The sequence below is a fragment of the Diadema setosum genome, chromosome 10, assembly GCF_964275005.1.
Source record: "Diadema setosum chromosome 10, eeDiaSeto1, whole genome shotgun sequence".
Classification (NCBI taxonomy): Eukaryota; Metazoa; Echinodermata; class Echinoidea; order Diadematoida; family Diadematidae; genus Diadema; species Diadema setosum.
In genome coordinates, this window is record NC_092694.1 from 6,828,090 (window position 1) to 6,972,268 (window position 144,179).

Genomic DNA, 144,179 nt, shown 5'->3' on the forward strand with positions numbered 1-144,179 from the left:
TTATGTAGTATACCTTAAAATATTTTAAAATGAATTTCGACGAGAACTTACATGAATTATCTATGCACCATCTTTATTAAGAGAAAAAGGCAATAATAAGTTATCTTTTATATCCAAGCAGCAGTTTGGTAGACCAGGGAGGTGAAAACTTCCATGGGCAATGCTGGGTATAAGATCATCTTCAATGTCTTTGTGAGATAAATGCAAAACCATGTAAATATATAATACATATATATTTGTAAAGCAATTGTAAATAAATGTACACTATTATTACGGTAAATCCTTGAGATTAAGAAAGGTTTTTGTCCTACATTTCGTATTGTATTGCTCATTTTGCAGAGAGGATAAGGGGGAGAGAGAGAGAGAAAAAAAAAAGAGAAATAGGTGACCAGAGAAGGTGAAGCCTTTTAAATTACAAAAGGAACAACTAATATAGAGTATAAAACGACCTAATGACTAGAAATACTATTGAACAGACACACACAAACGCGCGCGCACACACACAAACATATTATATATATATATATATATATATATATATATATATATATATAGTATGAAAAGAAGAGGGTGGAATGTATTATTAGTATTAGCGTCCAACATCTTTTAATGGGTGCACCATTAAAAGTTGATAATGCATTAACATCTCTTGTTTTCATCTGTTTTGTGTGAACTAACACGTGGACTAAAATCCTCATTATGTGTATAGGGTGGTTGAATGTTTTTGTGTTAGTAGAGAAAGAAAATGAAGTACGAGAAAAAGATAAGAGGGGGGAAAGATAGAAATGAAATAGGTGAAAGGAAGGGTGATACATATAAAATTATCCTAAAAACATATCGAAGAAATAAACAGTGTAGAGAACAGCAGCATGGTTTTCAGACTAGTACCTTGCCCTACCCAGTAGTCAATTATTTTGATATAATGACATTCTTATACCGGCACATGGAAGATAACAACAATTCAATTCAATTCAGTTACACTCATTTTTTTTTTCTTCAAAAGGGTAAAACATAATACAAATGCACATTGTCACAAATTGTATTGATTAAATGTGTAAAGAATACATGTTTTCCAAAGTGAATGTTAGAGTATATCACAAAACAGATTACATTATTGAAATGAAATGAATAATAAGGGAAGAAATGCAAACTTTTCAAAGGTGAGAGGAAATTCAATATTTAGATGGTGGAAAGGAGTGATAAAATGAAATGTATTGCTTGGAAGAAACTTTCAAACTGAAAATCACATTTCAACTCTTCTCATCTGAATAATTCAGAGGCCTGGTTATTTTGTTTTTTTGTTTTTGTTTTGTTTTGGTATCACAGGGCTCTTATCGGTTTCCTTAATGAAGGTTATTTGTATTACTGTAGAACCAATCCATCGTCAAATCAGGTGAAAACTCGAATGTTATTACACGAGCAATTTTGATTATTTGGCATTGTACGTAGATAATGTATAGTAATGTACTTTGGAGAATCCTTTATTGGATTCCAAATGCTAAGGTCTTGTATAAACAAACATATTTAGGTATACACGGTTCTCAATAAGGGGAGATGGATTGGTATAAATATGTATTCCTGACTATAGATGAAATAAATCATCAGATAATATTTTGGGTAAGTAAATTACTGTTACAATCAACTAAAATGCGTGCAAGTCGTTTATTTTAAGATTTTTCATGAACAGAAAGGAAAGGACCGGTATGTGATCTTTTATAATAGGACCATCGTTCGTTCGTTCGTTCGAATTTTATTTTGCTTCTCGAATCAAATCAAATAAAATATGAATAACATCAATGTGACAAATTCAAACCAAATATAACCGAATGACAAAGGAGCAATACAAAACAAAAGTACATGCATAACGAAAATCTTTATTAAAAACATTGATTGTTACATATAATACAAATAAGGCAGTACATTTGATTAAGTAGGGAAGCAGGAGACCGTCAGCATAAGCATAGCTTCACTAGGCTGATGGCCTCATTGGGAAATATAACGTTGGTATGCCTCTCACAGAAAGTACAGGTGTTTTTTTTTTGTTATTGTTGTTCTACATAACAATAGTATGCTTTATAGGGAAAAGATGTGAATGAGTGTTGTGCGAGTGCAATAGGCGACTTGAATGTTTGTGTTGGGGCCATTTATAACATATAATTATTCTTCCGTTTATCAATGCAATAATACTAATAATTTCACACCTAAACATATATAAAATCATATCAAATTATTATAATTCATTCTACTAAATATATTGAGTTAACATATGAAGAGTTTGTTTGCAAAAACCGATAAGTCCATATTTGCCAAATGGAAATATTTGCGATGAAAGGTCAAGAAAAATAAAGAGAATAATAAGAAATTTTTTGCTTCTTTTGACCATAACTTAAAAAAAATATACCTGTATATGCAGTGACCAATATATCATTCAAAAGGTATTATTTTGTACTTTATGACAGAGATCGTACTTCAAAATCTTCAAAAATGGACTTATCGGTTTGTGCAAACAAATCCTTCATATATTTCTTTAAACTAGCTTTAAAAGAAAATAAAGATGTTCGTGTCTTTAGGGAGTCGGGTAAAGCATTCCATGTATCAGGTCCGTGATGCCTCACTGACCTGTGAGCTATAAGAGATTTTGGATTATGTAGATGAAAATCTGTTGAGTGTCTCGTAGGGTGCGAATAAATGTTAGCATTATAATCGAAAAAGTTTTGAAAGGACTGTAGTAACAAATTTTGCGTGTTCTTATACATAAGTTTGAACTTATGTTTATCATCAATATCTAACACATTTAGCTGCTTGAATAGTAGACGGGGTCGTATGGGCTAAATACGTAGAGTGTGAACATATTCTGATCGCCTTCTTTTGCAATAAAAACAATGAATTTACCTGCGTCTTATTACAATTACCTCAAACAATATCACAATAAGCCATATGAGGGAAAATAAATGCATTCTAAAGCATATGTAATGATTTAGATGACAATAAATATCGCAATTAATATAATATACCAATCTGTATGGATATAACAATTATAAGCTTTATTCAAAGTACAGTGTAGTGCCTGATCCTTGCGTGCTTGGTTAACGTGTTTACTCACTTTATTGTAACGGGTCACGAATGAATGCGCGCGCACTTAATGAATATTCAAGAGGAGAAGCAACAAAACTAGAAATGCAGAGAATTGTTGTTTCTCAAAAGCCAGGTTTTCGGGTAAACCATATAAGGCCACTGTTATCTAACATTGCGCAAGTAATTTCTGATCCCAGATGTGTATAAAAAATACTGGACGAGGTCTGGCTTCATAAGTCATTGGAAACTTCCCTTCAGAAGACAGATCTACCAGCCATACACACAGAAGTGACCATCTAGGACCCAGCATCCAGGAACAAGTTTGGGACATCTTGAGTTTTCACAACCCTGGATGCCCAGTTCACTTCCTGTCTGGATAGTCATGTGATGTCTGGTTTGTATGCAAATGAAACAGTTATGAATAATTACTGTATGACAGCCAATCGTTTTGCAGTTACTTAATGCATGCAGCATTTTGTAACCAATCAAAATAGTTTTGCCTTTTTGACCATTGAGAGCTTGCCAGATTAGTTTGCAGACCCCAAAATTTATTCAGTCCTGCTGTAACTTTCACAGAGTGAACATCTTGTTGTGTCTCACTTTTGCTCAGATCTGACACTTCTAGCAGACAATTGAAACAAGAGTGTCAGGCGCTATATGCGTCTCCAAAATGACAATTTAACATGGAAATCACTTTTGTATCACATGAATCAATGATACTATTTACTTACGTTCATTGTAGCAAGAGAAGAACTGCCGGCGTTTAGATCTACATGTATTAGTAACCGTATATGTAGTGGTGTTGCAGACTACTTCCGACTGCATATTGAGACTGCACGGTCGGTCCATCGCGGAGCAAATATTGTGCGATCAATGGGATTCGTGTGCATTTGAGGCTCGTTCAAGAATATTCAACCTGCCAATTACATTATTTTACCGATGGTAATCTAACATCGCTTTTATGCAACGGATTTCAAGAACGATGGTAGGCTACCATCGATGGAAAGAGAAACGATGGTAACTTACCATCTTTTTTTTATGGTAAGAAAAAATTTTATGCAACAGCGCACAATTCTTCCGTGCGGTCGGCAATTTTTTTTTTTTTTTTTCGGCAGCCGATTGTCAGCAAGTATTGGTAAATATTTAAGTGTATAATGTATTTACTTTGTTTGCTAATCTATCAATGTATTATATTTTGTTGATTATGATAATGCTTTTCTTGGCTAGAGGCTTAAAAATGCGTTGATTTTTATCACGATCTGATGGTTTATCTGATATTTGTTATGGCATCCAACAAAACAAATTATATATGTCTGCATATTCTAGATAACATTTTATATTCCTTAAGACTTCATGTTGATAATATGCTAGTGTATTTCATTCTATTTCACACAGATTCACTTCGCCTCTAACTTGGCTAATAAAACCAAAACAAATTCAACAACTAGAGATTGTAATTTGTCATCACTGACAAATTAAGGTGATCCGATTTTTTTGTCAATGATTCGAGTCCTGATCGCAATACGCATGATCATACAGGTTTCATCTGTGTTTAGAGACATTGGCCGTGTGATGTTTGGACTCTCATTTAGAAAAGGGAGTCATATATGCCATCCTTGGTACTAAATTCTGTATACACTAGATAACGAAGATACAGCAACAAATACGTATGACCTTTGACCCACCTTTACACTCCCAAGATGGCACCTGAGGAAAAAGTGGCTAATTTGTGAAATGATTCTTGCGACATCGTCTATAAGTGTGCAAAATATGGGAAAGATAGGACAGGTATTCACCAAGATACAAGATGAAACAGTTATGACCTTTGACCCTTATTTACATACCCAAGATGGCGTCTGATCAAGAAGTCGTTATTTTATGACATGAACTTAGGTGACATGAACTAAACACGTGCAAAATATGGTGGTGATAGAGCATGTTTTTCTTGAGATTTTGCAAAGAAAGTATTTTGACGTGATACCGACATCGTGTGAAAAAAAAAACAAACAAACAAAGGGCACTTATATGATAGCACAAAGTCTCAGCTACAACATATTAAGATCTGGGAGAAATTCAACGTAGGATAAGTGAGATAGTGCTCGATAAAGACAGTCATGTTAATTTTCATTTGAAGAAAAACTACACTCCTGTAGAGATAACTCGCAAATGGGTCAAATTTGACAAGGTTACCTTCAATCTATTTTTACGAGGTGAAGACTTCATCCAGCGAAATACTTGCCTATTAAAACTGATAGAGCATTAAATAAGCTGCAGCATACTGAAATCTGGGTGAAAATAGGCCAAGGATAAGTGAGATACGCTCGAGTAAACTCGAAATTTGATGACGTCATTTTGAAAATTTACTTTTTTTACTTTATTAAGAAATTTGATATCTTTTAATCAATTTTTCAGCATTGCCAACCCATGACATGACATGTACAACTCATCAGCTTTCAAAATATGTCAAGAAAATGGGGGGTCACCGTCCATCCTGACGAGTAAAATCGGATTTAAAATTGGCGGTTTTTTGGCATAGTTGCACTGTATATCGCCATTGACGCGCGCGCGGAATTTCAACTTTGACGGGCCCGTATGACGTCATATTGAGTCGGATTGACTTGAAACTTGGTAGAAATATTCCTTGACATTTCAGACATCTGATCCGTGTGAAAAAACGGGAAATTTTTATTGCATATGAGCTGTGCGTGCGTATATGCGCGCACGCGTACGCGTCCGTCCAATTTTTTCAATTTTTCAAAAAATGCTCCAAATGCTCTGAAACGTGTGCAAAAAAATTTTGAGCTCGATTGGAGCATGTTAACATTTTAACGCGCGCGTACGCGCACGATTTAAAGGGGAAGGCTAGTAACCGATCAGTGGGAATCAGTGGAAATGCTGTGAGATGATTGTTCCAATCCTTATGGGATTCATTCAAGAGTTCATTGTATATCTATTGTTGTGTGAAAATTATTTGCTTCAGAATGGTCTCATATTCAAGTAATGTGCAGTTTAATGCTTCCAGGTAAGCGTCCCTGGTCAGTGACGGAGCATTAATCTGCACATTACTTGAATATGAGACCGTTTTGAAGCAAATCATTTTCACACAACAATAGATATACAATGAACTCTTGAATGAATCCCATAAGGATTAGAACAATCATCTCCCAGCAATTCCACTGATTCCCACTGATCAGTTACTAGCCTTCCCCTTTAAGTGTAAACTGAAATTTGATCAAATGAGTAGAATGCGCCTGACTTGAAATATATGTGACGTAAATTTCATTGAAAAATTTCATTCCATTAATGAGATATGAATGAAAATGTGTTTTCATATAATGACGTCATAGTGACGTCACGGTCGATTGATCACTATGATTTTATAAGATCTGTCGTCTTTGCGACATGATACATATATGGTATAATTTTGAAATTGATAGGCTGAGGACTTTCTGAGCTAACCTCTGCACAACTTTTATCCAGAAATAAACAATCAGTACAGATACAGAAGGTGATCCGAAGGATACTCGGATCACCTAAATATGGCCGACTTCGTGAATGATGATTTCGCTCCCCTGGTCATCGACAACGGATCTGGGATGTGCAAAGCTGGCTTCGCAGGGGATGATGCACCACGGGCTGTCTTCCTTTCTCTGGTTGGAAGACCACGACACTATTCAACTTGCCCGGTAAAACGATAATCCCTCTCCATACTTGTAAAATCTGTTTCATTTGAAACTGTTTGAGTTCAAGAAAAATCTCTTTCTTTCTATTTCTCTCCCTCTCTCTGACTTCAACGTTCTATCAAATTCCACTGCCTTGATCAAGTAATTGATGAAAAATATAAAACAACAAAAGAATTGATTGGCAGAAAATGTTGAAAGACGAGGAATTAATATGACTTTATAAGAAAAGCTAAGGTTCCATTTCATTTGTCTTGGAAAGTGAAAATGAAATTAAATATTAATGACTGATTGATAATGTGTATTTCGTCCTCACACCATCTATATATCAGTATGTGTCGTATTAATGCCTAGTACACTGGATATCTATGAAAATGTAGGATTATATAGTGAAATATGAAAGCAATGAATGGACATAATGTATTTGCGAAATGATATCAGAGTTTAAGATATGATACAAGATGTCATGTTATCATTGTTATCATCACTATTTAGTGTGATAAGAAATGCGAACCAAACTTTCGATTAAGTTCCAATTGACAATGTTGTGAACGGTGATGTACGTTCTACAATGTAGGCTGCCTACTAAATTTTACTCACTCAGATAATGACGGCTGATGGCATGATACCCAAAGACAGCTACGTAGGAGACGAAGCCCAGAGAAGGAGGGGCATTCTTAACCTCAAATACCCGATCGAACACGGTATCGTCACCAACTGGGACGACATGGAGAAGATTTGGCATCACACGTTCGGTTCTACAACGAGCTCCGCGTCGCCCCCGAAGAACACCCGGTACTTCTCACCGAGGCCCCGATGAACCCGAAAGCAAACAGGGAGAAGATGACGCAGGTAATTCACAATCTTTCTTACTTTTGTCTTGTAATTGTGTCACCATCTCTCTCGGTTTGTTTGTTTGTTTGTTTGTTTTTCGTCTTCCCGCCAGTATAAATTCATAAGGTTCAGTGTCAGTAGTCATGTTAAAGGTGTGATTTCACGGAGCACGCGAACGATTTGCGAAGGACGCGAATGGCAAAATCCAGCATTCGTATTTTACATTTGTTTTGTTTGTTTGTTTTTTTTTCGTATTTTGAGCCGCTTAGGCTTCAGTTCAGTTTATTCAAACCACATCAAACATAACAAAAGTACAAGACATAACTGCAAAAATTCAGAATGATAGGTTTGGGACCCCAGTGAAGCACAGCTTGTGGTCGGGGCCCCTTTACACAATACACTACAGTATATGGCAAGGTGTAACATAACATGGAGTATAACATAATATGTACAAATTATACAACATAATAAATGCAGACAAGTACACGTACCACCTCCCCCATATACACAACACAACACACACACACACACACACACACACACACACACACACACACACACGCATACACACATGCATGCACACTTCACACATGGCTACCTCATCTCATTTTCTACATTCATGTACCTAATTTCAATCTGTCGAAAAGGTGTCGTTTACACAAAATTTTGAATCGAGACAGTGTAGTGGAATTGATTATATTACGGGCCAACTTCTTCCACTCCTTAACCCTATTAAGCCCAAGCTATTTTGACCCTTCCCAGGCCCAAGGGGGGGGGGCACATTGTGCCCCCTATATAACTTTGTTATTGTTTGATGTTTCATCGCCATATTTGGCACATGGGTAGAACAACTCATACTCTACATGACCGCATACTTGAATTTTTTCAGGGTGACCCATAGAGGGCGCTATTAACCAAAATATAAAGAAATACATAGGAAATATGCTAAAAACATGATTTATCTGTATAATTTCTTTATCCCAGTATATATGTCTTATCATAGACCATTTTTTTTTTCATATTTGCCACAAATGATGTGCAAGTCAAGGCTCATTATAAGTTATGGTTGAAATTTCTCAAGGTCACCACATGGGGGCGCTATTCATAACAAAACAAAGAAATACATTATGAGACCTGTGATGTATTGTGTGGGATAGGTACATGCATAGTAATCATATTTCATATTCCCATAACATTGGAATTTTAAGTTTGCAGATTGATAATGTGATAAACAAATGATATAAGAGGTATAACTTGGGTGAAGGAATCAAAATGACACAAAATAGAATGGCAATCTTTGGAAATACTGTTATTTTCAAGTATCTCTATTATATCTATTGTTTTGTGCCGTTGGCACAGAAAAAGAAAGGAAATAATAGGAAAAGTATTTCAGGGCCATAATTATACTTCACATTTTGCTGCTTCAGTAAATTTCAGCCAAAAAACGCCTATTTCATACATTATAAAAAAATTGTAAATTGGAATTGGAACAGAAAAATACGCAAAAATCTGACTGACATGGTTGTCAGTTTATGGTTGCCATGGCAACCAGCAACATCAAATATAGCTAAATTATATATCAAAACGTTCGGAATAAAATTTAAGGAAAATTCACCAAATTTGGTTAAAATTGGATAGAGGGCGAAGGAGTGGCGAATGAAAATCTGGTAGGGGGCACAATGTGTCCCCCCCCCCCTTGGGCTTAATAGGGTTAACACAGACTATTCTGAATGAATTTAAAGGGACTGTATAGTACTGGTTGAGGTGGGGATTCATGTTTTGAACATTCTTAAGTGAGATTATGAGAAACCTCTTTTGAAATATGAAAAAGCATGTAATTTTAAGAAGGATTCAACGTTTATTTGATGAAAATTGGTTTTCAAATGGCTGAGATATCCAAAAAAAAAAAGTGATAATAATAAAAGGCGACAGGCCACAACTTTATTAGGATCTCTTTGTTTCACCTTGTTTTTGGATATCTCGGCCATTTCAAAACCGATTTTCATCAAATAAACTTTTGATACCCCTTAGAATTGCACGCTCTTTGACATCTCATAGAGTGGTTTCTGAATATCTCCCAAAACGTTAAAAGCTAAATCCTCACCTCGACCAGAACTGTACACACCCTTTAAGGTAGTTTGTGTTCTTGCATATGGCTGATGGATGAGGTTACTCTGGCGAGTATTATACGATGGATGGAAGAATTTTCCACAAACACATCAGACAAAAATGTATATTGAAGAGATCGACATTTAAACATAAATATTAAGCATTGAAGAGAAACCATTTCATCAAACGGCAAAATATGTAGCTGCAAAAACAAAGGAGTACTAGGTGATCTATAGTTTGAATTTGTTATGTACCTGACAACTTTCTTTTGAAGAACATACAACTTTAATATGTACATGAGTCCTAAATGTGTTTTCCCAAGCAATATTGCAATACATCAAATGAGGCATAACAATTGCATTGTACAAAGTAACTAGGGTATACTGGGGAAGGAAGAAACGAAGTTTGGATATTCCACCAACACTGCGAGACACTTTAGTACATACGTTATTTAGTTGTTCTTTCCACGATAAAAATTCATCAACTGTAACCCCAAGGAATTGCACATGTTGACTGCGGTTGATCTGATGACCACCAACATCTAAGGGAATAACATTTTCAGGGATTTTCTTCCCTCTGGATGTAAACAATACATATTTAGTTTTACCAGTAGTTAATAACAGTTTGTTACAGCAAAACCATGCAAAGAGTTTACAAATTTCAGAATTAACCGACTGAATTAGAGTGTGAATATTCCTGTGAGAAGATAACAAGCATGTATCATCAGCAAAAAGAGAATAAGTAAATAATTGAGACGAATTAATGATTTCATTTATACAAATCAAAAACAGTAACGGACCAAGAACAGATCCCTGCGGTGCACCATAAGTTACATTACTGGATTGTGATTTGGCACAACAACAACAAATAATATTGTAATCTTTCTTCCAAGTAACTTTTAAACCAATTCAAAGCTATTCCTCGAACACCATAGCGTTCAAGTTTATTTAAGAGTATATTGAGGTCAATAGTGTCAAATGCTTTTGACAAATCTAAAAATACACCAAGGCAGTACTTCCCATCATCAATTGCACTAATAATTGTATTTACTAAATTTAAAACACCCATACTAGTGGAGCAATTTTTACGAAAGCCATATTGCTGGGGGATCAAAATATTATTAAGAAGCAAAAAGTCATTCAATCTTTTATAAACTATTTTCTCCAGAATCTTTGAGAATATTGGTAACAAGGCAATGGGTCTATAATTCTCAATGCATTTACGATCATTCTTTTTGTACACTGGAACTACTTTTGCTATCTTTAACTTGTTAGGAACCAAACCGTGAGACATTGACTTATTGAATACGTCACAAAGCGGATCTGCAATAACATGAATACAATCTTTTACAATTCTAGGAGAAATATCATCTGAGCCAGATGACTTGGATGGTTTTAAGGCCAAAGCAAACTTCACAATCTCATGCACAGATGTTGGTCTCAAAAATAAAGAGGATGACTTATCCTGATTTAACAAATAATTTACAAACGATGTCTGCACTGGTGGAATTTCTCTGCTTATTCTTGCAGGCAAATTAATGATATAATTATCAAAATACTCTGCTTTAGCTAAGTCTGATTTTAAGTGTGTGTCTCCATGGAACATTATTTAATCTGGTATGAGATCTCTTTTTCCCCTCCCAAGTAACTCATTTATGTGAGACCAAGTCTTCCGAATATCTCTCTGAGTATTTTTAAAAACATCATCATAATAATTTTTCTTATTTGTACGAACAAAGTAGTCAATACGTTTTCATAGTCTACACACTTCTTTCTATTTGCCTCATTTCTATGTTTTATATGTATACAATAAAGTTTATTTTTATAATTTATAGACTTCAGAAGACCCTGGGTGATCCAAGGTTTTTTACACTTCTTTTTCATGCTCATCTGAACAAGGGGAAAATAAAATTCATACAAATCAGAGAAAACACTCAAGAAATAATTGTAATTATCATCTGCACTAGCAAGACTATAAAGAAAAGACCAGTCAATTACAAAAAGATTTTGCTTAAGATTTTGAACTCTTCATCTGTAATCACACGCCTAAACACTGTATCATTCTTCTTGTTATTTGTGAGTGACTTCCCTTTATTGATGCTAAAAATGGGCATATGATCAGATTAATCAGAGCAAAAAATTCCACATTCAAAATGATCTTGAACACAGTTCGTAAAAATATCATCTATTAATGCAAAAGATCGCGAAACAAACGTGAGTGTTCGGAAGCGTCGTCAATTATTCGCGAATGTCGTTTTTACTTCGCCGAGAATTTCAAAAAATTCAGATCTTTTTTTTTTTTTTGCGAACCTTTTCCGCACACTTGGTCGTGATTTGCTCGTGATTTGTTCTCGAAAGAGTCTTTAAAGCCTCGTCATATACGCAAGACCTTCGCAAGACACGCGCGATGTTCGCAAAATGTTCGTGAAACCCCATTAAATAGACCCCGAAACTTTTGAGAATGTCCCGCGTATGTATCGCGAATCTGCGAAGTTTTTCCGATCATTTTACGACGTAACTGCAAATTGTTCGCGTACCTTTTGAGACATTCTCAAGAAAGTTTAGCGCATGTTTTGGGGGATGTATGACCTACGTTTTCTACAAATCAAAAATCGTAGCATACATCTAAACATTAAACATGTATTAACAAGTAACAACTATACAGTAAAAAGAAATTAAAGACTAGCAAAGAGAAGGATATGTTTGATGTACAGAAAAAAATCGCAGAATACACTTAAAATGAATTTAAAGTATGACAAAATTACATTTACATTCTCCAACACGTGTTGAAGAAACTTCAACAAAAACTCAAATGGTTTACTACGGTGGAGATAGGTCCTATATGAAGAAACTCTAAATCACGCACACAATAGAGAAAAGAGGGGGGAAAAAAAGGAGAAATACAGGAAAGAAAAGAAAAGAAAAAAAAAAACTTCTAGTCAGTCAGCTCCCACCTCTCCTTGGGTACATTTTCTCCCATGATTATTGAAAAAATTGCGTTGTTCGCATTTCCGTCGCGTGTTCTTCGTGTACGTAACATGCTGTACTTAAGCAATGATACAACACGACATTCGCACATAATATGTCGTGAGAACTTCGCTCAAATTGCGCAAGAATGGTTTTCAGCTTCATTGACGGAACACATTCGGAGAAAAACTTTTCCGAATATTAGATTTTTCCATTCGCGTCATTCGCAAATCGTTCGCGTGCTCCGTGAAACCACACCCTTAGGGTGGGATTTCACGGAGCACGCGAACGATTTGCGAAGGACGTGAATAGCAAAATCCAGCATTCGTATCTTAGTCTGCAAAAGATCGCCAAACGAACGTGAGGGTTCGGAAGCGTCGTCAATTGTTCGCGAATGTCGTTTTTACTTCGGCGAGAATTTCAAAAAAGTTTGAAATTTTTTGCGAACCTTTTCCGCACACCTGGTCGTGATTTGCTCGTGAATTGTTCTCGAAAGTGTCTTTAAAGCCTCGTCATATGCGCAAGACCTTCGCAAGACACGCGCGATGTTCGCAAAATGTTCGTGAAACCCCAAACAGACTCCGAAACTTTGGAGAATGTCTCGCGTATGTTACGCGAAATCTGCGAAGTTTTTCCGAACATTTTACGACGTAATCGCAAACTGTTCGCGTACCTTTTGAGATATACTCGCGAACGTTTAGCGCACGTTTGGGGGATGTATGACCTATACGTTTTCTACAAATAAAAATCGTAACATACATCTAAACATCAAACAATTGTAATAAAGAAAATATGTATGTAAATACGTATGTATTAGGCCACTCATTTTCCTCTTCTAATGATGGTACTTAGGCCTATGTAAGGTTCTTCTTACTGGTGTTCTATGTTGATGTTGTCTTTCGCTCTGGATGTACCAGTTTTCAAATTCACGTCACTTTTTAATACTCAGCAGAACACTATCACAATGATTTTATTGAACTTGAACCGACGGTGATGTATGTCGTCGGTTTGGCAGGGCCGGCGGAACGGGGGGGGGGGGGGGGGGGGGGGGCTCGGCTCCCCACATTTTTTTTTTTTTGCACCATACAAAGGAATACATAAGGTGTCACCACTTTGCCCTCCCCCCCCCCCCACAATTTTTTTTTCTTTTTAATCCCGGAAGTGCTTGTTGGCTTGTTAGCTCATGAAAACCGGAAGTGGACCCCTGCCCCACTTTTGAAAACGTGGCGCCTGCGGTGTTGACACTGGTTGAGGACAACGAACAGTCGAGGACACTTTACATTTTCACTTGAGATCACATTGTTGTTAATCCTTTGCTATTTGTGTAATGTACCATCATCAACTTTCTTCCACAATGTGAAGCAACAATATGGACTTATTCTTATTTTTCGTTCCTATGCAGATCATGTTCGAGACGTTCAACTCACCAGCCTTCTACGTAGCCATCCAAGCCGTCATGTCCCTCTACGCCTCGGGGCGAACAACAGGGATCGTCTTCGATACCGGTGATGGCGTCTCCCATACCGTGCCGATCTATGAAGGCTACGCCCTCCCTAATGCCACCCTTCATAGGGATCTGGCCGGTAGGGATCTGACAGATTACCTGATGAAGATCCTCACGGAGAGAGCCTACACCTTCACCTCAACAGGTAGATACATAACTAATTGTGATTTGTGATTTCCCGCCCGAGTTTAGAGTTTTAATTTCTGTTATTCAAACATTTAACATCATCACATATCACACGTTAACTAAGAGTATTATAGTTATTATTAATAGATAAAACACAGTCTAATGAGTTGCTCTTAGTTATTGAAATCAAGGAACCTATGTTAATCTTCGTTCTCTTTATGAAGGAAACGATAATCGTCTATAGAAAATTAATGTCAATGTCATTGGTAGGTATTTTGGAAGGAAAAACACACAAACATACACTGTACATTGTATTTAACGATCTTTGAATCTTATTTGCTACACAGCCGAGAGAGAAATCGTTCGCGACATCAAGGAGAAGCTCTGCTACGTCGCCCTCGACTTCGACCAGGAGATGGAGGTCACGGCGAGGTCTAATTCGTCCCTCCAGAAGAGCTACGAGCTTCCCGACGGTCAGGTCATCACCATCGGCAACGAACGCTTCCGGCCCGGGCTCCCGAGGCGCTCTTCCAACCGTCATTCTTGGGCCAAGAACAGGCTGGAATCCACGAGACCACCTTTAACAGCATCATGAAGTGTGACGTAGACATCCGAAGAGATCTCTATAGCAACACTGTCCTCTCTGGTGGGACCACCATGTTTCCTGGAATCGCTGACAGGATGAACAAGGAGCTGATGGCCCTGGCTCTTCCATCCATGAAGATCAAGATCATCGCTCCTCCAGAGAGGAAGTACTCGGTCTGGATCGGAGGCTCCATCTTGACATCTTTGTCTACCTTCCAACAGATGTGGATCAGCAAACAGGAGTACGATGAGTCGGGACCACGCATCGTTCACGGAAAATGCTTTTAAATCATTTGAAGGCTGAATTATGGAACTTTTAATGCAGGTTCCGTGTGCATTCTGACTGTTGTGTTCGATTTTCTGTCACAGAACAGTAATATTGTGCATCGCTCTTACGTCTCTGTTGCTGAAGTTTTAATTAGTTTGTTTGGTTAAATGGGGAAATATTTTTTTTCTACACGTTTCATTTCTTGAAAAATACTTGTAGGCAAGACGGCTACAACAGAAGTGACAGGTAAGTGACAGGTAAGTTTTAATCGCGGCAAAGATCAAAGCAAATGTCATGTGTACCTGGCGACTACCTGCGACAACTGGACACATGTTGAGGCAAAGATGTATCCCCAGTGTTATTTTGAGAAAATTTTTAATCCGTTGTCTACGCGATTTGGTAGTCATCGTATCCTTAACACACCCTGTTCCCTTAAACATTGCTTTCCGTAACAGAATATATCTAAGTTACTGCCCGGTAATGTCCGATGGTAATTGTGATAGACGTTCACATCAACATGTATTAACATCATCCTGTGTTTATATGCTGTCGATTATGTCAACTCAATATTTAAACTAGAAATGTCGCTATGGCGACTGGTATGCCTCCGCCATAATGCATGATTTTCCCAATAGGTCTAGATAGTACATGTGGACACTGTGTGATTACATTTTCACAAAATTGGCAAAATATTGGAATGACAAGTTTGTCACAAATGTGTTGAATGTTCACCTTCCTTGACGTAGGTTTAATTGGATGAATAGGAGAGCATGTATCTAGGGATTTAAGGACTTTAACTTGACTTTGAACCATTCATACATGTACATTTGTAGGCACTGAGTAATTTTCAAGGAACAGGTGTGGAGAAAAAGTTTAATTTCTGAATTGAATAGTAAATTGTTACCATTTTCATCTGGCCCTTGACCCTAAAATTCATGAGATAATTACTTTCAGGTAGAACATGCATAATAATATGTACTAAGTTTCAAGGTAACTTGAGCCACTACCGAGATATGGAGGAAAAAGTTAGTTCAGCACTTTCGATTGATCTTTGACCTTTTGACCTTTGAGGCAAAAAGAGGAAAAAAAACTTTCCAGAGAATTTCTATTAGGTTACACATGCATACACCAAGTGTAAAAAAAATAACCCTGCTGGCATTGCATAAATATGAGGGTAAGAGTAAAATTTTGAAGTCTTGCACTTGACCTTTGACCCTGACCTTTGACCCCATGAACCCTACATTCTCTAGATAATCAGTCAGTACATGTATATACCATACGTTCCATGAAGATACCTTGAACAATTTTCCAAGGTACAGAGAAAAAAAAGAAGTTTTAATATTTCTACTTGACCTTTTGACTTTTGACCTTTGACCTCATGACCCAAACTTTCACCAGAGAATCTTAATTGGGTAATACATGTATACACCAAGTTTCAAGAAAATATCTTCAGGCATTCAATAGATATGGTGGAAATAGTGAAATTTTATGTATTTGACCTTGAACTTTTGACCTTTGACCTTGAGCATGTGCACCCAAAAGTTGATAGGCACAACTTCACCCCCTAATACATATACATGCCAAGTTTCATTAGGATACCTCAACAGGTTTCGATAGTTACCTTGTCCACAAAATTCATTACGGACGGACGGAAGGACGGACGGACGGACGGAAGGACGGACGGACGGACGGACGGACGGACAACCCGAAAACATAATGCCTCCGGCACCACTTCGTGGCGGAGGCATAAAAAAAAGATACTATACAAAAAAAGGGAACAAATTACAAGTGAGCTATTTTCTGTGTGTGTGTGTGTGTGTGTGTGAGTGTTTTGATAGATCGAGGAAATACTACTTCTACTACTACTACTACTACGTGTACTACTATTACTCCACTAGGCCTACCACCACAAGTCAGTACAAGCCAAGGGCAGCAACAATAGCAACACAAGGCAAGTGCCATAATGTGTCTCGCCCATTCGCGTGCAAGAAATTGTCCCATATTTAACATTGGGCCCTAAAGTTCATTGACCCCTGCCTGTGAGCTTTGACCTTGAGGTGACCTTCATATATGGTAAAATGTGAAACTTTGTATGACCCCTCTTCCCTCGAAGTTCGGATGCAATTGAAGCCAAGAGTAAAGAGTTATTGAAGTTTTTGTAGCGTTACGGACAGACGACGGACGGACGACGGACGGACAGACACCGCAGGCGATCCCTTAGTCTCCCCGCACCTCCGGCGGGCTCGACAAAAACTACTAGTAGTACGTTACTTTCAACTTCACTTCTCACTCTATAGTTCTACTTCTGTTACTGTTAGGGCCTATCATATGTTGGATCAAAAATGTATCCTTTAGTGATTGGTTGAAAGAGCTTTCCACGATTGTAGGAATTTCCAGCTATGTCAGAATGTTGGCATGTCTGATACTCCACAGCGTACTATTTGTCTGATACTCCACAGCGTACTATTCGCAAAATGATGTCACTTTTATGACATTTTGCAAATAGTATAAGTATACTATATGCAAAATGACGTCACAAAGAAATGGTGACATCACAAAGCAATTCTGGAAATGCACGCTGCTTCGTACTGTCACTCTGTGAAATGTAACAATTTTTAATGAAACAATGCAAAAGAAATTTTTCATCCCATGTTTCAAATTTTGACTTTATTCCACAAGGTCCGATAGAAAAAATACATACACATGTGAAGACAATCAGTCAAAACATACATTGTACTTCGTACCGTCACTATGTGAAATGTAACAATTTTTAATTAAACAATGCGAAAGAAATATCTGATCTCATAAGTTTGAAATTTTTACTTTACTTCCACAAATAGGAAAAAGGAAGACACACATTGTATGATGGCATTCAGTTCAAACATACACATAAACAAAATAATCATGATAAATTTTAGGTATTAAATGCCTGGAGAAGGTATGACATAAAGCATGCTATTTGTAAAGTGAATAAGCCTGATATCTTTAACACCATAAGTTTCTCTAACAGAGGGTCTGCTGGAGCAGGAGTGTTTTTGTGACATAACAATTTCAATTGCAAGTTTGTAAGACAATCAATGTATTCCAGAGATACACATATTTCAGCCAGCAAATTACTAAGGTTGGTAGAAGCTTGAATCTCCTATTATATGATCTCTCCAACTGATGAAAATTTTCAGCATATTTCAGATAGTTTCCTCAGACGATGACAAAATATGACAGATGAAGTAAAATCATGGCATTATAAAGATTTACCATAACACGTAGTGGAAGCAAACCATTCAGCCTTTTTTTTTTTTTTTTTATAGAAAAACCACTAACTTTGCTCAGTACTTTACCTGAGATATTATGAACTTGGCCTTTTTCAAGTGAGATGTTAATCAACAGTGACAACAAGGAGCTTTGTATTTTTGGCATTACTTATTTCTCTTATCACTGATTACTTAAATTTACTTTTGCTATTTCTAAGTCAGTAGGAAAAAACACCTTTTTTTCTATCAAAGTACCCTGTATTGAAGATGTGATGTAATTAAAAGAATGTTTGTTTTTTACTTTTTTTTTTAAAGATGCCTTGATGCCATCATGGCCTTGGCTATTGTCACCACACAGGCTTGATACTGCTGTTATTATTAAAGTCAAACACAATCAAACTCTGTCATATCAATATTCAATGAACGTGGAGTGGCAAGCGATTGAGTGTCCATATAACATCTACAGTCAGAAATTCATGATACAATATATATGACTCAGTATATAAAAATAGAAAATTCTTTTAAAAATAGAGACAGATTTGACTAACATTCAAATACAAATGCAGTACATTGTAAGATGTCAGCAGTGAAGGTAGTCATCATTAATTTACTCATAAAATATTGTCATAATAACATCTGAGCTGGAGAAAAACAAACAAAGAATCACTGAGCTGTTTGCAAATAAGACTGCTGCAGTCCTTCCTGAACCTACTAAAACCTGCTATAATTGACAAGATAATGGCACTTTTACCTGAACATTAAAGGGACTGTACAGTACTGGTTGAGATGGGGATTCATGTTTTGACCATTCCCAAGTGAGATGATGAGAAACCTCCTATGAAATATGAAAGAGCATGTAATTTTAAGAAGGATTCAACATTTATTTGATGAAAATTGATTTTCAAATGGCTGAGATATCCAAAAAAATTATAATAATAAAAGGCGACAGGCCACGCCTTTTATTAGGATCTCTTTGTTTCACTTTGTTTTTGGATATCTCGGCCATTTCAAAACCGATTTTCATCAAATAAATTTTTGATACCCCTTAGAATTGCATGCTCTTTGACATCTCATAGAGTGGTTTCTGAATATCTCGCAAAATGTTAAAAGCTAAATCCTCACCTCAACCAGAACTGCACACACCCTTTAAATGTCAAGAAAGACATACATTTTGCACTCTTTCCCTCATCTTAAAAAGCAAACAAACAAATGTACATTAATAGTTGTCATTTCATTCTGTTTGATTAATTCATTAAAAAACACAACATGTATACAAGGAAAATGATAAGCAATACACAACCATACACAGATATAACAACATTCACATTCTTCATGAGTGATACACAACAGGACTCCATGTAGAGAACAATATGACGACTGGTACACATGAAAAGAGATATGTTCAGAACATGGCTTACATGTACATGTACATCAGTGGTAGCAATGTCATGTCTCAGCCAAATTGCACAATATGGTTTCATCTAAACCATTATCACTGTTCTACAAAAATATGTGAAACTCTGACATTTTGTAACTGTTCAGTTTCATGCAACATCATTCAAGAGTTTTGAAACAAAGCTACAGTCATTTCTAGGTTACTAAGGGCAAATAGCCCCCTCACCCTTGCCGCACTACAGTCTACTTGGTACACTACCAAGATGGATGTCAAGCACTCCAGTAAGTTCATAAAGTTTGTCGTTTGTCATCCTTTATGCGTAAACTTTTGACATCTTAATCTCCTTCTTTAAAGTCCCATAATGGATTTTCACCAAACTTGGCAGGTATCACTGAGGTAATTTTATGATCTCTATTTGTTTTATATGGGCACTATGCCTATAGAACGTGATGGATTATACCATACTTCTTGCCTAATCCAGCCTACTCTTCAATGTTTGCCTTTCTACCTTGGAGGCAACATATCAAACAAAGACAAAAACACAATCTTTCTACAGTTGGAGGTAATAATCATGACACTCTACACTTTAAAAGAGTTACCGTCCTCAGTTTCCTAATGTATGCTCCTGTAATGGTTCAAGAAGTACACCACACTCTCAAAAAGACTGAGATGTTTCTACCTTCATTGGATGCACCTGTGGGTCAGATGCTTTGTTATCATCGTCTCGGAGGGAGAGGCGCATTTCTCCATCCTGAGATGCACCTGTTTCTACATCCAATGAATCCACCTGTGGGGTGGGTGCTTTCTCATCTGATGTCACAGGCTCTATCTGCAAGGTGGATGCTTTATCTGAAGATGACACGGGTCCCATCTCCAGGACAGGTGTTTCCTCATCCGATTTAAAGGGCTCCACATTGAGGGTGGATGTTTTGTCATCTGATGCCACAAGCTCCGTCAGCTGGGTGGATGCGTCATCATCTGACAAGGAGGGCACGTCTTCTTCAGAGGGCAAGAGTTTCTGTTTTGACAAGTTCAAGAATTTTTTGTCAGTTTGTTTTACTGGTCTATTATTCAGTTACCCAAGAACAACTAGAAAAGCACTCTGAGAGCGCAGACCTCTGCCAAGCATGCAGCCCATTTCCACCCGCACTGATTTTGTTCTTCCACAGAGATCAGTGATTTCAACCCATACGTACTGCATTGTGTGCTGAAAGCCGCCCGATTTCCCAATATAGAAGCCTTTGTTACGGCATAAACCCTCAGCTGCACCGCGCGCCTTGCCCTAGCAGAAACTAGAGCACGCACTCTAGTGCGCACATGCAAACCTCAAATACGCACAGCCTGAACTCCAAAGTTCATTGACCCTCCCTGCAAAAATATCAAAATTCCTTCATAAATTCCCCCAAAGTTCTCGGATCACTACCAAAAGTTAATCGTTTGTTACTTGTGTTATTCTCAAGCTTTCCTGCAAGTTTCATCCCAATCCGTTAACCATTTTTTGAGTTATTTTGCACACAGACAAACTAACGAACGAACGAACTAACTAACAAACAAACCAACGGTAACGAAAACATAACCTCCCCCCTTGGCGGAGGTAATAAGGGTCTTGAGCAGGCTGCCTAGCTCAAATGTCAATTCTAAATCAATGTCCAGTTTGGAGGAGGCTGCCCTCCCCTTCATGATAGTGATGCAGCTACCTGCAGGCTAACATACATGATTATAGTACACTACATCAGTGTTTACTTGCACTTGACATGGCATTTCTACTAAAATATCAATTGCTACAACACTGTCTGCCAACCACCATTTGTGAATGTCATGACACTCCTTCAGATAGCTCACTTCACCTACATGTGTATCATCCCAGTATATCTTCCTGTGTAAGCTGCCATAAAGATTACTTCATCAAGTATGACCTCTCAAAAAAACAAAAACAAAAAAACAAAACAAAACAAAACAAAACAAAACGGAGTGAATGTAGTTCTGAAAATGATGCCTAAATGATAACAAAATCAAATCTCACCTGCAACAAAACCTGTGTTTCCTGATCATATCTATGTTGATAGGGACGTCCATTGATGGTGATGTCTGTCAGCTGCAGAGAAATGTTACCACAGGAAAATGATTGCTTGAATTCATGAGAATACAACTGCATCGTTTTCCTTACCGCTTAACAGCTTGAAACTACCTCTGCCCTGAATAGCAGGAGCAGTACAGAAAGTTCCAAAACAATACAAATGAACTATTCCAAGACCACATTAAATTCAATTTGACAGGTAAGTGTATAAATCATGTACACAAACATCAACTGAATGTCTTCTGACTTCAGCTGTTTATTCTGACCAATGAGAAGAGGGTTAAGATGGTTCAGCTAATCTATAGGTGCTTCATATTGCATGTGAATTGCTTGCTCCTTTCAAAAGAATAAACCAGTATACAATTGAAGAGTTTGTTTGCAAAAACCAATAAGTCCATATTTGTCAAATGGAGATATTTGCGATTAAAGGTCGAGAAATATGAAGAGAATAATAAGAAAATTTTTGCTTCTTTTGACCATAACTTCAAAAATGTACCTTTATGTGTAGTGACCAATATATCATTTAAAAGGTATTATTTTGTACTTTATGACAGAGACTGTACTTCAAAATCTTCAAAACTGGACTTATCGGTTTTTGCGAACAAACTCTTCAATTATTTACAGGTTTCAGCATTGTTTTTTTATTTCAACTAAATGCCACTCATAGTTAAACAAAAAAACAAAAAAAAAAAAAACGACCAAAAACAGTTGATGCATACAATTACTGTTTGTATGTTAGTATTAACCCGTTGAAGACGAGTCCCGAGTGTACTCGGGCTGGTGTCTATGGGAAATGCGTGTTGTAGCAAAATTAGTCCGTCCTCAACGGGTTAAAAATAATATTAATAATAATGAGAAAAGTAACACTACCTGTGGTGAGGGTGGCATAGAGACCGCCGCTGCATAGAAAACTGTGGGTAAGTTACTGCATGTCAGATTCAGACGTGTCAGACGAGGCATCCGGAAGATCAACCCAGCCAGGGCTCTCATCGCAGACTCAGTTCCAGGGCTGATGGTCAATGTGCCAAGATCTAGATCCAGTTCCTGGATCTAAAAAAGAATAGTAAAATTGACAGATATTCATTCATGAAAGTAATTTCAATCAAAATCATTACCAGGAATAAAGCAAAGAAACTAGAGATCAGACAAAGAAAAATCTTTTCTGCATATTTTCAAAGCTCAACACGATGAGAAAAAAAAAAGAATCTCAGCCTTTTTTCAATGCTAAACATACTGAGAGAGAGAGATGCGCCTAATTCACGTTAAAGTTAATTTCAGGAAATTACGTAAAGTAGCTAATTTAAACAAAAAGCACATAATCATTATGTGCATGCACAGGTTGAATATCCCACACAACACTCGTAGAGAAAATGAAGTTTAATTTCATGTTCATGTAACCACTTTGACAGCAGTAACACAAAACAAGGTGTGAAAGAATCTGTTGAAAATCACTACTATATTATTTGTTGGAATATGACGTGCATATTTGTTGGTGCATTGACTACACTTATGCATTATCCTCAACTACAAAGTCTGGTCAGTTAACTCAAAGGGGATGGCTAGTAACTGATCAGTGGGAATCAGTTACGGCCCATTAACGATCACCCCGTCACTGTACAGGCATGCTAACCTGGAAACATTAAACTGCACATTACTTGAATATGAGACCATTCTGAAGCAAATAATTTTCACACAACAATAGATATATACTGTACTCTTAAATGAATCCCACAAGGATTGGAACAATCATCCCCAGCACTCCAACTGATCAGTTACTAGCCATCCCCTTTAACCCTATTCTAACTGGGGGGGGGGGGGGGGGGTCAAATTGACCCCCCCTCGACGTTTCGCGCCACGATTCTGCAACGCGCCAAGATTTTGACGCGTCGTTTCACGACTTTTTTCATTGAAGTCTCCCGCAAATTTTGAGACCAAATTTGTGACGTCCGGGTACACCGTTCTGAAGTTACGTAATGTTTTGCATATGCATGTCAACCCGAAAACAGCTCAAATTCATGATATCGTGTGCAAATCCAATGCAAATTGTGTTTTTTGGTTCAATCGATATAAATTAGATTATTTCAACTTTTAACCATTGAAATTAATCAATTCTAGTGTAGATAAGCCTGAAAAAGTGCCTGCAACAAATTTTGGCAAAAAAACAATAGAAAACAAAAGGTCGAAAAAACAACAAAATACATAAGAAATTAACAAAACAATAAAAACAAAAGAAATTGATTTTGATTGCGCTATTTTTTTACATGAAAATTGTTTGATACGTCTTGAGGAATTCTGACACAAAAATTTAGCAATCCTTCAGTCTTTTTGATGGAGTTATAGGTGAAAATATGATTTCATGCACAAATTTGCATAATTCATTTATTGAAAATAGAAAGGAAATATTTTTCTATTATATGACCATGTGATCTTGTAGTTGACATCCAGTTCTATCTTTAGGCAAAATTCCGCGGCTATCGCGCGATCGGTGGCCGAGATCTGAAGGGGGGGTCATATTGACCCCCCCCCCCCCCCCCCCCCAGTAAAAACTTGGTCTCAAATAGCCCAGTTAGAATAGGGTTAACTAATTTGTACAATCTAAAATCACATCAGTAAATTTCAAGAAACCTAAAGTGTTTAGTTTAATGTTAGTAATTATAGCTTTGGGTAAGTGCACCACACAGGCTCAAGATTAAAGAACTTGGCCCTGTTTTAAAAAGTTATAATGGATTATATAGTTGATTTCTATCATATGTCTATGGCAGCCCGTGTTAAGGAAATTTATAATCGATTATATCTTTTGATAAAACAGGAATCTGGAAAGTGACTTCAAAATTCAAGATAACATTTGATAATCAACCCTTAGCTCATGGTCCAGAACATTTACCTTCTGCTAACAAATTGTATTATTAGGCTGATCTAGATTTCCTCTATACACAGACCCTTTTTCTGTGCACAAGAATTTCCTGTTATTGTTCAAAAACCAAACCCCATGATCTCAGAATCCAATGATATTCCAACCTGTACAAAATTGCAGCTAACACACCAGCAAAGACCGCATCCTACCTGACGATGCTTTATAGATTTACCTGAGATGACGGAGCAAGAGAGGCAGCCGCTGCATAGAAGTCGTCAGGCAAGTTCTTGCACTTCAGCTTCAAGCTGGACAGATGGGGCATCTGGAACAAAAATCTGGCTGCACTCCGACCAAACCTTGGACGACAATGAGTTCTCCAAATATTGATGTCCAGGGTAAGCTCTTGCAACTAAGGAGAAACAGAGTGAAAAGCAGAAATAAGGAGTATGAAGACACATTGAGATAGGATACAGTGCACTCCCGTTATAACGAACACGGTTATAACGAAATTCCGGTTACAACGAAATAAAATTTAGGGCCGCAACATTATCAACTCTATGTATTTTTATTGTTTATTCATTCGGTTATAACGAAATTTCGTTATAACGAAAGAAAACTGCCGGTCCCGAGGACTTCGTTATAACGGGAGTCCACTGTAATATTCACAGACTTACATTCTTTGGTCAGTATTGAAGGGTGTCTTTCTGTAAGGGTGTCTTTCTGTAAAAAAAAGGGAACACCACACAGACTATGGAAAGAAACTGTGCTTACTGTGGCTGACAAAGAAACTATACCCACCTTGGAAGACGGGGCTAGTTGAGCAGCCGTTGCAAAGAAGATGTCGGGTAAGGTGTCACACTCAACTACTAGATGGGTGAGGTGCGGCATTAGGAACAGCATTCTGGCAAAGTCTTGGGCCGCCCTCTCCACAACAGGAAGCGGGTCCCACCGCCGGATACAGACATGTAAGAAGAGATCTTCCACCTGTGGAGATAAGACGGCTGATGATTAAAACACACAAAAATTACTTGAATGAGGAGCAGAGACTCTTTCACAGTCGACACATCCGAAGGACATCTCACTGAACTTTATAAGCAATGTTGGATGTTGAATGGCTTGTTGTGTATTTTACAGGACAATTTAATAGGAACAGTGTATTCCTGCCCTCAAGGTGCAAAAGGTGTGACTTTCCTTTGAATCATTTTGGGTAGTGCATGTTCCTATGTGTGAGTACACATGTGTAATATCAGTCAACAGTCAACCTTGCCTATAACAAGTCAAATCCTGGTAAAGATACGACACCAACCAGAAATATTTTGTACATGGTTTCTGTGAATTTGATGGGGGACAGCAAGGTGCTATTAAACAGATTTACCTGAGATGATGGCGCTTCTGATATTGCAGACTTGAAGAAAATGTCAGTAAGAGCAAGACAATCAAATTTCAGGCGCTTCAGGAGCGGCATCTGGAACAGTAAGCGGGGGATATCCTTCGCTATCTCCTCAGTCCAGGTCATGTTATCTTGCGTTAGTAGGCCAAGGCTGAATTCCAGATCTCGTATCTGCAGTAAAGCAAATGATTATGAATTCATCACACATTATTGTGAAATATCATGCATACAAAGAACAATGTATGACATATCTGGTATGATGTATGATATGTATGATTTAATGCTCAATTCACTTTACGAGAGTTTTATTCTGATAATAAATTGTCGCGGTGCACATTAAACAGATTAAATCATTGACTAATACACAGGACTCTGAAAGCTTGATATGCATTCATTGTGTTACTTGGATTATGTAATGTCCAGTCTTTTAAAAGGCTTATCAGACATTCAACTTCATTATCATTATCACTATCACTATCACTATCACTATCATCAACGCCATTACTGTCATTTTTATTAGAGCTGTCTTGTGGTTATGTGATATGATTTTGGTGTTCTCATTGCACAGAAAGGAATGCAGAAATAACATCACATCACACCACACCACACCCCACCCCACCACACCACACCACACCACACTACCACACCACACCACACCACACCACACCACACCACACCACACCACACCACACCACATCACATCACATCACACAATGAGGAATCCCACTGGCCACAATGAGGAATCCCACTGGCCCAAATGAGCAAATCTCATTTTAATAATAGGCTGTGTAAGTGTCAAGCCATAGAGACATATGGTCCAAAAGAAGCCCCCCGAGTCATTTCTTACCCGTAATGTCGTAGCTCCTGCTGCAAGTGTTGCCAAAAAGGTGGGTGGGAAATCCCTGAAGCTTATCTTCAAGCAAGAAAGATGCCGCAGGTGGAGAAGAAATTCTGCAAAGTGGATTGTTGCCTTCTCCTCGGGAGTCACGTACGAATTCCTTGAAAAGTACAGATCAAGGTCCTGCAGCTGAAAATTTTAAAAATGACATTCAAAGTCAACTGTATTTAAAGAGAGTGCCCATAGCCCTGTGGCCCTTGGATTTATACATGTATATGGTATAAATGTGTTAGTCTATTTGGCTATTTACTTTTGAAACACAATGGCACTGAAGTGTGGTGACAAACCTCAAAATCTTAACAACCAATTAAGCAAAGTAAATTCACATCATCAGCAACCTTAATAAAATAGAATATGACAGTGGGCAAAATTTCACTGTATTACAGGGAAATTAACAAAGGTTCCAGATGGAAAATTTAATACAGCATGCCAATAAAGATTTAGAGAAATTGGATAATTGTTTCAGAGGTTATGGATTTTCAGAATCATGTACCATTACAACCAGTTAGGAATTTGAAGTTGTATCAGTACAGTACTATCAAAGTAAAAACAAAAATAATATAGAGGGAATTCCATGCATTTTGATTTTTTAGAAGAGTACTTGACTAACCTCTTTCAGAAAGCAGGAAGAATAATATCACCTTTAACATACTCCAATAACAAGTTAAAGGCATAATTTACCATTTGCAGATGAAATAAAAACCCTGCATTAGTGCTTTAAAATAGTTCTAAAATGTGAGTTAAGGATAGAAGCAACCACTGTGAAAATTTGAAGCAGTAAAATTGATGTTAAGTATTGTTAAATATACAAAATGTGAACAACGGTTATAATAAAAATGTTTCCAGACTAAACCGTCTACAATTACGTACGGTTTTATTGAGAAAAATACCGACACCTCCTTATATTTTAGGCTTTACTGCAAAAATTTTAGATGGGAGGGTGTTTTGTGGTACAACAGACCTACACAGATGCATGAAAGGTGATATCTTGAACATTTTTCAAATCACTGCTCCCAAAGGTAAACTGGACCTTTAAGGGAATGTGCACTTTTCATTAAAAAGAAACTGCAATTATCAGGTAGACAGAATTTGTATAAAGACATCTTGTAGCTTCCTTACTTGTGACGAGGCTGCCAGCTCAGAAGCTGTCGACCAAAATGCTTCAGGCACTTCACCGTCCCAAAACATTACTTCCAGGCGGGTGAGGCATGGCATCTGAAACAGGAATCTGGCGTAATCGCGGATCGGCTCGTCACTCTTAAGAGAGCAGCAGTTCTGTAGTCCTCTGTAGTCTATTTTCACATGTTGTATCTGTGTTTTCCATAACAATGTCATCAGAACTAAACTAAGAGACATTACACACACAAATATCGTATAAGGCACTTATTTAGTGAGACGTATTGCAGCCCCAGGACGATTTCGCGAGAGATTGAATTCGCAGTCATGGAGTACAATACTGAATGCAGAAATTTATGCCTGCAGGTCACATTCATGTCGGGATCAGAGTCAATATCAATGCGTGTTTTTAAATTCGCTAATGGCACCTGACTAGCTAAATTTGTGAATATAAAATCTTGTGAAATATTCAGTGTATACAGCATACGTGTATTTACTGAAATCAAAACTGCAAAATCATCAAAAAATCTTACATGTGGTCTACTTGTAATTATGCATAAAACATGTAGCAAATATAGCATATCGTTATAAATTTCATTTGATACCCTCATGAAAGAAAGCAAAAACCACTGAAAAGGTTATCAATATTGGAAATACTTGACTTATTCTTCCTCCTACTTCTTCTCTTCTTTTCCTCTTTGTTCTTCTTCCATTACCTCTTCTTTCTTTTCTTTCTACCATCCTGCCATAATATTATCACTATCATTATTATCATCCTTACAATTTCCCACATCATAATAATCGTTTGAAGCATTAATTCTGTCATTAAAGGACAAGTTCACCTTCATTAACATAAGGATTGAGAGAATGTAGCAATATTAGTAGAACACATCATTGAAAGTTTGAGGAAAATCGGACATTCCGTTCAAATTGTTAAGAATTTTTAAAGTTTTTGTGCAGTCACCGCTGGATGAGAAGACTACTGCAGTGTATGGTGTCACATGCGTACAACAATATAAGGAAAATATAAAGAGAATTTCACAAAATTTCATCTTTTGAAAAAAGTACACATTCCCTTGACTTGTTACTGACATATGTTATGGGTAATATTATTCCCATTGCCTTTAGAAAGAGGCAAGTCAAGTGCTCTTTCATTATGCGAAAAAAAGTGAAAATATGTTGAATTTTCTTTACATTTTCTTTGTACTGTTGTACTCATATGACATCACGAGCCTTAGTAGTCTCCTCATCCAGCGGTTCCAACACAAAGAATTTAAAAATTCATAACTTTTGCATCGATTGTTCAATTTTCCTCAAACTTTCACTGATGTGTTCTACTAATATTGCTGCATTCTCTCAATCCTTATGTTTATGAAGGTGAACTTGTCCTTTAACTTCATCATCACTGCAGACACGTGATCAAATTTGCCAGACTTGCAGGACTTGCCTGTGACGCTGGAGCGAAAGAAGCCAAGGTGGACATGAACTCTTCATGAGACTGAGTGGTCGTCAGCTGGAGGTATGTCAGGCAAGGCAGGCTCATGAGGAATGTGGCAAATTCCTGGGATGATGTCTCACTTGTTGGGAAGTCAGCTCTCCTCCTAAATCCCACCAGGTAGGTGTCAATATCAAAGCCTTCCAGCTACCGGCATTCATTGAAAAAACAGAAAATCCAAAAACAATGACATTCAGTATAGAGGACTATATACACATGCAAAGATAACAGGTGTATTTCGTCGCTAGGGTGACAAGACCTAGTATCTCCAATTTTGGTGAAAGTGGCTTTTTTGAATTACTGGTTAGATTATCAAATCCTAGCTGTCTTACCCCAAAAATAAAGCCACCACAGCATGTCAAAGAAAAGGCTATCCCATTTGATACAGTGCTTTGGCTGCCATGTTTTTTTTAGCTCTCCTGAACATTTGACATTTTGTAGATACGAGGTCTTGTCACCCCAGTGCTGATATACATGGCTCCTTTGCAGAAAGAAGTACGGGGATGCAAAGCACAAAAGTTGTAATTCATTGCTTGCACAAAACAGTACACTAAGACAGTATAAGTCTCTCTCTCATCAACATTGTTGCGTGGTTGCTGTGTTACATTATGCAGCACAAATCAACTCACAGATTTCTCTCAAATGTGAAAGTAAAAATATGCTAGACTGAGGTCTTGTTTTACCTGAGCAGGCTGTCTAACTTTATAGAAGAAGGTATTACAAACGCATTTATTTTCATGCACAGATATTTTCGCGAATGAGAAGGTGACAGACATTTTACAAGATGTTGTTTCACAGTTAGGACCTAGAGGCTATCGGAAGTGCACTAATGCTTGACCATTTGCAATATTTTTGTGTGTTGCTAAGTTTGCAGCCCACCCATGATTTGTAAAATTCGCAAAAATAAAACTCTAGCAAACATAATTATAGCTTTTGCAGTAGCACCATTGGGTTGGGGCTGATAGAACAAATCCCATTGGAGAAGCTTACAGACACATATAAGGGTCATCTGAACACCAAAAGAATGTCACACAAAGCCTCACATTTTGACTTAGGGCAGTGAGTTGGCTCAGTTGGTAGCGTGTCTGCCTCCGACCCAAGCAACCTGGGTTTGAACCCGAGTCTGGACTGAGCATTGTTGTGTGTAATCATACCGTCCCCTCTAGCAAGAGGCAAAACACTCTGTCCCTCGGATAGGACATAAAATGGAGGTCCCGTGTGTGAGAATCACAACTCATGCACATAAAAGATCCCGCTTCATTCATTCATCGCAAAGAGCAGGGTGTTTAACCCGGTGAAGTGGTCCCGCCTCACATCCAACTGGACCCCATGGAAGACCAGCTTAGCACAGCTGAATACAGTATGGGCTATCCAGCCATCTTCACGGATGAAAAATGAACAAACAAACAAACAAACTAACAAACAAACAAACAAACAAACAAACAAACAAACAAACAAACAAACAAACAAACAAACAAACTTACCTTGGAAGATGATGCCAAGGACACAGCTGTCGAGATGAACTCCTCCTGAAGAACATTACTTCTCAGCTTCACACGGGTAAGACAGGGTAGCTGCAGCAGGCACTGGGCCAGGTTCTGACTGGCCTGCCCAGTCCTCACCAGATCTTTCTTCATGACTTGAATCTCAAGGTGAATGTCCAGCTCTTCTAGCTGGGTCAGAATAAAGAAAATATTTAAACCAGGATTTGTAGAAATTTGATCGTGCTTTTAAAGGTCCTGTTTCCCTTTGGAAACAGTGAATTCAAAAATGTTCAAGATATCACATTTGATGCACATGTGTAGGTCTGTTATATCACAAAACATCCTATCATATAAAAACTTTGCAGTAAAGCCTAAAATACAAGGAGATATTAGAATTTTTCTTATTAAACCATAACTGTAGACGGTATAGTCTGGCAACATTTTTATCATTATAACTATTGTTCATATTATAACAGATATTTAACAATACCGGTACTTAACATCGCTTATACAGATTCAAATTCTTACAGTGGTTGTTTCTATCCCAAACTCACATTTTGAAATCATTTTAAAAGCACTAATGCTGGGTTTTTGTTTCATCTGCAAATGGTAAATTATATCTTGAAGATCAAAATGTGAAAACTGGCCCCAAACTTGGTTCCAGCCCCAAGGAAGTAACCCCTATATCTGCTATAAAGAACTTGAAAGTTTTCTCACCTGCGGATTTGCTCAAAGCATATCTCGTTCTCAAGAAGACAATTTCTAATAGATTCTCTAATTTCAGGGCTCTGTGATCCCATTGGGCTCCTATGGGGGCATGGTGCTGATTTACTACACTATGTATTCTACAACCCTAGCAGTAATAATGGCCAAGTTTGGTGACAAATATGATCACCTGTTTTCAAGAGGACAACATAAATTTAGAATTGGCCCCTCCCCATTTGGACCCCTCTTCCCATGCAAACAAAGAGCAAACCTCACATACCTTGATATTAAACATTAAATGACAGAAAATTGAAAACCTGGGGGCATTTCATTGGGTGTTTTGCCAGTGATTTCCACTGACACTGGCAACACAAGTTAGAAAATGAGTGCTTTGTTGGCAAATTATTGTACCTCTTTTTTGATTTTGTGTAGATTTAATAAACTTGTATCACTTATGTTTAATCTCTCTGAGGCGACGGAGGCACAGAGGCCGAGTTGCTATTAAGTCAATGAGGGTATGATAATATTGTCTGAGGCAGTATTTCTCCATAATTTGATAGCTTATAAGAAGCAGATAAAATTGATCCACACCTTTGATGAGGTTGCACATGTAGCAGCTGTGCCAAAGAAGGCATCCACAAATATGCAGCAGTGCAGCTTTAAGCGTCGCAGGCTTGGCATCTGGAAGAGGGACTTGGCGAGGTCTCTCACACCGGCCTCTGCCTCGGGACTGTGGTCCATCTTCCAGCGATCAAAATCCAGATCCATCTCTAGAATCTAGGCAGTCAGCAGTGACAAAAGGACAATGGAATGAACATGGCTGTCATCAACTCTTAAAGGATCAGCCTTATGAGTCTGTTTGAATAGTAATACAATCAACTACAACTGCATCCATGCAAGTTTCATGGGTCTCTCTTTTTACATACAAAATTTTCTTCTTGCTTTAAAGGGATGGTACAGTTTTTGTTGAGATGGGGATTCAGGTAATTTTTCGTGATATAATTATAAAACAGTTATATGAAATATCAAAAGCAGAAAATTCTAAGAGGGGTTAAAAGTTTATTTGGTGAACATTGGTTTTCAAATGGGTGAGATATCCAAACACAAAGCAAAACAAAGTGGCCCTAATAAAAGGTGGGACCCACCTTTTCCTAGAAGTGACTTCTAATTATCTTGCAAAAAAATTATATCTCGAATCCCCATCTAGAAAAGCAAAACTATGCCATCTCCTTAAAGATGAGTGTTTCCTATTACAATACACCCCCATCATGGCATCAGTGACTCAAAAATTCTAAGTTATTGCCTTGCCAAAGTTGTTAACCATTTAAATGACAAAGAAATTGACTGGCTAGTCACAAGATGTTTATTTGAGACTACAAGGCTTACTTTAAAAGCATGAGTCAGTAACATATTCATGATCATACTAAGAAATTCCTGACACTGGGTTACTTGCAGGAGGTACATTAAGAAATATAATTCATATACTAGTAATCTTTTATTTTAAAATGATATTCAAACAGTCTAAAAGGAAAAAAAAACAATTACTACCACACGTGTGAATACAGTGCACTCCCGTTACAACGAACACGGTTATAAAGAAGTAAAACTTCTGGTCCCAAAATTATTGCCATTAAAGTCTATGGTACAATATTCACTTATAACGAACACAGTTATAGTAAAATTATCGTTACAACGAAGTCTTTTCCGAGCACCAATGACAAAGAAAAACAAAAGAAATGTGCTCCGTTCTAACGAAATGCGGATCGCTTTTGAAAATACGTAGCGGAACAAGGCATTTACAGCGTCTCTGCATGGGCGAACGCGTCACATCACTGTGTGTTCGCTTGGTGTGTCACGCACAGTTTCTGAGGGGAAATTGTATTTGTTTGGTTATAACGAAATTTTGTTATTACGAAAGAAAACTGCCGGTCCCGAGCATTTCGTTATAACGGGAGTGCATTGTATACTTTTACAACTCAATTGTATGTGGTATGCACACATTGCTCTGGTTCAGTAGCCAGTAAAAAACTATTGTACTATTACTCTGCATACTACTTTGGTAATCCCCTCCTACTACTACTTCTGCTACTCTGAAGAAAATAATTGTAAGAGTAATTTTCCGGTTCTCTACCTGTGAAGATGTGGTAAATGAAGTGAGCGCTGAATAGAAGGCATTAGACGCCAACTTGCAATGCATTTTCAGCTTCGTGAGACTCAAACTGTGCATCACAAATCTAGCGAGATCCTTCGCTGACGTGTCCGAGCCTGGAGAAGTCTTCAGTTTCTTTCTGCCGAGATCCAGGTCTAGTTCTTTCACCTAAAGTAGAAAGGGCAAGTTGTATCAAAGGAGGAACAAACTGAATTTCATTGTGAAAAGAAGAGTTCTGCAGTGATAATGAGAAGTGAAGAGATCACCACAAGAGTTACTGTGACAAAAGGAACAGACAGATGATATACAAAATTAAAAATTTATACCAGGCTTATGTAGACCGTGATCTGATAGTATGTCATCAAGTATTGGTTTTCACCCATCTCTAATTATTTCTTTCTCACATGAATGTTGCATACGTTGTACATTGCAAGATTGAGCAACATAATACTATGAAAAAAAATACTATGAAGGAGGCAATAGTGTAGGAGTGAGTTGATGCTTTGAGGGTATTAGAGAAGTCAAGGAAAATGAAGTCCTCTGAATCAGAGGCAAAGAAACTGATATAACCACTCAGTGAGAATATGGACAGAATTGACAGGTGAATGAGAAAGCATTCTTGACCACTTTAAAAGACATGAATGAATTATAAAATATAAGTATTGCTATTTTGGAGCAGCATCAAGGTACCTTCAAGGTATCTCATTTGAGATGTTTTGGCTATGTCACTCTCATGTCCTTTTTAAAGGTAACACACTCTGCATCTCATTAAAATCTAAAATGTGTCTCCTCTAACGTCACTCTCACCCTTGCCTCAAAGTGCAGTAATTTGTCTTAAAGTTTATTTTGTGGTCAGTTCGTTCCTATAAATGATGGGTTAAGGCCCGGTCACACCGCCCGAACTTTGTTGGAGCGTTCCATGAATGGTAGGGAGAGGGGGCCAAATTTTGACAACGCTCATCACATGCAAAAAATGGGAAAAAATTGAAAACACGGGCGTTGCCTTAGCGGAGCACCGCTGAAGCCAGCGTTGCTTTAGCGTTGGTTTAAAGGTAGCGAGCGGTAGCGAGCGTTGGTTTAGTGGTGACGCGAGCGTTGATAGAGCGGCGTTCTGCGCATGCGGGCATTGGCTCGGCGGGGGTTTAACGTTGGTTTAGCGGCATACCACTTTTGACTACGGAGCTGAACGGATCGCTTTGATAGAAGTTCTAATAGATTTTTGATAAAAGTCGATAATTGAAGTTCATCATGCCACGTGGACAAAAGAAGAGGAAGGCTGGAGAAGGAAAGGCAGCAGCCTCCAAGAAGATCATTACTGAGCAGGCAGCTGAACCAATGAAGTCAGGTAAATATATTTGGCCCACTGGTTGTGTCACAAAATATCTAACAACAGTGAAAAAACACTGTTATGTATTTTACTTCAACATTTGAGCAAATTAAGTATAAATGAGGTCTGCACTCAACGGCAGCTCAATTCCAAATGGGCTCCTGATCCATTTCTCCCCATATTTATAGCCAAATTCTGGTCCCGCTCCGACACCTCCATACCAACACCAAACCAAAGTTCATCACCGCAATGGATCGCTGCTTCAACGCCCGACACCGTTCCAGCAATCCCGTGTCCGCTCGTAAAATGCTTACCACCGCTCCACCAAAGTTTGTGCAACGTTTAATCATCGCAAGGGCAAAGCTGGCGAAGCAGCGGTGGTCCAGCATTCAAGATTTCTGCGTTGGCCTAGCGGACCCAAGCGTCCACGAACTTGCGTCTAGTGGTGCCAAACTTTGACTGTGTTGTTGGAGCTGTGGTGAACTTTGCCGGAGCGGAAAATTGCCCGCTCCTAACCGCTTGCAATATTTTGTGCAGCTCAAAACTTTCGGAGCGGTAGGAGGGACTATCAGCGGAGGCCGAGCGTATACGGCGTTGCCTTAACGGGGGCCAACTACTGTTAAACGGTGGTGAACGGTTACGAGCGGTGATGAATTTTTTTCACCGCTCCAGGAACGCTCCAGCAAAGTTCTGGCGGTGTGACTGGGCCTTTAAGAAATCTTTTATTTTCAAGACCTTGCTCATCACAACTAAGTAATCTGAAGAAAAATGGTATAAAAAATCATAACACAATATATGTCATGTATTTATATATTCTGTTGGCCACATAAGGCATATGAAGGGTATCTTGAAACAACATATTAAAAGTAAATATGCACTGGCATCATATAGTTCCCTTAGACATTCATTGATTGAGCCACTAATCCATCTTCATTGGTTGAATCCACATACTGTATATGCCAAATATTTCGCGAGGTTTTTATTTTCGCGAATTTCGCGAGTCAGCTGCTATTCGCAAAATTAAAAACACCCGAAAATATTGACTCTGATCCTGATATGAATGTGATGTATGCGTACACATTTATCCGTTCAGTACAGGACTCCACGATCACAAATTTAACCACTCGCGAAATCGTCAGGAAGTCTTGGTTCGCGAAAATTTAGACTCGAGAAATATATGGCGTATACAGTATATTGCTGGAAACTTCATAGCATGAATATATACCTGACTAGATGCAGCCAGAGAGTCAGCTTTAGCAAAGAAGACATCAGGCATGTCATAGCACTGTAGCTTGAGGGTCTTGAGATGAGGCAACTGCAGCAAGAATGTGGCAATGTCTTCTGCCGCAGCGGCGGGGCAAGAAAACGAGCTGATGTCCATCTCCAAGGTCTTAATCTGAAGAAAGAAGAGAATTTTTATTTGATAGATTGCCATTCTTCTTGGCTGGTCCTGTAAAGTAGCTACAATAAGCAAGTTTTGGGTTCTACTTTGCACATAAGCAGAAAAGGGTCATTTGTACTAACAGGGCATGTTGGCTTTTAAATTCACCGAGATATAAAAGCATCTGTGGGGTAATGGTTATTCAAATAATCCTTGTAAATGGTGCTTTCTGAAACCTTTTAAAGAAAGCTGTGAGGTTGTGAGTTCCAATTCAAACCAAGACATGACTATCTAACACCACCAGTCTCAAGATTCTTTGTCATAACAGAGTATAAGTGAGAAGAGCATATTATTATTGTCTCCTCCGATAAGTAAACAGCAGTAAAAAAGCACACTACAAGGCTCTTTAAAAAAAATAAAAAAAAAATTTCCCCCACTTGCCTAAACAGGCATTCCAGCAAAGGCCCCTTAGACCTTTACACAGCACATTTTGGTTTCACAGTGTAAGCAGGCAAGTTGGTTTGGAGCACCCTGCATTGAAAGATGGAGAAGTTAGTCTTCTCTGCCCCTCATACATGTACATGTATTTGGCATTATCAAAAAATATACATCTTCTATGGAGAGAAAATGTAGGATTCACATGACTTATTTTCTGCTTCTAAGCAAAATTGTGCTCAAACAAAATATTTGTTGCTTGAAGATTTAGTATATACCAATTTTGATAATCAATAATTAAAAAAAAACATCTAATCTAAATAAAGTATTTTCAATATATATGAAATCTTTAGACTGTGTCATGATTGTTCCTCTGAACTCAATATGATAGGAAGTAGATCTTGAACAGCTGCCTACAAATTATATGTACAGCTGTACTACAGTGGTAAATGAAACCGACATGAATCACAATGAGTGGGACCTTTAACTGCTGTCACGACAAATGTAACAAACAGAAACCATAGCAGCCGAAACCTGTAGCTGCAGTACTATAATTTAAGTGTAATGATGTAAAGAAGAAAAGAACCTTGCATACCGCTCCTTCTGCTCTTTCAGTTCTTCTCAAGATGGAGCAGAAGTCAGCATCCAGACGTGTGCAGCGAATGCTTGCAGTACTGAGAGTCGGACTGGAATATACAACGTCCCCAATGAAACGAGAAGTGGTTCTTCCACAAGAGATGTCTGTCACTGTCAATGACTCCTGATATGATAAGACAAGGATATCACTGAAGGTGAAATTCACACTTGAAACATAATTGAATCAGCTGTTCATTCCATAGAATGAGTTTGTATCAAGTCTGAAAGAGGTGACTGAAACTTTGGGGGAAGATTTAAAGTGCCACTAAATGTAAACTTGGCATGAAGTCTTATTCATAAAAGTGCCTTTTGAAGAAGGTGGAAAGCTGAACTTTACTGATCCTATTTCAAAACTAGAGATTGTAATTTGTCATCACTGACAAATTAAGGTGATCCGATTTTTTTTTAATCAATGATTCGAGTTCTGATAGTACAAAGTCTCAGCTACGACATTTTAAAATCTGAGAGAAATTCACCGAAGCATAAGTAAGATAGTGCTCGATAAAGAGAGTCATGTCAATTTTCACATCTAAAAAATTCCCTCCCATAGAGATAACACGTCATAGCGAAGATAGCAAAAGAAGTACCTATGACCTTTGACCCCACTTTGCACAGACAAGATGGCATCTGAGCAAAATGTTGTTATTTTATGAAATGATCCCTGTAACATGGTCTTCACGTGTGCAAAATATGGGAAAGATAGGACATGTATTCACCAAGATACAGGATGAAACATCTATGACCTTTGACCCTAATTTACATACCCAAGATGGCGTCTGATCAAGTAGTTGTTATTTTATGAAATAATGTTCGTGACATGAACTAAGAATGTGCAAAATATGGCGGTGATAGGGTATGTTTTTCTTGAGTTATTGCACATAAAGTTGCAGAAAGAAAGAAATATTTCAATACATCGAAGATAAGCTTTAATTTCAACCAAGTTTTTTGACGTGATGCAGACATCGTATGAAAAAACGAAGGGCACACTTGCGACAGCACGAAGTCTCAGCTACAACATATTAAAATCTAGGAGAAATTCACCGAAGCATAAGTGAGCTAGTGCTCGATAAAGATAGTCATGTCAATTTTCATTTCCAGAAAAACTGCACTCCCATAGAGATAACACGTAAACTGGTCAAATTTGACAAGATTACTTTCAATCCATTTTTACGAGGTGATGCCGTCATCCAATCAAAATACTGTTATTACATTAATGAAAGAGCATTTAATAAGCTACAACATACTGAAATCTGGGTGAAAATTGACAAAGGATTAGTGAGATATGCCCGAATAAACGTGAAATTTGATGACGTCATTTTGAAAATTTACTTTTTTTATTTTATTAAGAAATTTGATATCTTTTAATCATTTTGCCAGCATTGCCACACGATGAAATGACATGTACAACTCATCAGCTTTCAAAATATGTAAAGAAAATGGGGGGTCACCGTCCATCCTGACGAGTAAAATCGGATTTAAAATTGGCGGTTTTTTGGCATAGTTGCACTGTATATCGCCATTGACGCGCGCGCGGAATTTCAACTTTGAAGGGCCCGTATGACGTCATATTGAGTCGGATTGACTTGAAACTTGGTAGAAATATTCCTTGACATTTCAGGCATCTGATAAATGTGAAAAAACGGGAAATTTCTATTGCATATGAGCTGTGCGTGCGTATATGTGCGCGCGCGTACGCGTCCGTCTGATTTTTTCAATTTTACAAAAAATGCTCCAAATGGTCTGAAACGTGTGCAAAAAGATTTTGAGCTCGATTGGAGCATACAAATATTTCAACGCGCGCGTACGCGCACGTTTTAATTATAAATATGAATTTTGATAATTTGAGTAGAATGCGCTTGACTTGAAATATATGTGACGTAAATTTCATTGAAAATTTCCATTCCATTAATGAGATATGAATGAAAATGTGTTTTCACATAATGACGTCATCGTGACGTCACGGTCGACTGATCACTATGATACATTAGATCTGTCATCTTTGTGACATGATACATACATGGCATGATTTTGAAATTGATAGGCAGAGGACTTTCTGAGCTAACCTCTGCACAACTTTTGAGGAGAAATAAAGAAACAAAGAAGAAAGAATCAGTACAGATACAGAAGGTGATCCGAGAGGATACTCGGATCACCTAATAAACAGGCTTGCTGATCAATCAGCCTACAGTATGTAGCTCATTAACCCATTAAAGACAAGTCCCGAGAATACTCATGCAGGCATACATGTGTCTATGGGAAATGCATGTTATAGCAAAATCAGTCAATCCTTAACTGGTTAAAACACAAGCAGCTGTTTGGATTAATCTGATTCACTTCATATCAGCATTTTTAGCATCACTTGTGACACTGACAGTATTTAGTCTTTCATAGCCACGTTAGAGGGATATCTACATGATATCCACTGCTGCAAAGATTGCAAACAGAGAGTGCAACTGAGTTATAGGGTGATTTTCTCACAATTATAATGTAATGTACAATGTATAGTATAATGGACTCCAATTCATGTTTGACTTACCAGAGGACACCACTTGAGCAAGAAGAGCTGACTGACCACTGAATGTGCAGGTGTCTCACGCTTCATTTCAACTGTTATCACGTTGCTACCAACCACTCTTCCTGCGTCCTCTGCACGACATTCAAAGGCAACACTGGCACATAAGTCAAGTGAGGCATGTTGATCTACCAGTTTCCGAGTGATGTCCAACCCGATGTCCCTCCCAAAGGATGCTGTGAACATCAGAAGAAGATGGAACTCTTCATGGCGAAGTAAAACTCTCATCACCAGCTCCTTGTACTTCTCATGGTTGCTGCCATAAAGTGACGCAAGATACAAGGAAGACAAATATTCTTGACAGATCCTGTGCGGGAATGTGACAGACGACGTTGAAGGCTTGGAGTCAGCTATAGGTTTGCTAATGCTGGATATCACCTCCTCAACTTCAGTCAAGATTCCAATTTCGCAGCACGTGTCCACAGCATCCTTCCACTGTGTAAGCTTGTGTTCCGGGAAAGCAGGTGTGTTGCCAAGCAACCCTTCAAATGCCATCTCACCAACTTGAAGAATCTGCTCGTCCACATCCCGCGACAGCTGCCTTGCTTTCTCTTCTGTTAGACCTTCACACATCTTGGAAATGTACTCTTCTTTCAGAAAGCGAATGAGCTCGTCTACGAGCTGAGAATGCGTTTGTAACTTCAGTATATCTGGACACTCCTTACTGCTTACTAGATCCCATAAAATGCACAAAAGGGCAGAATAAAATGGAAGTGGGGAAGTGATTTCAGCCATGACATCATTCTTCTTCAGGGCAATCATCAACTCTTTTGCCAGGCTTTCCTCTCCTCTTGTACGGAAGAAATTCTTGATGAAGGCAGTCTGGGTATCCAAGTCAAACTCTTGAATGTACACTAATCTCATGTTATCAAGAAGAATATCTAGAGGTAAGATCTCACCTGCTTTCCTCGGCCTTGTTGTGGCAATGACTCTGCAGGAAGTGAATCGATTTGAGCGCAGGACACTTGTGACATTTGTCATGTGCTTCTCGGCAGAGATGCTTCCTTTGTACTCATCTAGTCCATCAAGGATAATCATCACTTTGTCTGGATGTTCATGGATGAATCTTTCGATTTGTTCAGCGGTTGACGTGTTGGATTTTGACAGATATGTCTTGGTCACCTCCCCTATGCTCAGGTTGACATCGAGGTTGCCTAGTGGAATGACGATGACCATGTCAAGCTGTGTGAGCACTTTCCCCTGACACCAATCCCATGCGATCTTCGAGCAGAGCGTCGTCTTGCCAACACCAGCTCCACCTTCCACCAAGATGCGATGTGAGAGCTTCATCTCCACAAGGTCGTCATACGTTATGGGTCGTCTCTCCTTGGCGTACTTTTCATGCTTACTTAGGCTCACCTCTAGAAGATCATCGGTTGGCATTACAGCAAATTTCCCCAATTTGACTCCACTTCTAGTGATGCGATAATGGTCTCGTAGATCAAAACGGCACTGAAGGATCTGCTTCTCAGTGAGGGGAGGATCACTAGGGGATGGCCCTTAGTATTACATACAACAAGGAGAATATTTCTTTATCAGATAGTCGTTACCCGCCCCACATTGGCAAAAGGATGTATGTGTCAAAAGTGTTAATTTTTACATACTGAGATGTACATCTGTCTTTCGACCAGTAATCAGTGCAATGGATATTTTGACATAGATAGGTTATGAGCTTGAACAATTGTTTCAATTCAGATCTGGCTACAAAGTAGAACAAGGCAATTTACACATTAAAAAGTAATGAGTAGGTGATTCGCCAATTATTTTCTTTTGCCTCATTAAGACAGGATAGAAATAAATTCCATTCATCAATAAATTATTCCTAATCTCACTGGGCAGTTTTCTCTGCCGCACTTGTCAATGCAAAGTTTCTACAAGTCTGCCCCTTTTAACCCATTGAGGACGGACTGAGTTTGCTACAACACGCATTTCCCATAGACACCTGCCAGAGTATACCGGTACTCGGGACTTGTCCTCAACGGGTTAATCACTATCACACTATGATGAAATGAAAACTATTGGGACCTACTTCAGATCTCAGCTCATTACAAGTTGCATAGCGCTCATAGTACTCACAACTAAACGGCGCTGTGAAATTTCCCAAGAGTCTATCGGCAAAATCGTGCGTATTTGCTTCCCATAGCTTCTCGACAAATGCCGCCCTCACGTTGGTGCCACGAGGCAGATTTTTACTCCAAATACTGAAGATCTCCAGCAGGGACATGTACGCAAATGCCCTGCTGTAACCGTGTAGTTCCTCTGGTGTGAAACCCAACGCCAGTCCAATTCGTGTGAACATTGGTACGTCGAAATAGGTGGCCATTGTCACCACTTGATGCAACTCGGTGTCATCTATGGTGCTGTAAAATTGACGAAGAAAGATACACTGGCTGATCAAATATTGTATACACCAATATTTTCGCGTACAGATATTTTTGCGAATCACGGTATCAGTGGCATTTTCGCGTGTTGTTAAATTTGCGATTGATACTAGTAGTAGTAGGGTCTACTGCCAAGCCCGAGAAACACGTTCAAAGACTTGCCAACGTACTCGTAACGACGTTTTTTCCATTTGCACTGTGACTTCCCAAACATGACAATAGAAAAGACACAGTAGAAGATTTATAAAATGAAACAATAATTACGGGAACTTGCAGTGAGACACTCACACACGGCATTCACAAGTACCTACCAAATGTTTACAACAAATTCTGTTGGAGGCCCGCTGCTTTTTTCTCTGTATATGCAACCAATTAGTGAAGTATTTCGCAAGCATTGTATTAGTTATCATTGTTATGCGGATGATATACAACTTTATTTGTCTTTTAAACCCACTCTGTCTTCATTGTCATCTGCCATTGTAAAACTCGAAGCATGTTTGCAAGACCTGAAAATTTGGCTTACATCCAATGGCCTTAAACTAAATGATGATAAATCTGAGTTTCTGTTATTGGGATCAGAGCATATGTTAAGCAAAGTTGATTATCAGTCATGTCATGTCAACATCGGTAGCACTTTACTCCGTCGAAAACAGCCCGTAATTTAGGTGTCATATTTGATCAGGAAATGTCATTTCGAAGTCATGTAACTCATATTCAGCGGAATGTTCGATATCAGTTGCGTAATTTAAGCTTCATAAGGAAATATTTGGTCAATTCCAGCGTAACGGACATGACATTCAGACCACTTTTTTGTGATTCAAACCATCACACAGTGAAATTGGGAGTCTCCAAAAGATTCTAATTGAGTTTATCAGACACATTTAAGTATATGTAATGTACACAGAAAATTTCATGGAAATTTATCAAGTGGTTGTTGAGAAATTACATTTTTAGCGAGCGTAACGGACATGACACTAAATGGACAAGGCATTTTGATCTACTTACCATTATGAAAATTCCTGTGAATTTTTGGATAAGATGCAGCTGGTTTTGGTCTTGATTAAACCTTTAGATCGTGCTTTACTCATAAAGTCCTAATTTAGAGTAGTTTTACTGTTCATTCTTTTTTAATAGTTTAAAATATTGCGTAACGGACATGACACTTCGAGTGTAACGGACATGACAGTTTTGTCCACTTTTTGTAAGCTAAGAGAATTTTTTTATTACAAGGTATAGCAGATATTCAATTGTTGGCATAGTAAGGTTAGAACATAGGGACACACATCATAACTGCAATCATGTAATATTTCTTGTATTTATATCATTTTAGGGGGGTTAGTCTTTGTATATATTTACAAAACAAAGAAATATAAAACAAATTCGCTCCTGCACCAGCTAGCTACAATTAGTGACAAATTTCCAGTTACTACCACCCACCATAGCAAAATAGGACATATTACTATCTTATACTATGGTTATTTTTTTCTTAGTGGCCTAATATTTGATACTACGACTATACACTAGCGTAATGGACATGACACCCTTGTAAGGTGAACCATATTTTCACTTCTTTGTTTCAAAATAAAAAGATTAAAATAACTGCACACTGCTAACTACATTGTGCTCTTGAACAAAACATCAAAAAGTCCTTTTATTGCAGGTTTCAGTGATCTAACAGCTACTCTAAAGCACATGGAGTACAATGCCCAGAGTACCACGATGGCATACATGTACAACACTGAAAACCATGTCTCCATATCTGCGGATAGGCAAAGAAAACAGAACGAACCAGATCTGTATGAAATAAATAGTTTGAATACAACATCATTAAAATGCACTCAGGATTGCATCAACTTTTATGCAATGAAACAGGACCACAAAACTGTTTGGTACCATTATCAAATTAGTGTTATCATCTGAAATAAATAAGGTATGTGAATTTCATTCCTGCAAAGTTCTTTCATTTGGCATTAATGTCATCCTTAGAGTAGAATCATCCTCTGTTATCCAATCTTGGATAGACTATTGTAAAAACTTCCACTGCTAGTACCAGTACTTTATCATTGTCAACACATGCTTTCCTTTTTTGGCTGGAAGTGAATGATCAAGCCCCTTTTTTTCTGAGAATTTTCACAACATATAATCCATTTCCATGTAGAGTGGTCACCTGGGCAACAAAGTATATCTTGTTTTCTTCACGGCAAATTCAACTCGTACAAATTATATAATCAACTTATTGCTTGCTTAGGCACTTCTTAAGGCTTGCCAGAGTGGTGTACTGGTTACATTATTCTCACCAGCTTGTGAGTAGGACTTTTTGAAATACTGGATGCTTTCCATACCAACTGGTTGTAAATGATTATACAGTGTACCTTTCAGTGGATAAACATCTTCTCATAGCATCTCAAAATTGTACTTTTTGTACGATGCTGTGCGCTGTCATATATACCAGTATATCCCTTGGCATAGAGGTACATCTAGTTAAGTTGTATTGATGAAATGGATAGGCAGCATTCAGACCGACTTTCTCTGACGATAGAGCTACAACATGTACTGTCAACATGCTTAATAAAGCAAACAATTCCATTCTCAGCCCTCTTGGCAAGTGATATCTCATTAACGTGCCACTGAAGGTGTGGATTAATAGAGTCATAGAGATGAGAGAGGTACATGTATGGATGCAGCACAAACTTTTAAAAAAAAAATTATGAGGCAACACCATCATTGAAGACATTGATGCTGGTGACATTTGGATTCTTTGTTGTTGTATCATCAGTGATCATGTTCATTGGATGCACGAGGATCCATTTGTGCAGGAGTTCCTGGCTGTTGTGTTGACTCTATGGCAGATATGTGTTAAATGTGGTATACATTGTACTTATATGTAGGAAGTGCTCATTTTAAGTATTAAAGGGAAGGCCAACAGTGAAAGCTCCATTGTCTAAATACTCCTTAGAATGACAGCTGCTGTTTATCAGTCAGGATTACAAGAGGTGGAAATGGATCAAACCGGTGTAACAGGGTAGCAAGATCATCTAAAATCAACTGTCTTCCAGTGGCAGAAAGCAAAGTCTGCTTGTTTTTGTTTTATTGAGTGATGTGCAGACATACTCAAGTATGTCCTACTATCCTCAAGCAATTAAAACTAATCACCACCCTGTTTCACTGGGCCACAGTGTTATTTCTGCCACTTGTCTAATATGAGGTGTCATGTCCGTTACTCAAAGTGTCATGTCCGTTACGCCATTTACAGGAAAACTAGAAGTGGTATAGAAAAGTGGTTTTCACACATGCAAGGGGATTCAATCCTAACATAGAAAATGAATTTGCAGCAACTTTACACTAATTTCCTCTTGGCTATGAAAACTTATAGTAAAAAACGTAACGGACATGACGCTTCAAATGTTATAGAAATCACACAACTTTGAGGATCAATGGGTCATAAACTGATGAATGCTAAGGAAGTTGGTTGTGATTTTCTGTTGATATATACACTGGCCTATAATTTAGAAGCTGAACAAGGCCTCTAGGACATATCTGGCCTTCTTTAGAGACAGGAACACTAAACTCTTTAAAAATAGCCAAATTTTTGCTTCATTGCAACGCATCATACAGTATTTTCATTGACCGAGAAAAATACAAAATTTTGTAATAACAAAGATGCGACTAGTGAAAAATTAAAATATATATGTTACTTTCTTAGAATATTTGAGAACTTAAGTGAAACTAAAAACTTCATTTTTTCACCAAAGTGAACATTTCTCATGGAATTGCCCACTTGTCTAAATCTGCAGCTGAGATACTTATTCATGCTTTGATTTCTTCTCGGTTGGATTTTTCGAATTCATTGTTGTGTAATCTTTCAAAAAAAGATGTCACAAAACTTCAACGGTTGCAAAATTCTGCTGCCCGATTGTTAACTTTTACTAATAAGTTTGATTCCATGTCACCAGTTCTCCGTTCCTTACATTGGTTACCTGTAGAAAAAAGGATTATTTTCAAGATTCTGTTATTAGTACATCATTCAGTTCATTCTTTTTCCCCAATATACATAAGTAATTCTGTTCAAAAATACAATCCGACACGAAGGCTACGTTCATCATCAGATGCATTCTTACTCCAAACACCCAGAGTAAAACATGGGTATGGTGATCATGCTTTCTCCGTTACGGGACCAAAATTGTGGAATCAGTTACCTCTTCAGTTAAGGGAACTGTCATCTACAGAGTCATTCAAATCCAAACTTAAAACTTATCTGTTCCTTTCATACTGAGGACTGTAATTGCTGTATGTCATTAATATTGGATCAATATTGTATTTTTAATTGATATATGTTGTATTCTTTATTTGGTATATATTTGCTTTTGTTTACCATTTTCTTCTTTGTTGAAATGTTTGAATATGTATATGCATGTAAATATATGATACTTTTTCATTTTTGAAGCACCATGAGCACTGAAAAGTGGACCAGTGCGCTATACAAGTAGCCACTATTATTATTATTATTATTATTAAATAGATGTAGACTACAAAGTTTCAGAGCTGCGCTAGCGCTAGCAAAAGTTTTACATGCATCCCTAACTGTTAGGCCTCACCCAACCACGTCGAGCCGGTGTTCGTTCGCGTAGGGTAACGTAGCACGCGCACGGAGATTGCACATTTTGATGCATGTTTATCATCGTACTGCACTTCCAGAATCGGTCGCACCGTACGCACTCGATTTTGTCATCAATTTGTACATAAGGTATGAGGTTACTATGACTATGACGGGGTAATATTTTCGCGTGTCTTTAATTTCGCAATCAGCCCAAAGCTCGCGAAATTCGCGAAAATAAAACCCTCGCGAAAATAAAAGCGTATACAGTACACCACCTCTGTGCCTGAGAATTGAAATGAAAAGGGGAATGTGCATTCATTCATTGGGTATCCCAATTGTCTTTTTGTATCCCAATTGTCTTTTTGTTTCTTTGTTTTTGTTTCTTTTTTCACAGTCTAGCATCCATTTTGTGACCTTCAAGATCTATCCAAAAATGATTTCTTCAGAGATTTAGAGGTCTAGAGATTTATAAACGTTGCCTGATCTCTCACGATAAAAATAATCCATTCAGTTGCCACATAGTTACAGTTTTAACCCGTTCACGCCCGGACGACGTACGGACTGATTTTGCTACAACACGCACTTCCCATGAGACACACACCCGAGTATATCCTCAGGACTCATCCTCAACGGGTTAATGGGTTTGGCATGAATAGTATTCCGCTTCGCAATGTTTACTTTTTTTTCAGATTTCATCCAGAATATCATAACAACACGTTTACCTGTTTGTATTTGGCCCTGGATTCGTTTCAATATCTCCTGCCCTCAGAAGACGACTGCTTGTGATGCTGAGACGATGAGACTCATCCATCATGGTGGAAAATGGAGACTGGCAGGTGAATTCAGGTGTTGATTAGAAAAAAAAAAAGGCATCATATTTGGGAGATAAACTACTGGTTTGATAATTGTAAATACAAATTTATGCAGACCCTTTTGTGCACATACACTTGTAGTTAAATAAAATCTTAAAGCAACTATGAATCCTAAAATATTTGATATAAATTATATCAGCCAAAATTCAAGATTTTGTATGATCTTTTGAGCATTGACAAATCACAAATCCACAATGAACCAATGGGCAATGTACTAGCTGGTATCTAAAATAACAAACAAACAAGCATGATTATCCACAATTATGATATGAAACTTTACACATCTTACTTTAATATACAGTCAACCTGTCTTAGCGGCCACCTCTCTATAGCGACCACCTGCTTATAGCGTCCATCGAAAAATCTGCCTAACGCGGCCAGCTGCCACTCATTTTGTATCCCGTGGTGAATATCTGTTCTGCGTATAGCGGCCACAAAAATTTAGCCGAACCGTACATATCAGCCATGAATACGATATCTTTTACGTTCATTGCGTGAATTCTACCAAGTCCTATAGCTAAGTCATAATCACACAGACCGATCACTGACAAAATTAATGCAGCTCTTTGCTACGAAAAGCCGTCTTACCACTAACTTGACTAGATTAGATCAAGGCTTCAGTAATGCCGCCCTGAATAGGTGCTACAAAGGCAAAGACAACTCCTAAACATCTTAGAATTTTACTAAAATGCTGACTAATTAATGTTCCTTTGAATAAGGACAATATGGTACTTGTCTAGGTATTGTTTTTTAAGTAAGCTTCACGCATTCAATCTCCATCGAACTCAACACTTGTGAACCCTGTTCATGCAAACGAAACAGAGCAGCTCCTCAGGCCCAAAATGTTGTTTTGGTTTTTTTTTTAAATCAAATCAAAGAACAGATGCAGGCAAAGAAAATATAAATAAGATTAAGTGAATTGTAAAACAACAACCCCCATAATGAATAGCTGCACGTGCAAACTTATATGCTGGTTGTTGATTTTTTAGAATAACAACATGCAATTTTTTTCTGCTAATCATAAAATGCAAGTGTTGAAATTCAAAATGGCCACCAACCTGTCTATAGCGGTCACTTTTGTTGTTTCCCTTGGATGGCCACTATAGACAGGTAGACCGTCTATAGGTTTGACTGTACTAAAATATAGGGCCTAGGGCAAAACAACAATTTTTACAGACAACAACACTCTCAACAGCAAAAAGAAATGGTTACCTTGGAATGTTGGTTTAGCTACACTGCTTTCTATTTCTGCATATCAACCAACTTTGTGCATATTTTGAACGCAGCGCCAGAGGCACTACAGTACGTTCATCAATACTGTAAATTTATTTTGCGACCGACTAGCCCGAACGCGAAGCTCCGGGCCCACACTCCACAAGGAGCGTCCGCCGCCGCGCCCGGGGGTAACCGTATCATGCTATTCAACAAACCATGTTAGATCTATAGACCTACCGGTAGATTACTCGATCGTGATCAACTGGTGTATAAACCTGTTAAAAAAACGAAACACTTACCGGACAAAACGTCTTGTGTGGCAAAATAAATCAGGAACGATGAGACATCACTGAGAATGTCATACTCAAAAAAGTGCAGGTGAAATTCGAAATTTGATTAATTCGTGATCGAAAAATCGCATCACGGTAAACGGGTCGTGTCATTCGTGTGGGTCTTTGACTGCACGGGTGTGATCTCGGTGTGTGTATGTATGTAACAGACTGACTGGTGTCAGTGCACTATTTACCAGCCAGGGAGGTGGTCACACTAGTACTGCCTACGGATATTTACGTAGGTACAACGTATGATAAGCGCAGTTACACAGTGTATTGCGCAACTTTCGTACATGCATGCGGTACTCACAACAAAAACAGCGCCCGTCGGCGGCCTGTGGAGCCGGGAAATGTGCAAACGCCGGGAAATGTGCAAACACCGGGAAATGTGCAAACGTCTCGCCGGGAATTGTGCAAACGCCGGGAAATGTGCAAATGTCTCGCCGGGAAATGTGCAAATTTTATCAACGGGATATGTTGCAAACATGACGCCGGGAAATGTGCAAAAGTTCAATTTTGCCAGGAAATGTGCAAACGTCGCCGGGAAATGTGCAAACCATTTTACTTTATCATTAATACTGTGTATAAAAATGGTAGATAAGCACCACGTCAGAACTGCGCATGAACCTCCACCTTTAACATTTTCTTAATGAGATCCTTGACAGATTTTCAACAAAATTGGCAGGTATAGCACCACTGTGGCAATGGGATCTCGGTTTGTTTAGATTAGTCATACCCCCCCCCAAAAAAAAGGGGGGGGAACCTCAACTTTCCAGAACTACGGTTTTATCAAAATTCTTCTTATAGTATATAACCAAATAAAATAGAGCTTGGTTGGTGCTATAAAGACATTGATGACAGTAGTTCAAGTTTAATGGCAAATTCAGGGATGCAGAGCATGAGGCCATGGGAGGGGGAGGCTTCGACTCCCCTCCCTATATAGTCCCCTTTCGGGGAGGGGGGGGGGAGAGTTGAAGCTTAAGATTCCTAATCTCTGGAATTTTTAATCTTCTTCTGTCAAACCGAAAAAGATAGAACTGGTAATGCTATGTAGACACTATAGTTACTGAAATTTCAGGTTTGATGATGACGGATCCAGGGGTGCCTTGATAGGGGGTGTGAGGGGGAGAAGGGGGATTTTCCACATTTTCTGTATATGGTATGTTCTTGAAAAATCTTAACGGATTTTCACTTAACTTGATTTTGATTTGTTAAAATGATCCCCCCCCCCCGCCGAAGAGGAGGGGTGGGGGAGGGGGAAGTTGAAGCCTCAGAGTCCCTAAACTCTGATTTTTTTTTATCTCCTGTAGAACCGAAAAAAATAGATTTAAGTTAGTGCTATGAAGACATTAATGACTGAAATCTCATGTTTGATTATGGCGGGTGCAGGTTGGGATACCCTGATCGGGGGTGGGTCGGTTGAGGGGGAGGAGGGAGATTTTCAAAATTTTCTCCATCTTCTTAAGAAAAAAAAAATATCTATGACGAATTTTCACCGCCCTAACCCCATAGGTGGGAGGAGAAGGACCCCCCCCCCCCCCACCCCTATCTCAGCCCCTCGAAAAGAGCCGAGACGAGGGGATGGGGTCTTTCGGGTGGAATTCAGAATTTCAGGTATTTCTTGGAAACCCTACGCATGACAAAAGGAATGTGCCTACATATTTGAAGAAATTTTCTGTACAATTAAGAGTAATAGAACACAATTTTATCACATTTTTTGGGAGGTTGGCCTACTTTGATGAAATTTCACGTCTGCTTATAACGTGGTGGCTACCCTCGCCTTAGCCCCCGCTTTGGGGAAAGGGAACAAATTGGACTTGTTGCCCCTTCGACCAAAGTAGGATTCTATTACCCTGGAGATGCTACCTCCCACAATAATATTGGTGAAAATCCGTCGAAGATTTCTCAAACAGATGCGGAAAATGTGGCAAATCCCCCTCCTTCCCCTCACTCTACCCCCCCCCCCGGATATCCCTCAATCCGCCACAATTAAATATGAAATTTCAGTCATTAATTTCTATTTCTATTTCTTCATAGCACTAACTTAGCTCTATCTTTTTTTCTTTTTTTTTTTTTGGTTCCACAGAAGAAGATAAAATTCCACAGTTTATAGGGACTCTGAGGCTTCATCCCCCCCCCCTTCAGCGGTGTATGTGTGTGTGTGTGTGTGGGGGGGGGGGTCATTTTCTCAATTAAGATCATATCACCATAAAATGAATCCAGTATGCCAAATTTTGTGAAAATCCTTGTAGATTTTTCAAGATGCTGAAAATGTCCTCCCCCCCCCCAAAAAAAAAAAAAAAAAAAAAAATCTGGGCACCCCTGGACTCGCCATAATCAAACATGAAATTTCAGTCACTAACGTCTTCACTAGCACTAACTTACCTCTATCTTTTCCGGTTTGACAGAAGAAGAAAAAAACAATCAGAGTTTAGGGACTCTGAGGCTTCACCCCCCCCCCCCCTCCTTTGGCGGGAGGGGGGCTCATAAAGATCATGCTACCATAAACATGCTAATCTGCCAACTTAGATAAAACTCCGTCTTAGATTTTTAAAGAAGATGCTGAAAATGTGGAAAATCCCCCTCCCCCCCCCACCCCCAGTCTTAAGACTGGGGGTGTGGGGGGGGGGGGAGGGGAACTAAAATTTCATGTTTGATTATGGCGGATCCAGGGGTGCCAATTGGCACCCCTGGATCCGCCATAATCAAACATGAAATTTTTAGTCATTAATGTCTTCATATCACTAACTTACATTTATCTTTTCTGGTTTGACAGAAAAATTAAAAAAATCCCAGAGATTAGGGATCTGATACTTCATCTCCTCCCCCCCCCCCCTATCACCGTTGATGCTCTCTGCCAAGTTTGGTGACAATCTGTCATGAGATTTATCGAGAAAATGCTGGAAATGTGGACAATCTCCCTCCTCTGCGTCACCGCAACCGCCCCCCCCTCCCCCAATCAGGGCACCCCTGGATCCGTTATGATAAAAAATTAAATTGCAGTCATTAATGTATTCAAAGCACTAACTTAGACACCCTGCTCTTTGCGATGAATGAATGAAGCGGAATCTTTTACGTGCATATATTAGTTGTTACTCTCTCGTACACGGGACCTCCATTTTATGTCCTATCCGGGGAACAGAGTGTTTTGTCTCTTGCTAGAGGGGACGGTATGCTATGCTAACACACAACATTGCTCAGTCCAAACTCGGGTTCGAACCCGGACCGCGTGATGGTGAGGCAGACGTGCTACCGACTGAGCCAACTCACCGCCCTGGTGATTCTGGTTTTATGTAGGGCCTACCTTTATAGGTTTAGGAATCTATCAACATCTTCCTTTGAGTTGGAAGAGGAAAATGTAAAAAAAAAGGGTCTCTGAAAGGGATGAAGAAAACTAATTGTTCGTGGACGGAGTACACAGTGGAAATAAATGGCAGTATAGGTCATATATCTATTACATTCATAACGATATATATTTTGGAAAGATGGCAATAGGTCACGCTTCTATTCAAATCTTCATTTCTTTTCTGTTCGGAAAACTCATGTTTCTCTTCTGGAAAGATGAAAGGCATAATCACAAACATCATTTATGATACACAGGAGTCTAAAATGCATTACGTGCAAAGTATTTTGAAGAGTAAAATGTAGGAATGATAAACATCCAGAAGGAACAGATCAGTTTCTGCATGCATCTTAAATCATTGATCGAACATTATTTTTGATGCATGACGATAAATGCTATATCATGGAACAGATCAGTGCATGTGTGAACATCTTTACTCCGCAGTTGACAGGTAACCCACAAACAAACAAAGAAACAAACAAAAAAAAAGAACTGAGACGTAATTGTGTCATACGTGTATGAGTGACATTGGGCTCTGAGCAGAAAGCACATGATGGCCTATACGTGATATTTGCCAGTCTTTGCAATTGCGCTGAGTTGTCATACTGAGAGGATGAAATAGCCCCAAACTCTTTTCCTCGAGTTGAAAAAAAAAGAAAAGAAAAAAAGAAGAAGAAATGTTGTTCAACAAATAAATACAAGTGACAGTGATGATATTGGATTACTGTAAAATGATATCGATGACATAATAAAAACACTGTAAATGTACTAATTAAAACACAGGTACGTTGTACAATTACTATACTGAGCATAATCATTATATTATTGTAACGATTAATTTAGTTTTGTTGTTATCCAATTCTCATCTAATATTCTGATCACCCATAATAGTTATAGGCTGTGGCTCAGTGGCACATTGTCAGTCTTAGGTCGGTGGTTCGACTCCCCTGGCTGAACTGGATGTTCCCTAGCTTTTTGTGTTTGTATACATTGTTACGACCAAAATCACTCTGAGAATGATCGCACAAAAGAAACAATCAACTAATGTGCAGGCGGTTTATTAACAGTGGTATTGTGGGTACAGACTCGTAATCGGTTTTCACATCAGTACAATAATGATCAATAAAAACAATTATAAATCGGTAGTGGAATCACTTACACGCATTATATGCAATATCCCTAGAAATCAAATAATCCTTTGAGAATGTCCAGATACGATGTTCGATGCACAGATGAATGATCCTTGACGCACCGACGAATCAGAAGCGGATCTAGAGGGGGGGTTGGGGGGTTGCAACCCCCCCCCCCAAAAAAAAAAAAAAAAAAAAAAATCAAAAAATCAAAAAAAAAAAAAAAATCCGGGGACCATTCTTTTAAAATCTTATCTTTATTTTTAACTTGTAATTTTATTTTTTTTTCTATTTATGGCAATGACCTCTATGCAAGAAAACGCCATTTTCACACACAGATTTTCAAAAATTCTCCCTACTGTGGGAGGGGGGACACCACCCTCCCCCCTCGCAAGCTCAGCTCGCTCGGGCTCGGTCGCTACGCTCCCTCGCATACCGCCCCCAACCCCCTCCTTTATAAAAAGCTAGATCCGCCCCTGCGAATGATTCCTCCGACGTAACTCCAGAGGCACTGGTTGCAATAATCCACGTTATAAATCCAGGGTAAAGTCCACGATATATAGTCCACAGCAAAACGTGCAGAATCCAAACGTTATGACGACCACGTCCAGTTGATGCGTTGAATGATGATTCACTTTATAATGTCCAGCAAGGAATCCAGCCCGTCACAGCTTTGCCGTAACAATGTCCGTTGACACTAAAACATGGAGTCTATCCCCAATGTAGGCAAATTAATTCTCTGCAGGCAAAATGTCTCCCAGGCCTTATCTCCACAAACACAGTTTGTATAGCAGGTCAGCAGGTAACACAGGACTGACTATAACAAGTCGCTTCAGAGCCAGAAGTGACGTAACTCTCAGAGCAGAGGTGTTTAGGTACTCTGCCTACTGCAGAATTTCTCCTGCTTATATACTATCCATTCACCCCTTTCTAGTACATTCTGTAATTTTCTCCAACCTGGGGCCACATACCTGAACATACTAGCAAGTCCAAATTCCAGGAATCCTGAATGACTCACTGCCTAATATGTGCATAACATCATTGCCAAAATTAACTACCAATCACATTGGGCTACAAGGGCAGTGCCTCACTCAGCCAGCACTTCCTAGAATTTTCTGGAATGGGTTAAATCATTCTAGATTGAGTGAGCTATAATGCATTTCCTGTCACATGCATACATGTACTGTAGCTACATTGTATACCATGTAGAAAATTCTCCACTGATCTGGTCAGCCTGTATGTACTATATCTATATCATATAGAATGTTCTACATTAATCTGGTCACCCTGTGTACATACAATGTACACATTAAACAACCATGCATACAGCCTTGATACATTAAACATGTACATGTACATAACTACTAGTGTGTACATTTGTGACAACATAGTGATGCCGTTTAAGAGGAGAGGTCTTTCTTTCGAGATTTTCGGTGGTTATAGGGAGTTTCCCTTGAAACCACACTCTGAAAAATTTTCAGTCGCGCGAATATGCCCCGAATGACACAGTAGTCAGGTACAGGTCAGGCTCCCGGTTCGTCGGGGGCCACCAGCCTCCCGACGGCGTCCGGGGCCACGCGACACTGCACCTTTAGGTATATTCAGGACAATTTAAATGTTCGTGATGATATCCGGTTAAAGAAATTGGGAATTCTGTTCATATGAGTGGTTGTCTAAACACAGAATGTATACTACATCCCTGTATCAGATGTTAGCCATTTCATGTTTAGGCCTTACTCATATCGTTATAGAATTTGCTGTCTTTGAATATGTTTTTTGTTTATTATTGCAAAGAGAAAAGTGAAATGTTGCAATCCTGTGATCATCTCTAAAAATGATTTATATGACTATTATGTTGAGTGATAAGCCTGAAAATATGATCGACCATTTTCCTATCAACGCACAATCGATTAGTAAATTCACGGCCGCGTATGATATTACTGTGGCGCGCATGCATGCAGCGAATTAACCGGGGACATGTTACGTTGTGTGTAGTCAAAGGCCATGCGAGCGGACTTCATTGACTCACTAAAACTGATGGTGTATCTTCCTACAGTCAATCAAAATTTGGATTTTTGCAATAGGATCAGTCTGCCAATCAAAGTTGTGGAGTTAATTTGTACTTCTTTTTTTTTCAATATTAGAGGAAGAAAAATTACGTAAAGGATACAAATCAAACTGTATTCGGTAATCAGCACGAACATAATAATACAGCTATACATTTTGTAGATTCTGAGGATATACTATCCATGCACTTAATATTTTGTGCAGCCGCAGTACAGGGAGCATTGAGAACCAAAACAAGACACAAAATACAAAGGACCTTCCCCCCCCCCCCCCAAAAAAAAAAAAAAAAAAAAAATCCTACATAACTATCTTTGGGCCCTTTCTGAATTCTTTATAATACCACCTATATAAGTATTAGGTTTATATTACGTTCATTATGCTAATCTGCAATTATTTCTTATTATTTGGACATGGAAACAAATCAAATCAAATGATAATAATAATTTAGACTCAATAATAATAAAGACTCAAGCTCTATAACATCTTTCAGGAGTAATTTAAAATCCTATTTGTTTAGCAGTGCATTTTGAAGACCAGTGTCTTTTGAAGACAGACTTTCATGTCTTTTTTTTTCTGCTTCTTCATCTTCTTCTATTACGATGATGTACTTGTATCTTCAGTCTGTTTGCTCTGATGTACAATTGTAAAGCGCCTTGAGCATTTAATCAAAGTGGAGAACGGCGCTATAGAAATTGTATGTATCATTATTATTATTATTTACCATTTGAAGAGTTTGTTCGCAAAAACCGATAAGTCCATATTTGCCAAATAGAGATATATGCGATTTAAGGTCAAGAAAAATAAAGAGAATAATAAGGAAATTTTTGCTTCTTTTGACCATAAAAAATATACCTTAATTATTATCTAGTGACCAATAAAGGTATTATTTTGAGCTTTATGACAGAGACCGTACTTCAAAATCTTCAAAAATGGACTTATCGGTTTTTGCGAACTATAACTCAGCATTAGTGCTTCAAAATCGTTCTAAAAAGTGAGTTAGGAATAGAAACAACCAATGTAAAAATTTGAATCAGTATAATTTATGTTTAAGTATTGTTTAATATACAAACTGTGAACAATACTTATAATAAAAATGTTTCCAGACTTAACCGTCTAAAGCAGTGGTTTTTATCGAGAAAAATAGTGAAAACTCGTTATATTTTAGGCTTTACTATGAAACTTTTTATGTGATAGGAAGTTTATGATACAACTGACCTACACATTATGCATCAAATGTGATTTCTTGACCATCTTTTAAATCACTGCTCCCAGTGGCAAATAGGACCTTTAAGTGCAAATGTTAAAAAGCCTCTCTCTACAGTTACTGCTAAGGGAATCGGCAGCACATTATTTTTAGCTCATCAAAAGTCATATCTTTCTTTTTATATTGGCATCATTTTGGGATCGATTTCCTGCAGCACTTTGAAAATAAGTATGGAAGGACCCGGAGCCAGATGTCCACGGGGAAGGGGGAAGGGAGGGGAAGGGTAGTTGGGAGAGGGAGGGGGGAGGGGGGGGGGCGGTGATTAAAGGGAATATCGATTCCATTTGGTTGTATATCGATTTTATTTGGGTGTATATTGATGTGTTAAATATTTTTTTTTTTCTTATGAAACACTGTCATGCTGAAAGTACAGCTTCATTTAATATAAATATTTTTTTTTTCTTATGAATGCACTGTCATGCTAAAAGGACAGCTCCATTTGACTTTAATGAAAGTAAGTAAGCAGTGTATGTTTTTATTTTTCGGTGCATTGTATATTCTTTACGAATGCACTGTTTCTGCTGAAAGTACAGCTTGGTTTGATTTTATTATAATTGTGTTTCGTTGAATCGTGGATTCTGTAATACATGTGATTCGATTTACGGTGAAATTGTATTGAATATGGAATCAATAAAAGATTATGGAAAAACAAAAAAAAAAACTTTGCTAATAATATCATGATTGCATGATGATAATTTTTGCAGCAAACAAACAAGCAAGCAAAACCAAAACGCACGAAAATCCTGCAGGGATTTATGGGTTGTAGTAAAACGGTTTTCCGAGATTTGACAGCAGCATAATCTTGAGTTGTTTTAAATACTGAATTATACATGAACCTTGTGACGTAGTTAAAATGTTTGTAATGATGATTATTATGATAACGATGCTAAATGTAATAATAATGAGTTATGGTAATGATAATAACAGTAGACATTTATAGAGCGCCTTTTCAACTGGATACAAAGCGCTATTATGTCATCCCTGGTCGCCATAGGAGATAATACCAGGCAGCGACAACTACAAGTCCAGTGCACATACGTATAGGACATCAATATGATATTACCAGCAAAAATGATTATATCATGGTACTGATGATAATATAGTAGTAGTAGTAGTATAGTAGTAGTAGTAGTAGTAGTAGTAGTAGTAGTAGTAGTAGTAGTAGTAGTAGAAGTATAGTAGTGGGTGCTGTTCGTTATTCCGAAGATTCGCTATTCCGAAGGTTCGTTAATCCGAAACACACAAATTCCCTATAACTTAGAGGTTCGTTAATCCGAAAATGAAAAAGGGTTCGTTAATCCGAACATTTGTGGCGTTATTCCGAAGGTTCGTTATTTCGGAGATTCGTTAATCCGAAAATGAAATTCAGAAAAACGAACCTTCGGAATAAACGAATCTTCGGAATAATAAATCTTCGGACTAAAGAGCCTTCGGAATAACGAACCTTCGGAATAACGAGCCACATGTAACCGTAGTAGTAGTAGTTGGTAATAGTAGTAGTAGTAGTAGTAGTAGTGATAATATTAATGATAATAATTATAACAATAATGATGATGATGATGATAATAATAAGTATTATCATTATTATTATTATCATTATTATTATTATTATTATTATTATTATTATTATTATTATTATAAGAAGAAGAAGAACAAGAAGAAGAAGAAGTAGAAGAATGATAAGAACAACAACAATAAGGAGAGCACTCGCAGAACGCACTCGGGGACGGCTCATTTCCACCAATCGTGCCAACAGGCCTACTCAGTGAATGATTTTCACCCTTTCATGATTATAATTTACGATATTAGATTCCTGGACCGTCAAAACATAGCTCAAATTATCTGATGCCCAGCCGTCACTGCCTCCGTCGTAGACGCTGGCCAACAGTGCAATGACTTTGAGGATCGCCAAGGCAATTGCGTCGTCTAATATCTCCCATGATAGAGCCTACCAAAGATAATGAGTCCCTTCAAAAAGAAGAAAAAAAAAGTCCTTTATTGTTATAGGCCTACACATGGATTACTTGTAAATTGAGTAATCCCTTCCTTGTTTTATTACCAACCTGTCCCGAAAATCTTAAAGTAAAATCCTTAAATAAGTTATTTTTCGGATAAACAAACAGACAATTAACCATTACGACGGCAAAAAACAAAACAAAAATAAAAACAAAAACAAAACAAAAAACAAAAACAGAACAACAATAACACACAAAAAACAAACAAACAAAAGATCAGCCTCTTTATCCAAGGTAATTATAGGCCTATCATTATCACACCACCACCACGCACCACCATCGTCACGACTTACATAATAGTAAATAGTTCAATTAATTTATCGTTATCAACATTAATATTCATCAGTGGCATTCACATCGAAATTACTGTACTGTGTATAATACTATCAACTGCGATAATATGCCATATTATGGCGAGTCCGATAGACCTAAAGGTAAGCTCTAAATATTTGTCATTGCTGCCATGAGAAAAATAAATTTGATCCATCATGTCCATCATGGTTCTGACAAACTTGCACTGCAAGCATTGTCTGCCTGGCGTACCCGTGATCTCCGATTCCACCTCCCTGATAACAATGGTTAAAAAACAAAGCAAAACAGAACAAAACAAAACAGAGGGTGTGACCACCTTACTGTTGAACCAGGGATGTCCCACCTCCTTAGTAATAAAAACCGATGGCACGGGGAGCTATCACCACCACCACGATCGCCAATTGAAAAGAACTCTCATTGGTCCAATACAATGACATGGAAATACATACATTACACCAGCGCCGCCACCGCCCCACCCCACACTTGGACTGCGTGTGATTCATTGCACCGTCCGTACCCCCCCCCCCCCCCTCCCCCCAAGCTACAGGTAGGTAGGCCCCATGTTCAGTAACCAGAGATATGTGTATTAATTATCAAGGAGGTAGGCTCTATACCTCCTTGGTATTATAAGACCTCTCCGAGTGGCCAGGCACAAACATTTGTCGGTTGTAAAAGGAGTCTGTGCCCAAAAAACTACATACATCACTAGCACTGTGCAGCAGGCGGGGAGGCCATGATTTTCGTCCCACCTGAGTCACCTCCCTGCACTGTCACATAGACCGTGTACTGAAGCTGTATGGACAGTTGAGGGAAAGAGACGCTTTGTAATGTATTCTGTGCTTGCAAATCTGTGATACGAAGATATTCGTTGTAGAATCAATCATGACATGTAGCACACATGTAGCACGTAGTAAACTCAATCATCACATGTAGCACATGATCATAGAGGTGTTCTGTTGCAATTTTCAAATGTACCTCATCAGTCTGATCTTTTCTTTGAGATTTGTGGTGGCCGAATTGAAGGTAGCTAGCCTCCACGACCACTTTCCAAATAATGTACACTATTGGGAGAATAAGTGTACCGGAGACGTTTTCGGGTTATCCGTCCGTCCTATCACACATTGTCAAGATAACGTTCATGTTGCGTAAGTTGTATATATATAAATAATATATTTTCTTTACGTGGTTATTTTTTAATTAGATTATTGTTGCCATTGCTTATGACTGACCATGTGTATTTATATCCGCATAATAAAAAGTACTTATTTATAATTGATGTAGTTGATTTTTTTAATGTACTAATTGCAATGTTAGAAATAAGCATTGTATTTTATTTATATGAATTCTTCATTGCTATATCAACGGAACGATAGTGATCGATCATGATCGATAATACTAAAATGATCTTACAATCGTACAAAAGCAGAGAATGAGTAGCCGGGGTGTTTTTTTTTCCACTACATTTGAACAAAATATTTATTGGGCTCTTCGTTTCATAGATATCGTCGCAGTATCACTGAGAGAGTTGTAGCTTTATTCTGATGCCAAATTACCCTCCCCACTTTTCCACTTTCCAAATGAGAGCCGATTTCTGAGCTCCAAACGCAGTGTTTCGAAACCATGCATGTACATGTACTACACTCGACCTAGACTGCGACTGGCCCGCCGCCACCGTAGAGGACGTTGTACACTCTAGGTAGGCCCAATAGCCTACGCATTGGCCATCATAACTAGTACGAGACGTACCAACAAACTAGCACATCATCACTTTCTGAAGTTTATGGCAACAATAGGAAAATATTGAAAGAGGTAAAAGCACGATAGAAATAACAATTGTACCGCAACAGCAGTAGTCCAAGATCATCTTGACCAGAAGGATGAGACATTAATTTATGCACATGCCGAGCAAACAGTGAAAATTAGATCTAGAATATTGAAATTTTATTTCGGCGAGGGAGCGAAGCGATCGAGTGGGGAGGGTGTGGGAGGGGGTATACCCCCCTCCCACGGTAGGGACTTTTTGTAAAAACAGAGTATAAGAGTCGCGTTTATAAAGCATTTTAAATCAAATTTCTGAGGAATTGAACATAGTAAAAAAAAAAAAACACTGCGAAGGACTAAGATCATAATTTATGAAAATTATTCGTTTTACTATACGTACGGACAGAGCGAGCGAGCGGACAGAGCGAGCGAGCCACTTTCACTTTGCCATTCGTTTGAAATGTATAATTAAACGCTTAAACGTGCTCTTATTGCTCTAGCAAGAGAAGGAAAATGTAAGGTTTACTAAAGGTATGTTTTAGGGGCACACTCGAGGACGTGAGGCTACCATCTATACACTAAATTTACTCAGAAGTAATGTATAGATATAATAAGGCATATTGATAGTGTATTATAATTCACGCCCGTTAGGGGCGAAAATTTTGCATTTTCAGTTTTGAAATATTGACAACATTTTAGACAAGAAAAGTATCTTTATTGTTCATAGTAATTATTTGTTACAGGGGGCACTGGGGGAGGGGGACTCGTTTTGTCCCAAAAAATTGTCATGGGGGGGGGGAGGGGGAGGGGGCAAGTACCCCCCCCCCCCGCTTGAATGCACATGAATATGAAGGTGAAGTTGTCCTTTACGAATGAGATTGAGCATGATTATTGTTGTACACTTAACATTATGTGTATGTAGCATTGATAGGGCCCCTATCCGCTCTCCTGTCATTGGGTCTTGTGTTGTAGGGCGATCAATGACTTGCAAATTATCGATATCAATCCCGATATAGATACAAGGTCACCGCGTTGGCACAGAAAATGGGGTGGAAAGAAACACCCTTAGAATTACCCAATATGGAATCAATCCTCACGTAAGGAGTGATCATGAAGGAGTATAGGTTTAGAATAATGCTCTGGGTGATCTGTTACCTTTGTCTCCACTTCAGCTATAAAAAAAAAATGAATAAAACCAAACAAGTATGCGATTATGAGAGGAATTGCAAAGAACACTAAAGTTGTTAGAAGTCGAATATGATTAATCAAAAATCAAACATGCCAATGTAAACAAGATGGCGTGCACTCTTGGGGTCAATTTGGCAAATGAAGTGGTAGCAGCCGTGTTAACATACAAATGCATGACCTTGCTATTATTTCATTACTATACAACTAATCTTAAGGCAGCACTCGCCAGTCAAACAGCTATTACCTTATAAGTCCACGTCGATCCTCCCTGAATAAACACATGGCCCTCTTCTCTGGGGCGAAGGTCATCAACATTTATGAATGTGTATGAGGATACGAAGATTAATAATTATCGTAGCTATACCTGGAGTAAGATAATTGAAATGGATTGATATGACAACACTCGTGTGATTCAGAGCTCTCAAGACAAGCAAATACGAGTGATTCGCCCATATTTGGACATGAGTACATGCACTTGAAATTTAGAAGTTGGATGCTGAAGGATATAAAAGAAAAGCACGGCTTGCAGCTTTTCAACCACTTGCAAACCCTCATTCGACAGCTTTAATCTCCGTATACTCAACAGCGTCTAAGCGCATCGGATAGCTATCTGGTTCATTAAAGCTCGACATCGAGGAAATTGTGTTTGTGAAGGCACCTTTTGAGAGCTTCAGCGAGACTTTATTTCAAATCCAATCAACGCCGATCATTCATCGCCAACTAGTGGGAATAATTATAGGTAAGCTTAACTTCCTCTATATTTCATTTAGGCTGGCTTGAGGCATACAATATAAATCAAGTAATACCACACCTTGATTATGTCGTAAAACAGATAACTGATCAGGGTTTCCGTATTAAGTGCCAGAAGAGATGTTAGATGCCAATATGGTGTATTCAATGAAAACATTCCGATTAGTGAATCTCTTGTTAAACCACAAGCAACAAAAATGATAATACAAATGTAGCACATTAGATGTGGGTGTGAAATTTATGATTGCTCTAAAGGTAGGCCTCCTGCATGAATATACTCAGTCAAACATGTGTACATTTTATATGAACGGAATTATACTTAATTATAACTCTGTTGCAGAGAACACTATATCGTGATCGTCAACATGTCTGGTACCAATAATGTGTATATGTGTACAAAATTCACGAGCATTATTGTATGTGTACAACGGTAATGCAGGAACCAATAAATCAGATCAAGTCAAGTCAAGTCAAATCAAATCAAATCAAATCAAATCAAATCAAATCAAATCAAATCAAATCAAATCAAATCAAATCAAATCAAATCAAACCAAGTCAAGTCAAGTCAAGTCAAGTCAAGTTAAATCAAATCAAATCAAATCAAATCAAACCAAAACAAAACAAATCAAATCAGATCAGATCAAATCAAATCAAATCATTTCGACAAATCAAATAATCATGACAAATACGAGCAGTTTAGCTGAACAAACTGCGAATGCAAGGCAAAATACATCTGACAAATCAAAGACTTGGTTATGAAATATATTGAATAATTTATTTCGTTGTGCCAGTCGGACTAAAGGTAATGATGGATTAGGTCACGTTTAAGGATAATGAAATGATTATGCATGATTTCCTATGTTGGCAAGGAATAATTTAGCGACTATGAGATGGTAGGATTTAGTGACGTCTAGGACAGTTTTGTATATTCATAGGCTATACTCATACAGCGAGCAATAAGCATGATAAGTGGGACATTCACGGGGAATACTTTATTCATTTCTTATTATGGTTAGATTCTCCTTGAAAGAGCTGACATTGAAACCCGCAAAGATGACTGAGTATGCCGATGATGATATCACTCCCCTGGTCATGGACAACGGATCTGGGATGTGCAAAGCTGGCTTCGCAGGGGACGACGCGCCACGAGCTGTCTTCCCTTCTATCGTCGGCAGACCAAGGCATCAGGTATGCAGACCAATTAATCTGCTGGGCTTGATTAATTCGCAAAGCATTATGGGGTGTGATATTGAAAATAAACTGAGTATTAATTTACAGTCTAGTAAATTTTGTCATTGTTGCCACTGTCCAGCTATAACAAGACTAAGTGAAGTCTAGGACTCTACCAAATTAATGACACTCAAAAGTGCTTTTATACGAATGGGACACACGGCTTCAATCCGTCGGGCGCGTCCAACACCCACAAGATTGTTTTGGCTGCATGCACAAGCAGCTATTTATTTTATCAGCAATGTGATAATCTGATTGTAGTCTAGGGCAAAAACACTGCAAAGATTGAAACTTTTTGTAATTTTTAGTGATTATCAATAAACGTTCTGGCAAAAACTACACTCAAACGCTACGTGAATGCAATCAATTCACAATATCTTATCCAAAAGTAAATAAGATACTTGCGATCATAAGAAAAGATATCTAATATGCATAATGCAAAGGTCTTAATCGAATATGATAATTCGGTGTAATAATAGTGTGAATGTTCATCATGTCCACATTATACAGTGTATTGTCTGTATCAAAGTTTCCATAGTTGTGTCCAACTAGATTTGCTCAGACTCTATAAATGGCCGTTACTATTTATACTCTGGACAAAGCCACAATGTGTCTGAGTGACCTTTCTTTACAGATTTGCAAACATCTGGCAAAAATGCAGTTATAAATGTTTAAAATGGTTTCATTTTTTTAAATGGTTTCATTTGTACCACCTTCGTGAATTCGGGCCAATGCGTCTATCACCCTATGACAATGCTGCTTGACGCAGAAAATGCGCGCTATTTTTCTTTTTTTTTTTCGAATGGTAATGATGATTTCATGAATATTTATTCTTTAAAGAAAGCAATAATGATTATGGTAATGATAATGAATATAAATGATGGTGACAATGTTGACGATACAGCCATGTTGTCGAACAAAGTATTTATACAAAAAGTTATGTGACAATATCCACAAGAGAAAGATTAAAAAATAAAAGATACGAATGATGGGGGAAATGAAGGAAGAGGGGGTAAGGCAGTAGGAAAATGAAATTTAATCGTGTTTTCATCATGTTAATGTTAGATGCAATAATATATCCTTAATTCACACATTGTTAGCAGGGGCGGATCCAGGAATTCCGTAAAGAGGGGGCGTGTTTACAAAATTAAAGGGGGGGGGGGGCGCACGCACCCCTCCCCCCATTTTTTTCTTTTTATTTCTTTTGTTTCAACAAAAAATAAAGGGGGGGGGGTGGGGCGTGCGCCGGTTGCGGTCCTCCCTGGATCCGCCCCTGGTTAGGCCTAACGCTTGGAGAAAATAAGATATCTAAAATTCTTTGTTGTGATGTGTTTTCCTATCAAAGATAATGATGGCGGGTATGGGATCTAAAGACAGCTACGTTGGAGACGAAGCCCAGAGCAAGAGGGGTGTTCTTAGCCTCAAATACCCGATCGAACACGGCATTGTCACCAACTGGGACGACATGGAGAAGATCTGGCATCACACGTTCTACAACGAGCTCCGCGTCGCCCCCGAAGAGCACCCTATACTCCTTACCGAAGCTCCGTTGAATCCGAGGGCGAACAGAGAGAAGATGACGCAGATCATGTTCGAGACGTTCAACTCCCCCGCCATGTACGTTGCCATCCAGGCCGTCATGTCCCTCTACGCCTCAGGGCGGACAACGGGAATCGTTTTCGATGCCGGTGATGGCGTCTCGCACACCATCCCCATCTACGAAGGGTACTCGCTACCCCACGCCATCACTCGGCTGAACCTGGCAGGCCGGGATCTCACCGATTACCTCATCACCATTCTCACAGAGCGGGGCCACTCGTTCACCACCTCAGGTAAGGACGCCTTGTGTTAGCACAATGATGCCAGCGTTGTCACAAATCAACTTGTTTATTTTTCAGACGTCAACCAGTGATTTAAGTCTTCATCAGAGATCCTTTCTCAGGAATTACTTAATTAAATTGTCCCTGATACTTTCTTTATGGAACTCAAACATTAATCGTTTGTATCAACACCATTAAATAATGAAGAGGTTTTATTTCAAAATGAACGGAGCGCCATTTTTTTTTTAACATTTCAGAGTAAGTCCATCATCAGATAGATTAAACCTTTCCAGTGATACCTCACTTGTGACATAACAAGGAATATTCTACAAGTTATGTTTTAAAAACATCCGGAAATTTCTTATTACTTTCTTTTTTTTAATAGCTTTAATCTCAAATATCTTAACTTAACAAAAATGGAATTAGCTCGTTTTGCGATAAAACTCTTTAAAGTGTAAACTTTCTAGATGCAATGCTAAACTCAGATAATATCTTTGGAATTTATTTGATTTTGCAAACTCATCAGTGATTCTTTAATATCAATTTTGTCTTGAATGATACAGCCGAGAGAGAAATCGTTCGCGACATCAAGGAGAAGCTTTGCTACGTCGCGCTCGACTTCGACCAGGAGATGGAGGCCGCTGCGAAGTCATCGTCCTTGGAGAAGAACTACGAGCTCCCAGATGGCCAAATCGTCACCATCGCCAACGAACGCTTCCGAGCTCCCGAGACTTTCTTCAAGCCATCGTTTATCGGCCAAGAAATCTCGGGAATCCACGAGGCCGTGTACAACAGCGTCATGAATTGCGACGTCGACATCAGGAAGGACTTGTACGCCAATATCGTCCTCTCCGGCGGCTCCACCATGTTCCCTGGCATCGCCGACAGGATGCAGAAGGAGATCACCGCCCTGGCTCCGCCGTCCATGAAGATCAAGATCATCGCTCCTCCAGAGAGGAAGTATTCCGTTTGGATCGGAGGCTCCATTGTTGCCTCTTTGTCTACATTCCAACAGATGTGGATCAGCAAACAGGAGTACGACGAGTCGGGACCTGGCATCGTTCACAGGAAATGCTTCTGAGCTTAGTAATTCTTTTGGGAACTGTAACTGAAATACATGTACTGTCAAATTATAAGTACCTTGTAAACGTGTTTTGTAGAATAACATCTCTGTCGTAAAGAGATTTTGTTTTTGTTTTTGACGGATAGTGCGTGCAACGAACTTACTGCACGCAGACATTCATATTGTATGCTAGCTAGCTGCGCGCAGAGTTTCGCACATGCAGAATATAATTCTCGCTATTCTCACTATTTATCGCACCAAAACAAAATCAGTTACTTGCGCTTATATAATGATTTCTTATTTGTCTCTAAACGGTGAAAAAATATGATGAGTACACGCATTGCAGTCATTATTGTTGTCGTCGATGTGAACGATCAGCGTTTCATTTCTTTACTTTTTTATTCATTGAAGAGCGTAATATTTCTTTTAAGCTAATTTTCACGTTGTAGAATATTCTTCTTGGATATAATTCATCTGAAGTCACAAGTGGAGTATGAACTGAGTTCTGTTTGTGACCATCAAATAATGACAGGAATTACGATGGAAGTAATGCTGGCAAAATACCATTTTTTTATATTTTTGACTATAAATTAAGGTTGCAATTCTCATAGGAAAAAGTTCGTACAACATTTTCATGTCGAAAATAACATTGTGTGACTCCTGGTTATCATGTAATTACGTTCATCATTATCATTATCGTTAACCAAATCCACACACCTTTTATAAGAGGTTTTGTTTCTATGATCATCATTACCATTATGTTCAGAAAAAAAAAGATTGCCATTGTTGTATATAAAACCTGCAAAAGATTATGATTTTAACGCTATCATAGTAAATCAAAGTTGAATTCACAGATAGGAATAAAATTATGAGGTTCGTTTTTCAAATTACTTTTATCTGTTTTCTCGTTCTTACGGTCATGAAAGTTGCCGCTACTGATTAATCACTACCAACTATCTTAAGTTGACGCTCTCTTCAAAATCAGTATTAAGTGTAAATACAAGGATTTTATGCAATGTAAACTCGTTGTGTTTTTTTTTTTTTGTATTTTCTCTGTGTCTCCTATATAAATTATGTCTGCAGTATATGTATTTAACATTTTTCTTATTTACCTATAAAAAACCCATGAGCTTTACAAACAGTCTAAATGATCTCAAGTTTGATCTAAATTGCAGGAGAATAGTTAGATTAATAATTTCTTTAAAAGTCATATAAGTCTCACAATACCTAAAATTACATTATTCACCTGAAATTTTTAAACTCACCTTATTCACCTTATTTTTTTAAACTCCATCACTCGAGCCACTTGAGTACAGTATGGAGGATGTGATACGGCAGTTTTTTTTCCATAATCTTTTATTGATTCCATATTCAATACAATTTCATGATAAATAGAATCATATGTATTACAGAATTCACGATTAAACAAAACACAATTATACTGAAATCAAACCAAGCTGTACTTTCAGCAGGAACAGTGCATTAGCAAAGGAAATACAATTCACCGAGAAAAAAACAACAACATCAAAAAAATATTGATTCCATTTGGTTGTATATCGATTTTATTTGGGTGCATATTGATGTGTTAAATATTTATTTGTATGAAGCACCGTTACGCTGAAAGTACAGCTCCATTTAATGTAATATATATATATATATATATATATATATATATATATATATATATTTACATTAAATGGAGCTGTACTTTCAGCGTAACGGTGCTTCATACAAAGAAATATTTAACACATCAATATGCACCCAAATAAAATCGATATACAACCAAATGGAATCAATATTTTTTTTCCATAATCTTTTATTGATTCCATATTCAATACAATTTCATGATAAATCGAATCATATGTATTACAGAATTCACGATTTAACAAAACACAATTATAATTAAATCAAACCAAGCTGTACTTTCAGCAGGAGCAGTGCATTAGCAAAGGAAATACAAGTCACCGAGAAAAAAACAACAACATACACTGCTTACTTGCTTTCATTAAAATCAAATGGATCTATCCTTTCAACATGACAGCGCATTCATAAAAAAAAATATATATAAAAAAGTATTTATATTAAATGGAGCTGTACTTTCAGCGTAACGGTGCTTCATACAAAGAAATATTTAACACATCAATATGCACCCAAATAAAATCGATATACGACCAAATGGAATCGATATTCCCGTTAATCACCCCCCTCCCCTCCCCTTCCCCCCTCCCTCTCCCAACTACCCTTTCCCTCCCTTCCCCCTTCCCCGTGGACATCTGGCTCCGGGTCCTTCCATACTTATTTTCAAATTTTCCCATTTACTAAAATGAATGGTTAAAGTTCCCTTCATTAAAGGGTGTGTACAGTTCTGGTCGGGGTGAAGATTTAGCTTTTAACGTTTTGCGAGATATTCAGAAACTACTCTATGAGCTGTCAAAGAGCATGCAGTTCTAAGGGGTATCAAAAGTTTATTCGATGAAAATCGGTTTTGAAATTGCTGAGATATCAAAAAAACAAGGTGAAACAAAGATATCCTAATAAAGTTGGGGCATGTCACCTTTTATTATTAACACTTTTTTGGATATCTCAGCCATTTGAAAACCAATTTTCATCAAATAAACGTTTAATCCTTCTTAGAATTACATGCTCTTTCATATATCATAAGAGGCTTTTCATTATCTCACTTAGTAATGTTCAAAACATGAATATCTACCTCAACCAGTACTGTACAGTCCCTTTAATGCTAATTTCTTTTCCTCAAATCTATCCTCTAAAATATTATTTTTTATTTCACGATATGTAGGCGGCTTTCTATATTCTCTGCTTTTAAAAATCAAATATTTAACCAAAATTAAAATGTGATTTAACAACTGATGTTTTCCCCTATTATCCTCCTTCCACCCAAACAGAATTTCTTCCCAAGTACAATTTTTAAATTCAACATTCTCTATCATTTCTTCACATGATTCCCAGAGTAATTTCACATGCTCACAAATATAAAATAAGTGTTTGTATGTTTCTTCTTCTTTTTCACAAAAAGAGCATAAATTACTTGCAGTAAAACCAAACCTGAAAAGATGGTGATTTGTATAAACAATACCATGCATCAGTTTAAACTGAAACTCTCTTAATCGGCTATTTAATGTACATTGTCTTGGCCTTAAAAATATATTTTGTATCTCCTTGACAGAAAACCCATAATTTTGATTAATTCTATCAAAAATCAATACTGCACTTTCTTTTTCCTTAAGAAATTGCAAATTCATTTGTTTTGATCTTAAATTGCTAATGGCGATTGTTTTCCCTCCTATAATAAAATCAGTTTCCAAAATATCTTTTTCTTTTTCTTTCATATTTCTCCTCCAACCCATCGGTATATTTTCATAAATACATCTTAACAAAAGAATATCTTTAACTCCTAGACCTAAATCTCTAAAATATCTATCACATTTCAATTCACCATTATTTCCTAATATATGTTTTAATCTATAAACTTCATTTTTATACATACTTTCATCATATATACAACTTCTATTCAATCGTATATATTTATTATTAAATATTATAACATTACCACTATACAAACTACTACTAACATTACTTCTCATTTGTTTCGTTTGTACCCACACTTCTAATAAATCCCTATAAAATAATGGAGCTCTCACTTTCAACAGCGCTGGTAAATAATCACACAAAAATATAAATTCTCCTCCTATATCTCTCGTAACAAAATTAAAATATTGCTTCCATTTCATATTTTCATCTTTATTAAGAAGTTTCTTAACCCACATAACTCGCTGTGCTTTAACTAAATCAACAAAATTCATCATTTTTAACCCACCTTGTCTATAATCTAAAAACAATATATCTTTTTTAATTTTATCTCTTTTTCCTTTCCATATAAAATCAAAAACCAATTTGTCTAAAGAATCAAAAACCCACCTAGGAACTGGAGTGAGAGAAGCTCGATATATAACTTTTGAATAAATATGTACTTTGAGTAATTGAATCTTTCCCATCAAAGTTAGATCTCTTTGTTTCCAGAAATTCAAAAGAACTTTTATCTTACTCAAAATCTCTTTATAATTCATATTTTCCTTTATTATCTCGTCTAAAGAAAAGAAAACCCCAAGTATCTTCACAAAATCAACTGTTTCTCCAAAATTAGTATCTAATTTCAAATGCTGATATAATCCCAATCATAATACTTTAGTCTTATCCATATTTACCTTTAATCCCGACCTTTTTTCAAATTCTTCAAACAACATCTTTAACCTATAAATTCATTTCTCATTACGTATAAAAATAGTCATATCATCTGCATATAAAACTAATTTAATTTCCTCCTCTCCAAACTTTATTCCTTGTACAGAATTATCCCTTCGTAATCTATGCGCCATTATTTCCATGCATAAAATAAATAAATAAGGAGACAGTGGGTCACCCTGTCGAACACCTCTCTCCACTTTAAAATAACCGGTAGAAACCCCCTCATTCAAAACACAACTCAAAGCATTTGTATACAAAACTTGTACCCACTTTTGAAATGACGGGCCAAATCCAAAAGAAAGCAAAACCTGAAGAAGAAATTGATGAGAAATAGAATCAAAAGCCTTTTCAAAATCTATAGCCAATAAAAACCCTGGTAAATTATAATGAGATGTATATTGTACGGAGCCATCGATCGTTTGGGTGTTAAATCGATCGATGAACATGCAGGTTGCGCTAACCGCCGCTTGGCGGCGTACTTCTTGTCCTCACGTGGGTGGGTGTGTGTGTGTTTATTGTGGTTTACGGGCTTGCACTGAACTTGCGCAATATTTACTGCTGGTGATGAGAGTGTACAACAGTTTTTACTCGTATAGTACGTACAGGTACAGGTTAGAAAGCAGCCAGCGCCAGGCGACTTGTTATGGAGTCCGTAATCATTATACTCCGTAATGTGTTATCGTTACTCTGATTTTGTCAGACAGAGGTTTGCTACACATGATGTCGATGTTGCGTGAGGTGAGTGTATATGAGGGGCAATGGAATGTCACTGATTTCTGTACACACACACACACACACAAAAAAAAAAGAAGAAAAAAAATTGCCAAAAGTTGGGCAAGTCTAACTCACCGAACTAAAACATAGTGGAATGCGTGTCCCTATTCCCAACATACACGAGACCGTGCAGCCAAATTAACGTGCTGCGTCGCCATCTTCTTAGGGCAATTTTTCCTTATATGGAGTGCACGCTTAGGCGCGGTCAGACTGGGCCACTGGTACGCGCGCAAGCAGAGTACGCCGTCCAGTGGCTATTGATTATGACGTAACAATGCACGTTTGTACATGACAATGGTCTTGCGCTTCGGAGACACAAAAATTGACCGAACAAAATGGCGGTGGTAGCAAGTTTTGGTGGCTGCGTATTTAATGGGTTAATACGCATTCCACTATGTTTTAGTTCGGTGGTCTAACTGCGATAGCCGGGGCGGGGCGGGCGCTCCTAGCTCCTTGTACACAGTTACCAGCCCGGAGGCACGGGGCGGCACCTGTGTCCTGGTCGGGCTAATGTTTCATGGTACATATAGCCCGACCGGACGCTGTGCTATTTATACAGCGACTGGGGCCCCGTTGCTAGAAACTTTGCGTTTAAACGCAACTTGCAACTGATTGTCACTGGCCAATCAAAATCATTGTTGCATGCATATCTTCTTAATAGGGCAGACCCTGAGCCAATCAGAATGGTCACTGACAATCAGTTGCAAGTTGCGTTTAAACGCAAAGTTTCTAGCAACGGGGCCCTGGCTGTGTATAGTTGATTGATGCTGCAAAATATAAAGCCTCTCTTCCAATTCAATATGCTAGAATTTGATATGGAGACCAAATAACCCTATTAACTTTGAGTTCTTGATTTCAATTGGTTATTAATATAATTACACTAACAACTACGTTAGGAATATACCGCTAACAGGTTAATTTGAAATCATTTCAGTTTTTCCATCAGTTCAAGTTCAAGTTCATGTTATCAATAAATTGACCTCAGCAGGACTGAAAAAGGAATCCCTGACCCTGGAACATTATTGGATATGATTTAATACACAGCCCAGTATCCCTGACCCGGCCCTGTGCTCTGCACGGCGTCTGGTCGGGCTATATATATTCATGATATTGGATATTGCATCAATGGCCCAATGCAGAAGTAATTAGCAATTCACGTTTGACAAGCATTTAGCTGCCTAGATACCACGTACATATCATCATCCTGCACATATTCTCATGCATTAATTTGTTTGCCAGGTTTATGTGAAATATTTCGGATCAAATAGGCCCTAATTGCATTTGCTGCATGTCTTCGCATGTTTGATAGTCACTATTTATTTATCATATACAGTGAAAAGAGTTACAATTATTTTGACTGATTTTTGTTTGCTTGTCCTGTTATTTTACCCACTTAAATTGATGTGGGACAGTGAACTGCTCCTTGCTCGGTTTTTTTTTGACTGAAGAATGATGTGCTAAGTTGTCAAAGCAATTCATTTAGTGGATCGGATGTCTAAAATGTCAAAGAATAATTCTATCAAGTTTCAAGTCAATCCGACTCATTGACGTCATACGGGCCCGTCAAAGTTGAAATTCCGCACGCGCCCTGCAATAGAGGCAGAGCACATAATTTGTCTGAGTGAGATGGAGCATGGGTAGATAAGGAGAGATTCTTGTTTCTTGCTTTTCTCTAAGACCTCCCTGCTGCAACCAGCCCAAACCTGAAGTGTTTTGACTCCCACAGTGTATGCAGTGGACATTGGTGGAGCGCTCCGGGGTTTAATACTGTGTACCACGAATGTCAACACGGACCATTCGCCGCTGGCACCTGATGCCTGAGAGATTGATTGCAGGTGTAGACCTGTGTTTCTGGTGAGAGTTGATCATTCGTGCCCATTTCACGTAATAAAAAAATGGCTTATTTCTTGCTGGCACTACACTGTACAATCCTGCACCCAGCATCTACTACTAGTATTAACTATTACTACTGTTGTAACATTTCGGTTAGCATTTATACAGTAGTAATATGGCTGGCATTACAGCTGTTCCAAGCTCACTCTACAGTTTTTCTACTTCATCCCAGTTCATGACTTAAAGGGATCGTACAGTTTTGGTTGAGACCTAATTTCAGATTTCTAAAAGTTTTGGTGAGATAAACTGAAACTTCTTATGGAATATGAAAGAGCATGTAATTCTATGAGGAATTCAACATTTATTTGATGAAAATTTGGTTTTGAAATGGCTGAGATATCCCAAAAAGAGCGATTCTAATAAAGTGTGGGACCCACACTTTATTACCATCGCTTTGTTTTACTTTGTTTTTGGACGTTTCAGTCATTTCAAACCTGATTTTCATCAAATAAACTTTGAATTCCTCTTAAAAAGGTATGCTCTGTACTATATCATAACTGTTTTCTTGGTATCTCGAAAAACGTTAAAAGCCCAATTCTCATCTCCACCAATACTGTACCATCCCTTTAATTGTTTTCAAGCTTGGACTAGGTGCTAAGTGAGAGAGAAAAGGATCTGCCACCTCCCTTCATGGACATTAAAGGACAAGTTCACCTTCATAGACATGTAGGTTGAGTGAATGCAGCAATATTAGTAGAACACATCCGTGAGAGTTTGAGCAAAATCAGACAATCCATTAAAAAGTTATGAATTTTTGAAGTTTCTCCTCAGTCACGGCTAGATGAAAAGACTACTATAGCTTGTGATGTCACATGAGTACAACGATATAAAGAAAGAATAAAGAAAATTCAACATATTTCCATTTTTCTTGCATAACAAAAGAACACTCGACTTCTCTCTTTCAGAAGGCAGGGGGAATAATATTACCCTTAACATATGTCAGTAGCAAGTCAAAGAAATGTGCACTTTATTCAAAAAGTAAAGTTTTGTGAAATTCTCTTTTTATTTTCATTATATAGTTGTACGCATGTGACATCATACACTCTAGTAGTCTTCTCTTCCAGCAGTGACTGCGCAGATACTTAAAATATTCATAACTTTTGAATGGATTGTCCAATTTTCCTCAAACTTTCACTTTCAATGTGTTCTACTAATATTGCTGCATTCTCTCAATCCTTATGTATATGAGGGTGGACTTGTCCTTTAAAGTGTGCCATGCTCAGCTCATAACCTGCTAGTTCATATAACTGGTACTCGGTGAATTAGTTCATTAAAACAGGAAGGGTCTTCCTCAAACTTTAAGCCATAGGGGACAAGCTGATTTTCCTGTTACACGCATTTCCCATAGACACCTGCCTGAGAACACTCGGAACTACAGTCAAACCTGTCTATAGCGGCCACCCAAGGGATACGGGAAAAGTGGCCGTTATTTGACAGGTGGCCGCTATAGACAGGTAACATATATCATCGTTGTATACATCTATATATACATGTACATGTGTGTATCATGCATAGAACAGTGCCGGTGTTTATGAAATTGTGCACATGTGTGTATCATGCATAGAACAGTGCCGGTGTTTATGAAATTGTTGCACAGTACATGATGTAGCATGTGCAGTCACTAGTGCCTTATTGTGACTGAATAAGTGATGAATGCAACGGCGGTGATCACTGAACGTTGCCCAGGAATGACTGGCACGGCTAACAAGCAGAAAAACACGCCGAATTATCGGCTCGGCAACAGCTCCACCAGGTTTTTGGCCGCTATAGACAGGTTAAAATCTACTGCGGGAAACAAAATTTGTGGCCGCTAGCCGCGTTAGACTGGTGGCCGCTATACACAGGGTCTATAACATTGCTTTTCTCTCGGGGGGATTTTTCAGTGGCCGCTATAGACAGGTGGCCGCTATAGAGAGGTGGCCGCTAAGGCAGGTTTGACTGTAATTGTAAATGGGTTAATTTTCAAGCCTCAGTAATCCTTTCAAGGGTAAATTGAATAGTATTGCCACCAGGCCAGAAAAATGTACTACTTTGTACATTGTAGCATTGAACATTTCTAGCTTCAAACGTGATGAACTTGACCTGTTCATAAGTAATGCAGAAGTATGGGCATCCTAACGACATTGTACTCATGTGTATGATTTCATGTTCTGAATATAGAGATAGCAAAGATTCTACCCCTCTTCAGTGAGAGATCTCCAGTGTTCTGCTTGAGTTTGAGATCATTGCTGTACCTGTAATTACACAATCAGGAACTGTTGTGAAAGTGCTGTTTCATTTGTATGAAATGAAATATAATAGTCTTGTAGGAGTGGATTTCAATCCATTCACAGAACCGAGTATTTTGGAAGTTGTACATGTGTAGGTGTGTGAAGATTTTATTCGTTTCTGGGCGAAAAAAAAAAGGGGGGGCCTGCATAAAGTTTGGGTAATTAAGTGGAGCCCTTGTATGGTTTATCAGCCAAATGTGATGCTTTTTCTACTCAACAGAATCATACACCTGAATTCACCTGTCAGACTCCATTTCTCACCATGATGGATGAGTCTCATCTTCTTAGCGTCACGACCAGTCGTCTTCTGAGGGCGGGAGATATTGAAACAAATCCAGGGCCAAACAGGTAAAAATATTCTGAGTTGTGTGCTTGTTATTTGCCATACAAATGAAGCTGGGACCTCTGATTGTACACTAATTCAGGAGCAGAAAGGCAGCAGTACAGGAGTAGTATTACCATCAACAAAACAGCAGAAAATACTGTTGGGGGGGGGGGGGGGAGGTTTTTTGTTGATTATTCAGCAATCGTGTGTGGGTGTGGGTGTGTGTGTGTGTGTGTGTATGTATGTTTGTGTGTGAACGCTTTAATAATAGATTACACTTATATTTTTTATACTTTTTTCTTTTGAGTCTTGCATATGATTTTACACCATTTTGAAAAAAATAATTCTTCCTTTGTGCCGTTTCAGGTCTTTTTTTCCTATTGCTTGAACATAGAAATATGTTTACGGAGTCTTTGTAGTCACATACACCGCTGGCACCACGTTTTCAAAAGTGTGTTTCATGAGCTAACAAGCCAAAAAAAAAAAAAAAAAAAAAGGTCTTCAGCTCATCTTTCTCATTCCACTTCTGGGTTTCTTCAGCTGACAAGCAAAAAAAAAAAAAAGAAAAGAAAAGAAAAGAAAAGAGGTCTTCAGCGCATTACTGGGCTAAAAGGTTTAAGTTTCATTTTATTTTGTGAAAAATTTGCATTCCTAACTAGCAGTTTATCAAAAACTAATGACTGTATGATTATGAATTTCCATGTGTCCATTCCACTTGAGTTACCTAATATATGCATGCCAAATTTCATGTCATTTCATTGTTCAGTTTTCAAGATCATGTGGGCGGAATTCCCTCTCTCCTTGCATGATCCCACCAGTAGTACTGTACTTCAGGAGTTGGCAAAAATTTGCACGTGTAAAATGGCTTAAGCAACTCATCTTAGCACAAGTTCATAATTGATATCAGTCAGAAAAAAAAGGAAACCAAAAACAATGAAACTAAAAGAGCAAATAAGAAATACCTAATGAATGTAGGTTTGTGTTTTGCTAAAAGATTTCATGCACCAATTCAAGAGAAGGTACTCCAGTAGATAGTGCATGTGATTGAAATCTTTTGGTCTGTATCTTTTTTTTTTGGGGTCAATTTTACAGCACCATAGATGATAGTGAGTTGCACAAACTGGTGACATCAGGGGCTCATTTCGACGTACCAATGTACACTCGAATTGGACTGACGTTGGGCTTCACACCAGAGGAGTTGCACGGTTACGTTGTCAAGCACAGCGCCCACGGGGTATTTGCGTACATGCCCCTGCTGGAGATCTTCAGTATTTGGAGTAAAAATCTGCCGTGTGACACCAACGTGAGGGCGGCATTCGTTGAGAAGCTGTGGGAGGCAAATATGCACGATCTTGCCGACAGAGTCTTGGGGAATGCAACAGCGCCATCTAGTGGTGAGTTGAAGTTTTTGCATGCCAGTAGTATACGACACTAAATCAGCCATTTCAGGTAGTTGTTGTGATTGATGGTGGGAAGAGTGTATTTCAAAATGCAGTGATCTCAGTATGAATTGTACAAAATTGTTTTAAAACACTTAAACAGTTTTGTTTTCAGCAAAGTTTATAGGTTGAGTATAGGAGGCAAGACTCCAAGGTTTGTTGGCCATAGAATCCTTCCAAAAAAAGTATCATGGATCCTAGCAGTTATTGAGTTCACTGCCATTAATCTTCAGTTTCTTGCATCATCAGCTTTTCCTGTAAGTTTCATCTAAATCTGTTCAGAAAGTTTTGAAGTATTTTGCAAACAGACAGACAGACAAACAAACAAACAGGTGAGTCAATGCTGGCAAAAGATTACCTCCTTGGCAGCAGTAATAAGCACTTGAATCCTTTTGCCATTGCTGAGCAGTTTACCAACTATCTTGATTGAAAAAAAATTATCCTTATTGTGTGTAACAGGACCATCCCCTAGTGATCCTTGTCTCACTGAGAAGCAGATCCTTCAGTGCAGTTTTGATCTACGGGACCATTATCGCATCACTAGAAGTGGAGTCAAATTGGGGAAATTTGCCATTATACCAACTGATGATCTTCTGGAGGTGAACCTTAATATGCATGAGAAGTACTTCAAGGAGAGGAAACCCATAGTATATGGCGACCTCGTGGATATGAGATTCTCGCACCGCATCTTGGTGGAAGGTGGAGCTGGCGTCGGCAAGACGATGCTCTGCTCGAAGATCGCATGGGATTGGTGTCAGGGGAAAGTGCTCACACAGCTTGACATGGTCATTGTCATTCCACTAGGCAACCTCGATGTCAACCTGAGCATAGGGGAGGTGACCAAGACGTATCTGTCAAAGTCTAACACGTCAACCGCTGAACAAATCGAAAGATTCATCCAGGAACACCCAGACAAAGTAATGATTGTTCTTGATGGATTAGACGAGTACAAAGGAAGCATCTCTGCGGAGAAGCACATGACAAATATTGCAAGCATCCTGCACTCAAATCGATTCACTTCTTGCAGAGTCATTGCCACAACAAGGCCGGGGAAGGCAGCCGAGATCTTCCCCAAAGAAATTCTTGTTGATAACATGAGATTAGTGTACATTCTGGAGTATGGAGTGGATACCCAGACTGCCTTCATCAAGAATTTCTTCCGTACAAGAGGAGAGGAAAGCCTGGCAGAAGAGTTGATGGTTATCCTGAAGAAGAATGATGTCATGGCTGAAATCACTGCCCCGCTTCCATTTTATTCTGCCCTTTTGTGCATTTTATGGGATCTGGTAAGTAACAAGGAGTGTCATGACATGCTGAAGTTACAAACTCATTCTCAGCTTGTAGAAGAGCTCATGCGCTGTCTAAGAGAAGAGTACATTTCCAAGATGTGTGAAGGTCAAACAGAAGAAACAGCAAGGGAGCTGTCGCAGGACGTGGACAAGAGTATTCATCAAGTTGGTGAGATGGCGTTTGAAGGGTTGCTTGGCAACGCACCTGCCTTCCCAGAACACAAGCTGACGCAGTGGAAGGATGCTGTGGACACATGTTGCAAAATTGGACTCTTGACAGAAGTTGAAGAGGATATATCCACTATTAACAAACCTACCATAGCGGACTCCAAGCCTTCAACGTCGTCTGTCACATTCCCACACAGGATCTTTCAGGAATATTTGTCTTCCTTGTATCTTGCGTCACTTTATGGCAGCAACCAGGAGAAGTACAAGGAGCTTGTGATGAGAGTTTTACTTCACCATGAAGAGTTCCATCTTCTTCTGATGTTCACAGCATCCTTTGGGAGGGACATCGGGTTGGACATCACTCGGAAACTGGTAGATCAACATGCCTCACTTGACATATGTGCCAGTGTTGCCTTTGAATGTCGTGCGGAGGACGCAGGAAGAGTGGTTGGTAGCAACGTGACAACAGTTGAAATGAAGCATGAGACACCTGCACATTCAGTGGTCAGTCAGCTCTTCTTGCTCAAGTGGTGTCCTCTGGTAAGTCAAACATGAATTGGAGTCCATCAGAATTGTGAGGAAATCACCCACAGGTAACTCACAGTTTCACTCTCTGTTTGCGATCTGTGCAGCAGTGGATATCATGTAGCATCTACCCCAATTTAGTTTAAAGGACAAGTTCACCTTCATTAACATGAGGATTGAGAGAATGTAGCAATATTAGTAGAACACATCATTGAAAGTTTGAGGAAAATCGGACAATCCGTTCAAAAGTTATGAATTTTTGAAGTTTTTGTGCAGTCACCGCTGGATGAGAAGACTACTGCAGTGTATGATGTCACATGCGTACAACAATATAAGGAAAATATAAAGAGAATTTCACAAAATTTCATCTTTTGAAAAAAGTACACATTCCTATGACTCGTTACTGACATATTGTGTGTTATGGGTAATATTATTCCCATTGCCTTTAGAAAGAGGCAAGTCAAGTGCTCTTTTTTATTATGCGAAAAAAGTGAAAATATGTTGAATTTTCTTTACATTTTCTTTATACTGTTGTACTCATATGACATCATGAGCCTTAGTAGTCTCCTCATCCAGCGGTTCCAACACAAAAATTTTAAAAATTCATAACTTTTGCATCGATTGTCCAATTTTCCTCAAACTTTCACTGATGTGTTCTAATAATATTGCTGCATTCTCACAATCCTTTATGTTTATGAAGGTGAACTTGTCCTTTAAGTAGTGGAATGGTAATAAATTTAAAGTAGTTCCCTTAAGATTGACAAAATGGCCATTATGACAGGACTTTAGGTTGAGTTTTTATGTATAGAAGAAGTAAAACAAATAGAAGTGCTTTATTGTAGTCAGCTTATGATACCTAAACATTTATTTCTGAAAGGCCACCACACAATATACGACTTTAAATTTCGGTCGCATGACTGACCCATTTTGGATCCGAAATAAATCACAATAGCCTCGGAGTAAACATGCCTGTTTATTTCAGATCCAAAGTCAGTCAGTTGTGTGACCGAAATTCGCATAGTGTGCAGTTGCCCCAAGTTATATAAGTTTATAAGTAATGAGTCCTGTAGGATGAGAGAATAGAATTTAATTGAATCAAAGATCAAGCTCAGATCTTGCACAATGTCCCCCATGATATGTGACCCGCTACAACAAAAGGATCCTAAAGTCGCTGATGGGTGAGCCGAGAAAATCGAGTTTGAAGTCAGATCACCAAAATCTGTCAAAACGTTTGGATTTCTGTTTTTACCATAATTTTGTAGTCTAATGTATCTTCTATCATCTGCCGAAATTTCGAAGCTAAATGATCAAAGGAAAGGCCTGAAAATAGCATTTTTGTGGGCCATGCTCGACTCACCCGTCAGCGACTTTAGGATCCTTTTGTTGTAGCGGGTCACATATTGTCTCATTTCTAAAGCATTCATGTAAATGTGCAGTGTACCTCTAACATTGGGACCATGGCTATGAAAGTCATAATACTGTCATGTCACAAGTGGACATTGGAAATGCTGCTTGAACTTTTTCAAAGGAATAACCCAAGCAGCTGCTTGTGTTTTAAAATGCAAAGCTGTATAATTGCAGTGGTTATCTGGATATACAAACCCTGATATTAACCATTGCACCTTCTTTGAAAAGGGCACAATTTATGAATAAAACTTTGAGCCAATTTTACATTTAATGGCACTTTGTATCTTCGTCAAGGTGTCAGTACCTCTTTCACACTTGATACAACTTCATTCTAATAAATGGAGAGCTGAGTCAATTGTGTTTCAAATGTGAATTGCACCTATAATGATATCTTCGTCTTTAAATTACATTAGGAGTCATTGACAGTGTCGGACATCTCGTGTGGAAGAACCACTTCTCGTTTCATTGGGGATGTTGTATATTCCAGTCCAACTCTTGGTACTGCAAGCATTCGCTGCTCATGTCTGGATGCTGACTTCTGCTCCATCTTGAGAAGAGCTGAAAGAGCTGAAGGAAAGGTATAATACACAAGGTCTCTTTTTTCTCCCTCTTTTACTTTGTTACATTTACAACTATAATAATTACAGGTGTCAGCTGCCATGGTTCCTGTTTGTTACATTTGCCATGCCAGCAGTTGAGGGTCCTAACTCACTGTGATTCATTTTTGTAACACTTACAACCACAGTAGGAGCTACAACTGCTCATGATCCATTTACCACTTTTTGGAGTTTTCGAATAATAGTCTGCAGTTTTCGAATTTCAGTTGTATTGAATGCATGCAATTGTAGCATGATTTTGCAGTATTTAAAGGGACTGTACAGTACTGGTTGAGGTAAGGGATTCTTTTGAACATTTCTAAGTGAGATAATGAGAAACCTCTTATGAAATATGAAAGAGCATGTAATTTTAAGAAGGATTCAATGTTTATTTGATGAAAATTGGTTTTGAAATGGCTGAGATATCCAAAAAAGTGATAATAATAAAAGACGACAGGCCACAACTTTATTAGGATCTTTGTTTCACCTTGTTTTTGGATATCTCAGCCATTTCAAAACCGATTTTCATCAAATAAACTTTTGATACCCTTTAGAATTGCATGCTCTTTGACATCTCATAGAGTGGTTTATGAATATCTCGCAAAACATTAAAAGCTAAATCCTCACCTCGACCAGAACTGTACACGCCCTTTAAAGTAGAGAGAAGTTATGCAAAACATACCCAACATTACGTACCTTACCATGAAATAGATATTTACATAACTTTGAAAGTACATAAATGTGAGAGGCAGTGAAACTAATTAAAATTCTCCACTTCACGGAAATGGGAGTTCCAAACCAGTAGTAGCAACCAAAATACACTTTTAACCCGTTCCTTCCACAATTCTCTAAATACGTACCTTCAATGTCCCCAAACGAGATTCTTTTTGCCCGTCGACAGAGAATGGACAGGTTGCTAATCCACCTGTGCAAAAGCAGTCAAGTGGTGCATGCATCCCCTCCCCACGGTCAACTACATGTGCAATAGAAATATCGATCGGGTGTGATGTATGAATAGAGCGTGCGCTGATGGGCTCGCAGACTCTTTTGTTCCACACAAATCAGGCACCAGAATGCGATGACTGGGGTCAGCGAACTAAGATATCTACTGTGATCAGCTTTGATCGCTAATGTACATGTTCATACAAGTTTTGTAGCAGAGCAAGGGCAAACTAAATCAGAATAAAGGTAAAAGATACTGTGATATAGAAATTCTTCCAACAGAAAGAGAACAAGTACTGATAGAATAAACTCTAACCTTTTTATCAAACCCATTTTGGGGGACTTTATTACACAAAGAAGCGTGAATTTAGGCCACGAAAGCAGACACTCTTGTCTTCATCTTGGGAACCTGGTATACCAGGTTCCCGTATATCAGTTGCTCCCACGGGAACCTGGTATACCAGGTTCCCATAAGGAACGGGTTAAGATGTTGGGCCCTTGCTGGAATGCAAATTTATAAAGAGCTCTGTAAGGTGCATGGCTCAGAATCGGATTGGTTATGGTTATATAGTTGCTATTTCTACCTGCTTTTTAAAGAAGGTAATGATTCTAACCATGATATGTCCTGCATACCATGCCGTCAATCCCTCGTTTGAGGCGAGTCCCCCACTGGGGTTCCCCAAAGTGGGGTGCATATATTTGTCGTTTGGGAGTTGGGAGTCGAAGTACTTGTCCATTGCAAATAAACTTTCTGCTCAGGCGTGACAAACCTGGAGGCCAAGCCAGGGTTTGATGACTCCAGCAGCTGTCGTATTACGTAAGAGCATGATAAAGATATCTGCCTGTGGCAGACCATTCAAAGTGAACTCAATTTTCTCTATCCTTTTTTAAGTTTTCAATTTTACATTCTATTGAGAAATTCTATGGTCATCCATTTTACATTTCGAACGAAAAAAATTGACCCGTAAATAACGAAAATACAGGAATAAGAAGGAGAGCATTACCAGTTTGCCGGTTCTGACAATGTGCTATTTGGCAGTGAGTTACAACGGGGAGGTGAGACTACCTCCCTGGTTACAATCAGCCTGCTGACTGGATCATTGAGAAAGCAGCTGTCGTATTACGTAAGAGCATGATAAGGATATCTGCCTGTGGCAGACCATTCAAAGTGAACTCAATTTTCTCTATCCTTTCTAAAGTTTTCAATTTTATATTCTATTGAGAAATTCTATGGTCATCCATTTTACATTTCGAACGAAAAAAAATTGACCCGTAAATAATGAAAATACATGAATAAGAAGGAGAGCATTGCCAGTTTGCCGGTGCTGACAGGGTCAAGAAACAGGTGTTTTATATCTTTGATTTTAAGTCATTGATTGCCAAGATATGCACTGGCATTATTTACGGGGGTGTAGCCTCTTCAAACGAGAGATTTGCGTCATGTCATATTTTGAAGAAAAAAATTATGACAAAGAATCTAGATATTAGTTGTAGGATAGTCATGTTTTGATCTAAATTGAAACTCATGACTTCACAGCTCGTAAAGAAGAATATTATGATGTATGATGGTGTTTGTGTGTTTGTGTGTGTATGAAGACAAGAAGTTATCCAACGAATGTTGACATTTCCTTTAAAGGGATTGTAAAGTTCTGGTTGAGACCTAATTTCAGGTTTCTAACATTTTTTGGTGAGATAATGATAAACTACTTATGAAATATGAAAGAGCATATATAATTCTATGAGGAATTCAACATTTATTTGATGAAAATATGGTTTTGAAATGGCTGAGATATCCAAAAAAGAGCAATTCTAATAAAGTGTGGGACCCACACTTTATTACGATTGCTTTGCTTTACTATTTTTTTTTTTTTGGGGATGTTTCAGTCATTCCAAACCTGATTTTCATCAAATAAACTGTGAATTCCTCATAAAATGGTATGCTCTGTACTATATTATAAGTGTTTTCTTGGTATCTCGCAAAAAGTTAAAAGCCCAATTCTCATCTCCACCAATACTGTACCATCCCTTTAAGCAGCTAAGTATAGTGATCTACAATGTGACATGATGATATTCTAAAGCTGCTATATCCCTCTGTATATATTTCATTCAACTGTAGCCACTTTACAGGACCAGCCATGAAGAGTGTTATTCTATAAAAATATGAATTTTCTTCTTTCTTCAGATTCAAACCTTGGAGATGGACATCGGCTCGTTTTCTCGCTCCACCGCTGCATCAGAGGACATTGCCACATTCTTGCTTCATTTGCCTTGTCTCAAGACCCTCAAGCTACAGTGCTATGACATGCCTGATGTCTTCTTTGCTAAAGCTGACTCACTGGCTGCATCTAGTCAGGTAAGTTCATGCTATGAAGATGAAGTTTCCCCAAATATATGTGGATTCAACTGATGAAGAAAGATAAGCGAAACATTTAATGATGGCTATTCAAAAGAAAATTGCACAATTTGCTTAAAATTTGGGGAATGTAAAAATCATAAGTTTGTTATTAAAAGTAGACAACTACAATTTTGTAGTTCAACTATCACTAAAATATAGTGAGACAAATGTAATTAGTTCTCCACAATTTCTGGAAGAGCTAGGTCAATTGCTCTTTCAAAGTCTGAGAAAGTTGAACTGAAATTCCTGTTGAATATTTTCTTCACATCCTTTCACAACTGTGACATTACAAACGGTTTTAGAGCTCCTATCCATAGATGGCAGTTTGTTCAACCAAAACTTTGAAAAGTCACAACATTTGAATAGCCTGTCTCATTGTACTCAAACTCTCATCAAGCTCATAACTGTTCTTTCTTCTTTAGTTGGATCCGCTCATACATTCTTTGGAAAGATTTCTTATCAGCCTTTTCCATGCTTTATCTGCTGCTCTACATATCCACCAGACAGATGTGCTTGCTCTGCTTTATGGTACAGATCTCGGGGAGAAACGGTCTCTAAGTGTGGAGTTAATGATATCATCTTTGAAAGGTTCCTCACATTGATTTCCCAAGATTTCCTAACTGGACTGGCCACAAGTTAACTCTATTAGGGAATCATTGCACTGAGGGGTAAAGAGCTGAAGGATGTGAGAGGGGACAATTCAGATGAAAATCATATGAAAGAGAACAATACCAAAATGACTAAAAGAGTGACATGGCCAAAATATCTCATATCAGGTACCCTGAAGGATTTTGATGGTATTCCATCGTGATAGCTTCCTTTCATTACTGATGTCTTTTATAAACATAGTCATGAATTTCTTCTTATTTATCTGTCTATTCTACCCATATTATCACTTAGCAGTTATCTCAGTTTCTTTGCCTTAATTTGATTCGAAGGGACTATGATATTTTCCCCTGACTTCTCTGATTGCCTCAACTTATCAGTTCAGTTCAAAACTGTTTGCTCCTTCATAACATGTTTTTTTTTTCTGAATTACGTTGCAATGCAATAAAGGAATTTTTGTTATGAGATCAACGGAAAGCCACACTTGATGATTTAAAGGAGACCTCCGGATGATTTTCACATTTGAACAACTACAAATTAGTTATACTAAGGACAAAGTTTCAGAATTTGTGATAATTGGGATGAAGAATAAGAATATTTTCAAAATTTAGAACAAATTCCAATGAACAAGGATGATGACATGGCTGAGTCACCATAAGAATGTATGAGTTGGGGCTCAAGGAAGCAGAACAAAAGAAGAAGGCATGCATAGATTATACACAGGTGAACTCGCAAGCAAGCAGTATTGTAATGGAATTACACTGCTACATTTCTGAAATATGTGAGCCTCCTTTGTCATCATCCTTGTTCAGTGTAATTTGTGCAAGGTTTTTCAAACTATTGTTTCTCTGCTCAAGAACCACAATAAATTCCACAAATCTATACATGGAGTTGTCGATTTATGTGCTACATGATGTGAAATTATGAAAATCATCTGAAATGTCCCTTTAATGTCATACATTGGTATTAAACTTTGATTTCTTATTTCACTTGTCTGTAATTACTCTTGTCGCAATGACTCTCATATACTTGTCATTGTCACTGGTAGAACTCATCTTTTCACACTGAAATTGAGTTAGTTCCTCTGTTAATACATCTTATTCTTTTCAGGTGAAAGAACTAGACCTGGATCTCGGCAGAAAGAAACTGAAGGCTTCTCCAAGCTCAGACACGGCGGCGAAGGATCTCGCTAGATTTGTGATGCACAGTTTGAGTCTCACGAAGCTGAAAATACATTGCCATTATGTGGCTAATGTCTTGTATTCAACACTCGCTTCATTCACCACATCTTCACAGGTAAGATATGGGATATGGATCTTTCAGTGCTCATACAAACAGTAGTAGTAGAAGCTACTACTGTATACATTAAGTGTTTTGCAAGGTTTTTATTTTTGTGAATTTTGCGAGTTGGTTGCTATTTGCAAATTCCAAAACATTTGAAAATATTAACTCTTATCCCGACATGAATGTGACTTCCCTGCATACATTTCTCTATTCAGCACTATGCTCTATGATCGCAAATTAAACCGCTCGCAAAATTGTCAAAAGTCCCGATTCACAAAAAAATTAGACTTGCTAAATATATGGCATATACAGTGTTTAGTATTAGTATTAGTAGTAGTCGTAGCAGAAGACGAAATATAGTACATGTAGTAGTTGTACACATAGTACTACTAGAAGTAGTAGTAGTAGTAGTAGCAGTAGTAGTAGTAGTAGTAGTAGTAGTAGTAGTAGTAGTAGTAGTAGTAGTAGTAGTAGTAGTACAGTTAAACTCGCATAAGTCGATCTTCTCGGGACTGAGCAAAACACATCGACTTAGGCGAGTTTCGACTTGTGCGTACGTCGAAAAAAATCGACTTACAGTTACACCACGCGTACATATATGTATAATGTACATGATGTATGTTGTCTACTCTGGAGCCGAGAGCTGGAGCGGTGTGCGCGATATTTGCCCTTCGAATGTTACCGTTAATCATTTTCAAATGTAAAAACAAGCAACCGACATTCATTCTAGGATCTTACGGAGCTGAATATCATCCTTATTCATTTCCGAACGTGAAAGCAAACATCCGTTTTTTATTTTATCATCTGAGCCGATTGATACCGTTAATCATTTCCAAATGTAAAAGAAACAATCTGTTACTTATTTTAACATCGTACGGAGCAGAACATTACCGTTATTCGATCTCCAAATTCAAAAGCAAACACCCAACATTTATTTTATGATCGTAAGGACCCGAATGTTACTGCTGTCCACTTCCGAAAGTGAAATGAATCATCTGACAATAAGGAATTATTTTTTTTTGAATTGTTTTTCATATTCGAACGTCAAGGCAGACATCCGACATATAGCAAATGTCTGATATTTATTTTACCATCGTAATTATGGAGCAGAATGTTACTGCTATTCACTTCCGAACGTAAAAGCAATCATCTGACATTTATTTTGGCATCTTCCGGAGCCGAATGTTACATGCTATTTACTATCGAACGTAAAAAAGCGAACATTCGGCATTTATTTCATCATCGTACGGAGTTGGATATTATTGTTATTCATTTCAGAACGTCAAAGGGATCATTCAACATATATTTTAGCATCTTCCAGAGCTGAATGTTATTGTCATTTACTTTCGAACGTAAAAGCGAACATCCGGCATTTATTTCATCATCGTACTGAGTTGAATACTATTGTTATTCATTTCCGAATGCCAAAGCAAACATTCAACATTTATTCTAGCATCTTCCGGAGCTGAATGTTATTACTATTTACTTTCGAACATAAAAGAAAACATCAGACATTTATTTTATCATTGGACGGAGCTGAATACTATTGTTATTCATTTCCGAACGTCAAAGCAACATAATATCAAACATTAACTTTACCATCAAACGCAGCTAAATGTTACTGTTATTCATTTCGAAATTTAAAAGCAAACATCCGACAGTTATTTAACATCGTATGGAGAAGAATATTGCTGCTACATGTATTCACTTCCGAACGTAAAAACAATCATCTCACATTTCTTTTAGCATCTTCTGGAGCCGAATGTTATTGCTATTTACTTTCGAAAGTAAAAGCAAACATCCGATATTTATCTCATCGTCGTAAGAAGTTGATTATTATTGTTATTCATTTCCAAACGTCAAAGGGATAATTCGACATTTACTTTAGCATCTTCCGGAGATGAATGTTATTGTTATTTACTTTCGAACGTAAAAGTAAACATCCGGCATTTATTTTATCATCGTATGGAGTTGAATATCATTATCATTCATATCCGGACGTCAAAGCAAACATTCTACATTTATTTCAGCATCTTCCGGAGCCGTATTTTATCCTTATTCATTTCCGAACGCAAAATCAAATATCTGACATTAATTTCAGCACCGTATACGGAACTGAATCTTACCATTATTCATTTCCAAAAGTATAAGCAAACATCCGACATTTATTTTAGTATTATACGGAGTCGAATATTACCTTATTCATTTCCAAAATTAAGAGCAAACATCTGACATTTATTCTAGCATATTATGGAGCCGATTGTTACCGATGTTCATTTCCAAAACTGAAGGCAAACATCCGGCTTTTGTGGTGGCCCGGCGTGCGTTTTTGGTGACCCCGGTCGCAAATCAACCATTCGCGAAATCGTGATTCGATTCGCGAAAAGAAAGCTAAATATAAGGCATAGATCGCTACACTCGGCAGGGGCTACGTCGTCCTTTCACCAGGTCTCGGTAACGGAAACCAAAACCTCGCGTGAGTTCTTGCGTTACCTATCGTTAATGTCAACGAAACATCGTTACTTTGCGCTTGGGATCGTTACTCATCGTTACTACAAACGTTAATTTTCCCGATCATTAGTTTGCGTTACTAACGATTCAGGTGAAACCGCTTGCGTTAATGAAACGTTAATGTTTATTAACGCAAAGTTTCCTTTGGTATATACAGTATGTAAACAAAAACTGGCGTCTCGTGATTTTGACAGTGATTTATTACACAATAAAATCTTATTCGACTTAGGCACAGTGAATTCAATGGTTTTTCCATGAAAGTGTTCTTGGAATTTCATCGACTTAGGCGAGTGTTCGACTTAAAAAATTCGACTTGTGAGTGAATTAATACACGTAAGTCAATGGGGAAAAATCGGGACTTTTTAAAATCATCGACTTGCCCGATTATTCGACATATGCGATGTCGACTTAGGCGAGTTTAACTGTAGTAGTACATTTGTAGTAGTAGTAGTAATAGTAGTAGTGGTATGCAGTAAACTAGGAACCCGGGCAATGCAATGACATGGAATTTTAGAGTCATTCATTAACATGATTAACCCTAATCAGGCTGGGCTTTTTTGGCTATGCTATATCTGGGGGGGGGGCGGATTCCGCCCCCCCTTCAGATCTTGCCTATGGAACGCGCGATTGCGCCGAAAATCGGCACATGCGACGCCCGCGACGTATTCTATCAAAATGTATGGTTGCTTTCTCCGAAAAATTTTTCTTATATTTTATATTAATTAATTATTGTAATTTATGCATAAAATCAGTTTTGGGCTCTAAATCACTTATTAATGCTCCAATTAAGCTAATTTCTTTTTTTAAATGTTTCTTGTATCATTCTTCTGAGACATAGGATAAAAAAAATCTGTATCAAAATTAATTTCTTATGTATTTTATTGTTTTTTGAATTTCTTATGTATTTCTTTGTTTTTTTACCTTTTGTTTTTGTTTGTTTTTTGGCCAAAACTTGTCACAGACATTTTTTGAAGCATTATTATGCTAAAATAAATTAATTTCGGCCATTCTAAGTGAAGATATTAATTTTTATGTGAATTAATTGAAAAAACACAATTTGCATTGGATTTGTACACAAAATCACGTTTTGGAGCAATTTTGGGGTTGACAAATTTTTTTCGAACGGGCGCCGCGTCAAAACGGTACGCGCGGGCGCAACAATTTGGGTCTCAAAAGTTGCGCGATACTTGAAAGAAAAAAGTCATGAAACATCGCGGCGGGAGCTTATCGCGTTGCGAAGATATTGCGCGAAACGTCGAGGGGGGGGCGGATTCCGCCCCCCCCCCAGCCTGATTAGGGTTAAAGTGTAATTAGGGAAAGACCACCTTTAATACAAGAAAAAAATTGAATATGTAAAAAGCAAGACAAATAGCAAACACATATCATTTCGTATGCTTCTTTTGTGGATTGATTATGATATACCAGAAAGATCATGAAGAGTTAATGCCACCCTATTCATTATCCTCTTTTGTTATTCTGGTGACTGCCTAGATTCAAGAGATGGATCTGGATTTTGATCGCTGGAAGATGGACCACTGTCCCGTGGCCGAGGCCGGTGTGAGTGACCTCGCCAAGGCCCTCTTCCAGATGCCAAGCCTGCGACGCTTAAAGCTGCACTGCTGCATATTTGTAGATGTCTTCTTTGGCACGGCTGCCATGTATGCCACCTCATCACAGGTGCTGATCAGATTCACTTGTTTGTCTGTAACCCATCTAACCTATATTGTGGTGAAATTTGGGTGCAAAAAAAAATTATCATGTTGCCCTCATTGAATGGGGAAGTTAAGGTCTGCATCTCCTATACCTGAGAAAGATTAAACATGACTTGTTAAGTTCAATCTACACAAAATGAGGTGAAAAGGCAGAAACATGCTAGCTCTCATTTTCTATAATATGTTGCCAATCTGATCTGGTATAAAGATAGCCAGTCAAATGTTTTTTGATAACTCTGCATTTTTTTTTTTCATGAAATCTGTACATGAAAATAACTGCACAGGTGAGTCCCATCATATCAACTGAGTTCTCGGGACCACAGTTTTCTTTTGTTTCATCAAAGTTTTGTCATAGTTGAAGAGTAAAGTGTATAGAAAAATAGACAATAATTTTTGGAACATGAATTTTTACTTCAGACAATTTCATTGTAGCTGTGTTTATGTAAGTGATAATGCATAATGTTTAGAATAGAAGGACAACTCCGAGCTATTCGAGGACAACTTTATTTGAAGGGTGCTTTGAAGCAGCAATTTTACCTTCTGTTTCTTTCTTATTTTATCTTTTATTTTGTTCTGCCAATTGATACCCGGATGCTTTTCAAATATCCCATATTATTTTCATCATTCTAACCCAGATAGAAGAGCTTGACCTTCACGTTGACATACTGGTCATGAAGAAAGATCTGGTGAGGACTGGGCAGGCCAGTCAGAACCTGGCCAAATGCCTGCTGCAGCTACCCTGCCTTACCCGTCTCAAGCTCAGAAGTAATGTCTTTCACGAGGAGTTTCTCCCGACAGCTGTATCCTTGGCATCATCTTCCAAGGTAAATCAAAGTGCAAGGCTTTTTTTGGCATTCTTGTGGTGTTTAGCTTCAATATTTAAAGGGGATGGCTAGTTTAAACTGATCAGTGGGAATCAGTGGGAATGCTGGGGAATGATTGTTCCAATCCTTGTGGGATTCATGTAAGAGTACATTATATATCTGTTGTTGTGTGAAAATTATTTGCTTCAGAATGGTCTTATATTCAAGTAATGTGCAGTTGAATGTTTCCAGGTTAGCATGCCTGTACAGTGACGGCCCGTTAACGATCGACCCGTCACTGTACAGTTAAACCGTTCTACGCATGTGACATCACAAGCTGTAGTAGTCTTCTATCAATATCCCTTGATGGCAGCATTGAAACTTCTAAAATCCATAACTTTTGAACGGATTGTCCGATTTTCCTCAAACTTTCACTGATGTGTTCTACTATCATTGCTGCATTCTCTCAGTCCTTACGTATATGTATATGAATGTGAACGTGTCCTTTTATATCGATTATTGTTATCTTTCCAATGAATAGCTGGAGGACTTTGATATCAACACGTACATGGTGGGTTATAGGATGAGAACTGACTTCCCAACCAGCAAGACATCATCCCAGGAATTTGCCACATTCCTCATGAGCCTGCCTTGCCTGACATACCTCCAGCTGACAGCGTCTCAATCTCATGAGGCGTTCACGTCCACCTTGGCCTCTTTTGCTCCATCGTCACAGGCAAGTCCTGCTTTGGCTCAAATTCAGTCATATGCATACAGTTATGATAAAAATAATTATGATTAAAGGTCCAGTTTACCTTTGGGAGCAGTGATTTCAAAAATGTTCAAGATATCACATTTGATGCATATGTGTAGGTCTGTTGTATCATAAAACATCCTACCATATGAAATATTTGCAATAAAACCTAAAATATAAGGAGATATCAGGGTTTTTCTCAGTAAACCGTAACTGTATACGGTTTAGTCTGGAAACATTTTTATTATAACTATTGTTCACATTTTGTGTATTTAACAACACTTAACATCGATTATACGGATTCAAATTTTGACAGTGGTTGTTTCTATCCCTAACTCACATTTTAGAACTATTTTAAAGCACTAATGCTTTCATCTGCAAATGGTAAATTATGCCTTTAATTTAAGAGATAATGATATTGATGATGATTATAATTACTGTAAAACAAGGAATGTTCACATGCATTTTAATTTCGCGGATTTCGCAAGTGCCAACATTCCAGAAATTAAATTGCACACGAAAGTTCTTGTCTATACAATATGCATTGGATGCCACTAGCAATTTGCAAGAATTTCATGCTGCGAGAAAGGCCGTCGGCTCCAATTTGCGAAATTTTCATGCCGTGAATATATCGTCTTTTTAACCATCGTCATCATTATCATTATCACTAAAGTCAACCATATCATTTTCACTATAGTCAACCTTTCTCGCAGCATAGAGAAACCAGAAACCCTGTTCAGTAAGACCGGTCCGATCGCCACTCCTCTTGTTGTCATAGCGATTGTAATTGACAGGTAGTTTTAGGCAATCATAAGCTCTATTCTCCATGTGCTTAATTAAGTAGAAGGTTCTTCTAGAGTTTGGATGCACTTTTGGAGAATGAAGGAAGTTTTGTTTCAACATCCACCATGGGAGCATGCGACTTTCAGATTTCTTTCTGATATCATTGTGAAGGTGACTTGTGCTGGTAAACTTTTGGAGTCTTGAGTCAAAATTTTAAGCTCAAGAACCAAAGCTACTCTGAATGGCATATCCAGTATCTGAGATTAAATTGTTTCTCTTGCATCTACTAAGCTTACATATGATATTATGTGGATTTGTACCTCTATATCAAACAATGAACATACCGATCCCGAGTAGCTACGCCACTATACAGCAGTGAGGTGGTCTGATGATTTTTTAGTTTTGATTTGAATTATTCAAATTCATGAAATTCTTCCGTCGAGAGATTTTTATGCAGTTGAATAAATTTAAATTAATTTCTTACGAATTTGAATAATTACGCAGTACCCGTTGCATGCTATAAGGATTAGAACCAACACTTGCTGTTGGGCAGAAGCTCGGTGGTCTAGTGGAGATGACGCCTGTCCGGAGATAAGGAGGCCGTAAGTTCGAATCCTGCTCGAGCACATACTCCCATGATTTTTATCATGGCTACTACTAAAACTCTGATCAATTCAGTGCTTATTTACGTCGATGTAGGGCAATTTGTCAATCAGTATGATTTGAACGTTTTACTGCATGCTCGTACTCCTACATATGTATCTATAAGTGATTTAATTGTAAACATCTGACATAACTTGTGATAATCGTGTCATGGAAATCACAGATACAACGTATGAAAGTAGACTACCGAGGACTACACCCCTACCCTCCTCATAAGAGTGACAAGCCATTTCGGGATTACGCCAGATTCCTGTTCCAGATGCCACATCTCACCCACCTGGAAGTTATCGTTTGGGATGGTATTGTGTCGGAAGCCCTCTGGTCCACAGCTTCTGAGCTAGCAACCTCGTCGCCCGTGAGCAGGATAAGACACATTCTTCTACAAATTCTTTGTTTTGTGATTTTTATGATGATAATACTGACAATGTGTGCTGAAGGCATGTTTTCATCTTGTGTACTTATGTCTGTCTGTCTGTCCATCCGATATCTTTCTATTGCAGTTTAACCCATTGAGAACGTGATTGTTCAGATTTTGACTTTTGTCAGTACAGTTTAGTGCCATAGTGATGCAAAAGTGAATATCAAATAGAATGTTAAAGCGACATTTTCTTGGTTAATTTGTGAAAACCCAGGGCTATTACAGAGGTATCAACAATTTGTTGCAGTTGACTTTCAATGTCCTGTGTTAAATTTGCAGTTGCAGGACCTTGATCTGTATGTTTCGATGACTAACGACGCACACAAGGAGAAGACGACAATCCACTTTGCCAAATTTCTTCTTCGCCTGCCGAATCTTTCTCGCTTGAAGATAAGCTTTGGGGACTTTCCGCCCGGTTTCTCGGCGACACTCGCAGCTGGAGCTAAGACATCACAGGTGAGGAGTAACCCAAGACTCTCTTTTAGACCAAGTCTGTATGACTTGACACCTTTACGTCCACATTATGTGTAGTGAGTTCATCACGTTGGCCTATGGGGTATTTTATAGCGTGATGTGTGGTGAGAACGCAAAATTATATCCCATATAACCCCAAGACAGCTTTACAAAAAGTGAAAATATTGGCAATGGTAATTATAATACTGATAGCAAAAGCTTAAAATATAGTAGCAGAATAATGAGTCACCCATAGTTTCTGAAGTTGGATGGCTGGTAAGCCTTTAAAAAAAACTGTTGCCATAATCCAAGTGACACATAATGAATGCATATTATATAATAGCTTCCAGAGTTATATTTTCCTGTTGAGGATGAGTCCCTATTATGCTCGGGCAGGTGTCTATGGGAAATGCGTGTTGTCGCGAAATCTGTCCATCCTCAACAGGTTTATGCTTTGCAGTGCTGTTAATGATGCAAAACGACAAGTTACTTCAATTAATTCTTTAGTGAAGTGAACTGAACATCACGTGAGATTCCAATGTTTCTATTTCTTTCTTTCATGAGAAAAAAACAATGTTTTTATGCTTTAATCTAGTCAAATGACAACTGGGAAAAGAAGTCTGACAGAGAGAGATAGTGATATTGTAATTTTAACTCTTTATAAGCCATGGTATAAACCCTCAAACTTGCCTCTGCCTCATTATTTTGATAAGTCTTTAATGATTTCTTCTTTTGAAGATACAAGATCTGGACTTTCACATGGGCCTACTGACGCAAAACAACACCCCCTGGTCTGACAAGATAGCAAAGGATATACCTCGATTCCTGTTCCAGATGCCACTCCTGAAGCGCCTGAAATTTGATTGTTACAGTCTTACTGACATCTTCTTTGAGACTGCAGTATCACAAGCGTCATCATCTCAGGTATAATCTGTAAGCTCACTGTTACCTGGCAAAGCTCTAGAAACCACATAGTTTTCGTTACTTTCCTCCTTTACCAGATTTGTGTCTCAGCCATTTCAAAACTGATTTTCATCAAATAAACTTTGAATTCCTGTGAGAATTGTATGCTCTTTAATATTACATTCAAGTGGTTTCTAATTATCTTGCAATAAGTTAAAACCTGAATCCCCATCTCAACCAAAACTATACCACCCCTTTATTACCATTGTGTGCCCTGTATGCTGATTGGCACTGGAAATTTCATAGGGTTATATATTGTGTCTAAAGTCCATGGCACAGAAAGGGTTAATTGGCACTCATCATTAATGTCTTACAGGTGGAAGATCTCTTCTTGCATATCTGTATCCGGCGGTGGGACCCGCTTCCCAGGGTGGAGAGGGCGGCACAAGACTTTGCCAGAATGCTGTTCAGAATGCCGCGTCTCACACGTCTCGTAGTTGAGTGTGACACCTTGCCCGACATCTTCTTTGCAACGGCGGCTCCGCTAGCCCCGTCTTCCAAGGTGAGCTTTGTTTCCTTATCTGCCACAACAGGTCTTATGCAGTCAAACCTGCCTATAGCAACCAATGTCTATTATAGTGACCACTTGCCGTATGATACCACTAAATACAAATCCCCAAGAGAAAAGCCATGTTAATGACCCTGTCTATAGCCACCTGTCTACAACGACCATTTTTTCTTCTTCCTTGAGTGGCCTTTGTAGACAGGTTTGACTGTAGTTTGTTTCATCAAAGTGATGTTCCTTTTCTAATGAATAAAACAAACCCTTCAATACTGACCTAAAATGTAAGTCTGTGAACACTATCCTACCACAATGCATCTGCATGCCTTGTTTCTGGTTTTGATTTTGTTTCTCTCAAGCTGCAAGAGCTTAGTCTAGACCTAGGCATATGGAGGACTCATGGTCGCCCAAGGTTTGGACGGAGTGCAGCCAGATATTTGTTCCAGATGCCCCATCTGTCCAGCTTGAAGCTGAAGTGCCAGAACTTGCCTGACGACTTCTTTGCAGCAGCCGCATCTCTTGCTCCGTCATCTCAGGTAATGTGTATGAAGCATGGTTTTGTGAAATGCCAGCTTTGTTGGTGTATTAGCCACATCTTTCTTGCCGATTGGAACTGGATTATGAGATGTGATTCAGAGACTGTAACAACAAATATGTGCACAGGAAAATGTGACCCTGCATCACAAAACCACCAAAAAGTTGCTAGGCATGGGTTTTTAGTTAAGGACATATTCGTTCTGAAAGTCTAGACTCTAAGCTATGAATTGATGTTTAACTCCAAAAGCCGAAAGGACTTTCCATGGAGCTACCAAAAAGATGGAGTAACAACGGTTGGGGTCCTTTTGAAGTGATGCTCGAAGCCGACTCGTAAAATTAATCCTCGCTAAGCCCCCGTGAGCGAGAGCGATGACAGATGAGACAGTGCGTACGCACAATGACGTCATCCGCAGCGCGTTCGCAAACTGGTTCTTACCATGGAGCTACCTAGCTCCATGGTTCCACCGTGGAACGTCAATGCATGGGACTACACAAACTGCAACTGCCCCGTCGACTTCGAGCATATTCGATTTAACATGATTCTGAATTAATTATAGCTACAAATAGTGAATCTGCAGTGTAACAAATTGTTTAACATGTCATACCGTCGTTTAGTATGTAAATCACGATATGATACGACCGGCATGTAAACAAACACTGCACTCTCGACACGATCAATAATGGCCGTCACGCTGTCCCGAACAAACACAAAGACAAATAACAGCTGGTTTCACAACGGTATAGATAAAATGTACGCAATTGTACGCAGTCAACACTTACGTAAGATTGTAGTTTCAAATGTCAGCTTTACGGACAGATATTGAAATATGTGGAGAAATGTGAGGGATTTTTATTAAGAATTTTATTCTTAGGGTATGTACTCGCCACAGTCACAAAGCATGACGACAATACACTGTACAGTACCTTCGCTGTTCATGGGCCCATTCAGTTCGTTCAAAGTGCACTACACTCGGTATCTCCTCTGTTTTGCCTGTGGATATTATGCGCATGCGCGTGGTCTTCAGCAAAGTTTTGCGCAGCCATATGTTGTTGCAAGTCGAGTTTTCGACTCGATACAGCACTATATTGTATGTGCAATGTCGGTGAGTATTACGTCATTTTTGCGGCTCGGAGCATCGTTTGCCAAAGTATCCCCTGCGGGACGAGTTAAGCCGTTCCAGCGAGTGCGGTGCTTTGAAGTCTGTCAGAACTGACCGCTCGTAGTTGGGTTACGTAATATTGGTGGCCTTCGTTGTTACTCCATCTTTTTGGTAGCTCCATGGACTTTCCTAGCGTATGCAGATAATGGAACAAAAATACACATTCTGGAAAAGTGCTTACTAGGAAAGGCTTTGAAGTTTAGGGTCTATTCATGTGCTTAATCTCACAAAGCTGTGCTCTGTGCAATGAATAGGGAAAAAATACAGGATGTAAAAACCTGTTACAACCACTATGAAAGGGTTATTGGATGAAGCTGAAATTTTCCAGACTCATTAAGCCCATTCTATTCATGACTGATACCAACTTCAAATGCAGTCACACTGGCTTTATAAAAATTATCGGACAAAAAATGAGGAGTGTGTAAAGGGTTTTTAAGAAATGGAAAGGGGTCCCTAAGAGGTACCTAATCGCACTATTCTTCAAAACAGTGTCCTAGAAAAAGTGCAAATCTCCCAATTCGTCATAAATTTCACGATACCAAACTTAGAAATTCTGTAGAAGAAGAATGGCTTCTTCAGAAAAAATATATAATAAATATATAAAAACTGAAGATTAACTAGGTTGACCTGTTTCAAATATTTTGAGTCCATGACAAATTCAAGGCATGCAACTTTTGTTAGTTTGTGAATCAGAGTCACAATGGCATAGATGTCTACAGGGGATCAGACTAAAAGTCTGTGTTGGTAGCAGACCCTCAAAAGGTAAAGTTTTGAAGAATGCAAGGGGGATATCAAATAATATCTGTAATTCTAGAGACTTAGAAATGGTGAATCACTTTGCATTTCTGAGGTCTTGAGCCCTGTGTGGTGCACTCTTTCACAGCTGTCCGATATCCACTAAACTAACACTTGAGTGAGTCTTAATAGCGGTGTGGCAAGTCTGCCCCCCCACGGAAGAAAGCAGTAACTGCATAGCTGCTGAGCTGAGATAAATGCGATTTTGTGTTTTTTGCAGATTCTTTAAAAACACAGAAACATTCAAAAATAATTTTGTGGTATGATTATGCACCATACCTAGTTGTCTAACAGTACCTAGGAAAAAATGATGTTTCCGTTATTTTTTAAATGTTATTTAGGAAAATGCAGTTACTGCGGTGGCTCACCCTTGATTCTGGGTAGTTTCCCCACGGAAAAAAGCAGTAACTGCAGACGGCCAGGAGTCTGCTGTTTTCCCCATGGAAAAAAACAGTAACTGCACATGCCACATGACCATAGGAGGAGAATTGTTACCACCACCAGGTTATAAAGTTCTTCTACTTTCTGGTTATTCTAGATCTATAAGATCTAGGACCTATCGCTAGGCCTAGACTAGGTCTTGTAGACTGAATGGCATTCTGTGTAAAAATAAGGTAGACACCTATGTACCCTAATTGAACTTTGGAGTGCCCGGCCTGGCCCCTGACACATAACCCTGGACTAGACAATAAAGTCAAGTCTTTTCGTCTTAGATCCTAGTCGAACTCTGACGTTACACTTAAGCTAGACTACAGATCTATGCCCAATGTTAGTGCTAGACCTAGACCTATTACGTTAGATTAGGCCTACTGACATTTTGTCTAACAGTAACACTAAACAGTTAACAATAGATTAGAATCTAGATCTACAACATATCTGTAACTTTAGATCTGGTAGACCTATTTTAAACTTTAGGGCCTACATCTAACATTAGACTAACGTTAGTGCATTAATACTAGTGCTCATCTCCCTTCAATATATTTTCAGCTCACCTAGATTTTCTGGTTCTGGCCAAAGCCATGGCTACCATGACTTTTCCTCTGCAATTCATGATAGATTTACAGGCATGTCTGGACCGCAGAAACTGTGTGACAGCATGGTTAGCACTGGCATGATCACTCAAACTGTACCAGACCTGCAATACTGTGCATGCAAGTGATGACTGTGATGTGATGCAATGTTTATGCTGCAGAATTTATGCGCATGCAGCTGCTGCACGCGTATTCTGCACTCTGAGCGCGCTGAGTCTGCCAGGTTTGCTAGTCTCCAGAAAGAAGCTTTTTCTACAACTTGTCATATGATTCCCTGCGGGCAGAGTCAAGTTACTGGTGAAACAATCTTTTTATATCTACTCTCCTAAATTATGGGAGAAACTGCTGTTTACATTGTTAAAAAAAAAATCAGTAGAAAAAATAAATGGTATTAGGGAAAAAAATATACAGGAAGGACTATACAGAGTCTGAATGATAAAGACTAAATTGTTAGTTACTGCTTTCTTCCGTGGGCTTTGTTAGTTACTGCTTTTTTCCGTGGGGAAACTTGCAAAGTTGAATCAACTGGATGCAGTTACTGCTTTTTGCAAAAGTGAAAAATTGTATTTTTGGTCACTTTCATTTTTCTTTTTGCAAAACTGACCTATTAACATTGGAGAGCATTGGGTAAACTATTCATTTTTGCAAAAAAGTAAACATTCATAAAAATGTCAGTTACTGCTTTTTTCCGTGGGGGGGCAGAAGTATCAACAAATTTCTACTATTTGATATCAAAACTAACCAGATTTTTTGAATGCAGTTGATACACGAGTGCAGGGGCTAAACCGATGTACATGTATATGGAAATCATATTCCAACATAATTTTATGTGGTTAATCATTTTCAATAGATTATGATACAACTGAATATGTGCCACTGCAGCTGGCAGAATGGTTACATGAATGTGGAATTGAACTTCATAATGAGTAACACATGGAATATGCAACCTGTACATGCACACAATGTATGCTTTTTGTCTAAACTTGGCACTTAATTTCCTGAGACCTGATTTTAAAGTGAGCTAGGCGCAACTCTCTCAATATTTTGAGTGTTTGAAATAACCTGAATTAAAAGATTTGTCTTCAGCTCTCTTGATATTTTGAGTGTTTGAGATGATTGAATAAAAGATTTTTCTTCATCACGTCTCCTGTTTCTTTGCATTCTACTGTCGTACAAATGTTAAAATGAACTTAATTTAATGACTGAGTGATATATTTGCAACTTCTGAATTTGACAGATCCAGGAGCTAGATCTAGATCTTGGCACATTGGCCTTCAGCCCTGGAACTGAGTCTGCGGTGAGAGCCCTGGCTGGGTTGATCTTCCGGATGCCTCGTCTGACACGGCTGAATCTGACGTGCAATAACCTACCCACAGTTTTCTATGCAACTGCAGTCTCTATGCCACCCTCACCACAGGTAGTGTTGCCTTTCTCTCTCTCTCTCTCTTTGCAATACATATATGGTGGTATATGTTACCACCCAGTTCAAAACCCTCAAAAAGTAGCCAATTTTTTTTTTCTTTGAATATAGTTTCCTGCAGAGTCTTAAAGAGAAAGCATTAAGCTTTAGAATGATATATAACTTTTTGAAATTAGACCAACTTAACCCATTCAAAAAGTAATTGAAATGAAAGAGAGTTACATGTAGGAGGTGCAGTTTTATAGAAAAGAGAGAAATTAAGATGTAAAGGTTATGGTTATTCAGGCGTGCTGTGCAGAAGTACTGTATCAATGTAAACGTGTTCTATTTTCTACATGGAAGCAGGGCCTGTCAACAACAACAACAAAAAAAAAAATTGTCCAGAGACAGTGCTGATATCTCCATTTTTCTTTTGTTTTAAGATGCCAAATTTTGACATTGGGTAGAGAAAAGATTATGCTCCTGGATAAGACAAACATATGAAAAATTGAGTCAATCTTCCAAAGTGAAATGATTATATTTTGGACTATCACAATTATAATCTGTGACCTTTTGTGGTCAGATATGCCAAAAAGAAAATCATGCATTGACAGTGTTGTTTTTTTTAAATGTCAATCAGTGGAAAAAGTTTTGACATGCACTTATGTATATCTCAGTACACATTTAAAAAGGAACAATTAAATCACAAAACAGACAAGATAGCTGAGCTGTTTTCACCCTTTTTTTCATTGGTTGGGAATAAAAAGCTGAAAACAGTAGACATTCAGTCAGTCATTGTGCACATAGATTATACTGGTCCAATACAATATTTTGGTTTTGAAATAGTTCATTGATATTCTGAAAGTCTTTATTTTCTTGCTCTACAAGGCAAAAGAGTAATTGGAAGCTGGTATGCACTGTATTTTTGTGATACAATGCACTCCCATCATAACAAAGTCCCGGGGAGCTGCAGTGGTTTACTTAAAGGCCTGGTCACACCGCCCGAGCTTTGTTGGCGCGTTCCTTGAACGGTAGGGAGAAGGGACCGAATTTCGACAACGCTCGTCACTGCGCGCAAAATGGGGAAAAAAAAATCGAAAACAAGGGCGTTGCCTTAGCGGTGCACCACTGAAGCCGGCGTTGCTTTACCGTTGGTTTAACGGTAGCGAGCGGTAGCGAGCATTGGTTTAGCGGTAACTCGAGCATTGATAGAGCGGCTTTCTGCTCATGCGGGCGTTGGCTTGGCGAGGGTTTAAAGTTGGTTTAGCGGCATACATCTTTTGACTACGGAGCTGAACGGATCCCTTTGATAGAAGTTCTGATAGATTTTTGATAGAAGTCGATAATTGAAGTTCATCATGCCACGTGGACAAAAGAAGAGGAAGGCTGGAGAAGGAAAGGCAGCAGCCTCCAAGAAGATTCTGCTGCTGGACTAGTGCACCAATCATAGCAAGTCTCTCAGCATCCATGGTAGTACAGTTTTACTGTAACTTTGAGTAAATTTGATATAAATGAGGTCTGCACTCAACGGCAGCTCGATTCCATATGGGCTCCTGGTCCATTTCTCCCCGTATTTATAGCCAAATTCTGGTCTCGCTCCGACACCTCCATACCAACGCCAAACCAAAGTTTATCACCGCAATGGAACGCTGCTTCAACGCCCGACACCGTTCTAGCAATCCCGTGTCCACTTGTAAAACGCTTACAACCGCTCCACCAAAGTTTGTGCAACGTTTAATCACCGCCCGGGCAAAGCTGGCGAAGCAGCGGTGTTCCAGCGTTCAAGATTTCTGGGTTGGCCTAGCGGACCCAAGCGTCAACGAACTTGCGTCTAGCGGTGCCAAACTTTGACTGGGCGTTGTTGGAGCGGTGGTGAACTTTGCCGGAGCGGAAAATTGCCCGCTCCTCATAGCTCGTGATATTTTGTGCAGCTCAAAACTTTCGGAGCGGTAGGAGGGACCATCAGCAGTGGCCGAGCGTATACGGCGTTGCCTTAACGGAGGCCAACTTCTGTTAAACGGTGGTGAACGGTTACGAGGGGTGATGAATTTTTTTCACTGCTCCAGGAACGCTCCAGCAAAGTTCTGGCGGTGTGACCGGGCCTTAAGTTACATTGTAATGAAATTTCATTATAGCCGAACATCAAGTACGTGAGGATGATAATTTGGGTGCCCGATTTTTACTTCTTTGTAACAAGAATTTCATTACATCTGTCTTCCAGTGGGAGTACACTGTAGCAAAAATGGAACATTATGATTTGCTAGCAAATCAATGCAGCCGTGTTCTCATGAAGTCAAGCAATTAGTAGGGAGCTTTAGATTTTAGACGCGCGGACGTTCAGAGGGAAAAAAACATGTTCTGAGCGTGCGCAGAAGCGCGCGTCAAGTCAATCTATTTTTAGCTTGCGTCGCCCGAGTTTTTCACTACGCGTACTGGGCTATTTTTACGTCCGCACAGTTTGCAACGTAGAGAGCTACTTCATGCACCGATCATATGGGGGCGCGATTTTAGTTTTTATACGTTGCGTCCCAGCGTAATCTAAAGCTACTTTTCAGCACGATGCAGGGGAGAGGAGAACCTCCAGCGCACTCGTCGTCTCAAACGTCCGCGCGTCAAAATCTAAAGCTCCCTAATATTGCTTGTTGTAACATTTCTGCAGCTCACAGACATCACCATCAATGGACGTCCCTATCAACATAGATATGACCAGGAAATACAGGTTTTGTTGCAGGTGAGTGTTTGTCATTTTGTGTGTGTGTATGTGTGTGTGTTTCATTTCATTTCATTTCATTTCATTTATTTGGCAAAATATAAAACAATATACAACTTGCAGATCATTACAAAGAAACAAATGCATGCCAGGACTCCTAACAAGCAGTTGTGTGTTTGTGGCTGGAGCCCTCAAACCAAAAAAGATAAAATACTGTACATACAATCAACCAACACTTATTGTGACATGGACCAATACATACAGAAGATTAGTACAAATTGAAATAACACATGTATGTATTTAAATCATCTGTTATTGAACACAAAAACATATCTTAGCTTTTAATTTGTTGGCAGACACACACACACATACACACACTCTCACACATCCATCTGTAGTGTACAGAGAAAAAGAGATGAGAAAAAGAAAGGTAGAGGAAGAAAGGAAATCTAGTCAGTCATGGATACCATCTGTCTATTACACTCTGTTTATATAATACTGTAAATCTGGAAAATGTTGTGCTAGATTTAAGGTCACCATCAATAGAATTCCATTCCTTGACACCTGTAAAACGGATGGATTGTAATCTGAGAGTGTTTGCATCATTGTTAAAGCTTGAATTCACTCTGTGTGTTTTTGTTTTTTTGCTTTTAGAGCTCATGTATTTGAGAACAATATCTTTATCTTGAAGGCATAATTTACCATTTGCAGATGAAACACAAACCCAGCATTAGTGCTTTAAAATAGTTCTAAAATGTGAGTTAGGGATACAAACAAATACTGTAAAAATTAGAATCCGTATAATCGATGTTAAGTATTGTTAAATACACAAAATGTGAACAATAGTTATAATAAGAATGCTTCCAGACTAAACTATCTACAGTTATGGTTTATTCAGAAAAATGCTGATATCTCCTTATATTTTAGGCTTTATTGTGAAAATTTTATATGGTAAGATGTTTTGTAATACAACAAACCTACACATATGCATCAAATGTGATATTTTGAACATTTTTGAAATCACTGCTCCCAATGGTAAACTGGACCTTTAATATTGCTTAGGCTTTTTTTTTTTCTTTTTGCATATCTCAGATGTCAGTTGGAATGTAAATTTGATCTGACTCTGAACAACCATTATCATACCACAATTCTTTTTTTTTTTTATTGGTTCAAGCACGGGCCTAAATGAAATTTAGAGGACATGTAACATACAGGTGTATGACATGGGTTGAAAGGCCAGCTGCTCATGTGGAACCCTTACAGGGTCTTGCCTCCTGAAATAATTTTGTGAATAGTAGGCCCTTATTATGTTAATAGTTCATCATCTTCTTCCTTTTCTTGTACATTGTGCCGTCTAGTTCTTCTTGTTCTTGTTCCTATTTCTATTATCATTATTATTATCATTATCAGTTGTTTGTGTGTGTGTGTTATCATTGAAACTCGTGGTTATTGTAGTAGATTTTGTTTGTAGCATCATCACCACTATCATTGCCAGTGATATTTTGACTATGTCATCTTTATAGTTACAATTGCAATAGTATGCACTGCCACAGACTGGTGGGTAACATGGTCAAAAGCACATAAAAGTGCACATTGGCATTATAATCTGGAGCCCTGCAGCATAAAGCTGTGTTAAAGGGATGGTACAGTATTGGTGGGGATGAGAATTGGGCTTTTAGCTTTTTGTGAGATACCAAGAAAATACCTATGATATAGTACAGAGCATGCCATTCTAAGAGGAATAAATCGGGTTTGGAATGACTGAAACATCCAAAAACGAAGTAAAACAAAGCCATTGTAATAAAGTGTGGGTCCCACACTTTATTGAAATTGCTCATTTTTGGATATCTCAGCCATTTCAAAACCAATTTTCGTCAAATAAATGTTGAATTCCTCACAGAATTACATGCTCTTTCATATTTCATAAGAGGTTTCTGATTATCTCATCAAAAAAATGTTAGAAACCTGAAATAAGGTCTCAACCAAACCTATACAATCCCTTTAACCTTTGATAGAACTGATAATAACTCTGCAATCATTGGTAAAACCATCTGAGATTACTTGGCTTTGTGTGGTTATGATTAAGTTATGGCTTTTACCATTGCTTACAGAGTTGTTAGTAAATTCAGATGTATTATTGTAAAGTTAGTTTTATGCAACGCAGCTCAGGTAAAATGATTATATGTGTACAAACAAAAAACTCATCCCACCAGAACCTCTTGCCACCTGAAGAAGACGCGCCTGTGTCATCTGACGATGAGGTATCTGACCCACAGGTGGATCCGATGGATGTCGAAACAGGTGCATCTCAGTCTAGTGGAGTTCGTGGCCCACTTCTCCAGCCATTACTGGGGCGTAGGAGTCTGAGGAGGATGACTCTTCCAAAGTGTAGAGTGTCATGATTATTACCTTCGAGTCCTTTCTTCCAAAGTGTTGAGTGTCTGATAAATGCCTCCACTCTTTTCAATGTGTAGAGTGTCATGATTATTACCTCTACTCTTCCAAGGTGTAAAGTGTCATGATTATTGTCTCCACTTTTCCAGAGTGTAAAGTGTCATGATTATTACCTCCACTCTTCCAAAGTGTACAGTGTTGTGATTATTGCCTTCACCTTCGGGTTGTGTTTTTGTCTTTTGTGTTTGTTTATTGTCTGTTGCCATTATAAGTCAAAAAGTTATGAATGAATGAACTTAAATATGACTATTACACCAAATGAATAGGTGTTTAGGTGTCAGTGGTGGTTGGGCTCATGCTTAGGATCCATCATTATTTTGAAGGGATTTTTAACACTCCTTTGATGTTTGTGATCCTACGTATGACCTTGTTGAAAACTTGTGCTCTCTCAGTTCTTATAGTTGAAGGTGAGATCTGTGAGCATGCCAGTGTGATGCAATGGAACCTTGTACGATTCAGGTACTACTGTACTTAGCGTTATATTCCGTGACAAGTTTAATGGCTGGGAGCGTGGCTCTCAACTGCTGACTCATGAGAACCTTGGCTAGACTTGGCAGTTTATCAGATGTGAGAGTTGCATGCTGGTGAAGTAACACCTGCTGTATGTTGGATGTCTTCTTTATGATGCTTTTAACTGTACTCATTCTGATTTTGGCCTTGTGAAAGAAAACCAGAAGAGGACATGCGCAATGATCAGAACCACTATGATCTGTGCTATGATGTAAGACATTTTGTATAGTTCAGTCCAATCTTTTTGCCACAGCGTCCAAGGAACAGCAGACAAAAAACAGGAGAAAGCTGAGAAATAGGCTGAGGCAGATCATGCTGACATAGCTGTGGGTGCCTTCTCTCTCTTATTTTTTTTTTTCCAGCTATTCCTGTGGTGTAGCATTGTGATGGTATGATGATGGCATAAGACTGTGTTTCCTTGAACCTAGACCCTAGACCATCAGTGTGGTCTATGTGTAAGCATATACTTTGGGCAAAGCTCGCCTATCATATAATGACATGGCAGTGCATAATGCATTGGCATAGATGGGGGGGGGGGGGGAGGGGGAGGGGGAGAGAATAAATCAGATGAAATCAAATCAAATCAAGTCAACTCTAATCAATACAATCATGATCATTACGAGCTTGCCGAATCAAAATTTTATGCTTGGTGTGGAAGGGGGTCTATCTTGCCATTTTCTTCTCCTGCAAACTGGCTGAAGTGTTAAGGAAAACCAAAAATTACCTATTATTTCACTTCATCTCCATCTGTAGCATCTGATTTAATCCAGCATTTATTTTTGTCAATAGTCCTGAATCCATCCCTCCCAAACTAAAACATGGTTCTCAGGAGGACTGGGGATTCTTTGTTCATCATTTGAAATTTGCTTGCAATATTTATATATCGAAAGGGTCTACAAAGAAACCTGTATTGGCTGACATGGTTTGTAGTGAATTGTTGTTGTTGTTTTTTTTTTTTTTGGTGCTTTTATACAAGGAAGGGAAATCTTGGTGGTGCAATAACATGTCACACATTCTGACACCAAAACATATCACCACCACCAATATCAGACGTAAAGTAACAAAAACTTTATTCCACCCTAGCCTCACACGGCGTCGTCCCAGTCTCGTCTGAATCCATCTTTTTTTCCAACGTGGTCCAACAGGCCGCACCCACTTTGTACAAATGCATATTCATGACGAGATATATGATGTCGCTGTATTCAGTTTTTGTTCATGGGGCACCCTCCCCGTTCAGTGGTGGGTATGTGGACAATTAGTGATCGAAACGGGCCAAAATGGTATGGAATTGAATGCAGCCAGCAACAGGCATGATATTCTGTAAATTTAAGTCTGATTTCCGATTGTTTTTTTTTGTATAATACTATATACTGTACACATTTTGCTTTTTTCATGTATCAAAATCACCTGAAAATTTTGATTTCTGATTTTTCAACAAACCACAATGTCATCCCTGTAACAAGCAAGTCAAACCGGTGTAATGGATGCTGCTTTGGTTTGTTATAATGTAGATGATGTGCATGTAATGTAATTAATGGTAAAATATTGTGTGGAGGCAATATTTGGGAGTGCTTGACCGTGCAATGTTTTTGTGAATCTTCTTGGATAAAATTCGTATTTTTGTTGTTACCCAACTGCTCCATGTATCGTGTATGCATAAAGTTTGCACTTTGGTCTTGAATTTGATAATTTTTATATTTGTGTGGAAACTCTGTTTTACTCTTTATCTTTAAGATGGTGCAATTTTCATAACCTATACATGTACATGTATTTTACAATTATGAAAATGAGGTAAATTAAGATTAGTTTTGTCATATTGAATGAGATTATATTTAGATTATATTTAAATTATAGATTATTAGAAAATGAATTTATTGGTAATTGTTATGGAAATAATTGGAATTTGAAATACATGTAGATGTATGCATCTTGGTATGTTTTTATGGTTATTGTATGTGCATTGTTATATGTCTTATAGTCATTGCACAATTTTTATGAGTCATGACGATATAGTAAAATGAGGTAACTTTAATTTTCATATGGATTTAAGTGTGTTTATTAGAACTGAATAGAAATATAAGATGGCAAGGATACTTGTATAATATTTTTCATACATCTGTGTACACATCTCATTCCCAGTTTTCTCTTCTCTCTCTTTCTATCTCTCTTGTTATCTCTTTCCTGCCCTTTTTCTCTTCATCTCTCTCTCTCCCTCTTCATATATTTGAGGTCACTGTCTTTATACCCCCCCTTTTTTTTTTTCTTCTGAGCATAAACATGGTTGCAAAATTTCACTTGGAACGTATAATAACTTGCATATATTTGCTATATTTTTGTATGTAAGTTTGTGTCAGTGTATTTATGTACAGTATACGATGGTGAAATATGCTCCACTTGCCTGAAAAGCAGCTGTTTCAATGTAGGCCTACATTTGTACATTTAAATGTACAAGTGTAATAATTCATTTCAAAATTGGATTTTTTTTTTTTTCATTACATGCCTTTCTATTTTTTTTTTTTTTGGTATGATTATTGTATACTTTCATATTTTAATTGAAGTATGATCATATGATTATGTATGTTATTACCCAATGAAAATGTAAAAAGAATCTGAAGGTCAGCCATCAGGCTGGAAATTACTGCTCAATAAACCATTACAATTACCATTACATTGTACCATAACCAGTGATTACTTGTATCGCCTTCTCTCAGTGCAAATTCCTTTCTCAAGTTAAGATAATGGATATCATTATTGAAATAAGATCCAAAGATGAATTGTTAGGTACGCAAGAGAATAGATTAAATTCATGGATACCAAAAGTAGTTCAAGGAGATTACACATTGTGTTGTCAAAGGGTAGTGTTACAATTTTCCCCCCAGCGTTGAAACAGTGAAGAAAGCCGAACATTAAAAAGAAAAAGAGCATTAACATTGTTTTGCCAGGAGGATGATTGTTTCCAGTGGTTATCTTGTTTCTGTGAAAGAACAGGAGCAAAGGGCAAGAACCATAAAAAATAGAATCACTCTGATTACCGCTAAAAGAGGCTTGGATAACTTTGCATAGTTCCGTTCATTTGTTTTTAAGCGGAGGTGATGGCACAACTTACAGGAAGACGCACTGGAGAGCTAAAGCAAAATTTGAGGCAAATCCTGTTCGCATTAGCGAACATTTTTCCTCCTTGACAAGGTTAAAGGTCACAAGCAGGGGTCAACGAACTTTTAGAGCCCAATGTAAAGTTTTTGTGGCGCGTTTCTATTATGGGTCATAACTTGTGATCCATAACTCCATTTGTGACTAAACTTGGATGGTAGATGTCCCTTGGGGAGTGGATGGTCACCACAAGGTCAATGGTCACAAGCATGGGTCAACGAACTTTTAGAGCCCAATGTTAAGTTTTTATGGCGCGTTTCTATTATGGGTCATAACTTTTGATCCATATTTCCGTTTGTGATCAAACTTGGATGGTAGATGTCCCTTGGGGAGTGGATGGTCACCACAAGGGCGAGGCACATTTTGGCACTTGCCTTGTTGGATTGACGTACCTTGGGAATACAATTATAAGTCCACAAATGTTCAGATTAACAGACCTTTTTCCATTTCGGACTAACGAACATGTACAGTATATATGTGAACGGTATTTCTGTGTTTCGGAATATCAAGCCTTTGAAGTTATGAACCCTCCTCAGTTTTCTGATTATTAAACGAAGACATACAGGACGAACTTAAAAGTGACCTTTCTATAGGAATGCTTATGGAACCTGTGGTCTCGCACGCAGCATTGGTCGCGTACGAGGCATAATATCAATAATACAATTCCAGTAGATCACGAATGCCTTCTTCAACACTGTAAAGTATTGGAAAGGTCATAATCTCATTAAAGAATTTAAAGGAGATAGTTAAAAATGCAATGTCTCCAACAGATTCAAATCTACATAATATTATACATAATGATTATTTGTATTATGCACGTAAATCAAACTGTTTATGTACTCCGTTGTGTGAAAAGACAGATTCATATTACGTAAGCCCCGTCACACTAGAACGGATCCGAAAAATTGGGGATACGCCTAGATCCGTTGCTTGTCGTTCGTGACCCGCTTGACGTTCGCTGTATCCGCTAGCTGTTCGTAGAGATTCGCAGAGATCCGCCGGAGCCAAATTTTGATTTTGGACATGTCCAAAATCTTGAGCTGATGACAAACGGAATGACAATCCGCTTTGTGTTCGTTTAGCATCCGCTGTTCGAAAATTTTGCTCGCTCTGCGTCCGTTTCTTATTCGTCCGCCGTTCGTCCAAATTCGCCCAGCAGATCTGGGCAGCAAAACACATTATTTAAAGGGGTTAGCTAGTAACTGATCAGTGGGAATCAGTTGGAATGCTGGGGGATGATTGTTCCAATCCTTGTGGGATTCATTTAAGAGCACATTATATATCTACTGTTGTGTGAAAATGTTTTGCTTCAGAATGGTCTCATATTCAAGTAATGTGCAATTTAATGTTTCCAGATTAGCGTGCCTGTAGAGTGACGGGGATTAAACTGCACAATACTTGACTATGAGACCTTTCTGAAGCAAATAATTTTCACACAACAATAGATATATAATGTACTCTTAAATGAATCCCACAAGAATGGGAACAATCATAACTCAGCATTCCCACTGATTCCCACTGATCAGTTACTAGCCATCCCCTTAAAATGTAGCAAAAAAAAAAAAAAAAACACACACACAAAAAAAAAAAACACCCAGATATTCATAGCACACATGACATTTCACTATACGTATTAATAACCGCACTTACAGTGCTTGCCATCAATAACATTATTCTAAACCGCTGCTATAAAAGTCAACCTGCAGTACATGGGTATCTCTGCATGGAAATTGGGAATTGTGAAAGTTCGACTCCCGTTATCATACGATGATTAATGTTGAATTGTGAATTTAATGCTTACCCGTGGTTAAAGGACTTCACCTTGTATGCAATGTGCATCGATGTTGATAAAACTATATGCATTGTATCTCAAAGGTAAATTTTGAAAGATTGACTCTAAGCCCTAAAACATTGAATCTCTGAAGCACATTTTGTGCAATACAACATATTAACACCTATCGACAATGTTACTGTGACTTTTCCATTGTTTTGGTGCTGCTGGTGAATATTGTTTCCTGTAATTGATCAGCAGGACCCAACTTTTATTTATGATACAGAACGCAAACAAGCATGCTGGAAGAGATGAGATGAAGAGAGGACTGTTCTGAGGAGACTCTTATTGTTTCTTCAGTATATTATTTATTTTGATGATCTTTGATGATTCGTTCATATCACTCTTCACAAACATCCAGAAATCCTAGATTATGTATGAGCCAAAAAACCGACACAAAATTTTGACGAATATGCCCAATCGAGCTAAATATCACCATCAAGCTAAAATTATCACACATCATTAGATGACAAACCCATCAAAACGTTTAAAGGAGACCTCCGGATGATTTTCAGATTTTTACAATTGAACAACTATAAATTAGTTATACTGAGGACAGAGTTTCAGAATTTGTGATAATTGGGATGAAGAGTAAGAATATTTTCAAAATTTAGAACAAATAGCCATGAACAAGGATGATGACATGGCAGAGTCACCATAAGAATGCACGAGTTGGGGCTCAAGGAAGCAGAACAAAAGAAGAAGGCATGCATAGATTATACACAGGTGAACTCGCAAGCAAGTGGTATTTTAATGGAATTACACCGCTACATTTCTGAAATATGTGAACCTCCTATGTCATCATCCTTGTTCAGTGTAATTTGTTTAAGGTTTTTCAAAGTATTGTTTCTCTGCTCAAAAACCACAATAAATTCCTCAAATCTATACATGGAGTTGTTGATTTATGTACTACATGATGTGAAATTATGAAAATCGTCTGGAATGTCCCTTTAAACAGAAAGAGCAAGAGAAGCAGACGAGAACTTGATTGTCCACTCATGAATTTTGTTAGCTTAGCGAGTCATAAATACAATAAAAGAAAGATGACGATCACAAAAAAAGGAAAAAAAATGCGTTCGAGTTTAGTAAGTTCTGCTCAAAAAGATTTGGTGAAGTGTGTGTCAGCCGAGATCCGTCACATGATTGCCAGATCTGTCACATGATTGCCGCAGTATCGCTTTGCACATCATGTTCGACATTCGCTGGAAATTCTGTTTGTCCGCTCAGCATCCGTTGGATGTCCTGTACGTATTCGCTTTCATTCGTTACTTTATCCGTTCGTAACACGGTCAGCATATGCTCATCATTCGTTAGGCGAACGTTCGAAAACCACATTTTGCTCGTGAATTCGAGCGGATTCGAGCGTATCTGGACTTTGCCTATTTTTCCCATCCGCTAGGCATTCGCTGATTTATACGCTTTAGTGTTAAGGGACCTTTACTTGGAATTACTGTACCAGCTCAAAGTCGTGTAATAATAATTATGGTCTATAAGAACAACTTGACATTCTCCTTTGTTGCTTCTTGTATTCTCTTTTCAAGGAGGTTTTTATGATTGTACAAATTGTGATTTAAATGGAACTTAACTCGTGGTTCAGAGCAGGGAGGTGAAACGCGCTCCTAAGAGGAGGCTAGGGTGCCCTTTTAAACGACATCGCTGTAGAAAAATGTTACAGCTCTCCGACTCTTTTGTTAGTGTGAAGAAAAGGATAAGAAAAGAATACGTAAAAACCTTAAATGCAAAAGCAGATTTTCAAAGTGTTTAAAAAAAGGTTATCATCAAAGAGAGGAAAATAAAATCTGTCATTATACTTCACTCTTATTCGGACCAAAAAAAGAAAAAAAGAAAAAAAAATGAAGATGATTTATTGAAAGCTTGATCACATGTGCTAGATTATTCTCTTTATTTTTTTTTTTCAACACTTTCAGTCTGAAGTATATATCTCGTGATGAAAATGGATACATTTTATTTTGCATTTAAACTGTTCATATCTTTGCCGAAATTAACTCCATTTACTCATTGTAGTAATATTCATATATTAGCTATGCGAATTCGATTTCTCAGTTATATTCACTTTCAAGTATACAAAGTTGAGATCTCGCGAAACATCTTAAAACAATTACCACTTAAAGCTCCAACGAGGGACTCCACCAAGCTGTAGATCACATTTGATTTCACACAAGCTGTAATTGCATATCGGAACTGTCGTTATTACCTCTTAGTTCACTATGGAAGAGAGATTAATATACTCCTTCATTATGAGTGGTTTTGTCTGTAGGAGACTTTATCACAATGCCTTGAATCAAACGTACACGTAATGATGTTCATATTACTGAAAAGGATAGAAACTTCGCTCGTGATGATTTGACATTGTGAAACTCTTAGCCACTGCTTATCATTTCATTGTGATGTGACTAAGAAATTAGTTCTTCAACAGGGACTCGAAGATAATGTGCTTCTAAGAGAAGATTTTCATTTCTGGGTAAGAGTTGTCAGAGAGAGAGAGAGAGCAACTTCCCAGAGCATGTGCAGTTTTTGTGAGATAATCATATACCACCGCGAAACTGTTTTTTATATACAGAGTGAAATGAAAGCATACGGAGTCAACATGCGTCGTGGTGATGGGTCTCGTGGCGTTTCATCTCCACGCGACTATAATGCTACGATGTTTGTTTGCTTACTCGCTAGCATTAGCATTTGCTTCTCCTTCCTCCAAATAATTCCTCTGAAGCTGCAGGACAGCTCATCGGTGATCAGGTACGTCAGCAAAATATGCTCTGTCATATTTGCACTCATCGTCTCTGCATTATTTGTCTTCCTCTTACGGCATCGGAAGAAGTTGCACCGAGAAGGACGTATTCTATGGCCTTTGCGCTGCCAGCACTGTGCCCGACTTATTGGTCTCCGACCGAAGTGCAGGAGTAGACTTACAACGCATCGGAGGCCTCGACCATCTCCATCGCCATCTTCTGTACTTCAATCTCCACGTGGACCTGACCAATTAGACTCGGCTTTTTGTAGTCCATACGACAACAGCTTGGTGCCTGACACTTCATACGGGTCAATAGGTGAAGAACATTCTACAGGTGACAGCTCCCAGCAGAAGGAGAGGCATTTTACTCCTTTGAATTCTTGTCGGCGACATGATACAATCAACAACGAAAATTCTCCTGCCGTACTAATCGTCTTCAGCGCCCATCGTTCTTTGGTCAATTTATTCAACGTGTTTGGCGTTTTGGCCGTCGTTAGTAGTCTATGTTTCATCGTAGCGAGATTTGCATGTGGGGATTCAAGTCTGATTATCATTAGTGATACTCTGTTGTATGTTGGTTATGGGCTAACGATTTTCCTTGCAATAGTGTTTTTTGGTCGCTATCATGATGCCGTATTTGTTGCAACAACAACGAATTGTTTCGTGGTTGCAGTACTTCTGTCCTGGGGACTGTTGATGTCTGGTGTAATGGAGATTTCGCCACTCCAAAAAGTTATGAACTCTTCGTACAATCAGTTTGACACCGTGTGTCATTTGAATTACACTGTTGGAGGGTTACATGCGTTCATGCTGTCGATGTACGAAGAATGTAGTATCATTAGTACTGCAATTTACTTGCAGCTCTGGAACGCTCTGATTCCGAAGACTGCGTTGAAATCCAATGACACCGATTCTCAACACGAGGAAATGCAGGTCCAGAGCTTTTCATTGAAGCTGCGATCTGTAGGAAAAGCCTGTAGATCCTATTTATGTCACATGACATTGTACTTGCCATGCAGTCAAATGTTCAACAGGAATGAATCGCAGCAGATACTGGTTGGGTCGTCTTCAGAATTTCTGAAACATGTATACAAGAGCTGGACAATTCTCATTTGCACCGGACTCGTCTACTTTGTAGCAAATGTCACTTTTATCGAAATGCCCATTAACCTTTTGAAGGAAACACAGACTTCAATTCTCTACACCATAGAAATTGCCTATCTTGTCCCTCTCTTCATTTTACTGGTAAATGAGTCATCATGGGCATCCTGTTCACAGACAGTGTTTTCGGGAAGAGTTTCCAAAAAGAAATTTGGAGGTCACGAGGTTCTTCTTCTGCTCTGCACCTGTGGGATATTTAGTCAGAATTTTTTTCGCTCGTCGGCAGCTGTTGGTGTTCTCACAAGAAAGGGCTCGCTATCGAGCGAATATGTACTGCTGTCTGTCGCTGCAATCGTGTACTCTCTTGCCATCACAATTATCATCTGGCTTACAACGGCTTTCCTGCTCAACATCCAGCGATACCCCAAGGCGAATCATCAAAGGACCAAGTGGAATCTTTCCTGCCTCATTTACATCATTGTCATGAATGCAACGGAGTGGGTAGTCCAAAGCTTCTTCATAGAACAGTGGATGGTTCACAGTCTGTTCTTCGGAAAATCTACAGCCCATGTGATTGGTGTTCTCTTGGAGCCCTTTTCAAGTCTGTACCAGTTGCATACTGTGATGTTCGCTTACGATATCTACAAAAATATAATGCAGGAAAATAAATGAAATTTCCTTGACATGGTCCTCCTGAGTGCAGGACACTGGTCAGGTGAAGAGTGAAGTGTATAACCTATCGATTTGATGCGTTCACACGTTAATTCTAACTTATCTTTTATACAGAACATAGAATGGCAAATCGATACTTCGATTTACAGTTACAACTGGAGGCAGCTATAATGGTGGCATATATCTGCTCTGATCTTCTCAAAACGAAAATTGAAGTTATCACAGGTGGACTTGTTGCCGAACTCACTACAAGTAGTATCACAAGACAGGTTGTTAATTGCTAGTAAGCAGGTCATCAATAATGTCACTCTCGTGAAGAAAACTCATTCTTGGATGTTAAAGGGATGGTATAGTTTTGGTTGAGATGAGGATTCAGCTTGTAATTTTGCGAGATATTTAGAAACTACTCTATGAAAATCAAGTTGAAGAGTATGCAATTATTGTAAGAGGAATTCAAAGTTTATTTGATGAAAATCAGTTCCGAAATGGCTGAGATATCCAAAAACAGAGTAAATCAAAGCAATTCTGATAAAGGGTAGTCCTACCTTTTATTAGGATTGTTTTGTTTTGAATATCTCAGCCATTAGAAAACCAGTTTTCATCAAACTTTGAATTCCTCTTAGAGTTATATGGGCTTACATAATTATTTGATATGAGGTTTCTCATTATCTCTAAAAAGAAAAGATCATCTAAAAAGTTGAAACCTTAAATCCCATCTCAACCGAAACTGTACTATCCCTTTAAATGGAAAAGAAATAATAAGCTCTATCCTCCTCCTCCTCAAATAATAGGGAGTTTTCGCAAGCACGACGCGGCCGGGAGTTGAGCGTGCGGTGTGCAAAATTTGCTTCTACGCATGATCAAATCCGAGAAACGTCCCGTCCTGGTGAAAACGAGCACGGCACTCGGCCAAAAAGCGTTCTTTCCCGATGTTGGGCAGGAGTGAGCCAGCCAGCCAACCAGCCAGCCAATCGGCGATCTTGTGCCCACGCCTCCGTCCTGTACAGGAAAGCGAAACTGCTTAGATATGGGAACGGGAGTCCGAGTACGGGGACTGTCACAGCTGATTGCTTCCGCGCATTCTCGGTCTTCCCGTCGTGTAGCGAAAACTCCCTAATCTAAAGGCAGCAACCGAAGAGGAGGGGATTTTTAGCTGTCACATGTGTATATCATAAATGATATAGCATCAACAAGATGACAGGTATTTGTATAATATAACATGTTTGAATTAAGCTATGTTTAAGAATTTATTGTGAGACGATAACACCACCAGTTCATCGAAACCGTAGGCCCTATACCACCGATATCAGCGTTTCGGAAAAAAGAAGAAGAAATGCTTTAGAAACAACATAATTTTACACGTCCTTCTCTGCGGTATGCTGTAATCTGTTTGATACCTAAATCATTCTGTATCTCCTTAACATGTAATGACTGCGTGACTATTACTGATACGAGTGTTTTAAAAGAAAAGGGAAGACCTGAAATTCCTGAACTTAGTCATGATGTGTGAGAAGTCTGGCGTGCAACTTTTCTCCGCTATAGAGTTTAAAACATTTACTAGAGTGATCATCATGATAATGGACTGGCTATTGACTGTAAGAAATGAATGTATTACAAAGCAGTGTAGTTTTAAACGTTTATACTGAAAATGTGGCCTGCGAAGAATTTGAATTTACAACATCTACTTTTCCCAATAAACTGTTGGTCTTGATAGTAACAGCTATGCAACACTTAAAGCAACCTATCGTCGGAATCACGAGGTTGTAATCAATGATTTGAGTCATACTGAGTGAAGAAACACACGCTATGTCTTTCACCTTGCTTAACAATACTTAAGGTGACAATAATTGATTATGCAACTGATTGACAAAAATGCCCCTCATCACCATTATAAATGATGCATATGGAAACTATGACTTCAAAAGTAATATCGAAACTGTAATTGAACTGATCAATTGCTGCGGAGAGTAGCAAATTGAAGCAGTGTCATGAGACGTAATTTATTTTGTCACTGTTTATTCTTAGGTTTAATACAATACATAATGTACATAATCCCATACAATACATTGCTAAGCGTGTCTCCTTTCTCTGTAGTCGGTCAATATCCAGTGATATCAAACGATATCCAGTGATATCAATCTTAAGTGAATGCTGTACATTGTAGTTGTAACAGAAGTCAAGGCACTATATCGAAAATCCAACGTCTGATCCGAAATGCAACTTTTGAGGCTATTCTAGTGAACACACTGAGAAATAAAGGTCTATGCGGTTACTTTCGATTCTGTAATATTACAGTGTATTATGTACACTCGCAAAGATGTTAAACGTTAGAATCCAAAGGAGATCTTATTGTATTATGAATATCTCCTAGACTTACCACATTGCATTAAAATAATTAATTATCATTTGCATGCGAGCAATATTCTCCTGAATATAACACTTACAGGAAATTCGGCTACTATAAATGTTTATAATCGTATGTAATCTTACCAACAAATTATTGTTTAAATTGAGTTATTTTTGGTGATTTTGGTATCGGAAGATATATTTTTATGCTTGTGTGTGTGTGTGTGTATGTGCTTGTTTTTTTTTTTCTTCAAAATTTGTAGCCAACATACCGTGTATATTTTCCCATACTGCGTCATTTTCGAAGTGATTGAATTTTCACCCGATTTATCGATGTTGAGGGAGAAATCAAAGTTGTGGTACCATTCAAACAGTACTTCAATAAACAAAGAACATCGAATACGTCAATTTCTGAATCACGTTATTTAACCGCATAAACCTGAGGAGACAAACTGATCAAATTAATGTTGTATCATATCGCACAAAATAACATGTGAGTGGCGAACCTAGCCTGACACACCCCAAGCTCATAAAGTCTCCACGAGGGAGCTCATATACAAAATGTCTCCACAAAGGAGCTTAAACGAATTTTAATTACTACGGCGATATTATTTACTACCAAATAAAGTAGTCATGTCTAAAAAAAAAGAGCTCATAATAAAGTATATTGTAAGGTGACAGTATCTATGCTGACGAATTACCTCACTTTCATCACTCAAACTCGATCAATAGTTCAATGGTATCCATAATGCTTCACAAGTCTTCCGTATAGAGCCATACACATTAACTTGGTTTGTCTTCTAATGTTCCTTCCTAGCTGTGTTAGGTAACGATAATCTGAATGAGGGGACAGATACCACAATTATATGGTATTCGTTAAACCCTTGAATATAAATCTTTTCCTACTTTTCGAATGAAAATTTTTCGTTCCCACCAAAGCGTGCACCAAATCGTTCAATTTCAGTAAAAATACCAAATCTCCCTAATGCGGGAGGGGAGATACTCCCCCCCACCCCCCCCCCCCCACATACACACACTCCCGCTGCTTGGTCTTTTCGCTCCCTAGTTAGAGTGTTGCACACACAACATTACTTGCCCTCTAAAATGAATGCTTTGAATATGATATATCAATCGAATAAATTTGCTATTGTAATGTAAATGTTAATATTAAACATCAAATGAGTTTGTTACCTATGATGTTTTCTATTAGGTGTAAATCTAATAATCAGAATCATAGTTATGACACACGAAATAAAAATAGATATCATTTGTTTAAAGGGACAGTTTACCTTTTGGAGCAGTAATTTTTAAATCTTTCGTATTATCACATTTGATGCATATGTGTCATGTGTCTAGGTCAGTTTTATCACAAAACATCCTATCATATGAACATTTTGCATAGGGTTATATCACTTATTAAACCATCTACTGTACAGACGGTTTAATCTAGAAACAATTTTGTTAAAACTATTGTTCACATTTTGTATTTAGCAATACTTAAAGGTCCAGTTTACCTTTGGGAGCAGTGATTTCATAAATGTTCAAGATATCACATTTGATGCATATGTGTAGGTCTGTTGTATCATAAAACATCCTACCATATGAAATATTTGCAATGAAACCTAAAATATAAGGAGATATCAGGGTTTTTCTCAATAAACCGTAACTGTATACGGTTTAGTCTGGAAACATTTTTATTATAACTATTGTTCACATTTTGTGTATTTAACAACACTTAACATCGATTATACGGATTCAAATTTTGACAGTGGTTGTTTTTATCCCTAACTCACATTTTAGAACTATTTTAGAGCACTAATGCTTTCATCTGCAAATGGTAAATTATGCCTTTAACATTGATTATCCTGATTAAAATTGTTACAATGGTTGTTTCTATGCATAACTCACATTTTAGAACTACATTGAAGGACTAAATCTTGGTTTTTGTTTCATCTGTACATGGTGAATAATGCCTTTAATGTACATAGGATATATAATGCATATCCTCGGACATAATGGACCCTCACTTTGACATTCTTTACTAGATACAGATACAAATTCTCAAACTACTACATGTAGTATATTTAAGAAGAATCTTTAAAAGATATTTGTTAGATGATTACATTTTGCATTGTGGTTATACATGATGATTGTTGCTAGGTTGTTTTGTATTTCCTTTTTGTCCCTATATCATTAATCACTATCGCCAAATTTTATAATAAAAATGTATTCTTTTGTATCTGTTTTCTTGTGATATTTTCATCTATGTCATGTCGAGACTGTTTAACAATAGCTTCACATTCATTTAATTGGGAACTACCCTGACAAGACGCCTGGTGTGTGAAGACGATGCTGGGCTCTTCTCTTTTCTTTCTTGCGTGCTTTGAAAGCATTCATTCTTAAAGCCATGACTAGCTTCTCCTCTCCTCTGTCCGTTTCTCTCCATCTCTCTTTCTATCGATTTATTTTCAGCTAGTTTGCTCCTTGTATACGTCCGAATGAAGTGAATTAACCTGATTAAATTTTTATTACAAAGGCTCTAATGTATGATATGGAAGTCTTATACGTGACATGTCTCTCTCCTCTATCTCCTCCCCCCCCCCCCACCAATGCATTTCTTTTATACTGGAACACCTTCTCTCTACACTCTATCTGTCACTTTCCCATAAGCCAGTTCGGAGTTCCACTCTGCGCATGAGCAGAAAAAAAAAGGTCATTCGGACCAACAGGCACGTTGGTTTTTAAAGTTACTGGGATAAGCGTCTGTGATGTATTATTATGTATAATGATTATTCATGTAATCCTTATAAATGCTGCTTGCCACCTGACAGCAAAAGTGGTATTTGGCAATATCGATAGAAAGAGGTTGTTCTTACATTCAATGTAAGATAATGAAATGGATGCTTTCCCATGTGTTAATTGACGGATCATTCTGGTCATCTGGTCTATGCGAGTTCATTCTTTGTTTAACTCTTTATGTGCCACGTTCGCACGTCCGATTCAGTCCGTGGCGTGCCAACGTCGCATATTCTGCTCAAACCCATAAACCCGCCCTAACCGATCGATAAATCGCCCACCGCAGCAGTAAAACTATGTAAATCTTTTGCCGTGCTTCCGTTCGCCTCACATATAGCTTGCGTTTTATGTGGTGATTGACTATCCAGCGGTGTTCCCAAATAGATTTGCCTGTAACTTCTAAGTCTCTGTCACTGTTTTGTGTGCAAAAGGCATGATTTTACAGTGAATGTAGCTACTGGTCATTTCAAAGAAAAACAATCATCGATTTGTATTACAAATTTTGATCAAAAAAAAAAGCATGGCATTTTCTCTATTCCTCACTACAATAACATGTTCAGCTTAACAGATATCTATGGAAATTACATAGATTTGAAAAACAGAATGTTTTCTCAAAACATAACTTAGTTGTGTCTCAGAATAATGTGGCACACAGCGGGTTTCCATCATGGCACATAAAGATTTAAACAGGATTGATGAATACCATAAATGTGTAAATCGTTTCAATACGTAAAGCTTATGCATTATGTCGCTCTGAAAACGAGTGAAGAGCCCCTTAACCGACTGAGAAAAAAGAAAGGTCATTCGGAGCAATGTGCCCATGAGCTAACTCCGAACTGGCTTATTATTATTGTATACTTGTACCTTATTGAGTCTACGACTAAAATTTATGTACATCATGTATTTAATTGTAAATACTGTTAAAACAAACAATCAAAGCTATCAAGAATTGACTAATGACACATCGGCAATATATCACTTGGCACGTAATTTTTTCTTTATATGATTCATAATTTGATCAATTCCTCTGTGCTCCTAACCACCTTCTTCACAGCTTTTTTCTTTTCCATTTGTGGCAGGCAAGAGTACAAAAATGCGCCCGTCGGAACCTGGCCCACTTTCATTTCATTTATTTTCGTTCTCATTTTTCTTCCAACAAAACATAACACAAAGTAAATCAAGAATTCAGTCATAAGCATAATACATTACAAAGTATAACAAATAAACAATGATCAACAAAATAATAAAGAAATGCATACATAATGGAAATATACAGTTATGTTTAGAGGGGAAAAGAGAACTGAGAGGTCCTCTAAAAAGCGTTGCTTGTAGATTGTGGACCACTCAAGCATTTCTTCAAAAATACTTATTGTAATTACAAGTACATAATACAAATAAATTAAGACAAATGAAACAAACAACAGAGACACATCAACATGACATGACTAAACTGAGGGGGATACGATTGAAAGGAATCGGGCAAAAACGAAATTAAAGGAAGAAAGGAAAGAAAGAAAGAGAGAGAGAATGCTTTCTTGCTGAACAAGAGAAACGGAAGAGGGGATTGAGGAAGTACTTCGGACAGCTCGTGACTTTACGCAGCAGTAGAAAAATCATGGAAATAAAATGCCATATTTTGTTACTTAATGATGTCGTTTTTCATTGCGTAAGGATGAATTCAATGACTGATGATGAACCTTATGTTTGCTGTCACCTATATGGGATTTAATGAAAATTATCTCAGCCAGAATTAAAGAAAAGGAAAACATTGAATTGAAAATATTGGAGAGAGCATTTGTGTTGTAGTTGAATAAGAATAAATTGTCCCCCAGAAAAAGAAACAAATCTTTAATTTTTAAAATCTTATATTTTATTCAATGAATATATATACATGTATATAATACATATGGTGTAAAAAAAAAAATCATTTTTTTTTTAGTACCTTGTGTTCTATAAGTGACATATTTTTTTAACCTCATTAAAAAAAGCATTTCGCAGATTGTCGACAATGATACCAAAATCATTAAATTTGGTCCAAAACTTTATATTCTACGCCCAATTCTGTAAGTGCAGTCATTTTCAAATTTCGCTGGATTTTTGCGACGTATGAGCGAAGAATTAATATTGTGTAAGCCCGTTGTGTATATTGTGTAAGCCCGTTGATCCATGTCAACAAAACATACAGCTTTTACATGGGGCGCGAGCCAGGAAAAAAAAAAAGTGTGTGTGTGTGTGTGTGTGTATGTGTGTGTCTGCGCGTGCCCAATGTAAAAGCTGTATGTTTTGTTGACATGGATCAACGGGCTTACACATACACCGTATGGAACGCGTATCGCACCCGAATTCTTCGCTCATACGTCGCAAAAATCCAGCGAAATTTGAAAATGACTGCATTTACAGAATTGGGTGTAGCATAAATTTTTTTTTTTTGATGAAAATCAGTTCTGGAACGGCTGAGACATCCCAAAACAAAGTAAAACAACGTGATTGTAATAAAAGGTGGGTTCCACCTTTCATTAGGATCGCTCTGCTTTGGATATCTCAGCCACTTCAAAACCAATTTTCAAATATTCATTGAACTAATACCTTTTGGAATTGTCATCTTACTCTTTCACATTTCAATATAGAAGTTTCTCACTTTCTCACAAAAAAAAAAAGAAACCTGAAGTTAGGTCTCCACCAAAACTATCCGATCTTTTTTAACCAACCAAACGCTGGCGCACAGCGTAATCTTATCGACGCACGCACACACACACACACACACACACACACACATTATATATAAACACAAGACAGCGCACAATGCAATTACGTATGCACACTATGCACTTATTTTCATCATCCACCTTTGGACCAACGTCATTGAAACAAAAGGCTGAAGTTATTCCGAAACACAATTACAGCTACGTAAATGAATTCAATATTTCTCATAGTTCACGACAAAACCAAATGCGATAGATATTGGACAAAATACATTATTCAAATCATCAGATTACAATTCGAACATAGAAAGGCATAGCTACAAAAGTAACTGCAATGGACATGATGATATAAAAGTTAAAAGATAACACAAGACTCATTAAGTAAATGACGGAAGCAGGGCTGAGGTCCATTACACAAAATAAGAGTGTCAAATATGACGGATCCAGCTGAAAGCACTATGTCTTGTAACGTAGATGGTTCCGACGGTTACATGCGTTTCATAATTATAATACATTTGGATAGAAAACAACATTTGCCATGACAATATAAAGATAAATTTTCGATGCTGATAATGAAGAACAACAATTAAAAACGGGAAAAGGGAAGATAGTACCATGCTCTTTTCAATTTGATAAATACCTCTTTAGTATCAAAGTGGAGGAATAAAAAAAGACATCGTATGGAATAAAAATGGTCAAGCTAATCCGATAATGCCTGAACGCATTTATAAGATTGAACAAACAGTTTTGCTATTAGAGTGTAAGGGATGAAATGCATGCACTGTCGTGCCATTTTAACATTAAAGTTTTTAATTTGCGTTTGATGGTTGATGGTAGGCGCGCTTCCACAGCAAACCATCATGACCATAAAGTTGGAATTGCCGTTACTGTTGGTTGTTGTAATAATCATATTCAGTACATTGATAGAAACTATATACAATCTGAATATTCACTTGTATAGATTGATATGCTAACGGTTCAATTATTCAGTTTGCGTGATGTGAGTAACTGGTCCTTCAAAAAGTGATATCAGAATGAAATTTGCTGAATAGGTAAATAGAATTATTTAGGTATATTGCATAATGATTTTGCTTTTAACACATACAATAGGCGCATTAAAGATTAACCCGGGTGTTTCATCAACGTTTGTCAGCGCTGACAACTGTCGGTGCTGACCAATTTCAGCAAAATCCTTGGTTTTGATTGGCTGAGATGCTCTGGTCACTGACTGTTACTATGGTGATTCAAGTTGTCAGCGCTGACAAGCGTTGATGAAACACCCCCAGCTCTTGATTTGCGCGCCGCATGGATAATCACGATTTCGTTCAGAATGATGTAGGCAATGACTTAATACATTCTTAATGGTGACGCATACATTTGTAAAAAGATCACGCATCCTTACAAAGTTTGTGTATAATATTTAGAATATGCATACAGTAATTAAAGGCATAATTTACCATTTGCAGAAGAAACAAAAACCCAACATTAGTGCTTTAGAATAGGTCTAAAATGTGAGTTCGGGATAGAAACAGCCATTGTAAAATTTGAATCCGCATAATCGATGTTAAGTATTGTTAAATACACAAAATGTGAACAAAAGTTATAATAAAAATGTTTCGAGACTAAACCGTCTACAGTTACGGTTTAATGAGAAAAAAAAAATGATATCTCCTTATATCTTAGGCTTTATTCCAAAAATTCTATATGGAAGAATGTTTTGTGATACAACAGACCTACACAGTGCATTGAATGTGATATCTCGAACATTTTTTAAATCACTGCTCCCAAAGGTAAACAGGACCTTTAAGATATTTCACATCAATCTGAATACAGCGTCACCAAATGTTGAATTGAACCTTTAATATAGAGTAAGTAGTGGGCCATTGGTATTCTTGAAAAGAATTATAATAATAACAATGAATATCATTATTATTATTATTATTATTTTCATTATTATTATTATCATTATTATTATCATTTATTATAAGTAGTTCAAATCTCAGCCATTTGAAAACCGATTTTCATCAAATAAATGTTGAATCCTACTTAAAATTACATGCTCTTTCATATTTCATAGGAGGTTTCTCATTATCTCACTTAGGAATGTTAGAAACCGGAATCCCCACCTCAACCAGTACTGTACAGTCCCTTTGATATCAAAATATTTCTCTTAACAACCTAATATTTTTAATATATTAAAAAGTGCAGTTCGTATTTGACTGTTTGAAGGCGAATAATTTACAAATGAATATCATTATAACAAAGTTTATGATTTTCCATCCTCCAGAAAAACTGATAATACCTACCTCCTGTCTCCCTTCACCGTGGTATACTCATGCCATTAAACCAAACACGGCTATAAAAACAGAGGGTTTTTTTTTGTTTTTTTTTAGTATCATTTTTTTTTTCGTACAAGTTCGGTCCCTATTGGTATTCCTACCTTTTTGTGTTGTAGTTATTTGACCGTAATAATTTCTCATGTCTTTGTTACGAAGGTGGATATCAATTAAGCACATTCACAATATCAAACTTTTTCATCTCACCAGAAAGGAAGTTCGATATAGCAATATAACGCTTTCCCAACAAAGTATTTTCTGATCCACCCAGGAAAGTGCTGGATAGTATGCGTAAATATTTCACGTCATTGTCAGTCAGCATCATGAAAGTGTAATCCGGCAACTGGCGAACCTCGCACCACGCAGCACCGATAGCGCGCATCGGGTATTTGACAGTCGACATTCTGCTTACGCCACGTGCGGTGACATAGAAATATATGAGTTTTGTGGTTACGTAGCACCCGTAGAGGATCATACCAGGTCCTGTAAAGCAAGTGAAGAAAAATGGCAGCTACTCTCTAGCGACATACAAACGCGTTGAATGTAGTCCATTGCATACGAATTGCATCAAGGAGGTGACTCAATCGAAAAATTTAGAGTGGAGTGGTGCATTTAGAGTGGGGTCATGAAGTTCAAATATATTCAAATACATTATTCATTCAGATCATGTCAGTCGCAAGTGATTGTATGGAATATACGATAGCTATAAAGAGATCTTATGAGGACATGTCCCGAGAAGTTCCACTAACAGGTAACTTGTGTTGGGATGCCCTTATATAATAAAACCGTTTGAAGACAACTGACACTAAAATTATGTACAAACACTCACAAATACAAAAAGAATTAAAAGGAATGACATAATCAGAAAGGTACATGGTTCATAGACATTACAACGAAAGCAAGAAAGAAAACAGATGTACATGTATGCTCATCAATCAACCCTGGATCAACAATTGAGGCAAATATCAATTTCTACGGTGCATAGATAACTGGTATTTCTTAAACCTGCTTTTACATTCATAGATATGAAACTGGTAATGTGCAGAACTTAACTTATGCCTTCTGGGTCTTATTGTAGATTATATACTTGCCACCCCGCCCACGTTAAGTGAATGTATACAATGTATCTTTGTGCGTTTTATTTCCGCACGAGGTTTACGTTTAGACGCTAGCTGTTCCTAAACGTTATCTAAAGTTTAGCTCGAAAACACTACACGTAGTTTAGCGCCGTGTAGACGCACTAGAAAGTTAGCAATTTTAAAGTTTAGTCGATGAATAGAACCACTGGAAATTTTAGGGTTTACGCTCTATCCACGAGGCACGAGGGTTCCCACCCGGTAATACTGCCTTTCCGTTGGAGTCAATGTAATATTGCTGTCTATATTTGTTTGATTTCTTTGATTTTCTTTTGCCTTGTTTTTTTTACCTTATTCTGTTTAAATGTATGCAAATTGGTGTGAATGTCTTGTTGCTGTCTATATTCCGTTTGATTGGCTTCTTATTATTTCTATTTCTGTTAAAAAAACACTTTATATACTGCTTTGGGCGACCGGTGGATAATATGGTTTAATCCCAGATGTGTCATAATCAATTCGACGATTATTCATCATAACCTTACAAGCTGCCCAGCTGCAGCAGCTGCTTATGCATCTTACCTGCGTATTGTAGAAATTCATCTTCTTCAACTCTTAACTGGCATAATCAAATCGCCTAGCAGAAGAAGTGATGATCAGTGAGGATCGTATATCAATAAGGAAGGAAGCCTGCAAAACGAATATCTGGGACTTTGATAACAACGTAACTATTGTACATTGTTTTGAGAGCGGTGCCTCATATTCGATTGTGCTGTCTATAGTATTGGCAGTAGTTAAGCCTTGGTTTAGTATCAGATTGCACAAAAAAAAAAAAATCTGCGTCTAAATAATAATGTACAAATATCAATACTACCTACCTTCAAATGAAATGCGTTCATTGGGTGGACGAGGCCTTTCCAAAGGAATCACAGTCTTGATACGTCCATCAAATGATATTCTGACGACCTTCAACCAAAAAACTATATAGAGTTCTCTGTTCAAAAAGACATTACAAATAGGGAAAAAAAAAAAGAAATCTGCATCATAACCAAGATGGTGAAATGCAATTTTACTCTCCATATCAACTCTTATACGTAAGTTATGCTACTCCATTATTCATCACTATACCAATGATTATTTGCAGGGAAATGATACAGCAACCATGGTGAAAATATGAAGAGTTTGTTTGCAAAAACCGATAAGTCGATATTTGCCAAATGGAGATATTTGCGATTAAAGGTCAAGAAAAATAAAGAGAATAATAAGAAAATTTTTGCTTCTTTTGATCATAACTTCAAAAAATTGCCTTTATATTTAGTGACCAATATATAATTTAAAAGGTATTATTTTGTACTTAATGACGGAGACCGTACTTCAAAATCTTCAAAAATTGACTTATCGGTTTTTGCAAAGAAAGTCTTCATATAAACTCTCTTAGTCATTTTAAACAAGATTAAGACAATCTCACTCGAAGTTAATAGTACAGATTATAAAGGTGCTAACGCCGACTTTAAAGGAGTGGTATAGTATTGGTGGAGATGAGGATTGAATTTTAAACTCTTTACGAGATACTAAGAACCACTAAAGAAATCTGACTGAGCATAACATTTTAAGAGGAATTCAAAGTTTATTTGATCAGAATTGCTTTTGAAATGACCAAGATATCAAAACAAAAGTAAGTAAAACGCGATCAAAAAAAAGTGGGACCTTTTCCTAGGACTGCTTTGTTTGGGTATCTTAGCTATTTCATAGTCAATTTTCACTAAATGAACGATGAATTCCTCTCTGAATTACATGCTTTTTCGTATTTCATAAGATTTATAGAATTAAAGCGTCAAAAAAAGTTCGAAGCCTGAAACCAGGTCTCAATCAAAACTTTAACTAAAGTTAGACCAGAAATTTATCAATACTGAGAAATTAGGTGATCCCTCAATCCGTTATTCTAATTCGTAATTGGTCACGAAATTATGAAGATTTTCATAGCAGAAGACGGATTTGTAATTCATTATTTGATGAAAAAAGGTTTGAAATGGCTGAGATATACAAAACAAAGCAATCCAAATAAATTAGTTTTTTTTTTATTACAATCGCTTTGCCTTACTTTATTTTTGGATGTCTCAGCCATTCCAAAATTGATTTTCAATTTGAATTAAATTCGATCTTTGAATTCCTCTTAGAATCGTATGCTTTGTATGAGTGGTTTCTTGGTACAACGTATCTTGCAAAAAGTTAAAAGCCCAATCTTCATCTCAACCAATACACCGCTATCATTTTAAGATGGAATGACATGCGTGATTATGAGACAAGGATTTCACGTCATAAAGTCACCTGCTCTTGATATCAAGCTCCATTCTCGGAAGCGTGCTGGAACTGGGCAGCCTCGCGATGACACGTATTGGACCCCTGCTCATTCCGGTTCGAAACACTACTACGGTACTTGCGGTTTCATCGTAATTTAGTAAGTAAAGTTTCTGATCCGAGTGGTCCAAAGACAGCGAGACTCCCTTACCAGGCAGATCTCCAAAGGAAAATTTAGATATACTTCAATTTACGTATGTTCACTTTTGAGATGGAGAGAGCAGAAGGAGATTGATGTAGTGAAATATCGAAATAACTTTCACTATCTTTATATTTGAATGCACTCGTACAAGGAACGTACAATGAAGGTGATTTGATTTCATCAGATAAAAAGTACGCCAACGACATTTTGTAATTTGATGTGTGCCTTTTCTTATCTATGATACCCGATATTCGTTGTCATGTAGGGGCCTATATCCGTCCATACAAAAACGCGAACTAACAAAAAAGAACAAAAGTACATTTCAAAGTTTACAGTGGGTTAAATGGGTAGGAATAAGATTAGTTGCTTTAGAGCAATAGTTCTAGGACTCTACAATGGGACTGTAGCATACAACAATTCGATTGAATCCTTTTGAGGAAAACATGGAACCTGCACTGCGTCATGGCATGTCGGAAATTAGCCTTGTAAAACATATAGGATAATTATAGGATAGTATTTATTCAAAGGTATTGGTATCACTGTTTTGATAACTCCACTAAATAGGAAAATAAACCAACCCTATGAAAGCACGTTTTGAAGGAGAAATTGACATTATTTTTAACTAGTTTCGAAGGGAGGGGAAGGACGGTAACAATGTCAAATTTCATTAACTCTATACAGGTCTGCAACACTAATGCAAACTCCTTCCTTACTTGCAGTGATACTTGTTGTTGTTGTTGTTGTTGTTGTTGTTGTTGTTGTTGTTGTTGTTGTGTCTAAAAGAGAAGTGCGCAACACCGAATTTGTTTCACCATGAACCCAGTATACAGCCATTTCAACAGGGTTAAACGACACGACTGTTGGTGCTGGTGAAGGCGGTAGCCAGTCGTATATTTTGATCGCCTCAAGTCTTCGATATGGTATAATTTCAACGCGACCTACGAGGAACGACGTGTTTGATGCGATGACTGCAAAAATGTCCTCTTCCAGTGGCAGATCTGAGGGGAAAGTATATCGTAAAGTTAAGTTCTTTGCACAATTTTGTCACGCAGACAATGTTTCATTAAATTCATATCATGTACCCTCTACTTTGCCTTTGAATTGTCAGAAAAGATTGGTTTATTTGTTAGTTTCAATTCAGAGCCAAAGCAGGAATGCACCTTAAATAGTGGGTCGAATCAGGAACGTCATTGGGGCATACTTGTTGAGGCGTTCGAACGGGTATGCAAAGACAATTTAAAGATGAAATAGGTTTCATGACCAGTGTTTTATAGCAATAAGTTAAGTACTGCGTGAATCTTACAAGTATCTTAAAATTTGAAAATTATTGTATCGTCTTCTCATTTCAGTAATCAATATTGTGCAAGTGGATGCCGTTGACAAAGTTATTGAAAACGCAGTACAATTTTTCGAAGTCGAAGTCCACAAAATTGAACAATGCCATAGCCTTACAAATTGATATGCAAAACTAACACTAGCGTCACAAAATAAGAAAAAGATTAAATTTGATATGCAGAAACAACGAATCGAATTTGAACGTTTGTTTACCACAATGACAGGTACTTTGAAAAGAAATGACAAGGAAAGCTTAAAACTCATTAGGAAGTGATGCGATAGTAATCAAGAGATAATAAAATTCATATTTCATACTCTCACACATCGCCTAGATTCCAGTTCGAATGCTCACCATTAATTGCAGCACAGACGACGAAATGCTTCATTGCCTGTACACATGTAGGAGCCTATGTCTGTTAGTCTGTATGTCTATGTGAAGTTTTGTTTGTTTTATCGCAATTTTCACGGAGGCATTTACTTTAATACTCACTTTTTTACCAATCTTTGTTCTTTTTGTATTTTGTTTTCTGTCGCATCAACATCTCGAACCCTTTATTTCACGGCAGCACAACAAAAAATACTCATTTCAATCATCTACTCACGCATTTTGCTTCCTTTATACTGATCTCGTATAGTCCTCATCGTCCATCCGAAAACCCCACCCTGCATCTCTCATGGTTGTGACTCCCGACTATTCAAAAATGTTTTCTGTCTATCTATCCCTTTCGCTATCCTTGCCCCGTTTTCTGAATCTTGTCCATTTGGAGAATGGCCTCTGAGAGGACATTTGCCCTTGTTATATAATAATATTTCAGCTTTTGTCGCCTTGATGCCAATAGATGTTTTCCAGATTGCTGAACACATTTCATTATTGGCATGTCCATCTTTTTCTCTTCCTGTTTTGTCTTCTTTCTCCCTACACTGTTCCTTCGAGGATGATCCGTCGTCAAATTACCTTTGCGTTTGTTGTTTGGACAATACCATTTCAAATCTTGCTATCTTGACGGTTAACATCATGTATTCTTGATGCGGTAAAGATGTTGCAGATTCTTCAAAGCATTTCATTACTGGTATGCCCATCATCTTTTTCGTCTCCTTTTTCCAGAGACTGTTTCCTGGAGGTTTGTCTGTGTGAAGCGGAATTTGTCCTTGTTGTCAGAGAATACCGTCCCTACTTTTGTCGTCGTGACTGTTGACAACATGTCTTCTTGATGGGTCGATGTTGCCACATTCTTCTTCTCATCTTACTACATGTATTGGTACTTCCAGCTTTTCTCTGGCTTTCTTGTCTTTTCCCTTCTATAAAACTATTGTCATCACATTCAGAAGGTGGTCCTTGGAGGACGGTCTTTCATAATATCACATTTTGATTTGTTGTAAAACAACAATAATTTATTTTGTTGTCTAAGTAGTGGTTGAATGTGTGTCTTCTTGATGCACTAGATGTTGCCAGATTCGTCAACGTATCTTATGATTATTTTATGATGTGGTCTACGTAAGAGATGATTGAATGTAGTCTGCAGAAACCCATTTCAGCAGCTTGGTTGATTTATTCATATTTTTTTTTAACCCTAACTAGGCCGGGGGGGGGGGGCCTCCGAGGCCCCCCCCCCCTCGACGTTCCGCGCGATATATCGCTAACGCGAAAAGCTATCGCCGCGACGTTTCATGACTTTTTTCTTTCGAGTCTCCCGCATCTTTTGACACCAAATTTGCCATGCCCGGGCACGCGGTTCCGAAGTTGTGCATAAATATCTACGTGCATGTCAGACCAGAAATTGCTCAAAAACGTGAATTTGTGTACAAATTTCATAAAAGCATGATTATTTTGGGGTTTTATAGATTAAAATCAATTAATAACATATTTTCTTGTTTGGAACAATGTCGCGGACAAGTTTCATCGGAAAAACAATGAAAAACATAGAGTCGAAAAAACAAAGAAATACATAAGAAATTCAATAAACAATAAAATACTTAAATTTTTTCTGATGGCACAATTTTTTGTCCTTATATTTGCTCAAGACACTAAAAAGAATATTTTCACAAAAAATGTGCCCATTTTGAGCTTTATTTAGTGATTTATACCAAATTGTCTGATTTCATGCATCATGATGCATAAATTAGCATAATTTAGCATAAATGATAATTTTTTGAAAATTTAACTTCGTGGTACTTTAGATTACATCATAGGCAGTGTGTGTGCCAATTTTCGTCGCGATCTCGCAATCGATGGCCGAGATCTGGAGGGGGGGGGGGGGGCTGGGAGCCCCCCCCCCCCGGCTCTATGATCTACCTAAATAACTCAACTGAATGATTCACACGCATCGAAAGGAATAGATATTGATGAAGCATGGAGTGGCCTCTAGGTTTTGTTTTGTTTTGACATTTCTGTTATTCTCCATAGAGCGGCTGTGCGTGCTGCTGCTTTTGTTAGCAAGCTGCCCATGTTCTACAAGTTTGTACCCTCATGCGTGATGATAGCACCACAGTAAGCCTACTTTAATTCTATGACTGTTCTAGGTGTGTTAGCGCGGGTAGAAATTCTTAAAATGATCACTGTTTCTCGTGAAGTTTGTTCCCTGGTAGCATTTCCATTTCCATTCAAATTCAAATTCAAATAATTTTATTACCATATAAATTAATACAAAGCAATGAACATAACACTCACATTAGTACATCTAAGCAACTTTGAATCACATATGAAGTTTCTACAAAATATGGATACCATTATAGTATCAAGTTTGTTTTTAGATAAACAAACAAGTAAGCAATACAATTTTATTTTGTAACTCCTAGGGAAAAAGAGGAATTCATATTAAGAGAAACGTAGCTTGTAAATTTTGTGAATTACTTTGTGAATTATTTGTGAATTATTTTGTGAAGAGATGGGGACATAGTATCAAGATCCGTCAAGAACTCCACGTATGAAAATTTTATATCATGACGTCAGGCGAAACAAACAGAAAATTCCACATCTCGAAGAAATTATTTCCACCAGCTTTTCAAGTCTCGCCAACCTTCTTTACTTCCTGTTATAGCCCATGAGTCATACAGTCCATGAGTTCGACAGATACAACATGGGGCTTAATGTGTCGGTCTCGTGGGCCTTGTTAGCTTAGTGTCGAATTAATGTGCTGTATGACTCGTGAGCTGTACAGGCGCGGTGGAGCACCCCAATTTGCATCTCATTATCGCCCCGTTCTATTTGAATTTCCAACGGGCATCCACGGCTGCCCGAAACTGTGTGCATGAAAAAGTCAAATCTTTACCTTCTCCTTGTGCCGCTATGCGTGCCGCTAGTAAACTCAAACTTCCCACACTATCTAAGTTTTTAAAAACCTTCCTTTTGATGAGAAAATTATGAAATTTGCTGCACTAGAACTTGAGATATTAAAGCGTTTTGAAAATCACCTCTCGCAAAACATGCTCTCTGTTTTTTTCCGACTGGACTATGGCCGGGCTCCAATGTGTCCGAAACTGGCAACATAAGTTCATCAGGCCTCAATCCATATATGGTGAAAGTTTTCGCTTTGTATCACCTGTACTTTTTGAGAAATCAACTTGTTTCTACAGGGTTAGGAATAGAAAATTGTAGTCGGCGAAACAATTGAAAATGACGTCATTTCTTTTCCCGTAATATTGGGCATGCGTGGTACGTGAGATTCAGGATTTCGTGCTCATTGTTGGTTTGCATGTGACGCAGTCAATTTTGCTGAGTGTCGCACGGCGGTGATTGCTGAGCTGCTGCCGCGCACGCTGCATGCAGCAATGCGTTGTGTGTGCTGTGACATGCAACGCCACAGTGACGCGATTAATTATACATGGGACCGACCTGTACGCTTTTGCGTTCGTGTCATTTTTGACATCACCTTCTGTTTTTTTTCCGACACAACCATGGCCGGGAATGTTATGGTATGAAATTTAAAATGCAAGCAGATAAATAAATTTCGGTGTACTTTGTTTGAATGGCGCTTTTGTTCCGCAATCACACTTCGTGAATTTTAGGATGATTTTCGAGGCATATTTTTGGTAATTTTGCTCGCCAGGTTTTCGCTAAAATTTCACATTTTATCATTGTCAAATCCTTTAAAATGTTATATGTGCATATTCGGACATGTTTTCAAATTCAAACTAACTCAATTTTAATCCGAAAATAGGTTTCCTGAAATTGTTATTAGCTTGAGAAGTTGTTTACTTTTTCTCAACTACGCGAGTACATGTTGTTTACTTTATGCAAATGAGGCTCGGCTGCCGATGGATTTCTGCGAGATAATTGGGGTGCTCCACCGCGCCTGTGTATAAGTCATGCGCTGTTATGACTTGTGAGCTGTATGACTCGTCGGTGTCGGTCTCGTGACGTGCACCCGACGTTGGTGGACACCTTGATGTGTTGAACCATTCCATTTCTCTGCCTTGTACCTTATAGGACTTCTCTGGTGGCTCTCTCATATCGGCTTCTGAATGAATTGTTTTCTAGTTTATGTCAGATATCATAGTGTTTTTATGGTTCCAGAGAGAGCATCATGCCGCATATTGCACGGTCAAAAACATTTTTGAAATAGATGAACGCGTAAAAGATGCTAAGTATTTGGTACGTTTTATATTTCTCTCTGTAGATTTTTTCTTCGACCCACACGTATGATTAAAAATCCGTCATTTTGTTAAATGACTTTTTTTTTTCTTTTAGCCCAGGTTTTGAAAAAAAAAATGAGTGAATGAAATTTCTAGTGCTTTATGGAAGAATCTTTATTTGTAACAATGGTCATGATGGTCTCAACAGTGCACCAGAATCATAACATCAGCATTGTTCATCACACACACTCTGGACAATTACAACATACAGTTGAGCGGATATTCTTAAGATCATGCATTTCAAATTCAACTCACTTACAATCCGTCTGCTACTGTTTTTTTTTTTCATTAGGCCTATTATTTATTAGACAGATGTAACAGTACTTTGCTCTTTTTATGACATCACGAAGGTGCCTATAACATTATCGAAGTAAAAGATCAAGTGTTTAAGACTGAAATTTCGCAGTACCTTGACCATGGAAATGTATAGTTCCGAGGGGAATCTTTATTCACACCATGGTAAAACACTGTACAGAAGTGGTCATTCACTTCTTATTATACCTTTCAGTTGTTTTTGAGAAATCGATGAAGTATTGATGTGAATATTGGTCGAAAAGTAAACATCTTACCTTTTTCCTTGCACAGAACCCACTGTTTCACAGAGGCATTCCCGGCTGGCTTTGAAGATGAGCGTTTCGCCACAAGCTGTACGGTGCTTCCATCAACCATTTTCCTCTTGCCGCAAACCGTTATTATCTCATTGCACTGCTGTGCGGCTTCACACATTTTAGAGAGGCATATAAAAGGCCATTCCAGACCAGTTAAAAATGGTGTGACAAGAAATCTGGAGAAATATCTAATAATCAGTGAAAATTTGGCCAAAATTGGAAATATGGAAGGTATCACATATAGAAGTTTAGCTAACGTTAATAAAACAATTCCTGAACAGTTAATATCAACAGGAATGTGCACATAATTGTGTTGATAATGGCATCACGGATGCTGTTCGTTATTCCGAAGGTCCGATATTCCGAAGGTTCGTTATTCCAAATGTTCGTTAATCCAAAAACACACAAATTCCCTATACCTAGAGGTTCGTTAATCTGAAAATGAAAAAGGGTTCGTTAATCCGAACATTTGAGGCCTTATTCCGAAGGTTCGTTATTCCGAAGATTTGTTAATCCGAAAATGAAATTCGGAAAAACGAACTTTCGGAATAACGAATCTTCGGACTGAGGAGCCTTCGGAATAACGAACCTTCGGAATAACAAGCTGTAACCGGCATCACCTCATAACTTGTCATGCAAGCCTAGATAGATAGTAGTATAGACGTAAGTTAGTAGCTTACTTATTTGCGGATCTGTTTTGCAAATTTGGCAAAATTTCATGCTTGCGTAACTTCTCTTACTTTTACGCGACTTTGATTGAATGTTTCTCTCTTGGTTTGTAGAATGTTAAGTGGTCCTTTTAAACGAAACCGAAAAGTACTCGTAGGCCCTACAAAGGCTGACGTTCTGGTCGTCAAATGATGCCACAATGTCTATACATAACAAATACCATTCCTTTTTTCTTTTCTCCAATATATGCCGTTAATGAAACTTTTCGGAATCAATATTGTGTAGGCTTGTTTATTCAGTCCAATTTCAATCTCGACTTCAAACATCGTTCAAGGGACTGTTACTATAAGGTGCAGATAGTGAAACTTACATGGTCTGATCTTGGACTTTTGCTAAATATCGGTGCATGTTAAAAATGCCAATTGTGTTTGCTAATCCGCAGTCTTAAAGAGCGCAAGTATGGAATAGTCCTCGTTGTAAGTTTTTCAAAGTTCAGAAATCACCTATTGTCCTGCGCAGATTCCCTTGGAATCTCTTTGCATTTTTGCATATCTTTTTAGGTCAAATTGTCGATACCAGCATATCAGCTGTGAGTCTCTATGGCAACAGTATGTGATACTTATTGTAGCGACAGTGACAATGTTGCAAGAACGTTGAGTGATTATGTATTGCCAATATGAATTCCATCTATTGCAGCTGATAGATCAAACAGAACTTTAAATCTGAATCACTGGAAAATTTGCAATTTACTGCAAGACTTGCAATTGATTTAGATTATTTGCAAGTTAAAGCAACTTTACTTGAACTCCCCTAAAAATGCCTAACCCTTTTCATGCCTTTTTATCTGTTGGCTTTCAAGTGGTCCATACGTATTTATCATGTATTATCTTACATAACTGCAAGCTCTTTAATAACACAGAGTTCATTTCGCAAAGTGACAGCTGTTACAAATAAGTTACTAGTATCTATAGCGGTATATGTTATGTGTTTTATATCATTTCGTGTGCACAGTGAATGGGCAACAGGGCATCCGGATTTCAACAGGCACCTACTTATGACAAATTAATTTATAATTTTGAATGGGGCAATAAGTCTGGCGTCCACTGCATATGACTTTTTTTTTTCTTTTAACATAAATTGTTAAACAGAAAAGAAAAATGAGTTGTAGAACTATACACAGAAAGTGATGATGATTCTTTATTTAATTGAAAATGAGACGCTGCATGATTGACAATATAAAAAAAAGAAAACATTCAAGCATTCAAAACAGACACACACACACACACAAACAAAAAAACAAACAAACAAACAAACACCAAACAGGTTCATGCAGTTAGGCCGTTAGTAGAAAGTTTATTCGACCATAGAGTTTTATTGCAAAATGAGCTAAGCACCATTTTTAAACATTTTAAAGTAGGTCCATCAAAAATAGAGCAAAATTAAACTTTTTTAGTAATACCTCACTTATAACATACAAGGAATATTCTAGAATACATGATTAAAGATATCCTGCACTTTCTTATTATTTTTTTTAGCAGCTTTGAGCACAAACATCACAACAAGGGCTTCCTGCTAAAAGAATATTGAAATAAATAGATAGATAAATAAATAAATAAACAAACAAGAATGGAGTTGGCTCGTTTTGCGATAAAACTCTCCATATATTATGTGCAGCAGATTTTAATTTACTGTACATTTAAGATGACATGCCATAATTATCCTCCTACCAACGTTCATCGAAAAAGCAACGAAAAACATATAACTCAACCAAGAGATGACTCACCGGCGAGATCACATAACATGATAACAGTTAAGATTCCACACTTCATGTTAAGAGTGCTTGTACTCCTAAGACTGGCTTGAAAGGGTGAATAACTTCCTTGTGAATGGTATAATGGACTGAGATGACCACGTTCACTTCGTTGGTCTCAGTCTCTGCCGTTTTTCTTTCGTTTTTTGTTTTTGTTTATTAAACTCGGTACAAAACACGGAGGGTGTAAACTGCAACGGAATTTATAACGAACTTAAACCTGTTTCCACAGTTTCCATCCAGTATAAAGGCAGATTATTCAGCTGTAAAATTACCCAACATGTCCATTATTATATATATACAGTTATTGCTGAAAGTATATCATAAAATAATGAAAAGGAGTTCTTCATGACTTTTAGCCGGAGAAAGGAGTGCTCTTAATTGCCTCCAGTTGCAGGAATTAGACCTCTTAAAATCGAAGCCAGCATGGTAACAACGGATTAAATTGCTCCATGATAACCCCTAAATATCCATTATTACTGCCTGAAAGTATTTTTTCTGTACGAAATTTTCCTTTCCATATCAATTAAAAGCTAAAGTTAAATATCACACCGTTGGGCACGCTTAAAGGAAGTTATTCACGAAAAGTATACGAAATATATCAATAAAATGGCTTTTCCTTTTCCCTCCTTAGGTCATGGGGTCATCACATTTTTTTTTATTTTTTTTTTTTGGTCATCTCAAGCAAGGCATTCTTATTATGATCCTGACGGCGGGGTGGGGGAATCAATACAATTATGGTACTTTTGTCAAGTCGAGTTTTGAAATACCCTTCAAAATTGCCTTTGTAGCGTAATCCATTAATTGTCCCCGCCGAACGAGTTCGAGCAGGGGAGTATGAAACGGGCTCCGTACGTGTGTGTGTCCGTCTGTCCGTCTGTCTGTGCGTCCGTGTGTGATCAAAATGTTCAAAATGCTACTCCTTCGCCATTTCTAACCCGATTTTGATTGTTTGCTTTATATGATAGCACTACATGGGAGCTTTGAAACTTCTATACAGAATTTCAGTTGTGACCTTTGACCTTGACCTTTGACCTATATTGTACATTTTGCTTCAAAATGCTACTCCTTCGCCATTTCTAACCCGATTTTGATTCCGTTTGCTTTATATGATGGCACTAGGTGAGGGCTTCAAAACTTCTACACAGAATTTTGACCTTTGACTTCTTTGACCTTTGACCTTGATTTTTGACCTATATTGTACATTGCCTACAAAATGCTACTCCGCCGCCATTTCTAACCCGATTTCGATTCCGTTTGCTTTATGTGATGGCACTAGGTGAGGGCTTCAAAACTTCTACACAGAATTTTGACCTTTGACTTCTTTGACCTTTGACCTTGATTTTTGACCTATATTGTACATTTTGCTACAAAATGCTACTCCTTCGCCATTTCTAACCCGATTTCAATTCCGTTTGCTTTAAGTGATGGCACTAGGTGAGGGTTTCAAAACTTCTACACAGAATTTTGACCTTTGACTTCTTTGACCTCTGACCTTGATTTTTGACCTATATTGTACATTTTGCTACAAAATGGTACTCCTTCGCCATTTCTAACCCGATTTCAATTCCGTTTGCTTTAAGTGATGGCACTAGGTGAGGGCTTCAAAACTTCTACACAGAATTTTGACCTTTGACTTCTTTGACCTCTGATCTTGATTTTTAACCTGTATTGTACATTTTGCTACCAAATGCTACTCCTTCGCCATTTCTAACCCGATTTCGATTCCGTTTGCTCTATGTGATGGCACTAGGTGAGGGCTTCAAAACTTCTACATAGAATTTTGACCTTTGACTTCTTTGACCTTTGACCTTGATTTTTGACCTATATTGTACATTGGCTACAAAATGCTACTCCTTCGCCATTTCTAACCCGATTTCGATTCCATTTGCTTTATGTGATGGCACTAGGTGAGGGCTTCAAAACTTCTACACAGAATTTTGACCTTTGACTTCTTTGACCTTTGACCTAGATCTTTTAACCTACATTGTACATTTTGCTACTAAATGCTACTTCCGGCGGGGACATATTACGCACCGCGTAATTTCTACTTTTCCTTGTTATTAAAGGGAAAAGGAAGACGGGTGCGAAAGATATCTTGTAGAAAACAAAAATCAAGTTCAGAACATATGATTTAAATTTACATGACTTGGAATATGCATAACACGTTGAAAAGCAACACCCTCCATCACACCCCCTCCGAATAAAAAGAAACAAACAAACAAAACAAAACCAATCTGTGTAGCCCTTTGTCCGCGAAACAGACGCCTAACAAGTTATAGCGAAACATCTGACGTAGAAAATGCAAAGCAAAAGAGTACGTGTTGTAAAGAGGTTACCACGGAATGCCACGATCATAATATTCGTCTTTCCATGGGTCATTATTTTTTAATTCATTTGAAAGGAGTCAATTTCTGGTTGACTTACTACTTTCCTTACCCCGTCTTTATATATGTTCACTTCAAATGACGTGATGAATTGTGTACAATACAAACGTACAGTGCATCATTATTTATAACTAATTATCCATATAGTGGAAGGAACTTGATTATGAGTTTGTGTGTGTGTGTGGGGGGGGGGGGGGTAATTTGTATATATAATTCATATACATGTGGTATATATATATATATATATATATATATATATACATATACATATATGAAGAGTTCGTTCGCAAAAACCGACAAGTCCATATTTGCCGAATGGAGATATTTGCGATTAAAGGTCAAGAAAAATAAAGAGAATAATAAGAAATTTTTTGCTTCTTTTGACCATAACTTCAAAAATGTACCTTTATATGTAGTGACCAATGTGCATCAATCACTGCCGCATATCAGTTGATGCAATATGTTCCTATCATCGAAGAAACATATAACTTAACAAAAAGTTGACTCACCAGCGACATCACATAGCATGACAACAATTAAGACGGCACGCTTCATGTTAAAAAAAAAAAAAAAAGGTTATAGTGCATGTACTTCTAGGACGGGCGTGAAAGAGTGAATAACTTCCGTGTGAGTGGTATTCAGGAAGGACTAAGATTAACAAGTATGCTACGTTAGTGTCAGTCTTTTTGCCACTTTTTTCGTTTTTTGTTTTTGTTTTAATTGAACTCGCTAGAAAGCACGGAGGGTGTGAACTGCAAGATGACTGACGGAATTATTAATGAACGTGTACCTCTAGCTTCACAATTTCCATCCCGTATTAAAAAGTCAGATTTTACAGCTGTCAAAATATCCCTCGTGCCCACTATTTATACAGAAACTGCAGTAAGTAAATGATAAATTTAAAAACAAACAAGTCCTTTATGACTTTCACCAGGAAAGTTCAGTACATGTACTGATAATTGCCTCTAGTTGGAGAAATTAGATCTCTTAAAATTGTACAATCTACTTCTATCTATCCGTTATTACTGTTTGAAAATAAATCGCCATTTGAAATGAACTTTCGTCCTTAAGTCCATGAACATGATAAAGGTGTACCAAAGTGTTAGAGTGTATAAGGAGGTATCTCACTTCCAAATAAGAAAAGTTTTGATATTTTAGAATAATTCACGACAAAATTCTTGATTTTGGGAGATTAATTCTATACAAACGCGTATAAGTCCTACAACTTAATTTTCAAAGAGTAAGAAACGAAAACAGGGTGCTGATGTAGAATAACTGACAAAAATGCAGTTAGTGAAGTACGTAGGCCTACTCAAAATGCACATAATACTATACTTATAATTATATACGCTCTATAAATGTGTGTGGGTATGTGCGTTTGTGTGTCTATATCTGCGAGTGTAGATATGAATTAAACACATAACTATATCTGCTCGAGGGAGACATGTTGTGTCTCCTTAAAGGGCTCTGAAATCCAAATGCACGTTGA

At 38.0% G+C, this 144,179-nt stretch overlaps 4 protein-coding genes, 2 long non-coding RNA genes and 1 pseudogene across 6 annotated transcripts; 4 read left to right on the forward strand and 3 right to left on the reverse strand.

Moving 5' to 3' along the window:
- The first annotated feature begins 6,614 nt into the window (after positions 1–6,614).
- Positions 6,615–15,167, forward strand: LOC140234041 (actin CyI, cytoplasmic-like; annotated as a pseudogene).
- Positions 15,168–19,450: 4,283 nt separating this feature from the next.
- LOC140234457 (uncharacterized) lies at positions 19,451–32,581 on the reverse strand. Its single transcript, XM_072314503.1, has 11 exons — positions 32,405–32,581; positions 31,109–31,297; positions 29,577–29,771; positions 28,133–28,324; positions 26,963–27,142; positions 26,101–26,286; positions 25,524–25,709; positions 24,958–25,134; positions 22,742–22,921; positions 21,818–21,889; positions 19,451–20,812 (listed from the first exon to the last, which is right to left on the reverse strand). The coding sequence occupies exons 1-11, from the start codon at positions 32,579–32,581 to the stop codon at positions 20,450–20,452; spliced, it is 2,097 nt and encodes a 698-aa protein (XP_072170604.1). The 3' UTR covers positions 19,451–20,449.
- A 7,681-nt stretch (positions 32,582–40,262) lies between these two features.
- On the reverse strand, positions 40,263–41,755 carry LOC140234458 (protein NLRC5-like). Its single transcript, XM_072314504.1, has one exon. It carries the CDS (start codon positions 41,694–41,696, stop codon positions 40,263–40,265), a length of 1,434 nt encoding a protein of 477 aa, XP_072170605.1. The 5' UTR covers positions 41,697–41,755.
- Positions 41,756–42,554: 799 nt separating this feature from the next.
- Positions 42,555–49,788, reverse strand: LOC140234200 (uncharacterized). Its single transcript, XR_011901597.1, has 3 exons — positions 49,678–49,788; positions 48,014–48,120; positions 42,555–42,673 (listed from the first exon to the last, which is right to left on the reverse strand). It is a non-coding gene; the product is annotated as an uncharacterized lncRNA (long non-coding RNA).
- Positions 49,789–64,593: 14,805 nt separating this feature from the next.
- On the forward strand, positions 64,594–67,671 carry LOC140234257 (actin CyI, cytoplasmic-like). Its single transcript, XM_072314318.1, has 3 exons — positions 64,594–64,728; positions 66,116–66,602; positions 67,154–67,671. The coding sequence occupies exons 1-3, from the start codon at positions 64,594–64,596 to the stop codon at positions 67,669–67,671; spliced, it is 1,140 nt and encodes a 379-aa protein (XP_072170419.1).
- A 4,879-nt stretch (positions 67,672–72,550) lies between these two features.
- On the forward strand, positions 72,551–78,315 carry LOC140233624 (uncharacterized). Its single transcript, XR_011901554.1, has 3 exons — positions 72,551–72,657; positions 77,077–77,204; positions 78,274–78,315. It is a non-coding gene; the product is annotated as an uncharacterized lncRNA (long non-coding RNA).
- Positions 78,316–97,840: 19,525 nt separating this feature from the next.
- On the forward strand, positions 97,841–107,530 carry LOC140234459 (uncharacterized). The gene is made up of 4 exons (XM_072314505.1): positions 97,841–97,930; positions 102,155–102,334; positions 104,976–105,047; positions 107,240–107,530. The coding sequence occupies exons 1-4, from the start codon at positions 97,841–97,843 to the stop codon at positions 107,426–107,428; spliced, it is 531 nt and encodes a 176-aa protein (XP_072170606.1). The 3' UTR covers positions 107,429–107,530.
- The last annotated feature ends 36,649 nt before the right edge of the window (positions 107,531–144,179 follow it).

Bases quoted from the DNA above. Each gene is read 5' to 3' on its own strand.
- LOC140234457 (XM_072314503.1), bottom strand. From the start codon at position 32,581: ATGGATCTGGATTTTGATCGCTGGAAGATGGACCACAGTCCCGAGGCA. The intron at 26,287-26,962 runs GTAAGAAATGAC...GCTTTACTGCAG, and splicing joins CAGGAGCTACGACATTACGG to ATACGAGATCTGGAATTCAG. The intron at 25,710-26,100 runs GTAAATCTGTTT...TTATCTCCACAG, and splicing joins CAGAAGCGCCATCATCTCAG to GTGGAAGATCTCTTCTTACA.
- LOC140234458 (XM_072314504.1), bottom strand. From the start codon at position 41,696: ATGCCAACCGATGATCTTCTAGAGGTGAGCCTAAGTAAGCATGAAAAG.
- LOC140234257 (XM_072314318.1), top strand. From the start codon at position 64,594: ATGACTGAGTATGCCGATGATGATATCACTCCCCTGGTCATGGACAAC. The intron at 64,729-66,115 runs GTATGCAGACCA...TTCCTATCAAAG, and splicing joins TCGGCAGACCAAGGCATCAG to ATAATGATGGCGGGTATGGG. The intron at 66,603-67,153 runs GTAAGGACGCCT...TGAATGATACAG, and splicing joins CCACTCGTTCACCACCTCAG to CCGAGAGAGAAATCGTTCGC.
- LOC140234459 (XM_072314505.1), top strand. From the start codon at position 97,841: ATGCCCCATCTGTCCAGCTTGAAGCTGAAGTGCCAGAACTTGCCTGAC. The intron at 97,931-102,154 runs GTAATGTGTATG...TGAATTTGACAG, and splicing joins CTCTTGCTCCGTCATCTCAG to ATCCAGGAGCTAGATCTAGA. The intron at 102,335-104,975 runs GTAGTGTTGCCT...ACATTTCTGCAG, and splicing joins CTATGCCACCCTCACCACAG to CTCACAGACATCACCATCAA.